This window comes from Myotis yumanensis, unplaced genomic scaffold (assembly GCF_028538775.1).
Source record: "Myotis yumanensis isolate MYYU_CA2020_CCGP unplaced genomic scaffold, mMyoYum1.0.hap1 SCAF_16, whole genome shotgun sequence".
NCBI lineage: Eukaryota > Metazoa > Chordata > Mammalia > Chiroptera > Vespertilionidae > Myotis > Myotis yumanensis.
Window position 1 is genome coordinate 14,232,163 of NW_027223767.1, and position 137,652 is coordinate 14,369,814.

The 137,652-nt window shown below is 48.6% G+C and overlaps 9 protein-coding genes and 1 non-coding gene across 26 annotated transcripts in view; 7 read left to right on the forward strand and 3 right to left on the reverse strand.

Annotated features, from left to right (window-relative positions):
* TM4SF5 (transmembrane 4 L six family member 5) overlaps positions 1-6,625 on the forward strand; it is a 10,678-nt gene extending 4,053 nt beyond the window's left edge. Inside the window, exons 2-5 of the mRNA XM_070393665.1 lie at positions 5,505-5,585; positions 5,923-6,062; positions 6,267-6,447; positions 6,525-6,625. Coding sequence (XP_070249766.1) covers positions 5,505-5,585; positions 5,923-6,062; positions 6,267-6,447; positions 6,525-6,539 — 417 coding nt within the window. The 3' untranslated portion in view covers positions 6,540-6,625. The remainder of the gene's footprint in view (positions 1-5,504; positions 5,586-5,922; positions 6,063-6,266; positions 6,448-6,524) is intronic.
* Positions 6,626-8,369: 1,744 nt separating this feature from the next.
* On the reverse strand, positions 8,370-13,203 carry VMO1 (vitelline membrane outer layer 1 homolog). 3 transcript variants are annotated; one of them, XM_070393930.1, is made up of 4 exons: positions 12,587-13,203; positions 9,695-9,884; positions 9,002-9,099; positions 8,370-8,728 (listed from the first exon to the last, which is right to left on the reverse strand). In XM_070393930.1, exons 2-4 carry the CDS (start codon positions 9,872-9,874, stop codon positions 8,431-8,433), a joined length of 576 nt encoding a protein of 191 aa, XP_070250031.1. In that variant the 5' UTR covers positions 9,875-9,884; positions 12,587-13,203; the 3' UTR covers positions 8,370-8,430. The 3 variants fall into 3 exon arrangements, with proteins under 3 accessions (XP_070250031.1, XP_070250030.1, XP_070250029.1); XM_070393929.1 differs by having other exon boundaries at positions 9,695-12,437; positions 12,587-13,202; XM_070393928.1 differs by having other exon boundaries at positions 9,695-13,202.
* Positions 11,704-13,334, forward strand: GLTPD2 (glycolipid transfer protein domain containing 2). Its single transcript, XM_070393926.1, has 4 exons — positions 11,704-11,906; positions 12,015-12,079; positions 12,297-12,463; positions 12,557-13,334. Exons 1-4 carry the CDS (start codon positions 11,801-11,803, stop codon positions 13,092-13,094), a joined length of 876 nt encoding a protein of 291 aa, XP_070250027.1. The 5' UTR covers positions 11,704-11,800; the 3' UTR covers positions 13,095-13,334.
* A 7,858-nt stretch (positions 13,335-21,192) lies between these two features.
* Positions 21,193-23,132, forward strand: PSMB6 (proteasome 20S subunit beta 6). Of its 2 annotated transcripts, none has more exons than XM_070392903.1 (6): positions 21,193-21,320; positions 21,715-21,782; positions 22,098-22,229; positions 22,331-22,460; positions 22,651-22,795; positions 22,918-23,132. In XM_070392903.1, exons 1-6 carry the CDS (start codon positions 21,222-21,224, stop codon positions 23,058-23,060), a joined length of 717 nt encoding a protein of 238 aa, XP_070249004.1. In that variant the 5' UTR covers positions 21,193-21,221; the 3' UTR covers positions 23,061-23,132. The 2 variants fall into 2 exon arrangements, with proteins under 2 accessions (XP_070249004.1, XP_070249005.1); XM_070392904.1 differs by having other exon boundaries at positions 22,883-23,050.
* Positions 23,133-25,350: 2,218 nt separating this feature from the next.
* On the reverse strand, positions 25,351-26,044 carry CUNH17orf114 (chromosome unknown C17orf114 homolog). Its single transcript, XM_070394647.1, has 2 exons — positions 25,972-26,044; positions 25,351-25,523 (listed from the first exon to the last, which is right to left on the reverse strand). Exons 1-2 carry the CDS (start codon positions 26,042-26,044, stop codon positions 25,351-25,353), a joined length of 246 nt encoding a protein of 81 aa, XP_070250748.1.
* A 3,641-nt stretch (positions 26,045-29,685) lies between these two features.
* Positions 29,686-43,216, forward strand: PLD2 (phospholipase D2). 2 transcript variants are annotated; one of them, XM_070393998.1, is made up of 25 exons: positions 29,686-29,841; positions 30,535-30,644; positions 30,734-30,864; positions 30,984-31,126; positions 31,971-32,076; positions 32,165-32,230; positions 32,362-32,420; positions 32,560-32,652; positions 32,746-32,898; positions 33,604-33,753; positions 37,564-37,647; positions 37,794-37,872; positions 38,629-38,739; positions 38,918-39,088; positions 39,385-39,511; positions 39,693-39,811; positions 39,903-40,016; positions 40,144-40,248; positions 40,503-40,591; positions 40,698-40,811; positions 40,968-41,017; positions 41,280-41,414; positions 41,613-41,766; positions 42,130-42,244; positions 42,503-43,216. In XM_070393998.1, exons 2-25 carry the CDS (start codon positions 30,536-30,538, stop codon positions 42,725-42,727), a joined length of 2,802 nt encoding a protein of 933 aa, XP_070250099.1. In that variant the 5' UTR covers positions 29,686-29,841; position 30,535; the 3' UTR covers positions 42,728-43,216. The 2 variants fall into 2 exon arrangements, with proteins under 2 accessions (XP_070250099.1, XP_070250100.1); XM_070393999.1 differs by lacking the exons at positions 29,686-29,841; positions 30,535-30,644; positions 30,734-30,864 and having other exon boundaries at positions 31,043-31,126; positions 31,994-32,076.
* Positions 43,217-50,053: 6,837 nt separating this feature from the next.
* Positions 50,054-108,660, forward strand: MINK1 (misshapen like kinase 1). 13 transcript variants are annotated; one of them, XM_070394227.1, is made up of 34 exons: positions 50,054-50,310; positions 89,844-89,909; positions 91,774-91,830; positions 91,911-92,036; positions 93,950-94,060; positions 94,735-94,825; positions 95,216-95,346; positions 95,668-95,722; positions 95,863-95,941; positions 96,397-96,572; positions 97,060-97,129; positions 97,679-97,892; positions 99,566-99,682; positions 100,144-100,230; positions 100,394-100,657; positions 100,877-101,050; positions 101,360-101,620; positions 102,607-102,692; positions 102,853-102,963; positions 103,109-103,221; positions 103,435-103,523; positions 103,736-103,759; positions 103,875-104,038; positions 104,458-104,563; positions 104,645-104,782; positions 104,987-105,095; positions 105,459-105,626; positions 105,732-105,875; positions 106,103-106,237; positions 106,419-106,519; positions 106,603-106,752; positions 106,834-106,993; positions 107,093-107,232; positions 107,807-108,660. In XM_070394227.1, exons 1-34 carry the CDS (start codon positions 50,254-50,256, stop codon positions 107,888-107,890), a joined length of 4,158 nt encoding a protein of 1,385 aa, XP_070250328.1. In that variant the 5' UTR covers positions 50,054-50,253; the 3' UTR covers positions 107,891-108,660. The 13 variants fall into 13 exon arrangements, with proteins under 13 accessions (XP_070250328.1, XP_070250329.1, XP_070250332.1 ...); XM_070394228.1 differs by having other exon boundaries at positions 104,461-104,563; XM_070394231.1 differs by having other exon boundaries at positions 101,420-101,620.
* On the forward strand, positions 54,926-55,028 carry LOC138995187 (U6 spliceosomal RNA). Its single transcript, XR_011468523.1, has one exon. It is a non-coding gene; the product is annotated as a U6 spliceosomal RNA (small nuclear RNA).
* Positions 108,661-109,329: 669 nt separating the features above from the next.
* CHRNE (cholinergic receptor nicotinic epsilon subunit) lies at positions 109,330-114,070 on the reverse strand. The gene is made up of 12 exons (XM_070394241.1): positions 113,935-114,070; positions 113,510-113,649; positions 113,338-113,382; positions 113,109-113,218; positions 112,818-112,973; positions 112,430-112,530; positions 111,838-112,038; positions 111,596-111,710; positions 110,185-110,299; positions 109,905-110,091; positions 109,710-109,816; positions 109,330-109,616 (listed from the first exon to the last, which is right to left on the reverse strand). The coding sequence occupies exons 1-12, from the start codon at positions 113,978-113,980 to the stop codon at positions 109,467-109,469; spliced, it is 1,473 nt and encodes a 490-aa protein (XP_070250342.1). The 5' UTR covers positions 113,981-114,070; the 3' UTR covers positions 109,330-109,466.
* CUNH17orf107 (chromosome unknown C17orf107 homolog) lies at positions 110,189-112,109 on the forward strand. The gene is made up of 3 exons (XM_070394242.1): positions 110,189-110,544; positions 110,679-110,861; positions 110,954-112,109. The coding sequence occupies exons 1-3, from the start codon at positions 110,479-110,481 to the stop codon at positions 111,491-111,493; spliced, it is 789 nt and encodes a 262-aa protein (XP_070250343.1). The 5' UTR covers positions 110,189-110,478; the 3' UTR covers positions 111,494-112,109.
* Positions 114,071-137,652: the final 23,582 nt, after the last annotated feature.

The following is a 137,652-nucleotide window of genomic DNA, read 5'->3' on the forward strand; positions in this document are numbered from 1 at the left end:
CAGTCCATAATTTGTATCTTTACCTTTTTCTTCTTCTTCCTCTTCTTAAAGGATACCTTTCAGCATTTCATATAATACTGGTTTGGTGGTGATGAACTCCTTTAGCTTTTCCTTCTCTGTGAAGCTCTTTATCTGACCTTCAATTCTGAATGATAGCTTTGCTGGATAAAGTAATCTTGGTTGTTGCTGGGGTCCAACCCCAGCGGGTCCAGGGGTTCCCAAAGGTGTGGATGGAGTCGGTGAAGAAGGAAGGACACGAAGTCAGCATTAAGTTGATCAGCATAGCCAGGTTCCTCTAGCCAGGATCTCCAGCCAGGTTCTGTCCAGGTTCTCTTGCCGTGTTCTCTCACTAGGTTCTCCAGCCAGGTTCTCCAGCCAGGTTCTCCAGCCAGGTTCTCCAGCCAGGTTCGGTTGCCAGATTCTATCCAGGTTCTCCTGCCATGTTCTGTCTAGGTTCTCCAGCCAAGTTCTGTTGCCAGGTTCTGTCCAGGATCTTTTGCCATGTTCTCTTGCTAGGTTCTGTCTCTAGGTTCTGCCTCTAGGTTCTGTGTTTCTAGGTTCTGTGTTTCTAGGTTCTGTGTCTGTTGTCTTGTTACATCTGTATTTATACCAGTTGATTCCAATCCTATCAATCTCTATTCCAAAGGTTAGGGCGTTGCTTATCTCCATTCCAGGGAGTAAAGATTATGTAGCTTAAGTGTGATTGTTTGTAGTTAAAGTGATTAACTACCCGGCTGGCACTTAGTTAAGGGGTTTCACTCCCTCCCTAACTTCAGGGGAAAATCTCCACCTGGGGAAACAACCTTTCTCAGAGAGGTGACCTTGGTTAAAACACATAGTGCTAAGGGGAGCAAACACATTAAGAACAGTATGCCATATACGCCAAGTCCCTTGAAACATATGGTGTGCAGATGTTTCTTCCCTGCAGCGACTGTGTCAAGCAGCAAGGACGGACCAGCTCCCAGCAAGTTGTAGGTTCTTGCTATTCATCACTTTGAATATTTCTTGCCACTCCCTTCTGGCCTGCAAAGTTTCTGTTGAGAAATCAGCTGACAGTCATATGGGTACTCCCTTGTAGGTAACTGACTGTCTTTCTCTTGCTGCTTTTAAGATTCTCTCTTTGACTTTTGCTCTTGGCATTTTAATTATGATGTGTCTTGGTGTGGTCCTCTTTGGATTCCTTTTGTTTGGGGTTCTCTGTGCTTCCTGGACTTATAAGTCTATTTCTTTCACCAGGTAGGGGAAGTTTTCTGTCATTATTTCTTCAAATAGGTTTTCAATATCTTGCTCTCTCTCTTCTTCTGGCACCCCTATAATTCGGATGTTGGTATGCTTGAAGCATCCCAGAGGCTCCTTACACTATCTTCGTATTTTTGGATTCTTTTTTCATTTTGCTTTTCCAGTTGGGTGTTTTTTGCTTCTTCGCATTTCAAATCTTTGACTTGATTCTTGCGATCCTCTAGTCTGCTCTTGGAACTCTGCATAATATCTTTTATTTCAGACAATGTATGCTTAATTTCTAGTTGGTCCTTTTTCATAACCTCGAGGGTCTCACTAGATTTCTTGAGGGTCTCACTACATTTATCAGCGGTCTCACCAGACTTTTTGAGGGTCTTACTAAATTTATCGGCAGTAATCGCTGCAAGCACCTTTGAGAGAAAGCCACCCTCCCGAGTTTTGCCCGCTGCCAGACAGTCCAGTTTCTCCCTGTATGAGTCTGGGTCCCCAGAGACTCACCCGGAACTGGAGTTCAGAGCAGTCGGGGGCTTGTGACTCCCTCCCGATTCAAAAAGACAGCCGCGTCCTCAGTTGCCAGACTTGCCACGTGCGCCTCCGTACCTCTGCACTTTACTTCCACCCCTCCTCTGAGTCTCAGTGTGCTTTTCTCTTTCCTTCTAGTTGTAGAATTTCCACTCAGCCAGCCTTCCTGTGGTTCTGGATGATGTCCGTTTTGTCTTTTAGGTGTATTTTTGAATTTGTTGTGGGAGGTAGCAATTTCTGGTGTTTATCTATGCCACCATCTTGGTATGCACCATCTTGGTTTCCTCTGTAGTTTATTATTTCTTATGCAGTCCATTGTGTGAATAGACCACAATTTATTTAAGCATTCGACTGTTGATGGACATTTGGATAGTTTCCAACTTGGGTTTATTACAAATAATGCTACCATAAAGATACCTGAAAATGTGTTTAGGTGAATAAATGTTTGCATTTCTGTTGGATGTATACCTAGGAGTAAAACTGCTGGTTCTTAAGTGTGCAAATATTCAGTGCAACTAGATATTATCAAAGTTTTCTGAAGCTCTTATACTAAGTTCATGTCCATTAGCAAAGTATTAGAGTTCTAGTTGCTCCATACCCTATTGGGCTTAAGAAGATCCCTGTGGCCCTGGCTGGTGTGGCTCAATTGGTTGGGTGTTGTCCAGTGTGCCAGGAGGTTGACGGTTCAATTTCCCCATCAAGGGCATATGCCTGGGTTTTGGGCTCGATCTCCACTAGGGGGCATGCAGGAGGCAGCCAATTGATGTTGCATTTTCAAATCCATGTTTCTCTCTCTTCCTTTCCTTTCTGCACAATCCACTCTCTCTCTCTAAAATATTTTTTTTAAATCAGTAAACTATTCTTTTTTATTTTTAAATAAACTTATTCTTTTAAAGAAAATCCCTCGTGCAGCTATGTGGAGAAGGGAGAGTGGGAAGTCAGTAGTGGATGCAGAAAGACCGGATGGAGGGATGAAGGTCACTGCAGTTGCCCAGGAGAGATGATAGTGTCTTGAACTAGGCCAGTGGCCATGGAGATAGAGAAAAGTGAGCAGATTAGAGCTATACACTCAATGTTTCCTCCTGCATTTACAATTACTCATCTCTTTTCATTAAGATGAGTAGATAGAGAGTGAGACAGGGAAACTCAGATAACAAAAGAAACACTTTGACTTGGTAAACCCAAAAGGCAATTCTAGGTGTCTGGATCCAGGAGCTTCCCAGTAAGTGACTTAACCAGAGAGGCTAAGCCAGAGGGTCAAAACTGACCCTAGAGCCCTGGCCAGTGTTTCTCAGTGGTTAGAGCTTCGGCCCATGCACCAAAGGGTGGAGGGCTCAATTCCCAGACAAGGGCACGTACCTGGGTTGCAGGTTTGATCCCTGGCTCTGGTCAGGGTGTATGTGGGAAGCAACCAATTGATGTGTCTCTCTCACATTGATGTCTCTCTCTCCCTCTCCTCTCCCTTCCACTCTCTCTAAATATCAGATGAGGAGCAACAACAACAAAAAAACTTGCCCTTGACCTACCATAAAACATAGGGGAGGGGAGGGGAGAGTGTCTGGTGAAAAGTCTATTCAACCCTGCAGGTGTTTCTGTGAGGTTGCAGTGGGTCACATAACAGAACTAAAACTCTCAGCCCCTCCCCTGGAGAAGAACAAAATGCTGCTTTGTGAGATGTGGGCCAGACAAGGTTTACAGGGAGGCAAAGATCAAGACAGCTGTGGGATTCCAGAGATGAGAGAGAGGCAAAGAACCTGGCATGGTGCAACAAAGATAAGGCTGGGGCCAAACTGAGGAGCCTGGAATGCCTTCCCAGAGTTGAGTTTTGATGAGCTACTCAGTGAGGAGACTCTAAAGCAGTGGTTCTCAACCTTCCTAATGCCGAGACCCTTTAATACAGTTCCTCATGTTGTGGTGACCCCCAAACATAAAATTATTTTCGTTGTTACTTCATAACTGTAATGTTGCTAGTGTTATGAATCGTCATGTAAATATCTGATATGCAGGATGTATTTAGGCGACCCCTGTGAAAGGGTCGTTCGACCCCCAAAGGGGTCGCGACCCACAGGTTGAGAACCGCTGCTCTAAAGGATGTGAGCATACAAGACTAATAAAACTTAAAAATAAATAAAAAATAAACTTAAGCTTAATGGTAGCATGTAGGATGGAGTGCAGGGTGGCCTGGAGCTTGAGATAGGGAATCTAGTAGGCAGGCTGAAAACATCATCTTCATGGGAGATGATTAGGGATTTACTTTGAAGAAAAAGGAAGAACTGACAGAGTCAAAAAGCCATTGGAAAAGTCAAGAGGACTTGAAGTCTGGCTGGGTGTAAAGGATTCAAGTTTTTTCATCTCTCTCTCTCCCAATTTTTTGGGGGGAGGCAACCAAAATTTTTGGTGGCCTTAAAAAACAAAATTCAAGTTTTCCAACCTGGGTAATCTGGAGGATACCTCCAGTGATGAAGACAAGAAAGTCAGTGGGAGCCCAACCAGCATAGCTCAGTGGTTGAGCATTGACCTATGAACCAGGAGGTCATGGTTTCGATTCCCAATCAGGGCACATGCCCAGATTGCAGGCTCTGTCCCCAGTGTGAAGTTTGCAGGAGGCAGCAGATCAACGATTCTCTCTCATCATTGATGTTTCTATCTCTCTTTCCTCCCTTCCTCTTTGAAATCGATAAAATTATATTTTTTTAAAAAAAGAAAGTTGATGGAAGATGAATTTGGAGAATAAATGGTGAGGTCATTATGAGACTGGCTGAATTTGAGCTAAAACCAAGTCATTCAAGTGGACATGTATCCTTAAGGCAGTTAGATTTGAATCTGGAGGCATGATTTAGGAGGTGACTATTGGCAGAGGAAGAAGCTGATATCCTGGAGGGGATGGGCTCCATGAGGAAGGCCACAGGGAGAAAGAAAGACAAAGAGGATGACAGCTGTAACTTAAGGATTCTTATACTTCCCATTAGAGCCTCCACTAACATTCTCCTCCACCCTCCACCATCATGATCCCAGACACTCCAGCACCACCATTCCTTCCTGCCATTGAGGGAATGTATAGTTATTGAGCATTTACTCTGAGCTAGTCTTGACATCCAGTCAACTGGTTATCTCATTAAAAAAATCATGAGATCAGCCCTGTGAGGTAGGTATTGCAGACCCATTTTACAGAGGACAAAACAGGGACCCTGAGAGATGAACCAATTCCTGGAGTGTGCAGTGCATTGGGGTTAGCATTAAACCCAGGCCTCCTAACTGCCATTCAATTGGGCAACGAACATTTCTCAAGATTTATTGAGAATATATTATTAGGCCCTACCCTCCTGGAGGCTACAATCTGGAGAGAAAAAGTAGACACATAAATTATGATAAATTAAGATGGAACCTGAGAGTGCTCCCGGAGAAGTACAGATAAGGTCTCCCTACAGTCCAAAGGGCTGAGGACATCACAGGCAGGTTCCAGGAGGAGGTAAGCACTGATGACAACGGCCCGCGGGCCGGATCCGGCCCATTTGAAATGAATAAAACTAAAAAAAAAACACAAAAAAACCGTACCCTTTTATGTAATGATGTTTACTTTGAGTTTATATTAGTTCACACAAACACTCCATCCATGCTTTTGTTCCGGCCCTCCGGTCCAGTTTAAGAACCCATTGCGGCCCTCGAGTCAAAAAGTTTGCCCACCCCTGAAAGGCCTGGAGGATCTGGAGGGACTGGCTGCCACACGCACTTTTGTTCCATAGGTACTGTGTCCGGGAATTGCAGCCGTCCGGGCAGGGGGCAAGGGCTGTTGCGGTGCAGGCTGCTGTGGGAATCGCTGCAGGGTAAGATCCAAATTCAGAGGGGATCCAGGATCGGTCTTTGAACAGGTCTAGGAAGAGCCAACCTAAAGTCACGCCCCCTCTTCCTAACTACACCAGCTGCTCTGCAGTTTCAGGATCCATCTCTCCCCTGCCCTACCCCAACCCCATTACCCCCGCCCCGCAATCTTAGGCCTCAATGGGCCTGATTAGAGGGGACTACAACCCCCATGAACCTCTGCGGCCGCTGGCTCTTAGGGTTAACCTAACTCCTAGCAATGGGGTTTGAAGGAAAATGTATAGGGGGAGGGGGTAGGAGCGAGGCGGGGCCGACTCACCTCTCCTTCCACTCCACGTCCAGATGCTGCGCTCGGTCTTCTGCTCGGCGTTAGGGATGATTGGAGCCATCTATTGCCTCTCAGTATCCGGGACCGGGCTCCGAGATGGACCCAAGTGTCGTTTGAATGGCACCTCTTGGGGCTCCCCTTTCAAAGACACCAAGTAAGGCTTAGCCGGTTTTCGCGCCCTCACTACCCCATTCTGTGCCTCTCCCCACGTGGGCCGGACCTGCCTTCGAGAGCGCTTCCCCCACGTGGGCCTCAGGAGCCCTCTGCAAGTCCCCCTTGGCGCGCGCTCAGGACGGGGAACCCGGAGGGGGGCCTCCGCGGCGACCTCCGTCTCTCACGTGACCTTGTCGATCCACAGAGGCTCTTACTTGTTGAACCTCACCCAGTGGGATCTGTGCCAGGAGCCGCCTAAAGTGGTCACCTGGCACGTGACGCTCTTCTCGCTGCTCCTGGCCGCCTCGTGCCTGGAGCTCGTGCTGTGCGGGGTGCAGGTGGTGAACGCGGCCATGGGTGTCCTCTGCGGCGACTGCAGGAAGAAGGTGGGACCGAGCGCCCAGGAGCTTTGGAGGGAACCTGCTGGCTCCCCGGCTGCGTTCTCATGTTCTCTTTTCCGCAGGGCACCCCTGAATAAGGCACCACTGACCATCCTGCCCGCCGCTGGACGCCCACCCGACCCACCCCCGCCCTGAAATAAACCGTTTTGAGCTCTCCTGCGCATCTCAGATCGTGCCCTATGTGAGGAGTGTCCACGGCGGGGCTTGTGGCTCCCCTGTGTGGGGCCCCTGCACCCCGCTGATTTTCTTAGCAAATAGTTATTTTTGAAGGCTGAGTTTAAAGTTTTTATTTATCATTTTTCATTGATTTGAGAGAGAGGGAGGGGAAGAGGAAGAGAAACATAGATGCCAGAGAGAAACATCAATTGGTTGCCTCACCCACGCACCCCAGCCAGGATCCATCTGCAATCTGGATATGTGCCCCAGCCGGGAAGGAACCATCTCCTAGTGCACCCACCAGGCTCCCACCAGCTGAGCCAGGAGGGCCAGGGCAGCAAATAGTTATTGAGCTATTAGTGTGCACCGGAAATACCGAAGTTAACAAGACAGACAAGTTCTGTGCTCTCAGTTTAACATTCCAGGATGTGAGGGTGATCTGGCTGCGACATTTGTCACCCCATTGACCCATCGCCAGGGTTGATTCGGCTGATCTGTCTGGCTAGGCGGGTGTCCCCCCCTCCCTCACCGATCCATGTGCGTCCCCCCAGAAGAGAGGACCGATCTTCGGTAAGGGTATACGAGTAGCTGCGCTCCCCTGCTAGAACCTCCAAACAAGCTCTCAATTTAACATTCCAGGGTGGAAAGTTGGCAGTTTTTAAAAGATCAGCTGATGATAAGCACTTTTACAAAACTCGTTGAGACCTGGCCAGTGTGGCTCAGTTGGTTGGAACGTAGTCCAGTACACCCAAAGGTTGCCTGCTCTTTGGATTCTGGGTCAGGGCACATACCTAGGTTACAGGCTCAATCCTGGTGGGGGCTCATACTAGAGGCAGGTAACCAACTCTCTCTCTCTCTCTCTCTCTCTCTCTCTCTCTCTCTCTCCCCTACCATTTCAAAGAGACCAAGTAAGGCTTAGCCGGTTTTTTCGCCTTCACTACCCCATTCTGTGCCTCTCCCCACGTGGGTCAGACCTGCCTTTGAGAGTGCTACCTCCACACGGGCCTAATGAGCCCTTTGCAAGTCCCCCTTGGCACATGCCCTTTCTCTAAAATCAGTAAAACATATCCTCAGGTGAAGATTAAAAAATAACAACACGTTGATAATGGGATAGATATACACTCTGAGGAAGTGAAATTAGAGCTGAAGTCTGCTTGTGGGCTAACCACCTGGATGCTGAGGGATTCCAGGCAGAGAGAACATCAAGGGCAAAAATCCAAAAATGGGAATCAATATACAGAAAAGCCACCCTTGGAGTTGTGTAGAGGGGAGGGGGGAGGGGAAGGGACAACTATGGAAAAGACACGTTAACCAATTAAGCTCTAGAAAATGAAGCCTGAAGGTGTGGTAACATGTCGCCTCCTAATTTGGTAGAAGTTTCTTTTCTTTCTTTTTTTTTTTTTAAATATTTTATTGATACCTAGGACCCTTCAGTCCACAGGCAGATGCTTTATCCACTGAGCCAAACCGGTTAGGGCTGGTAGAAGTTTCTGAATCCTAGGTCACTGGTGGCTCAGAAAATAAATAACCTGGGCATTTAATGGGCACGGTGTGTATGCAGACGCCCTCAGAAAGCCAGGGACTTCCTTCACTTGTACGCAAAATGGAAGTCACTATAGGTCGTAACTTTGGGCAGCCTGCCATGGACTCCTGAGCCAAACCTGAATTTCAGCCTGGCCCAGTGCTAAGCTAGGAGACAGGGAGATGCAGTTTGCTATGCCTAAAACAAATGACACCAAAGCCATGACGGGGGAAGCTTTAATACCGGAGGTGGGACAGCCGGAGGTGGGGCCGGGAGCGGACGCAAAGGGATCAGCTGCTGCAGCAGAAAAAGCGCACGTCGTTCACCGCGGTGTCGTCGGGGAGGCCTCTGGGCCGCTGGATCTTGGTCTGCAAACCACATATGCCTTTAGGACACGGCTCACTCCAGCTTCCAAAGTCTCCCCAGGCCAGGCCAGGCCCCTCCAGCTCCTTGCCGTCGGAGCAGCGGAAGCGCAAGTTGTTGGCGCCCGTGTTGTCCCCAATGGTCGTGGGTGCCTCCACTCGGAGTGAGAAAGCCACGAGGAAGCTGCCATGGGGACACCACAGCGGCTCGCTCCACGCGCCCCACCTGCGAGGGAAGGGAAGACTCACTGGCTGTGGGGCGCCGCCCACTCACCTCCAGCCCGATCCAGCCTGGGGACTTCCCAAGCCAGGGGCTCCTTGGCCTCGGGGGTCGGGTCTAATCACTGACATCCACCGCAGTGCGCAGAGGAGGTCTACAACCTACTCCCCAGGTCTAAGGTGTGGCCGCGTTGGAGTTACCTGCCGGCTGGGAGGGGGTGGGTGTAACAGGATAAGGCCCATACCCCACCCTAGGGGGTCATTGGCCCCTGCCGCTCACCTTCCAGACTCGGACTCCACTTTGTGCCCACGGGAGCAGTGCAGCCGAATCCCATTCATTGCCGTGTCGTCTCCAGGAATGCCTTGCGGGGGCTCCACCTGGCGCGGAGAGGAGGGGTAAAGATGAATCAGATACCAGTCACTATTTTATTTTTTTTACAAATCAGCGTTGAATGCATTCTTTTTAATTTTTTATTACTAGAATTGGTTGGTATCTTTTATTTTTTAAAAAACATATTTTTATTGATTTCAGAAAGGGAGGGGGAGAGAGAGAGACAAACATCAATGAGGAAAGAGAGCCTTAGCCAGTTTGGCTCAGTGGATAGAGCGTCAGCCTGGGGACTGAAGGGTCCCAGGTTCAATTCTGGTCAAGGGCACATGCCTGGGTTTCGGGCTTGATCCCCAGTGGGTGGTGTGCAGGAGGCAGCCGATCAATGATTCTCTCTCATCATTGATGTTTCTATCTCTCTCTACCTCTTCTTTCCTCTCTGAAATCAATAATATATATATATATTTTTTTTTTAAATGATGAAAGAGAATCATTGATTGGCTGCCTCCTACACACCCCTCTACTGGGGATCCAGCCCGCAACCAGCATGTGCCCTGGATCGGAATCTAACCTGGACCCTTAAGTCCTCAGGCTAAACCTCTATCCACTGAGCCAAGCCTTTGAGACCTAGATCTGAGCCCTCACCTTGATGGAGAATCCGATGGTGAAAAATCCATCAGGACACATCTCAGGCCAGGCCCAGTCGCCCCAGGGGCCCCCGTTGGTCACCTCGATGACTTGGGTGTAGCTTCTGGAACCAACCGCTCTGGCGTGCCCGCAGCACATCACCCACAGCAGCAGCAGCTTGGCTCCCACTGGCTCCATTCTGCAGCCTCTGTGAGCCAGGGCCCCTTAAGCAGGTTTATACCACCTCTGCCCCATGAGGGCTCCGATTGTGGAAGGGCCACTCGGATTAAGTGACACCAAAAACTAATCTGTTCCCGGAACCCTGCAGACCTGATCTGCTGCTCAGGGAGACCTATGCTCCCAGCACCAGAGGAGGAGGGGCATCAGCAGCAGACAAGTTGAAATCACCACCATCGCCTGAACTTTTACTACAGGCTATGTGGTTAGCGTCTTGCAGGCGTGTTCTATTTAACCCTCACAATTTTAGGAGGTGGGAATTAGCCTTCCTATTATGTAGATTAGGGAACTGGGGCTTAGAAATGGCAAGCAACTTGCCTAAGGTCACCGTCAGCCAAGCTGAGAAACACTTCAACACTGGGAAATGGGAAGCCCGAGGCTAGGGATGGAAGTGAAGGCTCCTGAATCCCACAGGAAGGGATTGGTCAGTAGCAAACTCAGGGACCTCCCAGATTCAAGGGAGCATCAGAGTGAGAGACAGGGCAAGAATCCATGAACTGTGGGAGCTAGGAAGAGTCTTCGTAGAGATTGGGATCCTGACTCCTTGAGAATCTGGGGTACTCTCCCTCACCCCAAGAAGAAAATATACACAGAGACAGGGACAATTCTAAGAAGTTTATGGACTGAGGGCTAAGAACAGGAGATATTGTTTCTTTGATTGCATCCTGTATCCTTTCTCTGAAGGATACACCCCCTCCATGGCCACTAGGTGGACTCCTAATTTGCAAAAATCAAAACCGCACCCCAAAAAAGTGCAAATTTGTCATCTGGGGCACTACCCTTATTTGCCTGCCCCTAATACACATTTCTTTGTTTATTAGCATACTAGAGGCCCAGTGCATGAAATTCATGCACTGGTAGGGTCCCTAGTGGCTGTGTGTGTGTGGGGGGGGGGGAGCTCCCTCCCTTCCCCTGGCTGGCCCTGCCCCTTGGGCAAACTCCCTACGAACTCATGAACTCCCTGTTGAGGAGACAATTTGCATACTATGCTTTTATTATATAGGATATGTATTTTGCAATAATGTACTTTGGCCCAGGTAATATTCTAAATTCTGTAAATAGAGTTACAACCAAGAAAAACAAGATTCATCAGAGCTCACATTCCAGTGGGGGAAACAAATTATTAAGTCTCTAATGGACCTTGAGCTCTATGAAGGCTCAGTTTATTTGTCTCCTTGAGGCCTAATCAGGGCTTGGCATGTGGAAGTACTTAATAAAGGTTTGTTTGATAAATAATAGAGGAGCCAACCTGGAGTTGGGACAAGGACTGGGTAGGAGCTGGTGAGAGCATGGTGGATCAAGCCTGAAGTATACAATCAAGAGATCATGCATCTAGATCAAGACAAGGTCCCGTGGGGATAGGCTAGAGAATTTAGACGCGGGTGCTCCCTGGATCCCAGGTGCCCCGTGCTTGAACTTTACAGGTAAGATTTATGGAGCAATTGTGGTAAGCTTTTCTATTTACAGTGTTTACACGTACATTACCATTTAATCCTGGCCAAGTACCTATTATTATCCTCAATTTACACTGGAAGGAACTCAAGCCCAGAGTCTGTTATCTTAGGACCCACATCATTGCTCAGTGTGGGAGCTGCTTCTGACCCCAGCCTCCCTTCCCGATACCCAGGCTGCCTCTTCCTACAACCTGATCCTACAAGGAAGGGAAATACAGAGACGTGTCATTGCCACCGAACTTCCCAAATCCTCTTAATCTGGTTTCTCACCCCTGAGGTGCTGCCCTCTGGGGCAAAGGGCACAGGGTAAGGGGCCTTAGATTAATGATTAACCCTTGCACTTCAGTGCACCGCGGACTTCTCTTCCTTCTGGGAGGCGGAGGGATAAGGCCTGGGTAGGAGCTGGTGAGGGGTGGTGGTCCCAGCAGCGCCCATGGGGGTCGTGCTGCTTCCACAGGTCTCCAGGCGCTGGCTCCGTCATACAATTCCTCTTGCCATTTTCGCGCTGCTACTTTTTTATCTCTGTACTCGGAGCCTACGTGAGTGGCCTCTTCCCCCACCTTCTCTGGCAGGAACCCAGGTATCCAGGTCCTGGAGACCTAAGGCCCCTCTTCGAGTCCTCACCGCCCCGCCTTGTCTCTCCCCAGGCGCCTTCGAGGGCTGCGGATCGGGGGCCCAGCCCTGCGTTACTGAGGGACCTCCGCCTTCACAGGTATGCAGGGGGCAGGGCTGGGACCGGGAGCTCCAAGTAGGACCCTCAACAGGGGGAAGGTGGAGCCAGGCTGCCTGACTCCCTGCTGAAGAGCAGAGCGGGTCCTCCTTCCTGTCCCCCCATCCTAGACAGAAGCCGAGAGCACAGCAGGAGGGACACCAGCTAGACCTTAGGTTGGCGAAGGAGGCCTAACAGTCTAGGGGTTCTGCTCCCCCAGATCCGGCAACAGTTGGGATCCCTGGAGGCCCCGGAGCGGGAAGAGCCTCGGTGCCTGAGCCCCGAGGGGATGCTGGGCCGCTTGGTGAGGCCGTTCCGCGCTAGTCTGAACCTGGAAGGGGATGTGGAGTTGTCGCAGTACCTGGCGGGATGGAGGGAGCTCATCAAGTGAGTGGTCTCCCTCCCCTCATCCTTCCCCGCCTCCATGGCTCCACCGCCCTCTCTCTAACCAGCCCACTCTTCCCACCACCAAACACACAGATTCCTAACTCCCTTCGGCTCCATCTTCACCTTCGCCACCAGCGAAGCCTTCAGCAAAGTGACAGCCCTCGAGGCTCGGGTGCACGGGCCAGATGCCGTCCACTACACATCGCTGGCGACCATGGCTGCGTGGGAGCGGCGGGCGGGACTGCTGGAGAGGCCTGGGGTCGCCCCTCCGGACTCGGCCAAGGCCTCGGGCTCACGGACGACTCTCCTGCTGCACCGTGCGCTGCGCTGGTCCCAGCTCTGCCTGCAGCGGGTGGCCACCGGGGCGCACCGCGGCCCGAGCGCCGGCGAGCAGTGCAGCGACGCCTACAGCACCGTCCTGGGCCCGCACCACCCCTGGCTGGTTCGGCAGGCCGCCCGCCTCGCGTTCCTCTCCTTCCCGGGTCGCGGCCGCCTGCTGGACCTGGCCTGTCCGCGAACCGGAGAGGCGGAGGCGCGGGCGGCGTTGGCTCGCGCGGCGGGCACCCTGGAGGAGGTCTACAACCGGACGCAGGGTTTGCTGGCCGAGCGCGGCCTGCTCCAGCTGGCCTAGGGGATCCCCGGGAAGGGAGCGCCCCGGGGCGGGACCCGCGCAGCACTGGGCTCAGGGTCCAGGCCCCCGGAGCCCGGCTACCGTGGGTGGGGCGGGGCGCCTGATATCCCGCCTCTGCGGTGACGTCATTCCCTTGCAGGCGCGCCCCGGGTAGGGTGGGATTTTTTTAAATCTCCTCCCTCTACCCGAAGTCCCGGGAAGGAGGGAGAAGCTAGAGGGAATAAAAGGTATTTTTTAGTAGCCGTCGATTTAGAGCGTTTTTTTTGTGAGGCCAGCGGGCACTTTAAGGGGAAATAGAAAACAGTGGGTGTGGGAAGATGTGTCATCCCTGTTCCCGGCAGCGGAGAGACTCACGCTCCCCGTGGCTATCTCAGCCACGCCTATGGCTGCCCTTGGCCAACTACAGGCCAAGCCTCCAGCCCGGACCTGTCTCCTGAGCTACCTCCACAGACCCCGCAAAGGCAACACGTCCGTCCGGCTGGGATCCAATCGCCTCCTCCCAGTACTGCACCTCTTGTGTTCCTTGTCTCTATGAATACATGGCACCCTTTCCTGTCAACCACCCAAGCCTAAAACCTGTGCATTATGCCTCACACCGGAGAGGCATTTAATCTTTACTAAATGACTTTGGCTGCTCCCACAACGAGAGTGAACATGAAAGAGCTTAGCATTTCATACACTGATAACTCCCAAATTACAACTCCAACCCAGTTTACCCTGGATTCCAGAATCCTATCGACACACCTCCTCATTCGACATCTCCATTTGGATTTCAACTAAACATAGCAAACTTAAATTCCCAAAACTATGCTTCTAATTCCCTCTCCTCCAAAGTACCCTCTTTATAGCCTTTGCTATCTCAGTAAATGACAATTCCATTCTTCCAGGTCCTTAAACCAAAAACCTTGTAGTCATCCTGACTCTTCTGTTTCTCGTTCATTGTACCCACATTCAATTTGTGAGAACCTGACTGCTTCCCACTATCTCCACTGCTACCACACTTGTAAAGTCAATTTTATTACCTGTATTGTTGCAATAGTCTAATTGTCTCTCTGTTCCATACTTTACGTCCCTATAATGTATGTTCAATAGAGCAGCCAAAATGATTATTTAAAATGTAGTTCACATCATGTCACTTCCCTGCTCAAAACCTTCCAATGGTTTCCTATTACATTCCGATTTTAAAAATTTAGACTTAGTTGGTCTGGCTCAGTGGATACAGTGTCAGTCTGCGGACTGAAGGGTCCCAGATTCGATTCAGGTCAAGAGCACATGCCCAAGTTGCCTGCTCGACCTCCAGTAGAGGGCGTGCAAGAGGCAGCTGATCAATGATTCTCATCATTGATGTTTCTTTCTCTCCCTCTCCCTTCCTCTCTGAAATCAATAAAAATATATTTTAAAAAAATTAATCAGGAAATTTTCTGTATCATATTTTCAGTTAAGAATGTTGAAAGGCTGGAGACCAAGATGGCAGCGTAGGTAAACACCGGAGACCGCTGCCGCAAACAACCATTTCAAAAATACAACTAAAAGACTGAACAGACATCACCCAGAACCACAGGAAGGCTGGCTGAAGAGAGACTCTACAACTAGAAGGAAAAGAGAACAGCAAATCGAGGCTCAGAGGCGGCGCAGTGTGGAAAATACAAAGGTACCGAGGTGCGCGCGCAAAGCGGGCTGGTGGCTGAGGGCGCGGTTGTCGTTTTCTGTCGGGAGTGAGTCTCAGACTCTGGGCTCCAGATCCGGGCGAGTCTCTAGGGACCCAGACTCAAACGGGAGAAGCGGGATTATCCGGCATCAGTTGGAACCTGAGGGCAGCTTTCTCTCCGAAGTTTGCAGCGGCTGCCGGGGTTCTGAGAAGCAGAGCCTCTGGGAACGGGACTGAGCGTGGCCATAACTGCTCCCTCCGCCCGCCCTGTTGAGCCCACCCCGCCCAGGCCCTGCGCACAGCCATTTGCCGATCGCCTCAGGCAAAGGCTGGATTAGCGCCTCCCCAGAAGGCAGACGTTTTCCATACAGCTGATTCCTATAGCCAGTCGGCCTGGTGGTCAAACCCCTCTAGTGTTAACTACAACAATTAAGGCTTGGCTAGAACAAGACTGCGCACAGAGACCACAAGGGGGTGCACCAAGAAAGCATAAAAGATGCGGAGACAAAAAAACATGACAGAAATGGAGGATATGGAGCTAAGAATCGCAATTTTGAGGGCTTGCCATAAATTTGTGCAGAACCTCACGAAAACTAATGAGACCCTCGATGCTACGATAAAGAAATTAGAAAGTAAGCATACACGGACTGAAATAAAGAATATTATACCCAATAGCAGACCAGAGGAGCACAATAATCAAACAAAAGATTCGACAAAAAACACCCAATTGGAAAAGCAAAATGAAAAAAGAATCCGAAAGTGTGAAGATAGTGTAAGGAGCCTCTGGGACAGCTTTAAGCGGTCTAATATCAGAATTATTGGAGTGCCAGAAGATGAGAGACAGCAAGATATTGAAAACCTATTTCAAGAAATAATGGCAGAAAACTTCCCCCACCTGGAGAAAGAAATGGACTTACAGGTCCAAGAAGCGCAGAGAACCCCAAACAAAAGGAATCCAAAGAGGACCACACCAAGACACATCATCATTAAAATGCCAAGAGCAAAAGACAAAGAGAAAATCTTAAAAGCAGCAAGAGAAAGAGGCTCAATTACCTACAAGGGAATACCCATACGACTGTCAGCTGATTTCTCAACAGAAACTTTGCAGGCCAGAAGGGAATGGCAAGAAATATTCAAAGTGCTGAATACCAAGAACCTACAACCAAGATTACTTTATCCAGCAAAGCTATCATTCAGAATTGAAGGTCAGATAAAGAGCTTCACAGATAAGGAAAAGCTAAAGGAGTTCATCACCGCCAAACCAGTATTATATGAAATGCTGAAAGGTATCCTTTAAGAAGAGGAAGAAGAAGAAAAAGGTAAAGATACAAATTATGAACAACAAACATGCATCTATCAACAAATGAATCTAAGAATCAAGTGAATAAATAACCTGATGTACAGAATGAACTGGTGATTATAATAGAATCAGGGACATAGAAAGGGAATAGACTGACTATTCTTGGGGGGAAAAGGGGTGTGGGAGATGCGGGAAGTGACTGGACAAAAATCATGCACCTATGGATGAACACAGTGGGTGGGGAGTGAGGGTGGAGTGTGGGGTGGGAGCTGGAAGGAGGGGAGTTATGGGGGGAAAAAAGAGGAACAAATGTAATAATCTGAACAATAAAGATTTAATTAAAAAAAAAAAAAAAAGAATGTTGAAAGGCTTTGTAAAGATCCTACCTGATCTGACTCTGCATTAGCCAAATTGACCTCAATATTCACTGGAATGTCAGATTTGATCCTGCCTCAGAACCTTTGCACTTGCTCTCCCCTCTGTCCATACCGTTTTTCCCCCAAATAGACAATGTCTTCTCTCCTTACTTCCTTCTGGTCTTTATTCAAATGCCTCCTCAGTGAGATCTTTTCTGATTATTCTAAAATGTCAACACACACACACACAGACACACACACACACACACTTCCTAACTTCCTTCCTTGCTTTATTTTTCTTCTTATTCAATTCACTCTTTAACATACTGTATATTGGAATTCTTTATTTTTTGTTGTCTCCCCCAACATATATATAAGCTCCATGGTGAGAGACCAGTCGGGAGCCAAAAACCAGGATTATAGGCTTTATTAAGGGAAAGAAACCTGCCGGGCTGTCCCGCAATGGGAGAACAGCAATATGTGCAGAGGTGAGCATGCCTTTTGAGGGAAGGAATGGGGGTTTAGTGTACTCGGCGTGTGCTGATTGGTGGCTTAATGTATGGTCCATATAGGAACAAGGGCTTAGGGCAGTGATGGCAAACCTATGACACGCGTGTCAGAGGTGACATGTGAACTCATTTTTTTGGTTGATTTTTCTTTGTTCAATGGCATTTAAATATATAAAATAAATATCAAAAATATAAATCTTTGTTTTACTATGGTTGCAAATATCAAAAAATTTCTATATGTGACACGGCACCAGAGTTAAGTTAGGGTTTTTCAAAATGCTGATACGCCGAGCTCAAAAGGTTCACCATCACTGGCTTAGGGGATTTGGCAGGTATTGATCGGTGGTTCAATGTATTGTCCATATAAGGTACATGGTTAGTCACTCAGGTATTTCCGGGCTGCAGATTACATCATACTCCGCCCACCAGTTGGGGGAAGGGAGGATCCATCACATGGGGCTAGAAATTTCTGTCTATTTTGTTCCCTGATGTAACCTTCAGTGCCTCACACAGTGCCTGGTACCTAGTAAACACAACGGTTTCTTGTTGAATGAATGTATGAGCACAAAAAATAGTTCAGATGGCTGGAGCCAAGAGAGTCAAAAAGAAAAGAAGGGGGTTGCATAACAATGTAAATGTACTTGGTGTTACTAGATTGTACACCAAATATGATTAAAATGCTACATTTTATGTTGTTATTTATATTTTACTACAATAAAAAAATGTAAAAGAAGCCTGGCTGGTGTGGCTCACTGGTTGAGTGTTGACCTAAGAACCAGGAGATCACAGTTCAATTCTGGTAGGGACACGTGCCGGGGTTGCTAGCTTTGATCCCTGGTGTGGGGCGTGCAGGAGGCAGCCAATCAATGATTCTCTCTCATCACTGATGTTTCTATCTCTCCCTCTCCCTTCCTCTCTCTGAAATCAATAAAAACATATTTTTAAAAGTATATAAAAAAGAGAATTGGCCAAACCGGTTTGGCTCAGTGGATAGAGCGTCGGCCTGCGGACTGAAAGGTCCCAGGTTCGATTCCGGTCAAGGGCATGTATCTTGGTTGCGGGCACATCCCCAGAAGGAGGTGTGCAGGAGGCAGCTGGTTGATGTTTCTCTCTCATCGATGTTTCTAACTCTCTATCCCTCTCCCTTCCTCTCTGTAAAATATCAATAAAATATATTTTTTTAAAAAAGAGAGAGAATTGACCAATGAATGCATAGACAAGTAGAACAAAGTGGTCATCTCTCTCTCCCTCCGTCCTTCCACTCTCTTTCCCTTCCTCTCTCTCTCAAATCAATAAATAAAAATTAAAAGAAAAAAAGTTATTTGAAAAGATCAAGAAAATTAACAAAACTTTAGCTAGACTAACCAATAAAAAAAGAGGGAAGACAAATGATTAAAATCAATAATGAAAGGGGACATTACTACAAATCTTAACAGAAATAAAAGGGATTATAAGAGAATACTATAAACCATTGTAGACTAACAAATTAGGTAACCTAACAGAAATGGACACATTCATAGAAAGACATAAAGTACCAAAATGAACTCAAAGGTAAATAGAGCCCTAGCCAGTTTGACTGAGTGGGTGTTGGCCTATGGACTGAATGGTCCCAGGTTCTATTCTGGTCAAGGGACCATGTCTGGGTTATGGGCTTGATCCCCAGTGGGGAGTGTGCAGGAGGCAGCTGATCAATAATTCTCTCCCATAATTGATATTTCTATCTCTCCCTCTTCCTTCCTATCTGAAATCAATAAAAAAATTAAAATAAAGAGAATATATTTTTTAAAATATATTTTATTGGTTTTTTACAGAGAGGAAGGGAGAGGAATAGAGAGTTAGAAACATTGATCAGCTGCCTCCTGCACACCCCCTACTGGGGATGTGCCCACAACCAAGGTACATGCCCTTGACCGGAATCGAACCTGGGACCCTTCAGTCCGCAGTCCGACACTCTATCCACTGAGCCAAACCGGTTAGGGTGAGAATACATTTTTTTAAAAAAGTAAATAGAAACTCTGACTAGTCCTATAATGAAGAGATTGAGTTAGTAATAAAAACTTCCCACAAAGAAAAGCCCAGCACCAGACATTTTCACTGATAAACTCTACTGAATGTTAAAAACAAAAATTAATGGCAATCCTTCTCAAACTCTTACAAAAATAGAAGAGGGAAGTCTTCCCTACTTATTCTAAGAGGCCTATATTACCCTGATACCAAATATATATATATATATATATATATATATATATATATATATATATGCAATTACAGACCAATATATCGATATATTGTATGAGTAGAGATGTAAAAAATCTTCAACAGCCGAAACCGGTTTGGCTCAGTGGATAGAGCGTCGGCCTGCGGACTGAAGGGTCCCAGGTTCGATTCCAGTCAAAGGCATGTACCTGGGTTGTGGGCACATCCCCAGTGGGAGATGTGCAAGAGGCAGCTGATCGATGTTTCTCTCCCATCGATGTTTCTAACTATCTATCTCTCTCCCTTCCTCTCTGTAAAAAATCAATAAAATATATTTTTAAAAAAATCTTCAACAAAATACTAGCAAACAATATATAAAAAGTATTAGCCCTGGCCAATGTTGTTCAGTGGTTAGAGCACTGGCCCACACACTGATGGGTCATGGGTTTGATTCCCAGTCAAGGGCACGTACCTGGGTTGCAAGTTGGTGCAATCCCCACTCTGGTTGGGGTGCTGTGGGAGGTAAGCAATCTATGTGTCTCTTTCACATCAATGTTTCTCTCTCTCTCCCCCTCCTACTCTCTTCATCTACCTCCCTCCTCCCCTCTCTCCCTCCCTCCTATTCTCTAAAAATCAATGGAAAAATATCCTCGGGTGAGGATTAACAAAAAAAGTATTACACAAATGGTCAAATGATTTTCAACAAAGGTGTCAAGACCATTCAAAGGGGACAGAATAGTCTTTTCAACAAATGGTGCTGGGACAAATGAATATCCACGTACAAAAGAATGAATATTGGATCTTAGCTGGTTTGGCTCAATGGATAGAACATCGGCCTACAGACTGAAGGGTCCCAGTTTCAATTCTGGTCAAGGGTACATGCCCGGGTTGCATTGCGGGGCTCCATCCCAGTTGGGGGCGTATAGGAGGCAGCGGATCAATGATTCTCTCTCATCATTGATATTTCTAGCTCTCTCTCCCTCTCCCTTCCTCTTTGAAATCAATGTGATTATATATATATATATATATATATATATATATATATATATCCCCTACACATTAAATACAAAAATTAACTCAAAATTGATCATAGACCTAAAAATATAAGAATTATAACAATGTTAGGTGAAAACATAGCGGTAAATCTTTGTAGCCTTGGGTTAGGCAACAGTTTCTCAGATATCAAAAGCATAAGCAACTAAAGGAAAAACACAAAATTGGACCTCACCAAAACTTAAAATCTTGTGCTTCAAATGATACCAATGAAAAAAGTGAAAAGATAATCCATAGAACGGGAGAAAATATTTGCAGATCATGTATCTGATACAGGTCTAGTATCTACAATACCAAAAACACTCTTACAAACTCAACAAAAGATAACCCAATTTTAAAATGGGCAAAGGACTTCTTTAATAGATGTTCCTCCAAAGAAGATAAGCAAACGGACAATTAGCATATGAAAATAGGCTAACCATCACTAATCACTAGGGAAGTACAAAAACAACACCAACCCACAAGATATCAATTCACACCATCTAGGATGGCTAAAGTAAAAACACACAACAACAATTAGTGAGGATGTAGAGAAATTGGAATCCTGTTACGTGGCTGGTGGGGATGTCAAAGGGGACAGCTATTGTGAAAAACAGTTGTCCGTTCCTCAGAATGTTGAACAGTTAGTTTATGACCCAGCAATTCCCCGCCTGGCACTGTATATACTACCAGGTATATACATACCTAAGAGAAATGAAGACATAGTGTGCTCTAAGTCAGAGGCTCAAGTCTGTCTTGAAGACTTTTTGACTTGCAACCCCAATCAGATATATCAGTACTGCACAATCTAATCGGAAGCACAGCCCTTGCAGACTGGGTTGTGGTTTTTTGTTTTATTTTGTTTTGTTTTGTTTGGGGGGGGGAGGGGGTATTTTTGTTTGCTTTCTTGCCTGCCACGCTGCCGTCAAGCAATTCACTGTCGCAAAAGAACGTCCTTCCACATTTCTTTTCCCTTCTGCCGTCAAACGTGGCCCAGCTTCGCTCCCAGAAGGCCTCGGAGCACGACTAACGGGAGTGACAGAGCGCTTTACGACAGTTGCTTTGTGGCAGCACCAGAGGAGAAAGATGGCGGCCACCTTAGTAGCTAGAGGAGCGGGTCCGGCACCAGCCTGGGGGCCGGAGGCCATTACCCCCGACTGGGAAAACCGGGAAGTCTCCACAGGGGTGAGGAAGGACTCGGGGTTCAGGAGATGTGCGCACGTCTGAATGCGATGGGAGGACAGGCCTGGGAGCGTTGGGAGGCCTGGGGGGCGGGGGCGGGAGGTGGTCTGGGATGTGCTGGAGGCCGAGGGAGAGGTGTCCCGAGGATGCGTGGTGGTAGGACGGGGAAGGCAGGCGCAAGTGTGGAGTTCTGGAAACTTGCGCGACACAGGCCAAGGCTGGGATGAGCCTGTGGGGTTTTGAGGGTTGGAATTCTGGTATTTTGCGGGTCGTTGAGGCCCCTCTGAGACTTGACAGTGGGTCCCTCGTACTCTAGGGGCTGGATAGGGGGATCATTGTTTGCTTGTGCTGGAGAATGCGAGCAGGCCCAGACTCACCGCTTTCTCTTCTTTCCCAGACCACGATCATGGCCGTTCAGTTTGACGGGGGCGTGGTTCTGGGGGCCGATTCCCGAACAACCACTGGGTGAGCTCAGGACGGACGTGGGAAAGGTCTTCCTATCTTTCTCTTCCTTCCATGCCTGCCAGCCCATCTTTACCCTCCGCACTCAGCTGCGGGAGGGAGGTTTCTCTCCTCCCTGGAGATAAGGATTTGTTCCAGCTTCTGCAACTCGCCCGTAGGTGCAATGCTTGCAGAAGTCTGTCCTCCAGACTGCTTCAGTTTGGATGAGAACAGGAAATAGGGGACGCCCTATTCCCGAGGCCAGAGGGAGTAGATAATAATGGGATGGAGGTGGGAGACAAGTGGGGTCCTTTCTCTCACTATCCTGTCATTCTGCAGGTCCTACATCGCCAACCGGGTGACTGACAAGCTAACCCCTATTCACGATCGTATCTTCTGCTGCCGCTCAGGCTCTGCAGCTGATACCCAGGCTGTAGCTGATGCTGTTACCTATCAGCTTGGTTTCCACAGGTGCTTGTGGGCTGGGAAGAAACAAGTATGGGAAGGGAGCTGGGATGGTCTGACTTCTAGGTCCTGATGATGCCCTCCCTGTGACTCCCCTCGTCTTCTAGCATTGAGCTGAACGAGCCGCCTCTGGTCCACACGGCAGCCAGCCTCTTCAAGGAGATGTGTTACCGATACCGCGAAGACCTGATGGCAGGAATCATCGTTGCAGGCTGGGACTCCCAAGAAGGAGGGCAGGTCAGTTGCTTCCCGCCCCTGGAGTCTTGGGGCCATGCCTTTGATCTTCTCCCCACCCCAGCCGTTTTCTGTTTGCAGCCTCTACCTCACTATTAACTCTTCCCAGATCAGTCCCACAGTGGACAGGTGAATGTACATGTGTTGTGAGGAGGGTACAACTGATGACTCTTTTCCTCCCTCCACCTGGCAGGTGTACTCGGTGCCCATGGGGGGGATGATGGTAAGACAGTCCTTTGCCATTGGAGGCTCCGGAAGCTCCTATATTTATGGCTATGTCGATGCTACCTACCGGGAAGGTATGACCAAGGAAGAGTGTCTACAATTCACTGCTAACGGTGAGAACGGGTTTCTGGGCCTGTGAGCTTCAACCCCCCTACCCACGCCAGTCCAGTTTTCATCATTCCTTGCAGTGATGCCAGCAGCCAACTCTGACCCCCAACTTTTTTTTTATCCACAGCTCTCGCTTTGGCCATGGAGAGGGATGGCTCCAGTGGAGGGGTGATCCGTCTGGCATCCATATCAGAATCAGGGGTAGAGCGGCAGGTACTCTTGGGAGACCAGATCCCCAAATTCTCCATTGCCACTTTACCGCCTCCCTGAACCCTGAGATTCTAGGGTCCAGTAAGAGGCATCCCATACTGACCCCAAATTCAATAAACAGTTTGTCAAAAAGACTCTGTGTGCTTTGGGGTTCTTTTTTTTTTTTTACTTCAAGCCCAAACTTGTCTGGTCCACTACAGTTTGTACAGACCACTGCTCTGAGCTCTGGGGGCATTGGAGAGGAGCCTTTACAGGGGGGTTTTCAAACTCTTTCTTCAGGCCACCTTCCCCCATATTTCCTTTCCTCTACTAGATCCAGCTCCTTGTGACACCAGACTGTAGTTTATGCGGAACTACCAACAAATGATCCTATCCCCACCCCTGTTCAAGCCCGAGGTAGAACTCAGGATTCTGACTGAGACTAAGGTCTCTTCCCCTTAGCCTGCCTCCTGCCTGTCATCATGGGAGGCTACTGGCTCTAAGGCCAGAAAGACTCCAGATCTCCTCTGACTCAGGCTCATGGTCCCCTCTCTCCAAACTCACCTCTGTCACCTCATCTTGTCAGGAGCAGCTGTGTGACTTCCTTGGCTTTTGGGAGAAAGGTGTTTGCAATTGGAGCTTCAGATGGACAATGGGTGGGAGAGGGCAGCCACAGAGAGTGCGGTGGGCCAGTTCTGGAAGCCACCGTTCCCATGGGGAGTGTAGTGATATGTCGGCCTTCAGCCCCTTAGATGGGAGGCAGAGAGTGGATTCTGGCCCCTCCATGGCTGTCTCCACTCAAGCCAGGGCCCTAAGTGAGCAAAGTGGTTGACAGTGACCAACATTCTTAATCCTGTCCCAATCTTCTTTTCTCCCCACTATGGGCCAGGGAACTGAATAAGCTACATTTGAAAACTTTGCTCTAGAATATAATCCTGCCCTGTAGAGGGATAGTATCTGATTAAGTGAAAAAGAGCAGAAAAGAATCTCTGTCCTCAAACCTGTACTTCAAACTTAAAGTAACCAATAGAGAACTTCTGATTTTCCTGCAAAACCTGTTCTGGTCCTCCCTGCCTTAGGGCATCTTTGATTCCTTTCTTTCCCGTGTACTCCACATTCAGTCTAACAGTAAGTCCTAAAACTCTCCAAAAGTACATCTAGAATCTATCTGCCTCTCACTGCGCTGCCTTGGGCCAAGCCATCTTCATCTCTTGCCTGGAGGATGGCAACACCCTCTCCTACATGGCCTTACTGCTTCCATACTTGATCTCCAATCTTTTCCAGGTACAGCAACTAAGGTAATCTTTCATTGTAAGTGAAATCATGTTGTTTCCCTGCTCACAATTCTTCAGTGGCTTACCATTCCATCTAGAATGCTATTTTAACCCCTTACCATGGCCTAGAAGACTCAGCAGTTCCCCTCAATCTTGCCACTCCAGTCACTGGCTTTTTTCCCTAGAACCTAAGAGGTTTTGCACTTAATAGTTACTGGTGTGGGGTTTTTTTTTTGCCTGAGACTACTCTGCTGATTTTTTTAAAAATTATTTTTTAGAGCAGTTTTAGGTCCACAACAAAATTGACCGGAAGATACAGAGATTTCCCATAACCTTGCTGCCCCCATATGTGGGGGGCACATATGCATAGCATCTCCCACTATCAGCATCCTGCACTGAGTGGTACACTTTTTACAGCTGATGAGCCTACATTGACACATCATTCAGGTCTCAGCTCTGAATGGCACCTTATCAGAAAGGCCTTCCCTAACCACCTGAAATTTAAGAAACAGCCCCCCGCACCACCTCTTCCATATTAGCCTGTTTAATTTTCTTCATAGCAGCAGTTATTGCTATCTCATATTGTCGTGTTTCCTTGTTTACTTATTGTCTACCTCCTCTATTAGGAAGTAAGGTCAGTGAGAAGAGAGAATTCTTTCTGTTTGTTCACTGATATATCCTCAGTGCCTAGTAGAGAGTGGACACTGAACGAACATGACAGCCCTGTCTGCTGTCCTGCCTAGCCCCCAGCCTCTCCAAACTGCTCTCACCACACTCAGCTCTGCAGTTTGATTTCAGCAAACTTCCAGCTAGCCACAGCGGGGCTCTTCATTAGATCAGCTACACCGTATTCACCAATTCTATGTCCCTACTCCCACCCAATTCTGCACTTCCCACCTCAGCCCCTTAACCAAGTCTACTCCCCATCTACTCTTCCACCCCAACATACATGCACATACACAGAACATTTGGCAACTCTGAATATATTTAATGAGAAGATCATGAGGGACTTGGGGGAGCCAGAAATGAATCACTGAGAAGCGGGGAGAAGGAAGGTTGCCAAGGCTTCCTAGAAGTTCAGCCCCTGGTTGTCCCCTTCAAATGGTAGAGTCATTGGCTGATGCTATGTCATGCAGCTGGTGGCGGAAGGAGAGCCGGGCTTTCCTGCTGAAGTAGGCACTAGACCCTAGGGAGGGCATCCCTCCCTCAGTCATGATGGGGGCTATCACTGGGCTGGGATCTGGATCTGGAGGGGCAGCTGGATCCAGACCTAAAAGGGAGATTGAAAGAAGAAGGGAATTGTGAGTCTGGATCCCTTTTACCCCGACACCACCACCCTCAGTGAGGAGGAAAAAGGCCAGGGAAGATATCTGAGGGTCCTGGGTGAATGTTGGTGGCATCAGCAGGGAGAGGGAGAGGAGTCCTTGAGAGAGCAGGCCTGTGCAGTTGCAAAGGACCCCACACTCAGAAGGGCCCCATGATGAGTGTACTGCTCTACTCTCGTCATCTTGAAATTCTTAATCATTTTTTTAATATAGGGTCCCACTTCTGCATTTTGCATTGGGCCCCACAAAGTATTTAGCCAGCTCTGTGGGGAAGTCATAGACCCACCTCCCATCCAGGGAAACAGACTATCCTTTTCCCTTCACTGGGTTAAGCATTTACCTTTCTCCCAGTGCAGTTTATAGCTTCCTGATGCCCCCCTTTTCCCCCCATACCTGCTCCTCTTTCAGTCCCCCGCTGTCTCCGGCACACACACCATGGGAAACACCATGCCCCCTTGAGACCCATCTCAACAGTGGAGGAGACCAGGGTGTTGGGAATGGCCAGGAGGGCCCCAGGAGAAAGGGTGTGGTTTCCAAGCCCCACTGTGGGCAAAACTACCACTTAGCCTCAGACCGCCTGGTGATTAGAGGCGCCAGGAGATGGAAGGGGGAGAAGAGGGTGGAGGGATACCCCACTCAAACACCTGTCCTTTTGTGCCCTCTTAATTTGGGGGCTCTCTTGAACCTTGTGGAGAAGCAGGAGACTGAGACGGGTGGCATGGCAGAGACACGCAGAGGGGCTGGGACATACAGGTGCAGTGAAAATTCACTACAGCCATGCTGGACATCTTGGTGCCAGCCGGGACACTGCTGGGGACTCATTTGTATTTTCAAGTGAGAATTCCCAAGATGTAAAGTTTTAAAAAATAGTCCTTTTTTAATTTTAATTTTATTTTATTTAGAACAGGAAACTTTATCAGTCAGGGAAATATTATGTTCTCATTAAATGATACAGTAGCTCTTGTCCCCTTTTATGAAGATAATGAGTTGTAATTGATTAATTATGCTGTGCCAGGTAGATTCTATGGACTTGCACATGTTATCTTTATCATGTCAGTGTTCCTTTGAGGCAAGTGTTATTACTATCTGATTTTAGAGGCGAGGAATCAGAGGCACTGAGAGACTCGGTAACTTGCCCAAGGCACACAGGCAGTTCTCAGCAGGGCAGGAACTCACCCTCACTCCCATCAGTCTGACTCCAGAGTTCACTTTGCTTGCCACCACACTGAGCTTCCCAAGCATGTCCCTGGCAGGCTTTGAGGTCCTCAGCCAGGCAGGGAAGGTGCCCAGAGCCTGGGCTGGGAGCCGCAGGTCCACCCTAGACAAGGATTCTAAATGCCCTTTAGTGAAGCTGCACTAGATTATTCCCTTATGATGTGGGTGAGAAGGGTTGGGAAGCACTGCTGACTATATTGCCTGACTGAGACAGAAATCTGTTTTCTGTTTTTAAATTAACTTTATTTATTGAAGTAAAAATTTACACATAATTTAATACACACGTCCTAGTGTACAGTTCTATGGGTTTTGACAAGTATAGACACCCAGGTAATCACCACCCCAATCAAGATACAGGACTGCATCACAGAGTTCCCTCACAAGTCCTTTCACAGTCAATCTTTTCCCCGCCCCCTGCCACAGGCAACTACTGATCTGATTTCCACCACTGTAGATTGGTTCTGCCTGCTTCAGAACTTTGTATAAATGGCAGCATATAGTATTACTCTTTTGTGTCTGACTTCTTGCAGCATCATGGTTTTGAAATTCGCTCATGCTGCATGCATTAGCAGTTTTGTTTTGTTGTGTGTGTGTTTTTTGGGGTTTTTTTTGGTATCAACTTTATTAAGAGAGAATTCACACATCATAAAATTCACCCTTTTTAACCTTCTGTCCAACATTTAGCAAGGCTGCAGTGGTAGCAGCTGCTCTTTGAGCTTCCCTGTGCTGCCAAAGAGGACAACAAGAAGAAAAATGCCAGAAAGTTGGCCTAGAAAGACAAAGACCCAGTGAAAAAATCTGGGGGCGAGGCCAAAAAGAAGTGACCCAAAGCGAAAGTTGGGGACAAGCTCAATAGCCCAGCTTCATTTGACAAAGCAACGTATGACAAACCAACTCTGTAAGGAAGTTTCCAACTATAAGCTTATAACCTTGACTGTTGTCAGGACAGCCCTAGGAGCTCCTTAGTAAGGACTTATTAAATTAGTTTCAAAGCACAGAGCTCAAGTCATGTACCAGAAACACCGAGGGTGGGGACGCCCCAGCTCCTGGCGAAGATGCATGAACAACAGGTCCCGCCAGCTGTACATTTTGAAAAATAAAACTTTATTAAATAAAAAACACCCTTTTAAAGCATACAGTTCAGTGGTTTTTAGTGTAGTCACAGAGCTGGGCAACCGTCACAACCAATTTTATAACAATTTTATAACATTACCCTCAAAAGAAAGTCTATACCCATTAGCAGTCACTCCCCTGTCCTTCTCCCCAGCTACTGGCAACCACTAATCTACTTTCTATCACTATGGATTTATTCTTCTGGACATTTCATACAAAAGAGTCATACATAATGTGGTTCTTTTGTGTCTGGTTTATTTCACTTAACATGTTTTCAAGATTCATCCATGTTGTAGCGTATCAGGACACCGTCCTTTTTTATGGCTGAATAATATCCGACTGTAGAGATTAAACCACATTTTGTGTGTCTATTGATTAGTTGATTGACATTTGGGTTGTTTCTAGTTTTGGATTATTTGAGTAATATTACCATGTGCATTCATATACAAGTTTTTGTGTGGACACGTTTTCAGTTCTCTTGGGTATATATGTAGGAGTGGCATTGCTGGGCCATATGAAAACTCTATGCTTAACAGTTTGAGGAACTTTTCCAAGGTGACTGCACTATTTTATATTTTATGCACTTTTATTGCTAAATAATATAGCCTATATACCACCAATTAATCAAAATAAAAAAACTTCTGCTCTTTAAAAGGCACCATTATTTTATTTAAAAATTTTAAAATTTATTTATTGATTTTTTGGGGGGAGTGGAAGGGAAAAAAAAACATTGATTTGTTGTCCAACTTATTTATGTATTCATTGGTTGATTCTTGTATGTGCCCAGACGGGGAATGGAACCCACAACCTTAACAGGCACCATTATTTTAAAAGGACGAGCCACATTCTAGAGGAAAATATTTGCATTACATATATCTGATAGAGGATTTGTATCCAAATATATATCTAGAACTCCTACAATTCAATAATAAGACAACGTGATTTTAAAAAAAACTTAGTGAAGACTTAACAGACTACAAAAGATCTACAAATGGCCAATATGCACATGACATATGGTCAACATGTTCAATGATCAGAGAAGTACAAATAAAACTACAGCGATGTATGACTTTACATATTGGGATGGCTAGCCCTGCAAAGATTGGCAGCATCAAATGTTGGCCATGTGAGGAGCAACTGAAAATGTCAGATGAGACAACTGTTTTGGAAAACAGCTTGGCAGTTTCTTACAAGGTTAAAGCACAGTTACCCTATGACCCAGCAACTCCCCTCCTAGCTATTTACCCAAGAGAAATGAAAACATGTATCTGCACAGACGGACACAGGAACGTTATAGGAGCTTTATTCACAGAGATAAAAACTAGAAACAACCCAAATGTCCCTCCAAAGAAGAGATAAAGAAATCTGCTCTCAAGTGTTTTGAAATAGATTGTCCTTTACAACCTGAACATGTTCCTGTTTCCTCCTACGCTGTAAGTTCCAGGACAGCAGCTCCCGCGACTGTCTCGCTCACTTCTGTAAGCTTCACGTCTCGCATGGAGCAAGTGCGCAAAAACTGTTGAATGAATGAAAGAACGCAAGCCTGCGTACATTGACTTTATGGCCACCATCCCTCGGGCCTTTTATCTCCCCTCCCATCTACAAACGCCGGCCGGGAGGTATCCGGTGTGGCTCACTGCCCGCCCGGGAAGGAACAGCCGCAGGTCCCCACCGGGAGGCGCGTCTCCGTTGGGGCCGGAAAGCGCCCGGGGGCCGCGCCAAGGGGAGGTGCGGTGCGCCGCGTCGAGCGCCCACAGGGAGGCAGCAGGGCACACCCGGACCGACGGCGCGGGACAGACGGACGGACCGGCTGACGGCGCCCGACCGCCGCACGGAGCCGGCGCGCAGCCCCGCAGAACAGAGGAGGACCCCCCCGGCCCAGGGCGGCGCGCAGAACGGCGGGGGCGGGACGGACCCGACGAGGATCGCGCGGAGGTGAGGCGGGGGCCGTCCCGCCCCCGAGGGCAGGCCCCGAGCGCCGCCCGGCCCGGGATCGCTGGGGTGGGGGCTCCCGCTCCGGCTCAGCTCTGCTCCATCTGCTCGCGACCCCGCGGCGGCGCTGGCTCGGGCTGCCCCAGTAAGGGGTCCGGGGAGGGGAGCGCGGAGGACCGGGGCCCAGGAAGTCGGGCGGGGTCCAGCATGAGCCCGGGCTGCGGAGTCTCCTGACTCAGCCGCACTCTCAGATTTTGGGGTTTCCCTGCCAGGCGGAGAGCGCGGAACTTCCTCTTTCCCGCAGGGATTCCCCCCTCCCAGCCGGGCTGGCCTAACCCGAGTCCCCGCGGCTCCCGGCCCCTGGCGCCCCCGGGGCCCCTCTCCCTGGCTTCTGCTCTGCCCCAGTTCAGCGATATCGGGGCCTGACTGGGTGTTCCTGGCTGCACGCCCTGCTCACAGAGCAGGAGGCGGGATCCAGGGGTTCTGGATGAAAGACTGGGGTCGGGATGGATGTTAGAGGCGGGTTGGAGGGGTTTTGCAGGTGATGAGGCCGCAATCAGGGAGACTGGAGTTATGGGAAGCTAGGCGGGTGGGTAAGAAGAGGGGACCTGTGGGAAGTGGAGAGCCTTGGGGGTGAGATAGGAGGGGCAGTTCTGCAGGGCAGATCATTTCTCTGAGGTTTCCCCCTGCTCCTAGGATGGCGGCTAGCCCAGAGAGCCTCTTCTCTTCCGGGGGCGACCTGGACTCCAGCCAGTTACAGATGGAGCCCGATGAGGTGGACACTCTGAGGGAGGGAGAGGACCCAGGTACACAGGGAGCACGGCGCTCAGGGAGAGGAGGGGGAGGGGGCTGAGACCTCCTGGAGTCTACACTCTTCCACTTTCTTTCCTCCCAGCTGATCGGATGCACCCCTTTCTGGCCATCTATGACCTTCAGCCTCTGAAAATGCACCCCTTGGTGTTCGCCCCTGGGGTTCCTGTCACCGCCCAAGTGGTGGGCACTGAAAGATATACCAGTGGATCCAAGGTAGCTGGGCTGGGACCAAAGGTTGGGGGGCCGGGGGAGGGAGGGTTACAGGAGCACTGGCCAGAGTTGGGGGTTGCACCCCAACCAGGGAATATCCATTCAGTTCCTCACACCCCCAGGTAGGAACCTGCACTCTGTATTCCGTCCGCTTGACTCATGGGGACTTCACCTGGACAACCAAGAAGAAGTTCCGACACTTCCAGGAGCTACACCGGGACCTCCTGAGACACAAAGTCTTGATGAGTCTGCTCCCTCTGGCTCGGTGAGGGAGGACCAGACTGCTTCCTGTGAAGGGCAGGCCACCTCGCCCTGTGGTAGCTGTCACTGCCCCAACCCCCCGTCAATCCTTCTGCCTAGTCTGCCCCCAGACTCCAACTTCTCCTGCCTCAGGGGCTTTCCTCCCCGAACTGGCCACTGAGCCTTCTCCCCTGACCCTGGTTACCAGGAAACCTTCCCTGCTCAGCTCTCTCTGTCCATGGTTCTGTGCCAGTATCTTAGCCGGGCTGGATGCCCAAAATGCCCTTGGCAGCCTCCTCCGTTTCTTTCTTTTTAAAAAAATAAAAAATATTTTTGCCCTAGCCAGTTTGGCTCAGTGTATAGAGTGTCAACCTGTGGACTGAAGGGTGCCACGTTCGATTCCAGTCAAGGACACATGCCAGGGTTGTGGGCTCGATCCCCAGTAGGGGGCGTGCAGGAGGCAACTGATCAGTGACTCTCTCTCATCATTGATGTTTATATTAAAAATATATTTTTATTGATTTCAGAGAGAAAAGGAGAGGGAGAGAGATAGAAACATCAGTGATGAGAGAGAATCATTGATCAGTTGCCTCCTGCATGCCCCCTACTGGGGATGGAGCCCACAACCTGGGCATGTGCCCTGACCCAGAATCGAACCTTGACCTCCTGGTTCATAGGTCGATGCCCAACCATTGAGCCATACCAACTGGGCTTCTCCATTTCTTATCTCCATTCTCAGCATAGGGGGCCTTCCTTCTGCCAGCCTCTAGGTCTCCTTCCTTTCTCCAAGGCCCCATCTCTAGTGCTTCAGGAACCCAGGTGCTCAGCCTCCCAGCTCTTACTTGACCCTCACCCCATCCCTTCCACAGCTTTGCTATTCCCTATCCTCCAGCCCGAGAGGCAGCCGACAGAGAGATGCCCTCTCTACCCCGAGCAGGTCCTGAGGGCTCCACCAGACATGCATCCAGCAAACAGGTGCGACCACACACCAGGCCCTCAGGGAAGGCGTTGGTGTGCAAGCGGCTCTGGTCCCATCTGTTTCTGTCTCCCGTTTCTACTTCAGAAATACTTGGAGAATTACCTCAACCGCCTCCTGACCATGTCTTTCTACCGCAACTACCATGCCATGGTAAGGTTCAGGGGCTGGCTGCCTGGGTCTTCTTAGGAGGAGCAAGATAATCAGACCCCCATGGGGCAGAGGACTGCGGTCAGTAGGGCCTGAAAACTAGAGTCTGTCCTCTGAGCCTGTTCCTTCTGCAGACGGAGTTCCTGGAAGTCAGTCAGCTGTCTTTTATCCCAGAGCTTGGATCCAAAGGACTGTAAGTGTCTGACACCCCTCAGCCAGCCACCTGTAAAATGCCTGTGTCTGAATCACTGCCTGAGAATGGGGGATGAAGTGAAGGGTGGGCTGGGGGTCTGGGCTCCCCATCCAGCATCTCTTCCTGATTTTTCCCACAGGGAAGGGGTGATCCGGAAGCGCTCCGGTGGCCACCGTGTTCCTGGCTTTACCTGCTGTGGCCGAGACCAAGTTTGCTATCGCTGGTCCAAGAGGTGAGGCCTAGGGTGGAACAGCTGGGCCTTGGGTCGGGATGAGGAAGGAGGTCCCAGGGACAGGGAGGAACAGACAGAGCCCTTCTGCTCCAGGTGGCTGGTGGTGAAGGACTCCTTCCTGCTCTACATGTGCCTCGAGACAGGCACCATCTCGTTTGTTCAGCTCTTCGACCCTGGCTTCGGCGTGCAGGTGGGGAAAAGGAGCACAGAGACACGGTATGGAGTCCGGATCGACACCTCCCACAGGTAAGACCTCTCTGGTGTGGACAGATGCCTGATGAGTCAATAGCCAGCCTAGGGCCCTGAGGGGAGTTTTGTGGAAGAAGGGAAGGCATTTCCATGCCCCTGGAGCTGGCCTTGATTTGGAACCAGGGAACGGTTCTAGCCAGATGCTTGGGATTGCTCTTAGCGTCTAGGCCCAGAGAAAGGGGCTGAGTGTAAGCTTGAGGGAGGGACTCTTTTTTTTTTTTTCTTTTTAAAAATATATTTTATTGCTTTTTTACAGAAAGGAAGGGAGAGGGATAGAGAGTTAGAAACATCCATGAGAGAGAAACATCGATCAGCTGCCTCCTGCACACCCCCTACTGGGGATGTGCCTGAAACCGAGGTACATGCCCTTGACCGGAATCGAACCTGGGACCCTTCAGTCTGCAGGCTGACGCTCTATCACTGAGCCAAACTGGTCAGGGCAAGGGAGGGAGTCTTGATGTAAAAGAAATGCACTCCATTCATTCATTTATTCATTTGACAAACCTGTGTGCCTGACATAATACTAGGTGCCAGGAACCCAACTATGAATAAGGCAGATATATGCCCTGTCCCTATGGAGTCGTGATTTAGGGGCTAAGGGAGGAAGTGGGGAAAGTAGGATAGCTAAAGTGGGGAGGTTTCCGCGCCAGACCAGAGGTCCTGAGGGTGAGGGTTGTGGTCCGTCTCTTTGTTCCCGTCCAGGTCCCTGATTCTCAAGTGCAGCAGCTACCGGCAGGCCCGTTGGTGGGGCCAGGAAATCACTGAGCTGGCCCAGGGCCCGGGCAGAGACTTCCTGCAGCTGCACCGGCATGAAAGCTATGCTCCACCCCGGCCTGGGACTTTGGCTCGGTGGTAAGACACTGATGCGCCTGCTGAGCTCTGTGCCTTCTGTGGCCTTCTGGACCCCCTTGGTGTGGAGTCTTTGATTCTCTTTTATCTCCATTAACCCCTTCTGACCTCAGTAACCTCCCTCTTTGACTTCTTGAATCTCTCCAACCCCCTGACCTCTTTAAACACACTGATCTCTCTAATTATCCTCTGATATTTCTTCTTCTTCTTCTTTTTTTTTTAATTCTCACCCGAGGATATTTTGCCATTGATTTTTAGAGAGAGTGGAAGAGAGAGGGAAAGACAGAGAGAAATATTGATGTGAGAGAAACATATCGATTGGTTGCCTCCTGCACATACCCCGACCAGGGCCTGGGCTGGGGAGGAGCCTGAAACCGAGAGGTACATGCCCTTGACTGGAATCGAACCCGGGACCCTTCAGTCCACAGGCCAACGCTCTATCCACTGAGCCAAACCTGCTAGGGCTCCTCTGATATTTCTCACTCCCAAACTTGGTAATCTCTTCTGATCCCTGAACAATCTGACCTCCTGTGATCTTGTAAACCCCCTTTCACCACACTGACCAGACTTTCTGTTCTCTATGATCTCCTCAAATCTCTCTGATTTATTCATTTTATTTATAAACATTTCCTAAGCAGTACTCTATGCCGTGTCCAGTGCCAGGAATAAGAGTTCAGTGGGTGATTCATTCACAAAACAATGGGAGCTCACCATGCTGGTGGTAGATTCAGGATAGGAGCGGTGTCTGCCCCAGCGTGGGAATGTCTGGACTGCGCTTCCAGAAGGCAGTAACCCTGAGGTTTGCCTTAGCAAGATAAAGAAAATGGAGGAGGGCTGTCCATGCAGAAAAGCTAGAAATAGCCTGGTGTGTTTGGGAACCACTGGTCTGACTGTTGTGGAGTGAGGAGGAGTGGCCAGAGAAGAGCCTGGGAGTCCGCAGCCCCTGACCTGTCCCCGAATACTAAGCTGAGGAGGTTGACTTTTACGATCGGCAGGGGGGCAGTCATGGAAGGATGGAAGGGGTGTTGAGATTTGTTTTTAACTTGAGAATAATAATAGCTAGTACTTATGTAGCACTTACTATGTGCCAGGAACTGTTTTAAGTGTTTTATATGTATTAACTTACTGATTCTCCACAACAACCCTACAAGGCAGGTATAGTTATCTGCATTTTACAGATGAGAAAACCAAGGCAAGGAGAAGTTAGGTAACTGGCCCAGGGCCACACACCTTGTAAGCAGTGGCACCAGGATTCAAATCCAGGCAGGCTAGGTTAAGACCCTGCTGTGAACCATCATACTAGAATGTTATTAAAAAGTCAAACACGCCAGAACCGGTTTGGCTCAGTGGCTAGAGCGTCGGCCTGTGGACTCAAGGGTCCTGGGTTCGATTCTAGTCAAGGGCATGTACCTTGGTTGCGGGCACATCCCCAGTGGGGGGTGTGCAGGAGGCAGCTGATCAATGTTTCTCCCTCATTGATGTTTCTGGCTCTCTATCCCTCTCCCTTCCTCTGTAAAAAATCAATAAAATATATTTAAAAAAAAAAAGTCAAACACGTTGCCCTAGCCAGTTTGGGTCAGTGGATAGAGCATTGGCCCACAGACTGAAGGGTTCCAGGTTCGGTTCTGGTCAAGGCCATGTACCTTGGTTCTCTCTCACATTGATGTTTCTCTCACTCTGTCTCTCCCTCTCCCTTCCACTCTCTCTAAAAATCAATGCAAAAAAATAAAAAGAAAATAAAAATAAAAATCAATGCAACCCTAGCCGGTTTGGTTCAGTGGAGAGAGCGCCGGACTGCAGACTGAAGAGTCCCTGGTTCAATTCCGGTCAAGGGCACATGCCCAGGTTGTGAGCTCGATCCCCAGTGTGGGGCATGCAGGAGATAGCCAACCAATGATTCTCTCCTATCATTGATGTTTCTATCTCTCTCTCCCTCTCCCTTCCTCTCTGAAATCAATAAAATGTTTTTTTTTAAAAGAAAAAAAATCAATGGAAAAAAATCTTCAGATAAGGATTTAAAAAATAAATAAAAGTCAAACACATTAACAAAATTAAAGTTCCCACTCATTGTGTAATCCTTTATTCCCTTTCCCCGCCAGCCCTTACTTCTTCCCTATACATCCTCCCAACAATCCCTTTTTTCACCTCAGAAGTAACCCTGCCAACAGTTTGAAATTTATCCTCCCAGATTTTTTTCTGCATATTTTCATATTCTTATTTGTTACTTTTTGTTTTAATGTAAATGAGATCATGTACTCTCTTCTGTGACATTTTTTCACTTAATACATGTATTAGAGATTAGGTGTTTAGGTTTTTTCCCCATTTTTTACTTTCTTTTTTAAATGTTTTTATTAATTTCAGAGAGCGGAAGGGAGAGGGAGAGAGAGATAGAAACATCAATGATGAGAAAGAGTTATTGATCACACCCCCTACCAGGGATTGAGCCTGCAACCTGGGCATGTGCCCTGACTGGGAATCGAACCGTGATCTCCTGGTTCATAGGTCAATGCTCAACCACTGAGCCACACTGGCCAGGCCCCATTTTTTACATTTTCCCCATTTTTCATTCTTATAAGTAATGCCGCAATGAACATAATCTTTGCACAAGCATTTAATAGGATATATTCCTAGAAATAGAATTACTATGTGAATTTAGTGGTTTTAATGCATATGTACATCTAACATTCAGATAGATACTGCCAAGTTGTCATCTAAAAAGGTTATAACCGCCGAAACCGGTTTGGCTCAGTGGATGGAGCGTCGGCCTGCGGACTGAAAGGTCCTAGGTTCAATTCAGGTCAAGGGCATGTATCTGGGTTACGGGCACATCCCCAGTGGGAGATGTGCAGGAGGCAGCTGATCGATGTTTCTCTCCCATCTATGTTTCTAACTATCTATCTCTCTCCCTTCCTCTCTGTAAAAAATTAATAAAATATATTTTTTTAAAAAAATAAAAAGGTTATAACCAATGTATCCATAGTCTATGAGAATATTTACTTCCTCATATGCTAACATTGAATTTTACCAGTGATTTTAATTTTTGCCAATTTAGTGAATTAAAAAATGTTATTTCACTTTATCACAGTTTTTTTGCTTACTAGTGAAGTTGAATATCTTTTCTTATATTTGACTAGAGGCCCAGTGCACGACATTTGTGCACTGGGGGTGGGGAGGTCCTTCAGCCCGGCCTGCGCCCTCTCTGGCAGTCTGGGACCCCTTGGGGGATGTCTGGGGCTCTCTCAGTCTGGGACCCCTTGTTCCTTACCACCTGTCTGCAGTGGAGGCGGGAGAGACTCCCACCTGCCACTGCACTTGCCAGCTGTGAGCCCGGCTTCTGGCTGAGGGGCACTTCCCCTGTGGGAGAGCACTCACCACTAGAGGGCAGCTCCTGCATTGAGTGTCTGCCCCCTAGTGGTCAGTGAGTGTCATAGCAACCAGTCGTTCTGCTGTTAGGTCGATTTGCATATTAGTCTTTTATTATATAGGATCATTATAATTTCCTCTGTGAACTGTTCTTATTCTTTGTTCACTTTTCAGTTGGTTGATATCCTTTGTTGGAAATCTTTATGTGTGAAGTATTAATCTTCACAATCTTTAGTCATTTTCCTTACTTTATTATCTTTCCTAATTTTTAATTTTTTTTTGCTCATATTGGCAAATTTATCCCACTTTCATATATCTGATACCATCTGACCATTCTGATCACTATTGATCTTTGACCCTGCTGTCGCCTCTGACCCATGGCTATCCTCTGGTCTTCACTCTCCAGAGCTTTCTGACTCCCCTGACCTCCTTGGCTTGGCCTCCCCCCAGGTTTGTGAATGGGGCAGGTTACTTTGCTGCTGTGGCAGATGCCATTCTTCGAGCTCAAGAGGAGATTTTCATCACAGACTGGTGGTATGTAGGGGAAAAGCCCAAGCAAGAAGGTTTGGGATAGGGCCTATGACAGATCAACTATGGATCCCAGGAGGGAGTGGAAAGGGAGGTGTGGCTGGTTGTCTGGGGCTTAGCTTACCCTCCTCAACCCCTTCCCTGAATCCTAGGTTGAGTCCTGAGATTTACCTGAAGCGTCCAGCCCATTCAGATGACTGGAGATTGGACGTTATGCTCAAGAAAAAGGCGGTGAGGAGAGTGGTCAGGCTGGAGGGGAGGTGTAGTGGGATTGGCTAGAAGGGATGGAAGCATGAAGGAACATAGGAATCCAAGGCTTCAAGGGGAGGAAACATGCCCATCTTGGCTCAGTGTCTGGCAAACATCATCTTCTCCTCCTCTTCCCTAAGAAGAACTGACACCTCCCTCTTCATGCTCCTCTACCTGGTATAGACTGCCCTCCCAGTGCCCACTGTACTTTATTGTGTTACCTGGGGGTGTTCATGTCTATTTCCCATTGGACTGATTAATATCACTAGTTCCAGTACAAGGCACAATGTCTACCATGTTGGGGGCATCCATAGATGTTGACGGACAGGAGGAAAGCTACATGGATAATGGAAAGTGGGTGGGCAAATAGATAGGTAAATGATGGAAAAGGAGATATATAGAAGGATTTGAGTTTGGAAAGGTGGATCAATAGGAAGGTGGGTGAGTAGTTGGATGAATGATAGACAGTAGATAAGAGGATGAACAAATGGTTGGGAGGATGGATGGATAGTGATAGATAGGTGGGTAGGTATATAGGTGGATGAGTGAGTGAATGCATTGCTCACCCATTGCTAAGTGCTTTGCAAGCATCAAAGCCGGGTAAGTGGCAGAGCATCGAGGTTCTCCAGGCTGGGTAGGGGGACATTCAGGAATCCTGAGCCAGGGGAAGGGTTTGGGAAAGTGGGAAGGGGCCATTCTGAGAGAGGCATTAGGATATGATACCTTGTGCACCACCAGGAGGAGGGTGTCCGTGTGTCCGTCCTACTGTTTAAGGAAGTGGAGCTGGCCTTGAGCATCAACAGTGGCTATAGCAAGAGGGCTCTGATGCTGCTGCACCCCAACATAAAGGTGACTCACACCTCAGAGACCCTTCCCTCATACAGCCCTCCTCACCACCCTTCCCATCCTCTCAACCCTCCCTTTCCTTAAGCATCGTATCCTTCTCTTTCCACTTCCCTCCCAACATTACCTCTTGTCTTTCTCTCGCCTAAGCCCACCCTCATGAACTGCTCCATACCTGCTCCAGGTGATGCGTCACCCAGACCATGTGACATTGTGGGCCCATCATGAGAAGCTACTGGTGGTGGACCAAGTTGTGGCCTTCTTGGGAGGGCTGGATCTCGCCTATGGCCGCTGGGATGACCTGCACTACCGACTGACTGACCTTGGAGACGCCTCTGAATCAGCTGCCCCAGAGGTAACCCCCCACGGTCTTCCTGAACACCCCCAAACTCAGCTAACCTAAATCTATACCCCTTCCCAGCTCCAGCCTTTCCCCTCATTTCCACTAACCACTCCCACCCGCCACCCCAATTCCTCTAGGAAGTGCAGCTGAAGGGGAGTGCTGGGAAGTCAGACTGTCCGTTTCATTCTTACTCTGTGTCTCTGTCCCTGTTTCATACTCTTTCAGTGTTCCTCTCTTCTCTTTGGCCCTGGCTCTGTATGGCCCCATGACCTCTCCTTGCCCATGGCTTGGGTGTGTTCCCCTCACAGCCTCCCACCACGTGCTCAGACTCTACAGCCACCCCAGATTTCTCTCACAACCAACTCTTCTGGCTGGGCAAGGACTACAGCAATCTTATCACTAAGGACTGGGTACAGCTGGACCGGCCTTTTGACGGTGAGGGTTCCCTCCCCCAAAGTCCCCGAGAGCTGGGAGCAGGGGCAAAAGTCTGGGCGGTGACTGAGAATGGGACAAGCTGGGTTAAGGATAATGCAGCCTTTCCTCTGGTCAGCTGCTCCTCCTCCCTGCCTCACGTGTCCCCAAGAAACCAGCCCTGACCTCTTTCTGGGATCCCCAGATTTCATTGACAGGGCGACCACAGCCCGGATGCCATGGCGGGATGTTGGAGTGGTTGTCCACGGCCCACCTGCCCGAGACCTGGCCCGGCACTTCATCCAGCGTTGGAACTTCACCAAGGTGCTCCCTCGCTCCTGTGGATGCTGGAGGTTGGGAGGGAGCCAGGGGCAGCTTGCCTCCTCCCACTGACTCTGCCATCCCTCCCCCCCAGACTACCAAGGCCAAGTACAAGACACCCATGTACCCTTACCTGCTGCCCAAGTCCACCAGCACTGCACACCAGCTCCCCTTCACACTCCCAGGGGGGCAGTGCACCACGGTGCAGGTGAGGCCGGACTGACTTCAACCTGCCCCCACTCCCCTCCCTTCAGCCCACTCTCCTTGAGCTGAGAGCCCTCCAGACTCCGCCCCTCCTGGGGTCAGGCACCACCTCATATTTGCCATTCCCCCAGGTCTTGCGGTCAGTGGACCGCTGGTCAGCGGGGACTTTGGAGAACTCCATCCTCAATGCCTACCTGCACACCATCAGGGAAAGCCAGCACTTCCTCTACATTGAGGTCTGACTGGTGTGGGTGGGGGGTGGGGGGGAGGGGGGACGGGGGGAAGGGTAGGAGGAGAGCGAGTGGAGGGGATGTCCCAGGAGAGAGACTTAGGATGTCAGCAGATCGGTGCTGATGGGCTGGTATAGCTGGGCCTGGGGGAAAACGGGAGCCTAGGGCTGAGGCCTGGAGCCTGGAGATGGGGATGGCAGCCGGGAGCTGAGAGCAGGGCAGGGGCTTGGCTGCTGATATCTCTTTGGTCCCTGCCCCAGAATCAGTTCTTCATTAGCTGCTCAGATGGACGGACGGTTCTGAACAAGGTGGGCGATGAGATTGTGGACAGAATCCTGAAGGCCCACAAGTAAGGTGGACTGGCAGGTGGGGGGAACTGAGGGCGTGGTTTAAGCCCAACTGGAGGGGCGGGGCTTTGGGGAGAAATCACACCTCTGACTCTCGCCACTTCCCAGGCAAGGGCAATGCTTCCGAGTCTACGTGCTTCTGCCCCTGCTTCCCGGTTTTGAGGGTGACATCTCCACAGGTGGTGGGAACTCCATCCAGGCCATTCTGCACTTCACTTACAGGTGCCCTTCTATGGGGTCTCCATGGCCCCATCCACCCTGCCCCCTCCTGATTCTATCCTGATCCCTTCCCACTAGACCTTTGAGGTCTTCCTCTCTCCAGACATCCCCCCTTCCCTCCTCCAGCCTTTATTTCTCTCCCCCACTCTTTCCCCTCAGGACCCTGTGTCGAGGGGAATATTCAATCCTACATCGCCTCAAAGCAGCCAGTGAGTTCTGGGGGCTGGAGGTTCAAGCCCTGGACCCCTTGGGAGGGGAAGACGGGGGACCTGGAGACCCAGGGCGGGGAAGGAGTCTATTATTCCTGTGTGCTTCTGGGGCTGCTGCCCTGAGACCACAGGTGGTCTTTCCCTGGAGGGAGAAGTGTATAGACTGGGCTCTGAAGCGAGGAGGTGGATGGGCCAGGGCTCCATATGCACATGGAGGGCACCTGTCATCTCACCCCCCTCCCCCGATCTCTCTCGCTTTCAGTGGGGACAGCATGGCGGGACTATATATCTATCTGTGGGCTCCGCACACACGGAGAGCTGTGTGGGCACCCAGTCTCAGAGCTCATCTACATCCACAGCAAGATGCTTATTGCTGACGATCGCACAGTCATCATCGGTCAGTGCTGGGTCTGAGTCCCTGGCAGCAAGAGCGGGTGGGAGAGGCGTGAAGGGCAGCGGGGTGAAGGGAGGCCCAGTTGGGGATGGAGGCCAAAGAAGGCGTGTTGCCCACAGGCATGTGCTCTGGTAGAGGTGATGGGGTGAAGAGGGTCACCCTGGGTTCAGACAGGCCCAATGTGTCCTGCGCCCACCCCAGGCTCTGCGAACATCAATGACCGGAGCCTGCTGGGGAAGCGGGACAGCGAACTGGCCGTGCTGATCGAGGACACGGAGATGGAGCCGTCCCTCATGGATGGTGTGGAGTACCAGGCGGGCAGGTTTGCCTTGAGCTTGCGGAAGCACTGCTTCAGGTAGAGCCTGGGTGGGCTCTACAGGGCGTGGCAGCAGGGGGAGGGGGATCTACCTTTTGAGGGGGTGGGGGGGATTGCTTAGACATACTACTGCATTTCCCAATAGGCAAACTAATCAAGTTTGGGGTGCCAGCAAAGTAGGGGCACCAAAAAATGAGAAAAAATACTTTAAAACTAATTTGGTATGTTTTTCAATACATCGTGGTCATCAAAGTAGAGACACATGAAGGCTCGTTGATACTATTTTACTGTTTAGCATTGCATCCACTTTGGATGACCTGGGTAGGCACAGCATGACTTTCCTGGTATTCAGGCTCTCTGAGGATCTTAATATGGTCCTGCTGGGACCCCTTTCTCATGCAGCGTGATTCTTGGGGCGGATGCCCGGCCAGACTTGGATCTCCGAGACCCCATCTGTGATGACTTCTTCCAGTTGTGGCAAGACACAGCGGAAAGCAATGCCAATATTTATGAGCAGGTGGGAGCTCCAGGGAGAGGACTGGGGTGTGTGTGTGGGGGGGATGGGGGGTTCATGGATTATCCTGTTCAGAGTGGGATGGAGAGAAGCCCCACCACACAGCCATACTCAGAAGGTGCGTGAGACTCTGGGGGCATATCATGGGATTCAGTGGCTCAGGGTTGGTATGGGGATGTGGGCTTCCAGCTTAGTTAAGCTTGGGCTCTTGACAAAGTCTCCCCAAGTCTTATTGGCTTCTCTGCCCCACCTCCCTCCCAGATCTTCCGCTGCCTGCCGTCCAATGCCACACGTTCACTGCGGACACTCCGGGAGTACGTGGCTGTGGAGCCCCTAGCCATTGTCAGCCCTCCGTTGGCCCGGTCTGAGCTCACCCAGGTCAAGGGCCATCTGGTCCACTTTCCCCTCAAGTTCCTGGAGGATGAGTCTTTGTTGCCCCCACTGAGTAGTAAGGAAGGTGTGATGCCCCTAGAAGTGTGGACATAGCTGGGGCTCCAGCCAGAAGAGGTCACCAGCTCCACCAGGTCTGGCTCCCTGCCCCTGAGGACTGAGGGCAGTGCCCTTTGAGACCTGTGGGAGCAGCATCTCTGAAGGGGATGAGAGAACGGACAGAGGACTCTTTCTTGAGAACCAGTCAGAGAGGGCATTCCCAGCCCTGGGCTTGGGTGGCAGGAGTGGGTCCCTAGAAAAGTTCACCTTCCCTCCAGCCCAATTCAAACCACTGCTACAGCGGAGACACGAAACTCCTGCCAGGATTCCTGGGGCAAGCCTTCCCTTCTCTCCCTTCCTCTGCCCCAGGGCCTCTCCCAGCCCATTGCTGCCAAGGTGGAGAGAAGGATGGAGCCACTGCTGGCTTCAGCCCCCACAGTGGGGAGGGTGGGAGCTGCACACTGACTCCCTCCAGCATCCTGCTGCCAGACACTAACTTTGTATCAGTTCAATAAGCGTTTCATAAATAAAAGCATAGGAAAAATCCATGCCTCTTCCTCAGTCGGAGTGAGTACTGTCTCAGCCATCCTCCCTGCCTACACAAAGCACCGGTTTCTTCACCCTGCCACCCCACTCCTTTCTTCTTCCTGCTGTCTCCATTTCCACTGTACTTGTCTGTGGCTTTGGGAGCTCGGTTTCCTAGGTGCTGGGGAAGGTCACACGGCTGCCTGGGCAGAAGGAAAGCAGGATTACCTGGAGAACAGTGGAGCTGGTGTTGCAGTTGCACGTGAGGGAGATGCACAGAGAAGGGCCTGGAGGAGCTGCCTCCTGTTCCTCAAGTGACAGCATAGGGAGAGGCTCAGGGAAGCCCCTTTCCAAGTGGTTAAGGGTATAGGCTTTAGGCCAGGAAGAGCAGGGCCGAGATCCTGGAGTGGTCACTTATTACCAGGTGCCTTCTCAAGTCACATCACTCTGGGCCTCAGTGATCCCAACTGGGAAATGGAAACAATCCTATATAATAAAGATGTAATATGCAAATGGTTGTTATGCCATTAACCAACGAGCGACCAGGTAACAACTGGATCATGGATCAGCAGGAGGGTGGGGCAGTGAGCTACAAGCAGGTGGCAGAAAGCTACAGGAGGGGGCAGGGCAGCAAACTCTGACGGGGGTGGGGGTGGGGGTGATGGGGGTGGGGGGAGCTACAGGAGGGCAGCAGCGCTGGCAAGCTACTGGTGCACGGATTTGTGCACAGGGCTACTAGTGCTTACATAACTGGCTTGCTGCAAAGATTCAGTCGTTGACTTAGTTACTGAGCACTTGCTATTTCCCAGGCACGGTTCTAGAGTCACAGAAGTGAGCATAACAAAGCCCTCATCCTTGTGGGGCACGTGGGCACATACAGACTGTTCTGAAGCTTCACTGTCCAGTACAGTAGCCATGAGCCACTTTTTTCAGTTTATATTGAAATTAATTAAAATTAAATAATTAAACATTTAGTTTATCACTTGCACAGCCCACATTTCAAGTGCTCAGTTGTTGCTAGTGGCTAGCATATTGGACAGTGCAGGTATTTCCGTCATTGCACAAGGTCCTACTGGATGTCGCTGCTCCAGAGGAAGGAAGAGAGAAAATAAATGGTATAGTTTATGAGAGAGTATAGCACACACCAGCTTGAGAAGGATTATCTCCCAGGTGTGGAGAAAAAGGGATAATGGGTATGCAGAGAGCCCTCCAAATGAATCAGTGACTTATTATTTTTTAAAATGTGTTTAATGATTTCAGAGAGGAAGGGAGAGGGAGAGAGCCATAGATACATCAGTGATGAGAGAGAATCATTAATTGGCTGCCTCCTACTGGGGATTGAGCCTGAAACCCGGGCATGTGCCCTCATAGAGGAGACTCAAACAAACCATGACCTTCTGGTTCATAGGTCGATGCTGCACCACTGAGCCACACTGGCCAGACAGTGACTTTTCTTAAGCTGGGTGGTGGGTGTATGAATTTTTATTACATATATTCATGCTTTTTATGTAAATATGAAATATTTTGCCATTAGAAAATAGTTGAGCAAAGGTCCTGGTTCTTGTACTTCATTCCCCCCAAGCCTCACTCCACAGTCTCAGAATGGACCACAAGGGAGTAGAGTGAGGAGTGTGCTGTGGATTAACGACGTGGCAAGAGGAAATGCTGTTGTCTGCTCCCATCTTTTCAATCCAGTCCTCCCTCTGAAGAAGGCATTTCCACACATGAAACCCCCTCCCACACTTAGCGGTCCCCTGGCACTAATTGATATTCTGCTAATTAGCCTCATTGTCAGCACTAAGTGCCTCTTTCCCTAGGAGACCATTACCTCGTTAACTGTGGAGTGGGTGGAAACAGCAGCTCCCTGGGGCTGGGCCAGGGGCTGGGCACCGTGGCTTTCTGCTTCACATTGTCTGTTAGTGTATCTTCCCACCGCGCCCCTCCTCCCCCTCTCCCCCAAACATTTGTCCTGGAGTTTCTTGAATGGAGGCCACCAAGTACAGGGAAAAGAGTAGTGAGCTCGGAATTGGAAGAGTTGGCTCTAAGGAGACCAGCAATTTTCAACCTTTTTTTTTTATCTCATGGCATACATAATTACTAAAATTCTGTGGCACACCAAAAAATATATTTTTGCTGATCTGACAAAAATAAGTATATATTTTTTCTTTCTTAAAAAAATTTTATTGTTTAAAGTATTACATATATCTCCTTTCTCTCCATTGACCTCTCCCCAGCCATTCCCACCCCCCAGCACATGCCCTCACCCCCCTGCTGTCTGTGTCCATGGGTTATGCTTATATGCATGCATACAAGTCCTTTGATCTCTTACCCCCGCCTTCCCTCTGAGGTTGGATGGTCTGTTCGATGCTTCTACGTCTCTGGATCTATTTTTGTTCATCAGTTTATGTTGTTCATTATATTCCACAAATGAGAGAGATCATATGTTTCCCCAACTGGCTTATTTTGCTTAGCATAACGCTCTTCAGGTCTATCCATGCAAATGGTAAAAGTTCCTTCTCTTTTACAGCAGCGTAGTTCCATCGTGTAGATGTACCACAGTTTTCTAAACCACTCATCTGCTGATGGGCACTTAGGTTGTTTCCAAATCTTAGCTATGGTAAATTGTGCTGCTATGAACATAGGGGTGCATATGTCCTTTCTGATTGGTATTTCTGTTTTCTTGGACTATATTCCTAGAAGTGGGATCACTGGGTCAAATGGGAGTTCCATTTTTCATTTTTTGAGGAAACTCCATACTGTTCCCTCCACAGTGGCTGCACCAGTCTGCACTCCTACCAGCAGTGCACGAGGGTTGCTTTTTCTCCACATCCTCACCAAGGTATAATTTTTATTCATTTACACCAGACAGCTATTGTTCTGTTGGCTGTTGTGTTTTTGTTTTTGTTTTTTGACAATCTAGGGAAAAGAGGTTAATGCTCCTATAGGGTGGTGAAAGCCTGAGGTGGGGGTGGGGGCGGGCTAGAGGAGGTCAATGTGGGGGAAAAAAGAACATCTGTAATACTTTCAACAATAAAGATTAAAAAAAAAAAAAGAGGTCAGTGCCCCTGACTACATAGGCGTTGCATGTTTTAAAAATTCTTGCAGCACATCAGTGTGCCGGGGCACACCAGTTGAAAATTGTTGCTCAGCCCTGGTCAGGTAGCTCAGTTGGTTGGAGCATCATCCCTACACGCCAAGGTTGTAGGTTCCATCCTCGGTTAGGGCACATACAGGAAGCAACTGATGAGTGGATAAATATGTGGCACAACAAATCGATGTTTCCCTCTCTGTCTCCCTCAAAATCAATATTTAAAATTACAAAGAAAATTGTTGCTCTAGACCAGCGGTTCTCAACCTGTGGGTCGCGACCCCTTTGGGGGTCGAACGACCCTTTCACAGGGGTCGCTTAAATACATCCTGCATATCAGATATTTACATTACGATTCATAACAGTAGCAACATTACAGCTATGAAGTAGTAACAAAAATAATTTTATGGTGGGGGGTCACCACAACATGAGGAACTGTATTAAAGGGTCGCGGCATTAGGAAGGTTGAGAACCGCTGCTCTAGACCCAGGCAGAAGAAAATAAGTTCAGCCTCCCAAGGTGGTGGGAGACACTGAGGGCCACTGGGCCTGTGGAAAATGTTCGCTCATCGCCCCGGAGTACTATAATTTGTCTTATTATTATTATTATTTTTAAATATATTTTATTGATATTTTACAGAGAGGAAGGGAGAGGGCTAGAAAGTTAGAAACATCCATGAGAGAGAAACATCGATCAGCTGCCTCCTTCACACTCCCTGCTAGGGATGTGCCCACAACCCAGGTACATGCCCTTGACCGGAATCGAACCTGGGACCCTTCAGTCCGCAGGCTGATGCTCTATCCACTGAGCCAAACCGGTTAGGGCTTATTTTTAATATATTAACTTTCTTCATACCTGACCCAGGACTTCCTCCATCCACCTCATTGTCTATCATTAAGTTTTTATTAAGGACACATTTCACATACATATACAGGAGTGGTCAAAAGTAGGTTAATAGTAATACAATAATTAATTAATATCAGAATAAACTGTTTCACTTACAATTGTAAACCTACTTTTGCCAACCCTATATATATAAAAGTAGGGAATAGGATAATGAACCCTCACATATCTGGGAATCCATATTCTGGCTTTGATAATTATTAGCACTGGACCAATTTTGTTTCCCCCTCCTTCCCTAACCCCCAGAGTAATTGTGTCTTGAGGTTTGAATGGCCATTTATCCTATCCCTGTGATCTTAATTTGCTCATTCAACAATTCCATATCTCTTCATTAAACACTGCCTATGAGTCAGGCATTAGTAAGTTTATTGAAGACCTAGTATATGCCAAGTGCTTTACATACCATTTTATTTTATATTACCCTCCCTGTTATTATCTCTATTTTACAGATGACAGAAGTGAGCCTCAGATATTTAATGACTTGTTCAAAGCACTAACTTTAAATTCTATGTTTTTTCCTATGACCCAATGGTCTTGGCCTTGAATTACTATATATCACTGTGCTTCCCAGACAACAGAGATCTTCATGCCTTCATTCACTTACGTGTTACTGAACCTCCAAGTATGGGTCCCAGGCCCTGTGTTGAACACAACTGACACAATCCCTCCTGTAAGGAGATTCAACAGGCATTTACAATTCAAAGCGTTAAATGTTAGCATGGTTTTAAGCCAGGTAAAAACTCAATCTTAGTCAAGGAAGGCTTCATGGAGGAAGTTTAGGACAAAACATGTAGCACAAAACAAAGGGCAGTGGACATGGTTAGAATGTTCCAGGGAGAACAGCCGCAGTGCAAAGGTGGGAGGAGGGTCTGTTGAATTCTGTGATTTTAGCATGGCTAGAATATGTAGAGTTGAACGGTGGAATAATGGAAAACAAGGGGGGAGAAGCAGGCAGAATCTTGAAGGGTCTTTGATGCCAAACTTTAGACTTTACTCAAAAGACAGTGAGAGTGCCCAGCTGGTGTGGCTCAGTGGTTGAGCATGAACCTATGAATCGGGAGGTCAGAGTTTGATCCCCAGTCAGGGTACATGTGGGGTTGAGGGCTCCATCCCCATGCGGTGCGTGTGTGTGTGTGTGTGTGTGTGTGTAGGAAGCAGCCAACAATGATTCTCTTATCATTGATGTTTCTGTCTCTCCTTCTCCCTTCCTCTCTGAAGTCAATAAAAGCATATTTTTTAAATATATTTTATTGATTTTTTACAGAGAGGAAAGGAGAGGGACAGAGAGCTAGAAACACCGATGAGAGAGAAACATCAAGCAGCTGCCTCCTGCATACCTCCCACTGGGGATGTGCCTGCAACCAAGGCACATGCTTTGACTGGAGTCAAACCTGGGACCCTTCAGTCTGCAGGCCGACACTCTATCCACTGAGCTAAACCGGCCAGGACAAAAGCATATTTTTAAAAAAAGACTGTGGGCAGCCAGTGAAGGGTCTTAAATAGGAGAGTGACACCAGATTTGAGTTTTAGAAAAATCCCTAAGGATTTGGAGAATTGATGTAAGGGGGTTGGACAGGGAGACCAAGTAGGAGACTGATAAGAGTAACGGAGATGAGTAAGGTGTGTGGCTTGGACAAGGACAATGGCAAGGTAAATAGGAGGACAGAGGAGCAAGCCTGGACGTGCACCTGAAAGTTCTCAGGAGAAGGGCTCAGGAAGGAGGGTGTCAGCCCCTTCCCAAGCACTTTCCATTATTCAAACTCTCCTAAACGATGCTTACATTAAGGCTGGTGGCGGGGTCCCTCAGAGATAGTATTGGTTCTGGAAGTGATCTGGAGGAGCAGCCTTCTCCCTCAACATCACAGTGAAAGAAATGTCCAGAGAAACGAAGCGACTTGCTCAAGTCCCCCAGCACGTCAATGGCAGAACGTGACTCCTTGTTCTTTACATGGAAGTGCCCGGCGTCCCGTGAGGCCAGCAGCTGGAGGTGCTCTGCCTGCATGACTGGACCTAAGGGGACCCGAGCAAGACGGAAGGGCTTGGACACATGCTTCCTCCTCCCCTCTGCCTCTCCCTGCCATGCGTTCCCCCACACGTGGCTCCAGCCACCAGTCAAGGCATAATTGTTGAAACAGTTCCTCTGTGCAGAACAAGAGGTTCAGAAATTACGGTCTGCAGCAAGAGTACCTATCTTGAGATCTGAGATCCCCTCCTCCACGATCCTCTCAGATCCCCTCCTCCACAACCCTCTCCAGCTAGGGAGGGGATAAAGGGCATTCCTGAGGCACCCAGTCCCACCCACTGTACTCCCCAACTCCCTCCCTGGTGGTTTCTCCAGGCAAGTTCTCACTGAGAGGCCCCTCCCTCAGCGGCCCCACTGTTGCCATGGCAACTAGGTGGGTGGACAGCCCATCCTACCTTGAGGCCACCCAACCTTCGCGTGGGGAGTTACCATAACAACCCCTTTAATAATACAGGGGGTGGTGTCCCTCCCCTTTCCCCTGCAAAGAGAGAGGTGGGTGGCTTGATTGGCAGCTGGGCACGCGAAAGAGGAGGGGAAGGGAAAGGGGAAGGAAAGGCGTCAAAGGAGAGCTAAGAAGAAAATGGGGGAGAGAAAGGGCAAAAATTAGGGGAAGGGAAGGAAACACGTGTGCGCACGCGCGGCAGCGGGCGGTGCGCGGCCGCCTCGGCCGCCGCCCACTTCTTTCACGCCCGGCTCGCGCGGTCGCTCGGTCCTCACGCGCGCCGGTCTCTCCCTCCTCTGCGCTTGCGCGCAGGTGCCGGCGCCTAGGGGGAGGGGGACCCGGCGCGCTCGCGTCACGTTCTCTCGTCCACCCTCCCCGCGCGCCGCCACTCCGCGCCTGCGCAGCAGAGTCGGCCGGCTCGGGTTGCAGGCTCCCGGGCGAAGGCTCCTGTCAGCCCGTGGGTCGGTCCTCCCGCCGGCCCTCCCCTTCCCCGGCGGTGTCCGCCCCCAGGATCCCCCGATGGGGGAGAAGTGGCGACGGCGGCAGCGGAATAGCCGAGCAGGAGCGTGAGCGGCTCCGGGGCCCCATTCGCCGCGGAGGCCATGGGCGACCCAGCCCCCGCCCGCAGCCTGGACGACATCGACCTGTCCGCCCTGCGGGTGAGCGCGCCGTCCCCCAGCTTCGCCCGGGTTCCTGTCCCCGCCGCAGGGGAGCGGGTTGGCTGCCCGCCTCGCGTGCGCCCCGGAGGCCCTCTCCGGCAGCCCGCCCGGCCCCCCTCGGCGACCCCCGCTCCTTTCCCGGGCGCCCACCGGGGCTGGGCCCCCGTCCTCTGCTCTCCTCTCTCCACTTGCTGCAGATTCTGGGGAGCCAGTTCGGTCCCCACCCAGTGGGGCCCCGCCCCCACACTTCCCTGCCACCTCTACCTTGGCTAAGGTTCGGGGCTCGCTTCCTTCAGGGTGTCCGATGGTCACCCTCTAGTTCCTCTAAACTTAAGCTCCATCACCTGCAGAATCCTTATTGTGGTGCCCCTCCTTGGCTCCCTCCCCCGCCCCCCTCTAGAGCCTCTTTCAATCCTTGCCTTTACTTAGGGCACGGATTTCCTCCCCCTCCTTTTTCTGGGTTTCTCGAATGTTGACTTTGCAACTGTCTTGACCAGCCTGCCTCTCATCACTCTTTATCCTCCTCGGCCGCCCCTGAATTGCATCTCTCTCTGGTCGGAATTTCAGCCTCCCCACCCCACCCCACCCCGCCTGCCGTCGTCCTCGCCCCCCCCCCGTTCAGCTCTCCCCAGCCCTTCTCTGGTGTTTCGAGTGCAGCAGCCTAGAACCAGGCATTTCCGGTCCCAGGGTCCCTGCATATTACATTACCAACTCTGCAGCAGCGGGGCTGCGAGGGGAGACAAGTGCACTGGTGGAGGAGGGGACGCGCTGATTCTCTTCAGAAACTCCAGCACGGGTTGGGGAGAGGATGTGTGTGTATGTACACACACACACACAAAACACATGCTATATGTTGTGTGGTCGGTCAGGAGGTTGGGAAAACCTGCTTGAGGGATGGGGAGGTCGCGAAGACCTCTCCAGGGAGGGGCTCGTTTGAAAAGGGATGGGAGGAAACTACCGCAGCAGGAATTTCTTCGAAATACCTATTTATCGTTCCGCTCGGGGCGCTTGCATGCCCTCCTATGGGAGCTTTCAGGAGCACTTGTGTGCTTTTCGTTCTTCAATAAGGAGCTCTGGCTTCAGGGCCAACTGAGTGGTTTCAAGGTGAACACTCCAGACTGTCACCCAGGTGGTGTTTTTGTCCTGTGTCCTTCGAGCTTTTTCATCATGCCAAGATGTGGGGAGAGTAGGATTTCCCGTCTCTGGGTTAGCTTGTCTGGAGGCCGTTGACATTGTCTTCTGGCTTTGGAGTTAGCCAGGGAACATGGCCAGTATCAGAAAAAGAAAAAAAGGAAAAAAAAAAAAAGGCGGTCAGCCACACAGGTGCCCCGGATATGACTGGAGGGGAGAGGGGAATTGAAGAGAACAGAGTCAAGTTGTTAATTGGGTTTCTCTAGGTGACACAGATTTTCTTGCCATTCAGGTCATAATTTGGTTGGTGCAATGTTGGGCTAGGAGACCTGACTTGCTGGAGATAAGGCGATAAGTTGCTGAGGAGGGAGAGACTGAGCATCGGATTTCTGTGTGTGTCTTGGTGGGGAGAGTGTCTGAAGGCTTGAGCAGGGAGATTCTTAAGGTCAGTTCAAACTTTGATTCTCAAGTGAAGCCAGTGAGGGTATAAGGTGGTAATTCAGGCTCCCCTTGATTTGCTCCTCTCTGGGATGAGTCCCCACTTTCCCTTCTTCCTTTCCCACTTTAGTTGTTCATTAACTCTGGCTACAGGTTCTGTGGCTGTGGTGACTAAAATACAATAAAAAAGGGGTGAGTTCAAACCATGACCTTTGATTTAAACCTTGTGGGACTCTGCTTAGGCTCCTGTTTTCCTTTAGCCTTCTCTGCTAGTTTGGCCTGGATCCTCAGCCTGAAATTTCCAGCAATTCTGCAAACACCCTTTGACCTTGGATGTGGTATTTCCTTTCTGGACTTTTCTGCTGGAAGCAATGTTTGCCTCCTTCCTCAGTTGCCTCCTGCCTTATTCTCCTCTCTCTTTCCAGAGAGGCCGCTGATCTGCTCCCAAGTGCTTCTGTCTTTCGTGCCTCAGGCTTCTTAATAAAGCATCCCCTCCCCCCACTACCACCCGGGTACTCCAGGGCTTGAGAGGGAGCTGTGCTTTCTTTGAAATGGGGCTGGAAAGGGCCTGCTTCCTCCTTGATGCTGACCTGTTCTCAGTGCCTGTCCCCTCCACTCCACCCCAGAGAGCTGCTGTGGCACTGTGGAGCAACGAGCTCAGTCGTCTCTTGCTCTGTTCCGTCTGTTTTCCAGTGAGAAATTGGTAACCTAGAGAATTAACAGCAAAGATGTTTCCCATTGCCCTAGCTGGTTTGGCTCAGTAGATAGAGCGTTGGCCTGTGGACTCAAGGGTCACAGGTTCGATTCCAGTCAAGGGCACCTGCCTGGGTTGTGGGCTCGATCCCCAGTGTGGGGCATGCAGGAGGCAGCATATCAATGATTCTCATCATGGATGTTTCTATCTCTCTCTCTCCCTTCCTCTCTGAAATTAATAAAAATATATTTTTTAAAGAAGATGTTTCCCTTGATATCATCTTGTGTTGGGGGCCTGGGGAGGTGGATGCGAGAGGAACATATTCAGCATTTATTAGCTGGTCTTGAAGAGGCCAAATTGTCATTCTCTTGTTTCAAGATAAAGCTTGATTTTTAGCTGGTGATGAGAGTAATAGTCTGATATTAGGGAAGATTGAATTGCACTAATCTCTTAGTCTTGTGTGGGGAAGCCAGGTGGACCTGCCGCTTTGTAATCACAGGCACACTTGACCTCTTTGAGGCTCCATTTCACCCTCCGCACAGTAGTATGGGGCTGTATTCCTAAGTTCAAGTCCTGGCTTTTTCACTGAAACCTTGGCCTTGTTCCTCCTCCTTCCCTTACTTGCTACAGATTGTGCAAAGAGCCTTAACCTCTCTGAGGCTCTGTTTCCTCATTTGTATAGGAGAGGATAGTATAGTACTGAACTCACTTGTTGAGGGTTAATGAAATACTGTATGCTAACTACTAAGTCCAATTCCTGGCACATAGTGACCATATACTAGCTTTTATTGTTGTTAATTGTTATCAAATGGCAATCAGAGAAGCCTTCTAGGGCAACTGTATCTAAAATAGCACTCCCTCCTCTGCTTAATATTTACATAAAATTTTATATAACATCCCCTTAGTCTGCTGTATTTTACTTCATAGTATATATCACCAGCTGACATATATATTTGCACCAACCCTGACTGAAATGTAAGTACAGTGAAAGCTAGGATTGTGACTGTTGTTCATTTTTGCATCCCCAGCGCCTATAACAGTGTTTTGCACATAAAGGGGGCTCAAACGGTTGTTGAATAAATGTATGTTATAATAAGTGAAAGCTCTTAGCACAATGCTTGCTTAGAGAAAGCATTCAACAAATGTCATGCTTGTTAGGCTTCCTCCTGCCACTCGTTTATATGCACACAATTAAGAATATATCTTTTCTGAGTTGTTTTGAAATCAGACCTTGTCTGGTGGTAAAGAGGGTCCTGGAAACTTCTATCTGAGCAATGCTCGTGAAGTAAAGTTAGGATCATTCAAGAGAAAATTTGGGCCTTTTGTTTCAAACCTATTTTGTGTCCAAGTTTGGTTATACATATTCCAGAAGGGTCTTCTGACTTGGAACTCTGGGCTTCTCACAGAGGGCAAGTATCAGTGGAAGTGGATGGGACAAGAAGGGAGCAGACCCCAGGCTGGCCTCTTTCCTTTGCATTGCTCCTTTGGGTTGATCCACTTCATAAATCAAACAGCTTCTCTTTACTGTCCAACCAGCCAGAAGTTTTAGACTGCAGTGTTCCTTGAAACTATGGAGCTAAGGACAGTGTTGATGTATTGAAATAATGTCGTGGAGCGCAGTCAAGAGAAACTTGTTGCTAGGTAGTAGTGCTGATAGAGATGTTCTTTGCCGACGATTTTGTGTTGTTGTGTCTGTTCTTTGGAGAAGTCTCTTCCCCCTCCTGGTCTCTTCATGAGACTGTAGAGCCAGCACCACTTGGAAAGCTGGCAGTTCTGGGCATGCATTTCTAGGCTGCTGAGCAACGTGGGACTGCTACTGTGTTCTGATGTGCTAGCTGTCCAAATGTTGATGACAGATGCCTCCGGCAGGGGAATGGGAAGACTGACCTCCTACTGCAGGAGAAATGGTATTAAATAGTGACTTTTTCCTTAGAGAACTGTAAATGGGGAGTGGGCTGTTTGGGGAGCTCGTGGCATTTGGAGTGAAGTGAAACGCTGCTTGGCAAAATGAAGGAAGGAAGAGTGCAGAGAGTTTTGCTGGAACTAGATGTTCAGCCATTCCCCCAAACGAGGGCAGAGGCACCACCACCCTTTATGCTGTGGGATAGGACAGATTGCCATAGTCCTTAGTGATACATGGAGGGGAAGGTCTTTGCAAAAGTGAGGTTTTGACAGTTAAGATAGTAGTAGGAGGGTTAGTCAGAGAGCCAGCGGATCCACTGCCGCAAGCTTGCCCCAGGAGCTCAGTCGAATCCTGAGCTGTGGAATGCTGTGTGGAATCCTGATTTCAGACTTAGCCTCCTCCATTCCTTGCAGCTTTGAACTGTGTGCTTGACACAAGGTAACCAGTGCTCGCTTCCGCAGTGTATATACTAAAATTGGAATGATACAGAGAAGGTTAGCGTGGCCCCTATGCAAGGATGACTCGCAAATTCATGAAGCGTTCCATATTTTTTAAAAAGAAAAAAAGGCAGGATAACTCACAGCTTGGATAGGTAGAGTGTCCTCAGTTGTCATCTTGGGGACAAGATGGCAGAAAGTGTGTAACCACTCTTTGCAAGCTTGCACCTTTCACACAGGCCTATAAGTAAGGAATGTGGTAACCTCTCAACCCAGAAATATAAAGCAGTTCTGAGGCTGAGGAGTATCTCCAGAAGCCATCTGAGAGTCTGTCTGACTAATCATTCTGTCTCCAAAGTTGTGCCAGAGAAAGTTAATAATATCCTTTCTTGCACCAGTCAGTCACCAATCATTGTCAGTCTGCTGTATTGAGAATCAGGCTCTCGGTGCTATGGGAAGGATGTAATATTGTACTCAGTACTGTACAAAGTTATTTAATCAGAGCTCTGGGAGCATCCACTTAAGAAATGCCTTTGTGCCCTGGCCAGGTAGCTCAGTTGGTTAGAGCGTCAACCCAATATGCCAAGGTTTTGGGTTTGATCCACGGTTGAGGAACATAAAAGAATCAACCAATGAATGCATGGGTAGGTGGAACAACAGATCGATGTTTTTTCCGCTCTCTCCTTCCCTTCCTCTCCCTCTCTAAAAAAAAATCAGTAAATAAAAATTTAAAAAGAAATGCCTTTGCAAGTTCAGCAGGCTCCCCTTTTCTGATCTGTTATTGCTTTCCTCAATGCCTAAGAACCTTGGAGGAATTTCTTGTTAAATTTGTTTTCCTTGACCTATACTCATTTTCTGTTATCCTCAGTCATCTTGAAACCCAGTCTTTTCCCTCCCCCAGCAAACACTTTATATCCTCCAACTCCCTCAGTCTTTTCTTTCCCAGGTTTAAGAAATAGAACAAAAGTAATCAGGTTAATAAGTCAACTCTCAAAGCATTTCTTGAATGCCCACAGAATACAGAAAGACACAAAACATCACTTGGTAGAAGACTTGGACCCTGTCCACAGCCAACATTCATTGTCTTCTCTCTCCTGTTCTTCCTGCCATTCTTTTCCCAACCAACCAGTCCTTGACTTGAATCTGGGATTTTCCTATCTACAGGAAGCTCCTCCAGAGAGTAATTGGAAAGGTACTTGAGGTGCTTTATAAGGGTAGGGAATGGTAGAGGAAGGAGAGAAGAAAGGGATGGAATTGTGGTGACTCAAGGAGCCTCGGGAGATTTTGAGGATGTACTTGCTAACTGTGGGAAGGATTTCCTATCCTGTCTGAGGAAAGATCTAGAACTAGGCACAGAGGATACAGTGACAAACAAAATAATCATTGGTTTTCCTACAGTGTAGGTAGTAGGAGAGACATTAATAAAATAATCAATGAATGAGCCCTGCCTGGTGTGGCTCAGTTGGTTGAATATTGTCCCATTCACTGAGATCTCTGATTCGATTCCTGGTCAAGGTACATGCCCAGGTTGCAGGCTCGGTCCCCGGTAGGGGGCGTGCAGGAGACAGCTGATCCATGTTTCTCTCTCTGATCCATGTTTCTTTCTCTCTCCCTCTTTATTCCTCTCTCTTTAAAATGAATAAAAACATATCTGTATATATAAAAGCCTAATATGCTAAGTGTCCAACCAATCGGTGGACCGTTTGGTCAACCGCTCAACCAGTCACTATGATGCGCACCGACCACCAGGGGGCAGATGCTCCGACCAGTAGATTAGCTTGCTGCTGGGGTCTGGCCGATGGGGACTGGGCAAGACGGGCCTGACATGCCCTGGAGTCCTCCTGTGGTACCTCCCTGGCCAGCCAACCTCCTGCAATCCCTCTCCAGCCAGCCAGCCCCCATCTGCCTTGATTGGGACTGGGTGAGATGGCCCCAATTGGCCCTGATTGCCGGCCAGGCAGAGGGACCTCACCTGTGCACGAATTTGTGCACCGGGCCTCTAGTTAAAAAAATATATATATATAATACATACACATACAATTGCAAACCATGGTAAGGACTGTAGGAGAAAACTTTAGTATGACATGAAAACATATAATAAGAATTGTCTTTACTTTTTTAAAAAAAATATATTTTATTGATTTTTTTTACAGAGAGGAAGGGAGAGGAATAGAGAGTTAGTGACATTGATGAGAGAGAAACATAAATCAGCTGCCTCCTGCACACCTCCTACTGGGGATGTGCCCGCAACCAAGGTACATGCCCTTGACCGGAATCAAACCTGGGACCTTTCAGTCCGCAGGCCGATGCTCTATCCACTGAGCCAAACCAGTTAGGGCTGTCTTTACTTTTTACATGACAGAAATATTTGGTTGGTTGATTGAGAGAGAAGTAAATCACATATAAGAAGACCAACCTGGTATTGCCATAGAAGGAGTAGATAGAAGTGAACCAGCAGGTGGAGTTTGGTGATGATGAGAAATGGGAGACCCTGGAATGGGGCTGTTCTTAGGGTGGAACATTTGGTCAAAAATCAAGGGCTTGGGGCCTGAGGATGGGGTGGAATTTTCTTCTTCTTCTTCTAATGCTTTTTATTTATTTTTACTTATTTCACAGAGGAAGGGAGAGGGAGAGAGAGACAAACATCAATGATGAGAGAGAATCATTGATTGGCCATCTCCTGCACGCCCCCTACTGGGGATCGAGCCCACAACCTGGGCATGTGCCTTCGACCAGAATCAAACCTGGGACCCTTCAGTCCACAGGCCAACACTCTATCCACTGAGCCAAACCAGCCAGGGCTGGGGTGGAATTTTCAAAAGGAGGGGGGGTAGGTATTTGTTTCAAAGGGTAAGGGCATATGACTCATATGACCCTCATTTTTATTTTGTTAGGGGAGAAACTCTGAGTATGGGTTTTGTGGACTCACATGTTGCTTTGTAGAGGGTGCATGAAGGAATGTGCTTGTTGCCTAGAGAGGGCCTGTGAGGGAGAAGGGCATATTAGTAGATGTTTTATTTTTTTAAAGTTAAAATAATATATATTTAGGGTATACAACATGATGTGTTTTTTTGTTTTGTTTTTGTTATCCTCACCTGAGAATATTTTTACCATTGATTTTTAGAGAGAGTGGGAAGGAGGGTGGGAGGGGAAGAGAGAGAAACATCGATGTGAGAGAGACACATTGATTGGTTGCACACGTCCTGACCGTGGCTGAGGATTGAACCTGCAACCCAGGTATGTACCTTTGACCCAGGAATCAAACCTGTGACCCTTTGGTGTGTGAGCTGATGTTCTAACCATGGAGCACACCAGCCAGGGCTGCAACATGATATTTTGATATACACAGTGAAATGGTTGCTACAGTCAAGCTAATTAACATAGTCATCTCCTCACGTAGTTACCTCTGACTGTGTATTACTAAATGGCATTAACATAAGTGGTAGCTAGGATTGGAAGGTAGGTAAGTCTCACAGAAATAAGTAGGCCTGGTTGTTGTGGTCTGTGGGAAGTGGGATTCTTCCTGACATTAGATGTATATAAATAGATGATACTCTCAGTTTACATTGTGTACAAGTGAAGGGTGAGTGGGGTGTGTAGGGGGAGTGTTACTGACATTGCATGTTTGAAATGAAACAGGGGTGAGGGAACCACAGTCTTGGGCTTCTTGGAGGAGCCATATTCCAGGAGCAGCTTCAGTACCTGGGGTGTCAGAGTAGAAGACAGTGGGATAGACGGAGAAATTTTTGATGGCACAGTCTGTGGGAGGAGCCTTAGGGGTTGGAGAGAGATGAATGGAGGAAATGGACTCTCTGCCTAAGAAAAATGGTGATGGTTGCTAAGGGAGGAGGCAGAAAACCTTTGACAGAGGAGGTCGTTAGGACCTCAGACTCCTCTAGGAAGTGCATGTCCCCACAGCAGGAGAATCTTACAAGGCGGAAGGTGAGGTGGAGAGCTTCTGTAATCACAACCGGGAACTCCCTCCACCCGGAGTCTGACTGAGTCAGTGCATGTGGCAGGGAATGCACCCCTGCCTTGCCTCTAGGAAGAGAAGGCCTCCCTAAAGGCCTGCCATTAGCTGGTCTTCTGAAGAAGAATGGGAAATTCCTCACAACCTCTTCTACCAGGATCCATTTGAGGCTGTGATCTGAAGGGCTTGCAGTGCTGAGCTGCTCCCGGAACCATAGGTTTGGAGGAGTTTTCTGTGTACAGTGGTGCTCGCAGGGACAGATTGAGGATCAGGAGGGGCTGAGTGAAGAAAATTCCACCTCCTTCAAGAGTTACCTCAACTGCTTTTTCCACGAAGACTCTCCTGCCTATGCTAGTCCTCACTGTTTGTGTTCTCCGCCTTCTCACAGACCTTACAATTTAGTATTTGGTTATATATTACCTCTTTTTGAAAATATTTTATGGGTGTGTGTTTTTTTCCTATCACTTCCTTAGGTATAGGGACTAAGATCTGTATTTTCCATTGAGTTCTCACAGTGCTTACAAAAATGCCGAGCACATAGTAGGGGTTCAGTAATTACCTGCTTGGTAAGAGATATGGATTTGAACATTCCTGTGACTTGTCCTTTCCCACTAGGTTCAGTCCACAAGCACCAAAGCATGCCTAATATGTGCTTGGCACTGCAACAGAAAACAATACAGGTTATGCACTGCCTTCCAGGGGGTGTTTGGAAATGGGGAGGGAGGTTTAATTGTCACATGTCTTGGAAGCACTAACAGCATTTAATATTTGGGGATCAGAGATGTTGAACACCCTACAATGTCTGGACAGCACATTGAAAAATTGTGGGGTTTTTTCACCTAAATGTCCAATATTGCCTCTTGTGAACTGGTTATAAACGAGGGAAAGGTTAGGTGGAGCACTAGACAGCTTTCTTTCATGAAATTGGAAAGTAGTTCCTAAGTGACCTTTTGCTTCTTTTGGGGGTGGGGAGAGGAATGTAGGCTTTGCATTACTTTTCTGCATGGCATATGTCTCTTCTAACAGCTTTTATTTGCTGCCAGCACACCTCAGGAGGTAAAATGGGCCTGCTCCAAGCCAGACTCTAAGGAAGGTTTTCATGTTCTCTTTTCACCACCCACCCACTTTTTCTTTCAAGGCACATTTAAGAAAGTGGCTGAAGCATGTAGTTCTTTTTTTTTTTTTTTTTTTAAATATATTTTATTGATTTTTTACAGCGAGGAAGGGAGAGGGATAGAGAGTTAGAAACATTGATAAGCTGCCTCCTGCACACTCCCTACTGGGGATGTGCCTGCAACCAAGGTACATGCCCTACACCAGAATCGAACCTGGGACCCCTGAGTCCGCAGGCCGATGCTCTATCCACTGAGCCAAACAGGTTAGGGCAGCATGTAGTTCTTGGTCTTTCATTCTAAGTGGCTCAGGAAAGAGCTTTCAAAAAAATCAATCAAACAGGGCCACCCCAAAGCCTAAGCAGTATGAGGCAGAGATAGAGATGTGCGCACACAGTGTTCAAGAAGGACAGCACCTTTGTCTCATCTTTCTGGTCCCCTTGAACACAGAGGTGTCATCACTCAAATTTCAGAAAAGTAAACAGATGTAGAAGGCAACTTGCCTAGTGGATTCTTTGGAGAAAAAGACCATTGGGGGTGGGTGAGTGGCTGGGAGTAGAGCTGCTGATGGGGACAAGTTGATGAAGCTGTCCATTCACATCTCACTACGCATCTCCTAATCTAATTTAGGAGAGCAGAACTCGATGGGTTCTCTGAGTGCTATATTTCTGGCTGGAAGCTTTATTCAACAAACATGTATATGTGTATTTTTTAGGAACTGATCTAGGTTGTGGAAGCTTATATGTGGGTGACATCAATTAAAGGGAGTAGGTTTTTAATATCAGGTAGTGTGAGTTTGGATGCTTCTCTCATGTGGGACTATGGGCCATGGAAAAGACCTAAATTCTTATGGAAAGAAGAAGGTGGTTAACTGCTAATGTATTTTGGGGAAACCATGGGTAGCCTTTTAGGCCCCTTTAATGTTTCCTTCTGGGCCTTCAAGCCTGCAGTTTGGAGCTGGGTCAGGCTCTGTATCCTCTGTGGTGTCTACACTGCTGGATAGACCCAAAGCATGACCTAGAATTGAGTTAGATTTCTTAGATCAATTCAATGGCCTCCCTGGCCTCCTCACTTTCCTTTGTCCACACTATTTACTGGTTTTTCATTGACCTTTATGGGGAAAGAGGAGAAAAGGAAGGAGAGACAGGCTTGGCTCTGAAGTCACCCAGGAAGAAAGGAAGGCAGGAGAAGTCTGCCTTACAGGTCAAAATCCAGGCCACAGAGGCCTTGAGCTAGTAGGTTGGAGGTGACAACTTAGGGCCCACTGTACAGGGCTGTGTCCCTAGATCACTAGTTCTTGTGTTGGATTCTAAGGACTGAGGAAGAGTTTAAGGACTCGTAGTCTTTTTTCCTGTCTCCTATGCACAACAGAAGGAGGTTGCACACATACAGTGTTTTCTTCTCCAGGGTCTGCCCAATACTGAATGACCCTTCATGCCACAATCCCTCTCACCGCAACCTGAAGCCTACTTTTCTCTTAGATTGAACCTAAAAATCCTTTGAGTACCTACTATGTGGGGCACTCTGTTCACAACACTGACTTAAACATCTGAATACCAGATGTGTGATTTGCAGTGTAGTATATGTAAGCAAAGGTGTATTTATGAGGTGGTGATTGTGTGTGTGCATTGAGGTTGATTGTTTTCCTTGGACTGATCCTGTTACCGAACCCTGGTGCTCAAAGTTTGAATGAAGAAATGTTCTACTCACTCACTCCTAGAAACACTGCATTTTTTAGCTGTTATCCTACAGTATGGTATTACTCACTGACTGCATATGGTTATCATCACCATCACTAATAAAAGTGAAAAGTGATTTAAGTGCCTATGTTTAAAGCAGAGCATTCACGGGCCATCTTTTTTTTTTTTTTTTAAGTTATTTTATTATTTCTTTAGAGAGAGAGGAAGGGAGAGGGAGAGACAGAGAGAAACATTGATCTGCTGCCTCCTGTACACCCCATTCTGGAGATCAAGCCTGCAACCTGGGCATGTGCCCTGACCGGGAATTGAGCTCTGACTTCCTGGTTCATAGCCCGATGCTCAACCACTGAACCACACCTGCTGGGCCCATCTTACATTTTTAAGGTGCCAGGAGTAGGTCAGGTCTCAGAGCTAGTTAGGTCTGACTTCCAATACTCTTGTGCTTTAACCACTCCGTTGTATTGCCCAGTCCCCACCAGAAACAAAGAGCTCCCATGTGTTTGGTCAGCCTGGGGCCCAAGGTCATCCTGCACAGATGAGGTGTGTTTCACAAGTCAATGATGAATGCCCAGATACTTCCCAGATCCCCTGCCCTGGCCTCCTAAGTTCCTCAGACTGGGTAAAATTGGCAGTCTCCAGAGAGCTCCTAGCTGGAGGCCTACTGACTGTAGAGGCAATTAGAGCTTAGGCAATGTGACACTTGGAGTGAGCATGGCATTAGAAGCTGGGAGGCCTGATTCCAGCTTCAGTCTCATCTCTAGTTTACAGGATGAGAGTGCTTTCTCTAGGATGGTTTCCTCACTAGCAGAAGAAGGGGATGAGAACAGTGGCTTTTAGTCACAGGCTGAATCAGAATCACGGCGGTACCTTTTTCACCTACATATACCCAGGCCCTGCCCTTGGAGGTGATTCAGTCATTCAGGGTGGGGCTGGGTGTGTGTGTTGTTCCAGGTAATCCGATGCATTTTCCTTCCAGAACGACTGGACCAGATGAAACCTAAGGTTTTTCTAGACCCAGGAGTCCACTCCTGCCTTCTTTCCTTCCTCCCTTCCTAAAAATTTTTGAGTGCTTACTATGTTCACAACACTGACTTAAACATCTGAATGTCCGATGCATGATTTGCAATGTAGTATATGTAAGGAAAGGGAACTTATGGGGTGGTGATTGTGTGTGAAGCTGGGCAAAGGAGGAGCTGAGAAAAACGATATTGGAGGAGGTTGGCCAGAGTTGGGTAACTGGGGATGATGTGTGAGTCCGTCTGGGAAACAGCAGCACCTGCTGTGTAAAGATCTCAGTTTGGCTGAGTGGATAGAGGATCAGCCTGTGGACTGAAGGGTCCCAGGTTTGATTCCGGTCAAGAGCACATGCCGGTCAAGAGCACATGCCGGTCAAGCAGTCTTGATCCCCAGGAGGGGGCGTGTAGGAGGCAGCAGCTTATCAATGATTCTCTCTCATCATTGATGTTTCTATCTCTCCCTTCCTCTCTGAAATCAATAAAAATATATATTTAAAAAAAAAGATTTCAGGGTGGGGATAAAATTTCGGTATGCGGCTGGACATCTGGGAAAGACACAAGAAAAAGATCTAAAGGACTGTTTGAAGTATGAATCTCAGAATATGTGCACTCTAGAGACGGTTTCCTGAATCTCTTAGTGCTGAGTGGAGAGCAGTCAGACTAGGTGAGGCTTGACCCTGTAAGAAAGGAAATTTTTACTTGGGTTTTAAAGATAGGGAGGGGCCAGAAAGGTAGGACCTTCCCCATCATCATTCATCCCCAAAAGCATAGCCCTTGTAGACAGGCTTTCATTCAAATCCCAGTTCTATCACTTAATGTGTGACCTCTGACAAAGTCATTACTACCCCTCTGCCTCATTGTCATCATTTGTCAAATGAGGATAACAAGACCCACCCAATAGAGCTGTTGCGAGGGTTACATACAAGTGTAGGTCTGGTAAGTGCTCATTAGATAGGTGGTAGCTGTCTGATTTCTCTTATGAAAGAAAGCACCCAGAAAGGGTGTTTCCCGGGGTTCTATTAATATTCCTCTCCTCCTGTGTTTTGTTTGGGAAAGAGAAAACCACCCAGTCTATTGAGTTCTAGCTTAATGGCTGTGGGTGGGTGAGTCACTGAGCCCCCACGTGTGGGCATAGAATTCCATGAGCCTGACCTCCCTTTCTCTGCCCTAGAGCCTTCTACCATCTCCTGAGAGTCTTCCAGCTTCATTGGAAGAAAGAGCAACTTTAAAATCTAATACCTGAACTTGAAACTCCTGTTTGTCCTGCCCCCTGAGTCAGGAATTTCCTGCAGTAGCTAGGCAATCACTCTGGCCCTGCTTACACTTTTGTGTAAAGGCTCTCTGGACCCACCCAGAGGAAGCACTGAACCTGGGGGTGGGGGTGGGGGTGGGCCCAGTGCCTCACCCTTCGGAACATTCTGATGGGGATACTTTGCTTTGTTCTGATGTGTAAGACAGGACATTTGCACAAAAATGTATCAAGTGCTTTGGCAAAAGGCACAGATTCCTGGGTAGGTGGCTAGGGCCTCTGGGCTCCTCACAAGGCCTTGTCTGGAGATTTGAGACTTTTCCAACCTCAGATCCTTGGGCCTTTCCTACTACCCGACCTTTGCTTGCTTAACTCTTATCTTTTTGGTCTTAGCTTAAATATCACTTACCCAGCAGGCCTTTCCTGGCTCACCTCCCCCACCATGACCTCCCTTTCATCTTTCTAATAGTGTTTTGTACTTTTTTATAGTTGGATTTGTGTAATTGTGTCATCATGTTCTTAATGTCTGCTTCCTGTAAACCCCATTTCTGTTTTCATTGCCAAACTCTACTGTCTAGTAGGCACTCGATATTTGAACTGGTGTTCTGGGCCCTAGAGTTGATAGGAATGCAGGCAGGGAGGTTTTCTTAGGAGAAAGAGGAGAGATAGGCCTGTTGAAAAGTTGGGTGAGCATATTTGCTCCATCCTGTTGGTCAGGAAGTTCCTTCTGTCTCACCTACATCCTTTGGGCTGTAATTTATTCTGAGTTAGTCCTTGGCGGAGTCAGAGAATATCTGGTCTCCACCCTTTGGAGACTAACCCTGGTTTTCCTTTCTAAGTCTGATTCTGACAGTTCTCCACCCCCCTCCCTGCTGGCCCCGCCCTTTATCTGCTCAGACGGCCATTCCTTCCCAGTTCTCTTTTCATAGTCCTCTGGTCTTTCATAGCATTCTTTCTCTCATGGCAGCTGGTTGGTCTCCCATCTGGAATTAGAAGCATACAGGGGTAAGACAAATCACGGGTTTTCTTGGTCATAAAGCTTCCCCAGTCTTTTGCCTTGGATTTGTGGACACCTGACTCCCACAGAAGGAGGTTGGCAATGAGGTATAAATGATTTGTTTGTGCTCCAATTGAAAACCAGCAGTGAGAAGCCTTATTATTATCCAGCCCCTGATTTTTGTTACCCTCTTCCGTGAGCTTGGTGTCTGCCAGCTTGAATGAGCTTGATGTCTTCCCCCCTTCCCTGCCTGCCTCCTGCTTCCATACTCTGCCCTTTCTTGCCTGCCCTAGTGTCTACTTCCCAGGGACTCCCCCTCTTCCCTGCCCCTTTTAGCCCTACCTCCAAGGCCATAGATCCTTTTCTCTCCCTTCTCTTTCACCTGCCTCCTCTCAATTCTACTTTTTCATCTTATTTCTTTTCTGCTTAGTTGCCACTTCTTTACTCTAAATCCTAGTAACACCAACAGGCTTATTAGTAAATGACCTTTTTATTGTTTTTTAGCATGTGAATTTTTTTTTATTTGGGGGTAACATTGGTTAATAACATTATATAAGTTTTAGGCGGTGTATGCTATTATAACTTGATACCTGTATACACTATAGCATGCTCACCACCAAAAGTCTAGTTTCCATCTAACGCCATAATATTTTATCCCCTTTACCCATTTAACCCTCCTTCCCCCCTGTAACCACCAATCTGTTGTCTATATCTCTGAGTTTGTTTTTAATTGTGTTTTTTTTTTTTGTTTCCTTTTTCAATATTCCAGATATGGGTGAAAACATATGGTTTTTGTTTTCTATCTGACTTTGTTTAGCATAATAACCTCAAGATCCACCCATGTTGTTGCAAATGGCAATATTTTATCTTTTTTTATGACTGAATAGTATTCCATCATAGATGTATCACATCTCTATCTATTCATCATTGATGAACAGTTAGGTTTGACAGTTTTTCCTTGCTCTATGGGAGGCAGTCTCTTCATAATAACTATGCAAATTTGTTGCATTTTATGGGTTTCAAAATGTTTACATCCATGAATTCTTGTGAGATGAGTTTGGGTAGATCAGGAAAAGAAACTCTGAGAGGTTAAATAATTTGCTGTTTGACTACATTACATGAAAGAATTAGAACGAGTGCCCAGGCCTTCTGATCCATGGTGAAGTATAAACACTAACCATTTCATACCATTCCATTTTTACTACACTCGTGGCTTCCTTTTTGCAAATAAATAAATAAAATCTGTCCTTGCGTTTTCCTCTTAAAATTTTGAATCTTCCTGTAAGTTGTCCTCAGAGGTGGGATCACCTTCTGTCCTCACCACCCCATTCTCTGCCCACTTCTTTCTCCTTTTCAGAATACTTCGCTCCTTTCTCCTCCAGGAAGCCTTCACTCTCTTTTTACCCTGTTGCTTCCTATGGTCTTTGGGTCCTTACTAATGTTCCCATTTGGGTTTTGCCAACTATATAGGAGTTCCAGCTTTCAGAAAGTCCACTTTCTAATGACATCTATATACCAAATATATAAATTAGGGGTTGCTGATTCACATGACAAAAACGGATTCCAAGCCCTGGCCAGGGAGCTCATTGGTTAGAGCATCGTCCCAATATGCCAAGGTTGCGGGTTTGATCTCCAGTCAGGACACATACAAGAAGCAACTAATGAATGCATAAATAAGTGGAACAACAAATCGATGGTTCTCTCTCCCTAAAATCAATAAATTTATATAAAAAAAGGATTCATATTTAGTAGCTGACTTAGTGCATTGCTTTTAAGTAAATATTCATGGATTATTTTGAAAGAATGGCGATAAATCCAAGTTATTGTTAGAAACCATTGTATTAAGGAGAAAGAAAGGTTTTTCTAGATGACACCAGCCTTCTTTTATGTTTATTTTTATTCATTCAACAGATTGTGGTATTGAATGTGGCCCTGACCTCCAAGAACTTAGGCTAGCAGAGAAAACAGCCAGTTAAAGAGTCAACCACAAAAATGTAATTGGTGCCATGAAGGGGACAGACAGTACAGAGTCCTGTGAGAGCAGAGAATAGTCAGGGAACCTTCCTGGAGGAGGTGATGCCTACATCGAGGGCTGGAAGAATGGGCTTGGAACATTCAGGTAAGGAGGGAAGAGCAAACAGCATGTGCATAGACGCTGAAGTGAGAAAGGCATGGCAGATTAGAAGAACTGAAAGAAATCCAGTAGAGTGTAGGGCTCTTGCCCCTCAGCCTCATCCCCAACCTAGCATGAAACAGAACAACCCCAAGATGGGAACTGGCAAAGCTCCAGATAAATTGTCCTGGGATAATCAGCTGTGAGGCAGTCAGATCTGAACCTGAGGAAGAACCCTTTTGGCCCACAGATGAGATGCAAATGGAATCTAGTGGACGAAGCCAGGGGGCGGACTATGGGAAGCCTCCTTGGATTTGCCATGAGAAGACTAAACAAGCTTTAGTTCTGACTTCACCGTCACAAACATTTAGCTTCTGTGAGACCTGGCTCTCTCATGTGTGAAATGGGGTAATAATTTCCACCTGGCTTCCCTATGGGTCTGAAGTGCAAATGAGATAATGGCTGTGAAGGCACCGTGTGGATTGTAAGGTGCTGGGCAGTTGGGTGATGGCAGCAGTTGGTTGTAGCCATGAGGTGATGAAATTGATTCTGCTGGTTGCAGAAAGATCAAATTGCTCTGATAGCTTATAACATTTTAAAAGCAAAGAACTTAAAAAGTTGAGACTTGCCCTACCTGGTTTGGCTCAGTGGATAGAGCATCGGCCTACAGACTGAAGGGTCCCGGGTTCGATTCTGGTCAAGGGCACATGCCCAGGTTGCGGGCTCAATCACCAGTGGGTGGCATGCTGAAAGCAACTGATCAATGGTTCTCTCTCATCATTGATGTTTCTATCTCTCTCTCTCCCTATCCCTTCCTCTATGAAATCAATAAAAATATATATAAAAGCAAAACAAAACAAGCAAAAAAAGTTGAGACTTGGGAAGTGAGTATTGGAGTGGAAAAGGGAAGTACCACCTCAGCTGCCTAGAAGACTTGGCAACGTCTGCCAAATCTGGGCAGGGGATGGCCCGTATGACCGCCAGCAGTCTTCAGACCTGAGAGCAGGGGTTGTTCTCCTAGGCCTGCAATTCTTAATTTTCCCTTAGAAGGCTCGGGAGGCAGGCGGAACTTCAGAAACAAGCTGTCTATCTTTTAGGTTTTTGGGTTTATTTTTAAATTTCTGACTGTAATGGTATTTATATTTTCCTTTTTCCTTTTCCCACTTCTCCAGCTCAGCATCAGGAAGGGACCATCTGTCTCCTGCCTTGCCTGTGGCCATTTTAGAACCAGCACAAGGCTGCTTGAATTCTGGTCCATCTTCCATTTCCCCCTCTCCCCCTCTGCCTGACTTTCTCTCCTCTGCACTCTCCCTCTCTCTCCCTCCATGTATCAGCTACCCATCTCCTGTGGGCCTCTGCAGCCCTGAAGACCTCTGGTCTGGATAAAGCACCGGCCCAGGGTCCCTGGTCCTGGCATGGAGACATGGAGGGGAACTGCTTCTAACCTCCTTGCTGAGGCAGTGCCCCCTCTGCTCTGACTGGTTTCTGATTAGAATGGTATTTATGTTCATATATGTGTCATGTCTGAACTTGTTTTTGCCTTTGTTTGTATCTGCAGGCGTGTATGTTCATGTGTGTGTCCTGGCATAGAGACTCAGGAGGAGTGACTTAAAAACTACTCCCCCAGCATAACATTCCTGGATTTTCCCCTCCCCCCTCCTCTGGGAGCCTACTTGATTTCTTCCCTATTTCCATAAAAACACTTCAAAACATATATAACAGTCAATAGCTAAACAAAGTACTAGTACTTCACTGTGTGGAACCAGAATAAAAGAGTCAGATTCAGTTCCACAGGGTGAGAGGTAGGGTTAGCCCAGAGCAGAGTGGAGAGTCAGTTTTACAGAATGATGAAAGCTGGGGAAAGGAGCTTTTTGAAGACTTTACTGAGTCCAGTTTATTATTGGACGTGATGGACAATGGGGGACTGATGAGGGTTTTTTTTGTTTGTTTTTAATCCTCGCCTGAAGACATGCTTAGAGAGAGGGATGTGGGGAGGGAGCAAGGGAGAGAGAGAGAGAAACTTCCGTGTGACGGAGATACATTGATCGGTTGCCTTCCATACGTGCCCTGACCAGGAATCCAACTGGCAACTTTCGTCTTTCTGTGCACACGACGACAATCAATGAGCCACTCTGGCTGGGCTGGTGAGGGTTTTAATCTTCCTTTCGCTTTGTCTTCCTTCCAGTTTGTTGGTCCAGTGAAGAGGTGTTCTGATGATCCCCCCTCTTCCTCTTTGTATGGGCTTTCTGGGTCACAGGAAGAGCTCAGGACAGTGATGGCGAACCTTTTGAGCTCGGCGTGTCAGCATTTTGAAAAACCCTAACTTAACTCTGGTGCCGTGTCACATATAGAAATTTTTTGATATTTGCAACCATAGTAAAACAAAGACTTATATTTTTGATATTTATTTTATATATTTAAATGCTATTTAACAAAGAAAAATCAACCAAAAAAAATGAGTTCGCGTGTCACCTCTGACACACGTGTCATAGGTTCGCCATCACTGGCTCAGGACTTCCTTTCTCACCATGGGAATATTTCATCTGTTTCATGCTTTGGCTTTGGGCCTGCTTTCCACACTGAGCCCTGTGGGGTAGGAATGGGGGTGATGCAGCATACTTCCCCTGGTGCATTTAGGGGTAGATGGAGACTGACTCGGGCCTGGAGGACCACCTCCTGTTGAGAAAGGCAGGCATCTGAACCAGTTGGGTCTTTGGGGCTGTGTCTGGTTTCTCTGCTTGGGTAGGAAGGAAGAGGTGACATAATGAAACTTTTCTTGCCACTTCCCTACCTCCAGCCCACACATAGACTCCCATTTCCCCCTCTTATGCACTCTCTTTCTCACACACACACCTTTCTGTATTTTTTTTATCATGTGCACATATGCACACATATCCTGTAGCTACTCATAGCTAATTGAAGGATGTGTAAGTATCCACCCCTCTACCAGAATAATTTCCCGACTCCCTATCTCTGCCACTACTGAGTAAGCTAGGCCTGTGCCTTGTGGGACTTGAATTGTTGGAGCAGCCCTGTCTCTGCCCCTTAGCTTCTCCCCTGGAGGTGGAGTATCTCCTATAGAAGGGGTTTAGGCTTAGCAACCTGGCTGGTAGTGGGACTGCGGGATGGGGCTTCAGGTTGCATTTGCATGGCTGTCACTGTTTTAGCACTTAGATTATTGGGTTTTTGGGTGTGGCTTTGTGGCTGCTGCTGAGCTTCTGAGAGGTGGAAGGCCTCCTCCCCTAGGCTGTGCCTTGGTACCACGCTGCTACCACACTGCCTTTGCCCCCCTCTTCCTCTTTTTGTGGGCTTTCTGGGTCACAGGAAGAGCTCAGGAAAACAGGCCTATTGTTTTTTTCTCTCAGTCCAGCCCAGTCCAGCACCAGATAAATAGAGGCTCCACAGGCCCTGGCAGCCCGGCTCTTCAAGGGCAAAAGAGTTGTTTGTCTTGGGACTTTCTTATGCCAGCTCTGTATACCACAAGTTCCCATTCTCTTTCCCTAGTAGCCCCGCCATTCTTTTTCCTACTTCCCCCTCTGTTTGTCTCTGTACACGTTTTTCTGGGTCTCTCATCCTCTGTGGAGTCCTGGTGTGCTTGGCATAGGAGTGGGCCTGTCTCCTGTAAGTGGGAGGATACGGGGCTGTGGCCCCCTCCCTCAGCCCTTGTCCTCCTATCCCCCCACACCCCGGGGCAGCCCCACCTCCTGGCGCTGCTTCCCTGTTGGGGGTAGGATGGCACCTTGCCTGGGTTTAGGAATGGCACTGGTTATGGCAGCAGGACATGCTGGAACATATTTGAGTGAATAATCATTGCTGGGCTTGAAACACAGAAGAGACCAGTCCTTCCCTCACCTCTTTCCCAAGGACTCTAGCCCTTCCCCGGGCTTTATGCTTCTAATTCTTTCTGCTATTCTAGCAGCATCCTAGACTCAGTATCCTGGAATTCTTAGTGCATGGACCCTTCCAGCTCTGGAATTCTGTAACAAAAAAGTAGGGGCTACATTTTCCTATTTTATTTGCTTCTCCTGCAGTTTCCTCACAAGCAGTCTTACTCCGTGTTTTAGCATGTTACTCTTCTCAACATGTTAATTTGCTGTATTGATGTCTGACTTAGAAGCTCTTAGAAGGTAGAGCCAGGGTTTAAGAAGGCATTCTTGGACAGACACTTTAAAAAGATGACAGTTGCCTGCCAGCGTGGCTCAGTGGTTGAGCATCAACCTATGAACCAGGAGGTCACGGTTCGATTCCTGGTCAGGACACATGCCTAGGTTGCAGGCTCGATCCCCAATGTGGGACGTGCAGGAGCCAGCTGATCAATGATTCTCTCTCTTCCTCTCCCTTCCTCTCTGAAATCAATAAAAAAAAAAGTATATGTATATTTTTAAATCTTTATTGCTGAAAATATTACATATGTTCCCTTCTTTCCCCCATTGACCCCTTCTAGCTAAAAATATATTTTAAAAAAAGATGCCAGCTAATATAATACACACACACACACACTAAAACCCTAATATGCAAATCTACTGAACGGAGGAACGACTGGCAGAACGGCCACTATCACATGCACTGACCACCAGGGGGGCAGATGCTCAACACAGCAGAAGCCAGGCTCACAGCTGGCGAGTGCAGCGGCGCCTCTCCCGCCTCCGCTGCAAGCAGGTGGTAAGGAGCAAGGGGTCCTGGACTGCGAGAGCCCTGGACTGTGAGAGGGATGTCTGACTGCCAGCTTAGGCCCGATCCCAGACTATGAGAGGGCGCAAGCCGGGCTGAGGGACCGCCCCCCCCACAAGTTCATGAATTTCGTGTACCGGCTTCTAGTATATATACTAGTATATTTGTTGTTGTTGATGTTGTTGTTAATCCTTACCTGAGGATATCTTTTCCAGATGCTTTTTCAGAGAGTGTAAAAGGGAGGGAGGGAGGAAGGAAGAGAGAGAGAGAGAGAGAGAGAGAGAGAGAGAGACAGACATTGATGTGAGAGAGCCACATTGACTGGTTGCCTCTCACAGGTGCCCTGATTGAGGACGGGGTGAACCTGCAACCCAAGTACATGTCCTTGAGTGGGAATGAACCCAGGATCATTCAGTCTGTGGGCTGATGCTCTAACCACTGAGCAACCAGCCAGGGCGGGGGGAACCCACTATGCCAGCTAATATTGATAATAAATAGCAGATTGGCCCTAGCCAATTTGGCTCAGTGGATAGAAGTCAGCCTGCAGACCGAAGGGTCCTGTGTTCGATTCTGATCAAGGACATGGCATGTACCTTTGTTGCAGGCTCCTCCCTGGTCTGGGCCCTGGTAGGGGCCTGTGGAGGAGGCAACCAATTGATGTGTTTCTCTCACATTGATATTTCGTTGTCTTTCCCTCTCTCTTCCACTCTTTCTAAAAATCAATGGAAAAATATCCTTGGGTGAGGATTAAAAATACTTTTAAAAAAATAAATAAATAGCAATTTGCTTTCGTTGACATACTTAAAAAAACAACAAACAAACCCTTACCCCTCAGAGGATTTCATCTACATGCAGGGCAGACACAGTATGAATGACTGTGGCCATTTGGAGATGGCAATCAGAAGTACCCTGGGAAGAGGCACATTATTAGAGGAGGTATTGTTAGTGAAACAAGACTGGAGGCCAGGGTTCTAATCTGCTAGCTCTGTGCCACTTCCAAGAAATGTGACCCCAAACCTAAGGTATTCCCCTCATTTTGCCTATTCTGTCTCCCACCCCTTTCACCCTAAATTTCACTCTGACTCCAGACCTCTCCTATACATTTCTAGGTACTCACATGCTAACTGTGAGGGAGCAATTGAGGTTTCCTCCTTCCCTTGTCCTACAGCTTTCAGTCACTGCTCCCCTAATCCTTGAGCTTCAGGTAGTACCCCCCTGCCACCCTGTCCCACTCAGCCTCTGAACTGGACTGTGATTTGATAATCCTGAAATAATTGATGCATAAACTCCTTTGCATTTTCTCTTGGGAAATGGGTACAGTCTTCATTTCTTAACCTAATCTCAATCTGTCCTACTACTGCATTAAAGTGACTTTTTGGTTTCAAGGAAGGGAAAAGAAAATGCCAGTTGGTACTGGTCCCCGAGCATCAGACCAACTGCCTTGCTGTTTGTCAGAGCTGTCCTTGCCATTTCCCTGTAGTTCTTTCTGTGGATATGAGCTGCGAGAGAGACCCAGGGAGCCCCTTCAGGGTCAGCAGAGCAAGGAAGAAAGAGCCGAAGGCCAGTTTGTGCCCAGTTCTCTCCTGGCCAGTCCTAGTGAGTGCAGCCCTCGACAAAGGTGTAAATCCGCGTCTTGGGAAGGATCAAGACGCTGTGCCTGGACCTCATTCAGCTCACCTGTATCAAACACATAGCGTGTGTTAAAGGCTGGGGAGATTCTAAAGCACAAGGTAGTGCCTTTTGGAAGTCTTTGGCTATAGCTGTGGAGATGAACACACTTGAAATCATTAAAGGGGAATTTAGGACAGAGGAGAAGAGTCTGAAGGGACCACTCTTCCCTTTCTGCCCCTTGCCCACCCTTAGGCTGCGTTTCCTCTTTTCCACCCAGGTTGGTGCCTCTTCTCTCCCTCTGGCTCTTTATCCTCAACTTCTTCCAGAAAACTTTCCTTGACCAAACCCATCTCTACCTTGCTCTGTCTGGCATTTAAACATTAAATCAACAAGCATCCAAGTACCTTATGCATACTCAGAAACATAACAGGTGCTGTGAGGAAAACAGAATGGGCAACAGGCATTTCCTGAATTGTGCAAGGGTAACATCCTGAATGAGCTGCCCTCGCTATGTTAAATGAGTGTGAGACATGGCCCCTTGTATTACACATTGCACATGGAGTTACATCCACCTGGAACGATTTTGCAGTTAACATCATTGCTGTCTCTTCATATCTGAATGTGCACATTATAAATCGTAAGTGATATACAGTGTAAAGCACAGTGCCATGTAACTTGTCGCTGGCTGTTTTTGACCTACGTGAGGAGGGTTGTCAATCGTCTCAGAGCCACACTCTTCAATAATTTATTCCAACACTTTGGTGATGCCTTCCTCAGCCTCTACATCAACGGAATGCTTTATAAAGTTTTATGGTTTATAAAATGTGGAGGATAAGAAATGCTTAGTAACATCAGCCCTAGTATGTGAAAAAAAGCAGCCACAGGCTGTTACTCCACATGCTTACTATGCAACAAAAGTAGTTTGTGTGTGATACAGATTCTGAGCTGCACAGTTAGCCTCACTGCTGTTATTTTTCATTCAGGCACCCATATCAGCACAGGTTTGCATAACTCACACTGTGTGGTACCCAGGAACCCTCCTGGTTCCTGCCCTTAAAGAGCTTCTGTTCTATTTGGGAAGTTGAGACATAATCAGGTGAAAAGTTAAATAGTGATGTTGTGGTCTAGTTTGTTTGGTTGCAAGGAACCTGCACAAAATATGTCAAATGAAGGGATGATGATAGCACAGACTCTGGAGCCAGGCTATAAGCATTCAAATCCTGCCTCTGCCACTTAATTAGCTGTTTGACTTTGGACAATTACTTTACATTCACTGTGCCTCAGTTTCCTCATCTGTAAAATGGTACTAACAATAGTGTCAATGTCATGGAGTTGTGTGGGATTACATTAATTGGTATTAGAATAGTGCTGGCTATTAGAAATAATTTTTATTTACTTTAAGGTCCAGAATCTCATTAGCACCTGAGCATAGCCTGTTCCTTGGAACTATAGGGTAGTTCTGGATTGATTCACAGTAACATAAAGAAACAACTAGAACAAATCAGTTCATCTCTCCCCACTTCCATCTCCCTCCACTCTGCTTTATTCTCAGCTTTCCTTTACCGGAGATAATAGTGGCCTCTCCAGCCCTGACTCTCTTCTGTCTGGTATCTTCCCTCTGGGTTTTAGTTGGAAAGACTGAGGGGGAAATCATCTTATTTTCTTCAGTCTTGGATTGACTACTCTTGTGCCAGGAACCCTTTTCTTAAACTCACAAGCTATGGTTGAAAACATGGTCCCTTAGACAATAGGAACTGTGAGCAACTAGGGCAAAACAGAGCAGGGCAACACAGTACTGGAGTCACATTTTTGAGGTCAGACCTTGGCTCCACCACTTCCTGGCTGTGTGTAACTCTGGGCAAGTCATTAAATTGCTCCAAACTTTCTTCATCTGTGAAGTTAATGTACCAACAGTACCAACCTCAGAGTTTATTAGGAGATTATACTCCTAAAGCGCTAAGCAGTACCAGAAACAAAATACTAACAAATTGCTACCTTTTTAATTATTAAGGGGCTATGGGGAGTGTGGGCAATGAGAGATATCCCTGAGATAGATAATCTAGGAGAGCTCATAAGATAATAAAGGTAAGGGCCACAAGGATGGGATGGATAATAGTATTCATTGCTCAGAGGAGAGTAGTACTGGGAATGCTTTTAGACCCCAGCTTAAATATGTTGTCCTGAATGAGCCTTTCCCCAATTCCTCTGACTTGGTCAAATTTGTTCTCTTAGCACCAATACTTCTCCATAGTATGTAAGATGTATCATGGTTATAATTAAACAATTGTTGAGTTACTTGATGTCTGCCTCCCCCATTAGAATGTAATCACCATTATGGCAGAGTCTACCCCGTTTTATTTACTGTATGTCTGAGCCCGGCCCAGCTCCTAGCACACAGCAAGGATACATTAGGTTGGCAGCTTCATGGAATGTGGACTTGAGCATTTAGAATCATAGAGGTAGAACTGGAAAGTTATTCTATTTGTTGAAAGGGAAACGGTGACTTGCCCCCGAAACCCACAGCCTGTTCACAACAGAGCCAAGAATAGAAATCAAGTTGCCTCACTCTTCATCATATAAGTGGTTGCATTTCATCATTTTCTGTGTTTGTCTCAGGACTTTTTCATTTGTGTCATTAGGTCAGAAGCACTTTAAGAGCTTCCTTCATATTAGTAGAGTAGCTTTCTTGAGTGGAAACTGTAATTAATCAACAATAATTTATTGAGCGTTATGGAACGTGCTCTTGGGATTATTATTTCTTTATTGAGGTATAATTGATATACAACATTATATTAGGCTCAGGTGTACCACACAATGACTCGACATGTATGGGAAAGGATCACCACAATAAGTTCAGTTAACGTCTCTCACCATATATACAGAATTTTTATTTTCTTGTGATAACTTTTAAGATTTACTCTTAGCAACTTTCAAATATGCAAATAGTATTATTAACTATAGTCGCCATGCTGTATATTACATCCCTATGACTTATTTTATAACTGGAAATTTGTACCTTTAAACTACCTTCAGTATTATTATTTTTAATAACAGTTTTACTGATATAACTCACATACCTCCAAATTCATTCTTTTAAAGTATTTTAGAAGTCTTATGACCAAGGATTTACAGAAGAAGCCACATCAAGACTGGTAGGAAGAGCAGAGATCGAAGAGGGCTGGCCCTGCTCCCACGGACTGTGGCTGAGATTCCAGAGGGATATCTCAGCTACAAAGGTTCCCCCTGAGGAGCATGGGTCTCAATCCCATGCTGGGCTTCCCAGCCCAGAGCACCAGACCCAGGAAGAGACGTCCACATAACATCTGGCTTTGAAAATCAGCAGGGATTCTGTCTGCCAGGGAGAAATGGCAGTCTGCTAGAGACACGGACACCCTACTAAAGGGTCAATGCACAAAATCTCAATTGCAACTACTCACCTTGGGCTATGGCAGAGGAAGGGTGGAGCCGATTAAAGTCTTGTATCGGGGGAGGTTTGTGGCTCTGGGGAGAGAGCTGAGGGCACAGCTGCCAGGACCCCTGTGCTGAATCATTCTTCTATACCACAGACTCCATCTTTCTTGGATAGAGTACTCCCTCCTTATGGCATCAGCCTAGAGGAAAGCAATGGCCCCACCCTGCTGAGGAGTCAGCTGCCTGGGCTGGGTTGTAGAGGTCTGGGCAGACTCAGGGAGCGTCAGTGACTAAGTGGTGTGGCGTTGGGATAGGGGCCATTCCCCCCACTTCCCCATGAACCCCTCACTGGAGATCTCCTAGCCCCACCCCTTGGGCTCTAGGTAGCTAGTGGTCATGCTCTATTGAACTTGAGCTCCTGGCATAATTTTGGACAGCTGATTTTTGTGGCTCTAGGACGGGGGCCATTTTTCCCTCGCATGCCCGACTGGTTTGTTTGGGCCTCATAAACTCTGCTGGCCTCAGCCTGATGACTCCCTGAGACCCTGCCCCATGACAAAGGTCTGCTGGCATGCAGCCGGTGGCAGCTAGAGTAGGCATACCCTGGGACATTTGCTGATCCAGCCTTAGATCCAGCACGGACACTGAGTTTCACCTGAATCAACCTGATGAACACCACTCACCCTACCTGGTGACTCACCGAGAGCCTGCTTCATTCAACTTGTGCTGCCAGGGACTCTTTCAGTGACTGGGCCTAACAGGCAGCTGGCAGGAGGAAGCAGATCTTGGGGTTCCTTAGGACTTTTGCTGACCTGCTTCTGGCTCCGGCACTGGTAAAAGCTGGCCTTGGTGGTCAGCTTGGTACTTCCCACGCATGCCTAGCCCAGCAGAGGCAGGCACAAGCAGTAGATTGCTTTGTAGTTTCTAACAGGTTGCCCAGAGCTAGTCACAGGCAGTGTCTGACATTGGCCTGCACCAGTGTCCCTCCCAGAACCAACTCACCCAGTGGCCAGCTTTAGACAACAGAGCAGCATCCAATTAACTTAATAAGCGGCATATCCAAAGGGATATCTTGGCAGTCACCAGACCCTGCTGAGGCAAATTTAGCTACATGTGGTCAACACCTGCACAGCCTGAGGGTCAATCCCACATACGAGTGGGCCCATAGTAATCAAGACTAAATTATAACAGGAGGACCCACACAAGGAACTTTCCTGGAGCACCCAGATCAGGTGATTAAGGACAGTGCCACTGGGTCTCACAAGACACCTACTACCTAGGGCTGCCCTACCAAGACGGAGTCATAGCAGATCTACCTAATACATAGAAGAAACACAAAGTGGTCGCCAAAATGGGAAGACAAAGAAACATGCCCCAAATGAACGAATAGGAGAAATCTCCAGAAAAAGAGCTAAATGAAATGGAGGCAAGCAATTTATCAGGTATAGAGTTAAACAAAAATGGTTATACGGATGCTCAAGGAACCTAGTGAGAGCATCAACAAAGAGATAGTAAGCAGATAAAAGGACATAGAGCCAGGCCGGTGTGGCTCAGTAGTTGAATGTGGACCCATGAACCAGGAAATCACAGTTCCATTCCTGGTCAGGGCCCATGCCCAGGTTGCAGGCTCAATCCCCAGTGGTGGGTGAGCTGGAGGCAGCCCATCAATGATTCTCTCTCATCATTGATGTTTCTGTATCTCTCTCCCTCTTCCTTCCTCTCTGAAATCAATAAAAATATATATATTTAAAAAGATTAGAACCAAAATAAATGTAATAGAGTCTAAAAAAATACAAAAGATAATTAAATCAAGAGCTGGTTCTTTGAAAAGATAAACAAGATTGACAAACCTTTAACTAGACTCATCAAGGAAAAAAGAAAGAGGATCCAAAAGATAAAATCAGAAATAAAGAGAAGTAACAACTGACACCAAAGAAATACAAAGCACTGTAAGAAAATATTACCAATAACTATATGCCAACAAATCAGACAATCTGGATAAAGTGGATAGATTCCCAGAAACATACAATCTTCCAAAACTGATTCAGGAAGAATCAGAATCTGAATAGACAGATTACAACTAGTGAAACTGAAGCAGTAATCCAAACACTCCCAACAAACAAAGGTCCTGGACTGGATGGCTTCACAGGTGAATTTTTACCAAACATTCAAAGAAGAGATGACACTTATCTTTCTCAAACTACTCCAAAAAACTAAAAGGAGCAAAGACTCCTAAGTTCATTTTAAGAGGCCAGCGTTATCCTCATTCCAAAATCAGATAAGGACACTACAAAGAAAGAAAATTAGCCAGTATCCCTGATGAATACAGATTCTAAAATCATCAACAAAATATTAGCAAACCTGATGGAGCAATACATTAAAAAGATCATACACTGTGATAAAGTGGGCTTTATTCCAGAGATGCAAGGTTGTTTAAAATACCTGCAAATCAATAAATGTGATACAACACATAACAAAATGAAGGATAAAAATCGCATGATCATGTCAATAGGTACAGAAAAAGCATCTGATAAAATCCAGCACCCATCTATAATAAATACTCTCAGCAAAGGGGGAATAGTGAAAACATACCTCAACATAACAAAGACCATATATGACAAATCCACAGGCTACATCAGGGGTGGGCAAACTTTTTGACTCAAGGGCCACAATGAGTTCTTAAACTGGACCGGAGGGCCAGAACAAAAGCATGGATGGAGTGTTTGTGTGAACTAATATAAATTCAAAGTAAACATCATTACATAAAAGGGTACGGTCTTTTTTTTTTTAGTTTTATTCATTTCAAACGGGCCGGATCCGGCCCGTGGGCCATAGTTTGCCCACGGGTGGGCTACATCATACTCAGTGGGCAAAAACTAAAAGTGTTTTCCTTAAGATCATGAATAAAACAGGAATGCCCACTTTCACCATTTATTCAACGTAGTACTGGAAGTCCTAGCCCCAGGAATCAGACAAGAAGAAATAAAAGGCATTTAAATTGGAAAGGAAGAACTAAAGATGTCGTTATTTACAGAAGACATAATACTGTATCTAGAGAACCCTAAAGATTCCACCAAGAAAAACTACTAGAACTGATAAATGAATTTAGTAAAGTAGCAGGATACAAATATCCAGAAATTGGTTGCATTTTTTTTTTTTTTTTTTTTTTTTTTTTTTTTGAAATTGGTTGCATTTTTATGTACCAATAATGAACTAAAAAAAACAATCCCATTTTCAGTGGCATAACAAAGAAAATACCTTGGGTGTAAAAGACATATACTCAGAAAATTATAAGACACTGAAGAAAGAAGTTGAAGAAGATACAAATAAGTAGAAGCATATACCATGTTCATGGGTAGGAAGAATTAACATTAAAACTTTTATACTATCCTGGCTGGATGGCTTCAGTGTTTCTCATTTCTAAAATCAATAAAAACATATTTTTTAAAAAATGTCCATAGTACTCAAAGCAATCTATAGATTCAATGCAATTCTTATTAAGATACCAATGGCATATTTCACAGACCTAGAGCAAATGTTCCAAAAATTTATATGGAACCGCAAAAGATCCTGAATAGCCACAGCAATCTTGAGAGAGAACAAAGTTGGAGGAATCATGCTACCTGATATCAAACTATACTATTAGGCTATAGTAATCAAAACAGCATGGTACTTAGCCTAGTTGGTGTGGCTCAGTGGTTGAGCATTGACCTTTATGAACCAGGAGGTCACTGTTAGATTCCTGGTCAGGGCACATGCCCGGGTTTTGGGCTCGATCCCCAGTAGGGGGAATGCAGGAGGCAACCAATCAGTGATTATCTCTCATCATTGATGTTTCTATTTCTCTATCCCTCTTACTTCCTCTCTCTGTCTAAAAAAATCAACTTTAAAAAACATATTTAAAAAATGGGCAGAGAAGCTGAATAGACATTTCTCCAAAGAAGTTACACAGTGGCCAATAAGCACATGAAAAGATGTTCAACATCATTAGTCATGAGGACAATTAGAAACAAAATCATAAGATACTACTTTATATCCACTAAAATAGTTATAACAAAAGGATGAATAATAACTAGCATTGGTGAGGGTATGAAGAACTTGGAACCCTCACACGTTGTTGGTGGGTATATAAAATGATGACGTTATTTTGGCAAACAGTTTGGCAGTCCTCAAAATGTAAAATAAAGAATTACATATGACCCAGCAATTTACTCCTAAGTAGATACCCAAGATAATTGAAAATAGTATATGTCCACACAAAAATCTATACATGAAATATTCACAGTAGCGTTATGCATAACAGCCAAAAAGTAGAAACAACCTAAATGTCCATCAACTGATGAGTGGGTAAATGTGATATATCCACATAATGGAATATTATTTGGCAATAAAAAATGTATCAAGTAATGATATATACTATAACATGGATGAACCTTGAAAAGATTATGTTAAATTGAAGCCAGTCAAAAAAGGCCACATATTGTTTGGCTCCATTTATGTGTAATGCCCATAATAGGCAAATCCATAGTGATAGGAAATAGATTAGTGGCTTCCAGGGGTTGAATGGAGGTAGGAATGGGTAGTTACTGCTAATATGTACTGAGTTTTATTTGGGTTTGATGAAAATGTGCTGATATTAATGGTGATAGCAGGTCTGTAAATATACAAAAAAAACACTTTATTGTTTTTTAATTTTTATTGAAGTAATTAGGATTTAACTGGTTAATAAAATTATATAGGCTTCAGGTGTACAATTCTATAATACATCATCTGTATATTATATTGTGTGTTTACCACCCAAAGTCAAGTCTCCTTCTGTCACCATTTATCCCCGCTTTGCCCTGTTCTACCTCTCCCTACCCCTTTTCCCTCTGGTAATCACCATACTGTTGTATCTGTGTCTGTGAGTTTTTTGTTTGTTTGTTTAATCCTTTCACCTTTTTCATCCAGCCCCGCAAAGCGCATACCCTCCAACAGCTGTCAGTCTATTTATTGTATCTATGAATCTGTTTCTTTTTTTTTTTAATATGTTTTATTGATTTTTTACAGAGAGGAAGGGAGGGGGATAGAGAGTTAGAAACATCCATGAGAGAAACATCGATCAGCTGCCTCCTGCACGCCCCCTAATGAAGATGTGCCCACAACCAAGGTACATGCCCTTGACCAGAATCGAACCTGGGACCCTTCAGTCCACAGGCCAACGCTATATCCACTGAGCCAAACCGGTTAGGGTTATGAGTCTGTTTCTATTCTGTTAGTTTATTTGTTCATTAGGTTTCACATGTAAATGAACTCATATGGTATTTGTCTTTCTATGACTGGCTTATTTTACCTTTATTTTTTTTTACAACCGAGTAGTATTCCATTGTGTAAATGTATCACAGCTTTTTTAGCCACTCATCTACTGATAGACACTTGAGCTGCTTCCAAATCTTGGCTATCTATAATAAAAGCATAATATGCTAATTAGACCAGACGTCCTTCAGGACAAAGCCACAGCAGGCGGGGGCCGTGGTCAAGGCCCTTGTTCAAATTTCATGCATCAGGCTCTAGTTATAAATAACACTGCAATGAACAGGGGTGCATATATTCTTTCAAATCAGTGTTTTGGGTTTCTTTGGACATACTCCCAGAAGTGTTATTGCTGGATCATAAGACAGTTCCATTTTTAATTTTTTAAGGAAACTCCATACTGTTTTCTACAGTGGTTGCACCAGTCTGCATTCCCACCAACAGTGCACAAGGGTTCCCTTTTCTCCACATCCTCACCAATCTCTGCCCTTTTTTTGTTGTTGAAATGTGGGCTTCTATTTTTATTGTTTTTTAGAGATATATTTTTATTGATTTCAGAGAGGAAGGGAGAGGGAGAGAGATATAGAAACATCAATGATGAGAGAGAATCATTGATTGGCTGCCTCCTGCACACCCCCTACCAGGGATTGAGCCTGAAACCTGGGCATGTACCCTTGACTGGAATCAAACGTGGGATCCTTCAGTCTGCAGGCCAACAAACACTCTACCCACTGAGCCAAACCAGCTAGGGCTCTGCCCATTTTTTAATGGGATCATTTGTCTTTTTGTTATTTTATTATTGAGGAGTCCTTTTTAAATAAAAATCTCTTATCAGATGTAAGTCACTTATCTAGATACAAATCAGATAAGATATATAATTTTCAAATGTTCTCTCCCATTCTGTGGTTTGTGTTTTCCTTTTTCTGCTGGCGTCCTGTGAGTCACGAAAGTTTTTAATTTTGAGAAGTTCAATTTATCTTTTTTTTTTCTTTTGTTGCTTGTGTTTTTGGTGTCATGTGTAAGAAACCATTGCCTAGTCCAATGTCAGGAAGATTTACTCCTATGTTTTCCTTTAAGACTCATGGTTTAAGCTCTTACATTTTAAAGTCTGTGATTTATTTTGAGTAAATGTTTTTGTATATGGTATGAGGTAGGGGTCCAGCTTCATTCTTTTGCAGGTGGATATTCAGTTGTCCCAGCATCATGTGTTGAAAAGACTATTGAATGATCTTAGTACTCTTGTCAAAAATTAATTGATCGCAAATTTAGGCGTTTATTTTTGGATTCTCAGTTCTGGCTCATTGATCTATATGTCATATTATCATGCCAATATCATGCTGTCTTGATTGCTATAACTGTATAGTAAGTTTTGAAATTGGGAAGTGTGAGCCTTCCACTCCAACTTTGTTCTTCTTTTTCAAGATAGTTTGTCTCTTCTGGATCCCTTACATTTCTATATGATTTTTAGGGTAAGCTTGTCAATTTCTACAAAAAAGCCAGCTGGGCCCGCCTGGTGTGGCTCAGTGGTTGAGCATCGACCCATGAACCAAGAGGTCCTCGGTTCCATTCCTACTCAGGGCACATGCCCAGGTTGCAGGCTCCATCCCCAGTAGGGGGCATGTAGGAAGCAGTCAATTTATGATTCTGTCTCATCATTGATGTTTCTATCCCTCTCTCCCTCTCCCTTCCTGTCTCTGAAATCAATAAAAACTTTTTTTTAAAAGCCAGCTGGGATTTGATAGAAATGCATTGAGTCTGTAGATCTTAACAAAATTAAGTATTCTGATCCATAAACATAGGCTATCGTTCCATTTACTTATCTTCTTTAATTTTTTCAACAATGTTTTGTCGTTTTTAACACTTTTTTGGTTAAATTTATTCCTTTTGATGCTTTTGTAACTTGTACTGCTTTCTTACTAGTAGTTTTATTTTTGGACTGTTTATTGTAGTATGTGGAAATGCACTTGTAGCCTTCAACCTGCTGAACTAACCTGCTTGATTAGTTCTAATAGGGTATTAATGTATTTCTTATAATTTTCTACGTACAAGATTATGTCATCTGCACATAGAGATAGTTTTACTTCTTCATTTTCAACCTGGATGTCTATTATTTCCTCTTCTTGCCTAATTTCCATACAGAACATTGAATAGAAGTGGCAAGAGTAAACAACCTTGTCTTATTCTAAGATTATGTTTTAAAAATATATCCATTTGGTCATATTCTTGAGAAACTTAAACTCACAGTAGAGATGAAATTAATATGTGAAATTGAAGGTGAAATTCATGGGTGGGATAGCTTGTGGTGGGCTAGAGTAGCTAAGGAAGATTTCCTAGGGGGAAAACAATTTGTGATTTGGCTTGGCTGATAGGAGGTCATATTTAGGCATGCGTGGATACTTGAACATAGAAAAAAATGGGAAGTAAAGATAGAGATTCTGTAGAGCTATTATAGGAGAGAGCAGTAGTTGGTCATCCAGAGCGCTGATGGATCTCCTACCACTGCTCAGGCTGCCTGGCTTCTTTCAGCTCTCTGGACGGTCTACACCTTCCATTCACCTATTAGTAACCCCATAAAGTTTAATGTTGCTCAAAATGGGTCCACTGCCTTTTGCATTAGAATCACCCAGGAGGATCTGTTAAATAGACTGATACCTGCTCCTCACCTGTGGTGCTAAATCAGAATCTCTGGAGGCAGATCCTAGGAGTCTGATTCCCAGGTGATTCCTATAGATCATGAAGTTTGGGAGACAATATCTTGAAGCACCTTGGGTAGCATCTGTTCCCAAGTTTTTCCCAACTCACTCAGGCCCCCAATTCTACTTAGTAGATGATCTTCCCTCTGACATCGTTAAAGTCATAGTCATTCGATATTTATGGAGTTCCCTCATCTTCCTTCCTCTTTACCGCAACAGACCAGTATCTCTTCACTTTTTATCTTTTCTTGTCCTTCTCCCTTCTCTCTAGTTATTCATGCTCTTGTTCCCATCCCTTCCCACCTGCCAGTAGCTGGCTGGACAAGAAATTAGACTGCTGAGAGCAAAGAGTTTGAGCACCAAGAGAAAGAGCTGGAGAAGGCCTACCACAGCATCGTTACAGAGCTGTGTCCACGTGCAGGGGCCAAGCCAGGACTGTTTTGGTGGCTTCCCAGTAGCAGAGCACCTCCCTCTGCAGACACCTCCATTAGATTGCCATCAAAGAGGGTGACCAGGCACGGACAGGTGCATATTTGAAGGGCTCACATTTGAGACCAGATCAATACATAATTCATATTTGAACTGCTAAGCATTTCTGGGCATTCTGAATCATTGGGTATGTGAATAAGAGAGAAATAGGCACTGTTGTATTTTATCACTATGTAAATCAGTGGAAGGTACAGATTACATACTGTGGAATACACATATACATGCGTATACACATATATATCATTAAAAATCAATTCATCAAACATCATCAGTCTCCTCTCTGGCTTCTTCCTTTCCATAAGCATGAGAGATCTTCCCTATTTTAAAAACCCTTTTGTCTGGCCCTTCTGCCTCCTCTAGCCATCATCTGATTTCCCCCTTCCTCTCAAAGTTAACGTTCTCCAGTGAGGGTGCAGCACCCATAGCCTTTACTGCCTTGTTACGCCATCTCCTCTTCGTGCTCGCACAACTGCAGTTCCCACAGAGGTTCCTGGTGGTTTCCTGGGCGCTGAGTCACTGCTGTTTTCCTCAGCCCTGATTGCCTCCTCCTCTGATGTCTGTTCTGCTGCTCTCCATTGTGGTGCACATGGCCATTCCTCAGAGGCTGACCTTGGCTCTTCTGTTCTTTTTTCCCTAGGCATGCTCCCTGGACATCTGGTCTCCTGTCTCCAACTCACAGTGTGAATGTCCTCTAAATCTTTATCTCCGGACCTTTGTTTCTAACTGCCTGATAGGCACTTACTCCTAGTGTCCCCTAACATCTCAAACTCAAGACCCAAACCCAGACTGCTGTCCCTTAGCATATCATGGCCTTCCCCACTCCTTTGTTTTTTAAAATATGTTTTTATTTATTTCAGAGAGAAAGGAAGGGGCGTAGGGAGAGAGAGACAGAGACAGACGTGGATGGGTTGCCTCCTGCATGCCCCCTACTGGGGATTGAGCCCGCAACCTTGGTATGTGCCCCCACCAGGAATTGAACCAGTGACCTTTTGGCTCATGGGACTTCGCTCAACCAACTGAGCCACTCCAGCCAAGCGGCCTTCCCCAGTCTTAAATTCCTATCATCAACTGAAACCTTAGCCAGCTGCCAAAGCCCAGCTTAGACTGAGATTTCCAACCTGAATTTAGTTCTTTTCCCTGAAACCATGAAAGAGATTTTTTACCCAGTTCAACTCCCTCTTAATTTATATGTGGAAGATGAGTCCCCAAACCGTTAAATACCTGCTTAGGAACATACAGCTAATGCTAAAGTCCTTAGAAACTCACTCTCCAGTGCTCTTTCCACTCTACCAAGCAGTTTCTTAATGCCTTGAGTGCTTTCAGTTGCTCTTATGGCAAATAATCATGTACTGCCACGTGTACATGCTGGGGTACTTGTAAAGTTAGAAGATCCTTGAGCGACCTTCCATGTTTCTCATGTATCACTGAGCTCCTCACTGTGCCTAATTGAGGAGTCATCGCTCAGTTAGTGCTCAGTAAATATTTAATTGCTGGATGAAAGAAGAGAAAGTTACCTTATAGATTTTCCCTGATTAGGGCCTAGCCCGGTGCAGGGCAGATGTAGATGCTCAGGAAATATTTATTGGTGATGGGAAGCTGTAACGATAGGCTCAGGTGTTTGGACTCTTCTTAGGCAGTGGGGGCCATGCTGGTTCCAGGCAGAAGAGTAGGATTTAAAAAGCACCGTGTTAGGAGGGTTCAATCTGGCGGCTGCGGCAGAAGGAAGAGTGGTGAGGCAGGAGCTCCAGGAGGGAAAAGAGGAGGGATTGCCGGGCTGGCAGCTTTAGGAATTGAGAGGGAAAGACAGGGACATTTTGAAGGGAGAAAGGATAGAGTGACTGTGATGTGGAGGGGGGAGGGGGGTAGAGAATGGTAGAGGAGAGATTTTGCTTTGAAAATGGTATTGCTCTTGACGAGGGGAGAGGAGTCGTCTCTGAGGAGCAAGCTCTGTGGAGGATGTTAGGTACATAACTGCTGTGTCACATTGATGCTCTCAGCCTAGTTCTTAGCGTAACCATTTCAAGTAGGTGTGTTATCTTTGCTTGTGGGTCAGAACACGGGCTTGAAACCATTAAATCATCTGCTGAACCCAGTGTGTCTGACCTCAGAGATTGTTCTTTCATTTCTCAGTGCCTCCCAAACATATAGGAGGAGACAGATTTGGAGCTAAGATTATAAAATTAAATTTGTGCTGATTTGAGGTGATGGTGGTATATCATTGTGACTCTAGCAGGCCCATCATATTTTCTCTTAGATTAGGAGCATCCAGAAAATTATAAGTCCTTTTTCCTTGTCTCTGTCCATCTAGGAAGAACTAAGTTGGATGCAGAAAAAGACTTATCAACAGAATTAAGAGGCCCCCAAATAGATGAGCCCTTCTTTTGGGGAGATTTTTAGGGAACTGGGCTCCCTTCCTCTAAGTCTAGATTTGCAGGTAGACACGATACCTTCTTCCAGGTTCCTTGCAACTCTCCAGGCCTCTCATTAGTCCTCACGCTACAGTGACAATATCTCCCTTTCCTGTGGGGCCTGCTGTTTTATTAGACCTGTTCAAGGACTTTTTTAAAGTAATTTCCGCTGGAGCTAAATAATTAAATATAGAACTACGAAATTCTTGGTCTGGTCAGCCCAGGTTCGTTCAGAGCACATAGAAGGAGCCGTCTTCTACTTCTATCAGGTCTTCCCCTGGAGTAGCTTGTGGATGTTCTTTCAGGCTTCTGTATGCTAGGCTCTGGGCGAGGTAGGTACTGGACACACCGGTAAACAAGGAGGACTTAGTCCCTTTTATCTGGGAATGTATAGACAAGTCGATACACAATTGCAGTGCATGCTAATATGTACTCTGATAGGGGAAGTACATTGTTATCCTCCAGTTCCCCTCTTTGAGAACATGGACGGAAATAGTATAGGGTAAGGATATTATAAAAAAGCCTTGGGCTGGTGTCTCCCTGGTCCCAACCATGCCCAAGCTATGTTCCATGTGCTGGCTTCAGTGGATGACAGGTGAAGGATTCTTTTTTTTTTTTTTTTTTTAAATATATTTCATTGATTTTCTACAGAGAGGAAGGGAGAGAGACAGAGAGCCAGAAACATCGATGAGAGAGAAACACCGATCAGCTGCCTCCTGCACATCTCCCACTGGGGATGTGCCCGCAACCCAGGCACATGCCCCCGACCGGAATCGAACCCGGGACCTCCCAGTCCGCAGGCCGACGCTCCATCCACTGAGCCAAACCGGCCTCGGCTGGTGAAGGATTCTTTTGGTGTTTTTTGTTTGTTTGTTTTTTAGAAATCTTATATTGGTTTTCAAAATCAGGGAGAAAGGCGTTTTAGATTATATACTTCTAGAATTATCAGCACAGAGGCCCCAGCACTGCCTGGAGACTTTGTTTCTTAAGTGACATCCTCAGTTTGTGCCTCTCCGCTCAGTCCTGCAGGTGGTGGGAGAGGGTCTGCCCAGTCCTGCAGGAGCTCAGGAGGCAGGCTGGCTCTCAGCTTGCAGCCCCACTTCCCAGCCTCTCTCCCTCTTTCAAAAAAGAAGTCCTGCCAGGAGGGTGTGGGCAGGCCTCCCGGCAGCTGTGCTGCTCCGCCAGGCTGCCTGCTCTTGGCTCAGCAGGCAGTGAGCCTCTTTAGAGGCTTTGTCTGAGCCTTTCGGGCTCTCTCCTCCTGGCACTGCTTGGCTCAGGAAAGCAGGAACTGAAAGTTCTCCCTTCTCATCTGCCCCTGCCAGTGGCCCTCTCACTGTCACCTGCTCTCCCTCCTACCTAGAGGTCTCTTCTACCCCCAAAGGCCACAAACACTGGCTCTGAAGCCCTTGGTCTCGGGAGGACTGGGAAGGGGGGAAATGTCAAAAGGATGGTGGCTCTCAAGTTCCAACTCCCTGCTTTTAAAAAATTAATAACTGTAAGTAACTGTTATTGCACACACGCTCTTAACCAATGCCAGGCACCATCTTAACCATTTTATGGGCGTTGCCTCATTTAAAGTTGACCCCTTCCTGCCCTAGCCAGTTTGGCTCAGTGGAGAGAGCTTCAGCCTGTCAACTGAAGGGTCCTAGGTTCCATTCCAGTCAGTGGCATGTACCTCGGTTGCAGGCTCAATCCCCAGCCCTGGTCAGGGCATGTGTGGGAGGCAACCAGTTGCTGTGTCTCTTACATCAATGTTTCTCTCTGTGTCTCTCCCCCTCCCTTCCACTCTCTAAAAATCAATGGAAAAATATCCTTGGATGGGGATTAACAATCAATCAATCAAATAAAGTTGACACCAATCCCAGAGGTGGGTACTCAGGCACCCCCTTTCGCAGGTAGGCTGTACACTCTCAGAGTTTGTCATTGAGTTTGAAATCAGGAGCATACCTTTGAAAAGGTAGCTGGGCTCTGGCTTCTGTTTTCTCTCAACTTCTGACTTTTCGTATAGAACATGAACTCTGAACCAGTCCAGGAAAGGGGCAGCTGGCCATCAGAGTTCCCCCTGCAGGCCCCGCATAATATACTAGTCTTCACTTTTCTCTCCTGATTGAATACATCCCCACCACCACCCCCAGGCTACATAATCTTTTTCTGAAGTCCAACACCTATTCTTTCTCTCCCTCTCCCCTCCCCTCCAGGACCCTGCTGGAATCTTTGAGCTCGTGGAAGTGGTTGGCAATGGAACCTATGGACAGGTGTACAAGGTGAGACTCTAATGGCGCAGAAGTGTGACTGTCTTCCATGGGGCCCTCTCAGGAGGGGTGGGAGAGTATATTCCAGGTCAGGAAAGTGGAGAGGTTATGGGAGATTGCCGAGGCTGGGGACCTGGGAAAGAAGAGGGAGGAGATTAAAGTAATGAGGGAAGGAAGCAGGAAGCAGCAAGAAGTGGGATGTTTTTGCTAGCTTCTGCTCGAGTTTGGAATTACTGGTATAGCAGGGACAGGTTTGGAATTGAATGGGCTTTGGGAAAGGAACAGCTGAAGGCAGAAGGAACGGTATCAGAGCTCACCTGGGCGTTCAGAGTAAAGCACAGGCCAGAGGTGCAGGTTTGGCCTGACAACAGAAAAACCCAGGACTTGGAGTGGGTGGGATCCCATGAGTGACCCTCTGCAGAGGGGAAGCGGCTTTCTTGAGCTCCCACAGCTGGTCTGCAGCAGGGCCAGCGCCGGAGCTCAGGCCTTCTGCCCTTGAGGCCGCCTCTCTCCCACAGAAGTGGTGTTTCCTCAGCCACTGATTGTGCCTTCTGGTCTGGCCAGCTCGGCATTCTCGTGTGGCCTGATGTCTGGTCCCACTTGAATGGGGGGAGGTGGCCACAGCAGAGAGATGTTCAAGGTGGATGCTGCCCCAGAGAATACACGCCGGCTTCTTTGTCTCCAGACATGATGCTGGGTCTTTTCACAAGTCTCCTCTGCATCTCCAGGGCCTGTTTCCTGGGTCACTGGGACCACCTGCCTTTCTCTTACCCTTCTTCCATGGAAGCTTCCTCCCCCCATTTCCCCATCTCTTGCCTAATTGTTGCCATGGAAATCCTAGCTCTGTGTTCCACTGCTTTTCTGGGCTTGGGTCTTGAATGACTGCTGAGGATAAAAATAATCCACGGCTTGGCAATGCCCATGTTCATCTCCCTGAGGGGCTGCTTTCCCTCACCTTACTCTTCCCCAGGAAGCCTTGGACTTTCCTGTCCAAACCCCAGTCGGCTCCTGCTAGGAATTTTGGAGGGGGGAGGGGGGGTGGGCAATGGCAGGGCCATCCTATATATAGAAGTTTCTTCCTATTAGCACTGGTGATGGGGCCATCGACATGTTAGTTGATGTTTCCTTCTGTGTTTCCCTGAGTTTCCTAAAAATCTCAGCTCTATTTTTAAAAAATGTTTTTTATTGATTTTTTTTTTTTTTTTTTAGAAAGAGGAAGGGAGAAGGATAGAGAGATAGAAACATCTATGAAAGAGAAACATCATTGATCAGCTGCCTCCTGCACACCCCCTACTAGGGATCGAGCCTGCAACCCGGGCAAGTGCCCTGACCTGACCGGAACCGAATTGGTGACCTCTTGCTTCCTGGGTCAATGCTCATCCTCTGAGGCACACCAGCGAGTTCGGCTCTATCTTAATTCTTTCCTGTCAACAAAATAAAAAGCTGGGGGGTGGGGGGAATCCTGGGAATAGCCTCCTATCCAAAGGGGGCTTGTGTGGCATAGAAGATGCAGAGAGAGGCCAAGGCCCTCCCTCCTCAGCCTCTTTCCCAGCTCCCTGCAGCTCCACCTGAGGATGGAGAAGGTACCCTTGACTCCCGCTCTAACTTTCAAACTGTAGGAAGTACAAGCCAGAGAGGCTTGAGTATGAAGGGAGCAGACCCTTCATTTTTACCAAGCACAGACTTTGGAAATCCAGTCTTGGTAGTTTTTCTGTAGCCACTGTTAGTCCTGTGACCAACCAATAAATTGAGGTGTCTAGCCACCATGAGGGGCATATTTTAAGATAGAAAAGAGCCAAAAGGTGTGGCTTCTCCCAGAATCAGGCCCTTCGTGAGCATGACCCAGGCCCCTCTGCGTTCACCTTTCTGTGCACAGGGTCGGCACGTCAAGACTGGGCAGCTGGCTGCCATCAAGGTCATGGATGTCACGGAGGTAGGAAGCCGCGGGGGCAGTGGGGTTGGGAGGGGGGGTGGAGCATTGAGAATGAGGCTCACCTCCTCCCATTCACCCAGGATGAGGAAGAAGAGATCAAGCAGGAGATCAACATGTTGAAAAAATACTCTCACCACCGCAACATCGCCACCTACTACGGAGCCTTCATCAAGAAGAGCCCCCCTGGGAACGACGACCAGCTCTGGGTGAGAGTGCCCTCTGGCCTGCCCCCGGCCCTCCCTGCCCTTTCATCTCCAGCATCAGTACCCGAGTCTCCTTGCCAGGCCTCTCTTCAGTCCCACAGCCTCTCCTGTGCATGGGTGGAGGGACCTCCTGCCCACACTTGGCAGTCTCTTGTCCTCTGGGCGTTTCGGTGGCAGGGGTTCTGGGGCTCGCCTTTGCCCTAACCAGTACCTTACCCTGTGTCCAACAGGCCCTTCATAAGTATCGAGCAATGCAATCCTAGCAAGGGCTGGGAAAGACCCAGGGAGCTTAGCTGATGAGTTCTCCTGCACTGACAGCCCCTAGGAAAGCAGCAGACCAAACTCTGTGGTAGGCGAAGGTAGAGCGTGGACCCCTCCTGGCAGTGTACAGGCCTCTGGGTGATTGTTCTAACCAGAACTTACTGCAGCCCTTTTGGTCTCCCCCAAATTCCCTCCTGGCCCAGAACATTTCTAAGTCATTCACCCTCCCTGCCTGGGCGCTGGTGCCAGCTGATTCCTCAGCCTCGCTGTCTCTGGTACTCAGCCAGACCCAAGGACAGAGCAGCAGGGAACATGGCGGTGGCTGGGCAACGTGGGGATAGGGGGCGGCCAGGGATTGATGCTCATGCCAGGTCTCCCCTTGCAGCAGTTGCCAGATGAGTACTTATTTAGCACTTTCTGCATACCCTGCACAAATAAGTATGAATCATGGTTCCTGTTTCTATGCAGTAGACTTTCTGAAGGCATGCACATGCAACACACGCGCGCGCGTGCACACACACTCACACTCACTCACACTCACACTCACACTTACAAACACATTGACATTTCATACACACAAAAGGTGAGTAATGGGTTAGAGAGGTTTACCTACCAACTGTATCTAGTGAGAGATCCTTGAGGACTAGAGGTCAGGTGCTAGTGACCAGGCGCCCCCTTCTGGACCTGTTGGACATTGTCTTTCCATTATGCTATACTCAAATGTGGAGCATATGTAAATTATTTTTGCATATGCAAATATCCACATTTCTTCCAACCTTTTCCTGTGCTGGGTGTGGCTTTTAGAAAGGGTACAGTGAAAACATTTCAACAGATATGCCTGTCACCGGGGGACTTCCCTTTTGGCACCTGCCTCTGGGCCTCTGGTTCTTCCCTAGAGATGGCACAGGAGCTCTCCTCATCTCCCCGCTGTAGTCTTACCTCTGTTTGTGGAGTTTCTCCCAGAACACTACCAGGTTCCCTCAGCTCTCTGGTGGACCCTGTGCACTGTTTTTGTCTCTAGCAGACTGGAGAATTTCTGGTTCTAGCCCCTTTCTTGACTCGGGATGAGAGGTTGGCAAACTTTTTCTGTGAGGGACCAGATAGTAAATATTTGGGGCTTTGTGGGTCATACTGTCTGTCACTACTCAGCTCAGCCATTGTACCATGAAAGCAGCCATAGACAATGTATAAATGAGTGGGCATCACTGTATCCCCCAGAACCTTTATTTAGGACACTAATTTGCATGTCATGTGATTATTTTTTTATTCTTTTCAGCCATTTGAAAATGTAAAAAACTAGCCATAGTTTGCTGACCTTGCTCTAGAGCAGTAGGGGTTATGAATCCCAAAAAGGATCTGATGAGCACATTGGATCCCTCATTTTGTCTACAATTTCAGGGATTCCTTGGGCTCCTACTCTGGACAAAGACCATGTCCCCAAACCCTCCCTGTCCATCTTTTCCGACTGTATTTCCTTCCCCTTTTCCTCCTAACCTCAGGAAGTTCTGTGGTCTTTGTGAGAGGGGCATGTGGCCCCTGCCCTTCAACTTATACCAGTTTGACCCCAAGGCCGCTGGTTCTCCTCCCGGGCACTGGCAGGGGAAAGGGGCCTTGCCTAACTGCTACTTTTCCTTCCGGTCTCCCTGGGACTACAGCTGGTAATGGAGTTCTGTGGTGCTGGTTCCGTGACGGACCTGGTAAAGAATACAAAAGGGAATGCCCTGAAGGAGGACTGCATCGCCTACATCTGCAGGGAGATTCTGCGGGTAAGCGCCAGGCCCCTCCCTGCCTCCTGCTCTTGGGCCACCCCCTCTGGAGCTTCTCCCTGGGCATGGACCCCCCTGCGCTGAGGAGGAAATGGAATTATGCCCTCTTTTATTTAATTTAATTTATTTATTTTTATTGATTTCAGAGAGGAAGGGAGAGGGATAGAGAGAAACATCAATGTGAGAGAATCATTGATTGGTTGCCTCCTGCACGCCCCCTACTGGGGGGTATCAAGCCCGCAACCCGGGCATGTGCCCTTGGCCAGAATTAAACCTGGGACCCTTCAGTCTGCAGGCCCTCGCTCTATCCCCTGAGCCAAACCAGCTAGAGCTATGCCCTCTTTTAAGGAGCAGGTGGCCTGATGGGGTTGGAGGCTAGAGACAGAGTCCTAACCGTGAGGACTCAAACTGTTGGAGGAGACAAGTGCCTCTGTTTCAAAGCTCTGCTGTTTCTCCACTTGGAATCTACACCTGCTGGGGATTCCCAGGAGCCACCACGCTGAGGAAACTCTCCAAAAATCTCAGCCTGTACTTTGGGCACATGGTGGAGAGGGACTGCTTCTTCAGCCCAGCCCCAACCAGACTGATGACCTCCCCTCCCCTCTCATTCAATCCAGTCCTTGCTCCTTCCCCCTCCTCCAACATCAAGCCTAATTCCCCCACTCTCTGCCCAGGGTCTGGCCCATCTCCACGCCCACAAGGTGATTCACCGAGACATCAAGGGGCAGAACGTGCTGCTGACAGAGAATGCCGAGGTCAAGCTAGGTGCGCTGATTCCTTCTGGGCGGACGGGCCCTCTAACCTCCAGGCGAGAGGCCCCTTTTCCCTCTGGGGGCTTAAGTCCCACAACCTGTAGGCTGGGAGGCTTGCTTTCCCATACCCTCCCCTGGGGTGCCTGCTATCTGCTATGTCCCCTGTGCTGTGCAGGTCCCTCTGGAAAGATGATCTGAGGTGATGTCCTTTCACCTTGGTTTTTCCCAAGACGCAGGGAGACTAGGTCAGGTTCTTCAGGGGGTTGATGGGATGGGAGAGGTTCTGAGGAGTGACTAGGTAGAGCCAGGACCTCAGCTGCCTTGGGACATGCCCATGCTGGGTCCAAGATGAGGGGAGCAGATGTGACACTCTGCTGTGACCCCTCTCTTCATGTCTTCTCAGTGGATTTTGGGGTGAGTGCTCAGCTGGACCGCACCGTGGGCAGGCGAAACACTTTCATTGGGACCCCCTACTGGATGGCCCCGGAGGTCATCGCCTGTGATGAGAACCCCGACGCCACCTATGATTACAGGGTATGGGCCCGGGAGTGTGCAGCCTGGGGCAGCCAAGGCAGGAAGTGAGATGGGGGTGATGGATAGATTGAAAATATCGGGGACTTAAGCAGCTTGGGGGGGGCAAAATGAAGGTCTAATGATGTGTTGGCTGTGAGGGGTTGGGGGACATTTTGTGGCAAGGGAGGTGTGGGTGGGAATATTGGGTAAGTTGGAGGACATGCAGGGTTAGAGGAGGGGCCTCAGGAAGGGGTTGGCCGGCAAGGGGTTCTGAAGAGACAGGGATAGTAGGTGAAGAGAGTCACCAGGAGCATTCACCTGTCCTTTCTTTCCCCTCTGTAGAGTGACATTTGGTCTCTAGGAATCACAGCCATTGAGATGGCAGAGGGAGCCCCCCGTAAGTGCGGAGTCTGGGAGAGAAGGGAGGGCCCAGAAAGTGGCTGTAGGGGAGAGGGGGGCCTTGGGAGGTCATGGTGAGAAGGGCTCCTTTAGGCTCTCAGCATGGCAGAGGGACTGACGGTCTCTTCTGTGTCCCAGCTCTGTGTGACATGCATCCCATGCGAGCCCTCTTCCTCATCCCTCGGAACCCACCACCCAGGCTCAAGTCCAAGAAATGGTAGGTCTCTGGGGATTTGGTGTCTAGGAAGGTCTCTGGACAAGGCCGCCTCCACCATAACCCCCTGGGTTCAGGCTTGGGTCTGCACCACACAAGAGGCGTTGGGAGGGGCTGGTACTGCAGCCACAGCATTAGGGGCGCTGGTGTTGGGGTATGGAGAAGACAGAAGGGATGTCAAAGTGGCTTTTTAAAAAAAATTAAATTCTTTATTGTTTAAAGTATTACATAAGTCTTTTTTGCCCCCCATTGACCTCTCCCCCGACACTCTCACCCCCCAGCACGTGCCCTCACCCCCCTACTGCCTGTGTCCTTTGATTGTGCTCATATGCGTGCATACAAGTCCTTTGGTTGATCTCTTACCCTCCCGAAGTGGCTTTTTGATGAATGATCTCCCCTCTTCCTCCTGTGACACCCCCTCCCAAGGGGGCCCTCCTAGTGTGAGCCATTGTTTCCAGGTCTAAGAAGTTCATCGACTTCATTGACACATGTCTCATCAAGACTTACCTGAGCCGCCCACCAACAGAGCAGCTGCTAAAGTTCCCCTTCATCCGCGACCAGCCCACAGAGCGGCAGGTCCGCATCCAGCTCAAGGACCACATCGACCGGTCTCGGAAGAAGCGGGGCGAGAAAGGTCAGTGGGGGAGGCGGGGGTGGGGGGTCAGGACACACTTCAGCCCTTGCTCCTCTTCACCAGCCCTGGCTCCTCCTTGCTCCCGTTCGGGCACCTCTCCCAGACCCCAGCTGTCCCCATCCGAAGACACCTCCTTTCCCAGGCTTTCGACCCCAGAGTGCTTTTTCTCAGAGCGCCAATTCAAGCCAGCCTTCCAAATGAGTGTGGCCCTTTTGCATCCTTACAAAAGCTTCCTGTTGAGCACATTCATTTGTGAGTGCATGCACACATTCAGTCACATCCCACCTACTATTGGGTCTCATCCCCATGCCTGTGCAGGCCCAAACCTGAGACCCACCGTCATTCCATTGCTCCCAGGAGGTGGGCAGGGACCCAGGTGCATGGCCATCCAGACAGATATTATTGGTTGTCCAGTCTAAGGTTTTCCTAGCCCAGGGTGGGGTCTGGGGCACTGGGTGAAGAAACAGCAGTGATCTCCCCCCTGCAGAGGAGACAGAGTATGAGTACAGCGGCAGTGAAGAGGAGGATGACAGCCATGGAGAGGAAGGAGAACCAAGGTGGGCTTGGCAGGTGGAGTTTGGGGGCCTCACTTTTCATCCGAGGGGACATCAGAGGTCCTTGGCTTGGGGACTCTCAGCCTGGGGATGGTGGGTTAGAGACCCATAAAACAATCTGAGAGCTGAGAAGAAATGGAACGAATGAGCAAGAGGTGGCAAGAGCCCAGGCCAGTGTGGCTCGGTTGGTTGAGAGTCGTCCCGTGCACCAAATGGGCGCTGGTTTGATTCCTGGTCAGGGCACATGCCCGGATTGTGGGCTTGGTCCCCAGTACGGGAATGCAGGTGGCAGCCTATCGATATTTCTCTCTCCTCTCAAAGAAAAAAAAAATCAATAAAAACATTTAAATAATAAAAAGAAGCGGGGAGAGAGTGATTCAGGGCTGCAGGCTGGGATATTGCTAGAGGTCAGGGCCCAAGACTGGGCAGGAGAGAGTGACCAGGGGCAGACTGTCTGGTCCAGACAGAGCACCTACTCAGGTGGCTCTCAATCGTGAAAGTGGAAAATGACTGGGTTCTGACCCCACCCTTCATTGTGCCACCCTGACCCAGCTCCATCATGAACGTGCCCGGCGAGTCCACGCTACGCCGGGAGTTCCTCCGGCTCCAGCAGGAGAATAAGAGCAACTCGGAGGCTTTAAAGCAGCAGCAGCAGCAGCTGCAGCAGCAACAGCAGCGAGACCCTGAGGCGCACATCAAACACCTCCTGCACCAGCGGCAGCGCCGCATCGAGGAGCAGAAGGAAGAGCGGCGGCGGGTTGAGGAGGTGGGGTTGTCCTGGGAGGGCCTGGCCAGGCCTGGTTCAGCACCCCTCCTGGCCCCATCCCTGCTTCCATTAGGACCACAGGGAGAAGAGGGAGCGAGCCAGGGCTTCCTAACCCCCTTCGTCCAGAATTGGATAGAAAGGGTCTGTGCTGTTAGAGGCCAGTCCCCACGTGCACTGCCTGCTCATCAGCCCTGTGTGAATGGTGGTGCCCTCAGCCTCCCTTGGGAGCAGAGCCATTTCTGAAAAGCCATACTGGTTCCCCACAGACAGGACTGTCCCTGTCCTTGTTGTCTAGCCCCCGGAGCTGTGGTCTGTGTACAAATACTCCAGGCCCCTGAGCATCTGATAGATAAGCAGTTGTCTAGTCTGAACATGAAGAGGAGCCTTCTCTTTACCCTCCTTTTACTTTTAATTTTTTGGCCTAGATTTGCTGGAAAGTACAGTCTTGTCAGTCGGACTTGCTGGAGGTGGGTGGGAGAAATTCATTTTAATAGTGAATCTTAAATAGCTACAGTTTTTCTTATTTTAAACACCATTTTAAAAGAGCTATATGCATATTTATTTTTTCTATGCATCTGTATTTAAATGTATTTATTTTGCAGGGGGCCATAGTGGGAAAGGCAAGGTATAGGTTGGTTTTAAAGATGCCTTAAGTGATGAACTTTTTGTTGAAACAATTACATGATTTTGTTAAGCAGAGAGCTGTGCTTAACAAAAAAATGAATAGACAGAAGCATCCACACTGTCTATGAACTGCTCCCCAAAGCAGGCACCAGTCTTTGTTGAACAAAACACAATTTGTAAGGAAGCCTGCTACAAGAGAACATAGCAAACATTGTCTTAAGGTCGTTGAGTGACAGAAAATTGTGTCTAGCGGGTGTTTCCTGGAGCAGGCCTGCCAAATCCTCATTGTGGACATAGGCCCGGCACAGGCCCCCAACTGTACTGACCCTGAGGGCTTAGCTTTTTTCTTTTTCCTTTTCCCTTTGTTTCTCTTTCTGAACATGAAAGATCCTTCTAAAGAACCACCTTTTACTTTTGTTTCAGCTTAGATTTGTTGGAAAGTACAGTCTTGTCAGGTGGGAGGGAGAAATTCATTTTAATAGAGATCTTTTTCTCTTTTTCTTTTATTGGGGCAGACTCTTTGGTCCGAAAGGTTGTGAAGGTAAAATGCAACCAGAGCTGCAGATGTTGGCTAAGGACCTGGCCGAGTTCCTCTCCTCTGGGTTGTGCTTCTGTGCATGGGCATCTGCTGCTCTCTTGTGGCCAAAGGCCATCATTACCGCCCACTCCTTTTGGGTTTATAGGCAGTTTGTTTAGAGAGGCCAGGAGTATTGACTCTGGTTTGTGGTGGACGAATGGATAGGAGAAGGTGTTATCCAATTCAGCCCACTCCAAGGGCAGCAGCCAGCTGCTTAGTCTCTGGTCCCAAGCTCACAGCCACATTGGACGAGTAATTTTTCCCAAGCTCAGCGCCCCCATGGGCTCCTGTGTAGGAGTTGGTAGGTCTGTGGAAACAAGTTGAGGCCATTCTCTCTCACCATCATCCCAGGTGAGAAGGAGCATTGTCCTGAAAGGGTCGCCTTTCCAGGAGATGCCCGAAGTGGGCTGGTTTCCCCTTCCAGCGCTGTCTGAGTGTGCAGTCCTTAAGACCACACCTCTCTCACCCACAGCAACAGCGGCGGGAGCGGGAACAGCGGAAGCTGCAGGAAAAGGAACAGCAACGGCGTCTGGAGGACATGCAGGCCCTGCGGCGGGAGGAGGAGAGGCGGCAAGCAGAGCGGGAGCAGGTACAGGCCCCCAGCACACACTGCACATACCCCTCTCCTCCCCTGGCCTCCCCGCCCGCTCCTGCTGCCTGCACCCTTGCTCCCCGAAACCCTTTCCCCCTTCTTTCCCTACCCCTAGATTCCTCCTATCTTTTCTAGCTTCACTCTTTCTCTCTGTTTTCTCCCACCCTTCAACCCCCAACCCTGGCTCCCTGCCCTCCTCCTGTCTCTGTGCCTTCATTCCCCATCTCTTCGCCCACCCTGACTCCTCTCCCCTGCACTTCCCCTCATGGGTCCTCCACCCTGACTTACTCCTCATTCCCTGCCCCTTCGGGGCTCATCCCATCCCCATCCTCTCTATTGCTCTTCCCTGCTCTCCTCATCCTCACCCCACCGATCCTTCCTCTTTCTCCAACTCCTTCGCCGCCGCCGCCTTTTCCTCTTTCCCTGCCCTTTGCCCCCACCCCAACCCCACCCCCCAGGAATATATTCGTCACAGGCTAGAGGAGGAGCAGCGACAGCTCGAGATCCTTCAGCAACAGCTGCTCCAGGAACAGGCCCTACTGCTGGTAACGGGGTCCCCCAGCTTTCTCTGGGAAGATGTGTATCAGAGCTTCTCTGCCGGAAGGAATGGGATGGGAGCACTTCAGGGGAAGGGACTCACCCAGGCATCAAGGGGAGACATCTCTCTAGGCAGGAGAAAAGAAAGGGCATGCCACCTCTAACTTCCAGGGCTACATCTTGCTGAGCTCCTCTTCCTACCCTTGGGCCCAGGAATACAAGCGGAAGCAGCTGGAGGAGCAGCGGCAGTCGGAGCGCCTGCAGAGGCAGCTGCAGCAGGAGCACGCCTACCTCAAGTCCCTGCAGCAGCAGCAGCAGCAGCAGCAGCAGCTGCAGAAACAGCAGCAGCAGCAGATCCTTCCTGGGGACAGGAAGCCCCTGTACCATTATAGTCGGGGCATTAACCCTGCCGACAAGCCAGCCTGGGCCCGAGAGGTACTCTCTGCTTCCTTACAGCCTAAGACACCACCCTCCCGGGCCCTCTGCCCGAGGCCTGAGCTGTAAGAAGTGGTCATTCCGCACTGGCGGACACTGAGAAGGGGAAAGGGGTGCTCTGCACAGGCATGAGGGCTGGAGCAGTGGGACAGGTGGGGACCTACATTTTGAGGACAGTGAAGCAAAAACTGGCCTGCTTGGCATCCTTTTGAATCACAGGTAGAAGAGAGAACAAGGATGAACAAGCAGCAGAACTCTCCCTTGGCCAAGACCAAGCCAAGTAGCACAGGGCCTGAGCCCCCTGTTCCTCAGGCCTCCCCTGGGCCCCCAGGACCACTTTCCCAAACTCCTCCTATGCAGAGGCCGGTGGAGCCCCAGGAGGGACCGCACAAGGTGAGTTTCTTCCCATTTCCATCTTAACACAGACATAGGGAGCCTCAGGCAGCACAGGGACACGCACACACAAGCACATACTTAGCCAGGGATCACAGACCTCATGATAGGTACATGGGCAGACATCACCTGCTTGCTGCATGTCTGCCCTACATCTTGCTTATTCTTGGGCTCCAGGAGCCCCTTCCACTCAATGGGTAATTGGAAGCTGGAGGCTTTACTTGCCCCTTCCTCTCAACCCAGGCCCCAGCTCACAGGTGGGGATGTGCACAGAGTGGGCAGCCTACCCTCCCTGGTCTCTCCCTGCAGAGCCTGGTGGCACACCGGGTCCCACTGAAGCCATATGCAGCGCCTGTACCCCGATCCCAGTCCCTGCAGGACCAGCCCACCCGAAACCTGGCTGCCTTCCCAGCCTCTCATGACCCTGACCCTGCCGCCCCCACACCCACTGCCACGCCCAGTGCCCGAGGAGCTGTCATCCGCCAGAATTCAGACCCTACCTCGGAGGGGCCTGGCCCCAGCCCGAACCCCCCAGCCTGGGTCCGGCAGGATAATGAGGCCCCACCCAAGGTAAGGACAGGCCTGTGGGACCAGGAAAGAGCACAAAATAGAGTTGACCCTTGAACAATGTGGAGGCTAGGGGCACTGACTTCCACACGGTCAAAAATCTAAGTGTAACTTTATAAAAGTATGTTTTTATTGCTTTTTAGAGAGAGAGGAAAGGAGAAGGAGAAGGGAGAGAGAGAAAGAAACATTGATGAGAGAGAAACTGCATGCCCCCAACCAGGGATTGAGCCTGCAACCTGGGCAGGTGGCCTGACTGGGAATCAAATCAATGACCTCTTGGTGCATGGGTTGATACTCAACCATTGAGCCACACTGGCCGGGCTAAGTGTAACTTTTAAATGCCCCAGAACTAAATTACTAATAGCCTACTGTTGACTAGAAGCCTTACCAGTAACATAAAGTTTATTAACACATAATTTTGTATGTTAAGTATATTATATAAACTAGAGAAAAGAAAATGTTATTAAGAAAGTCATAAGGAAAAAATAATACACGCACAGTGCTCTACGTGTTTCTTGAGAAAAATCTGTGTGTAAGTGGACCTGTGCAGTTCAAACCCATGTTATTCAAGGGTCAACTATGGTAAGAGAGAAAATGGAGGAGAGTGGAGGGAGCGGTGAGGTGGAGATGGGCTTGGGGTTGGAAGGGAAGAGAAGGCAAGTCATCCACCACAGCCCCCGTCCTGGCGGGGTTTCCATCTGGTGGCCCGTGACTGTCATGGTGATCCCAGCGGGTGATCCCGGCGTGAGTGTGTGAATGGGAAGATGCCCAGGGTGTTTGGGAAGCACCAGGGGCAGACCTTCTGGGTTGGAACCCCAGCTCTGCCATTTCCTAGCTTCATGCCTCTGAACAGATTCGTCAGCTTCCTTGAGCTTAGCTGACTTCATAAAGGCCAGGGGGGCACCTTGTGGGGCCTCAGCGAGGACGAAATGCTTGTGGTTCCAGCGCAGAGCCGGCTCCCAGCACACTGACCCCCCTCCTCTCCGCAGGTGCCTCAGAGGACCTCATCTATTGCCACTGCCCTTAACACCAGTGGGGCCGGAGGGGCTCGGCCAGCCCAGGCTGTCCGTGCCAGGTAACACTGAGCTGTGCAGAGCTGGGTGGCAGGCTAGGGAGCGGGGCGGGGACAGAGGGGAGTTTGCCAGGTTACCCGCTTAGGGGTGGGCAAGCCCCGACCCAGTCACCTCAGCCCCCTCCCTGCCCCTGCCCCCGGCACCCCTGTGCTCCCTTCACAGACCTCGCAGCAACTCCGCCTGGCAAATCTATCTGCAAAGGAGGGCAGAGCGGGGGAGTCCCAAGCCTCCAGGGCCCCCTGCTCAGCCCCCTGGTCCGCCCAACGCCAGTAGGTAATGGAGTTGTCCCCTCACTCACTCCCACCCTCACTTCTGCCACCTACTTGCCTCCCCTGGTGATGGCTCCCTCTGCAGTGCAGCTCAGCCCCCAGGGAGGGGAGCCCCTTGTCGCCCTGACCCCGTCTCTGCTCTCCCACAGTAACCCCGACCTCAGAAGGAGCGACCCTGGCTGGGAGCGCTCGGATAGTGTCCTCCCCGCCTCTCACGGGCACCTTCCCCAGGCCGGCTCTCTGGAGCGGAACCGTGTGGGAGGTAGGTGGGTGGGCCTGGCAGCCTGCTCTGGGGCCTGGATGTCTCCCTCAGGGTAGGGACTGAGACATCCTCAGGGCTAGGGTGGGGCCTGGGCTGGGTGTGGAGCGTGTCTGAGCTCCGGGGCTCAAGCCCAGGTCTCAGCCCAGGGTGTGGGCTCGAGGTCACCCCCATCCGGGTGTCGGTGACCTCCCTTCTCCCACCGTGCCATACCAGCCTCTTCCAAACTGGACAGCTCCCCAGTGCTGTCCCCTGGGAACAAAGCCAAGCCTGATGACCACCGCTCACGGCCAGGCCGGCCCGCAGTAAGTCGGCAGGTGGCAGCTGTGGCCCTGCCTTCTGGTCTGTGACTTTGGGGCCAGCTTGGAGCCTCTTCAGCTTGGGTGCTGGGAGGTGGGCCTTCATTAACCTGCCTGAGAGGGGGGCTGCGGGATTACAGATGTACTTCCAGTTACTAACCTTTCTTAACCTCTCTCCTGCCTCTTCCTGGCTGCCCTTCCCCTGTGGCCCCTCCCAGAGCTATAAGCGAGCCATTGGTGAGGTTAGTGAGAAGGGCCCTGCTTGCGGGAGCCCTCCTGTGACCCTGCCCCTTCTCCTTGGACATCCTTTACCACCGCCCTCCCCCCCCTCCCCCTCACACAGCTCCTCCCTTGCAGGATTTTGTATTGCTGAAAGAGCGGACCCTGGATGAGGCCCCACGGCCTCCCAAGAAGGCCATGGACTACTCATCGTCCAGTGAGGAGGTGGAGAGCAGTGAGGACGACGAGGAGGAAAGCAATGGCGAACCATCAGAAGGGAGCAGAGACACCCCTGGGGCCCGGTATGGGGCTCCCTGGGAGGGGTGGCACGCCCATATCGGAGGCACCCAAAGAGAAGGGTTGTAGATTCGAGGGAGGGGGACCTCGGGCAAATCTGTGGGGAACCCTGGTGTCACTGCTGGTGAGTGATTCCTTCCTTTCTCTAGAGAATGGGGTGTGAGACTGGTGTTCCTCTCTCTCCCGTTGTGCTGTCAGTAGGGTGGTGGTCTCTTCAGGTGTCTCTACCACCAGCCTGCCCCAACCCAAGTGCGGGGCCTAGGACACCCAACAGCAGGACAAGGTTGCTCATTGGGGGCTGAGTGCATCGTGTTTTGAATAGAATCGAAAGCTGAAAGCGCTAGGCCTCCTGCTCTCGCCTGCTGCCATGGTACTTGGGGGGCAGGCAGGACCTGGAGGGCCACATGACCTCCCTCTCCCATAGCAGCGATGGGGATACAGACAGCGTCAGCACCATGGTGGTCCATGATGTGGAGGAGATCGCCGGGACCCAGACCCCCTATGGGGGTGGCACCATGGTGGTCCAGCGTGTGAGTAGGCACCCCATTCTTCCCAGACCTGCTGTGACCCTCCTTGGCCCTAGCACTGGCCCCCTCCCTCTGTTCCTTTAGACACCTGAAGAGGAGCGAAGCCTGCTGCATGCCGACAGCAACGGTTACACAAACCTGCCAGACGTGGTCCAGCCCAGCCACTCGCCCACTGAAAGCAGCAAAGGTCAAAGCCCCCCCGTGAAGGATGGAGGCAGTGATGTAAGTGGGTGCAGGCTGGTCCATGGGACGAGGGGAGGGCACTGGCAGTGGGCAGATCAGGGGGTGTTGGGGGTTACTCTGCTGGGCGGGCAGAGCGCCTGGGCCAGGGTTCCCCTGGGGGCACATGGGGCCTAGGAACAATAGAAGGGGGGGCACAGGCCAGGGCCTCACATGTTTGCCTGACTCCCACTCCTGCCCCCACAGTACCAGTCTCGTGGGCTGGTGAAGGCCCCTGGCAAGAGCTCGTTCACGATGTTTGTGGACCTAGGCATCTACCAGTCCGGAGGCAGTGGGGACACCATCCCTATCACAGGTGAGGATGGGAGGACGGAGCTGCCATGAGGCCTGGAGAGGGCAAAGGTGAAGCCCCGGTGATGCGGTTCACAAAGCAGGTGCTCACGGCCTCCCCTCACCTGAGCACCTGCCCTGGCACAGAGGCAACAAGAGCTCCTGAGCCTCTTACCCCGAGAGGGAAGATGCTCAGCAGCCCAGAGCCCTGCGGGACGGAAGGAGCACTTTCAGGCCTTTGGCCATTTCAGCTCCTTCGTGCACCTCCTCCATTCTCCGGTCTTTCTCTTTCCGAGTATTCAGAGGAGCCGAGACTGAGTGTAAGGGTAGAGTAAGAAGAGACGGGGTAAGGGGACAGCAGCCCACCCCCACTGCTCTCCCCCCGCAGCCCTAGTGGGTGGAGAGGCCAGTCGGCTTGATCAGCTGCAGTACGACGTGCGGAAAGGCTCTGTGGTCAACGTGAACCCCACCAACACACGGGCCCACAGTGAAACCCCCGAGATTCGCAAGTACAAGAAGCGGTTCAATTCCGAGATCCTCTGCGCGGCCCTTTGGGGTAAGCCAGGGCTGGGAAGGAAAAGAGGGATCCGTGTGCCCCTCTGCTCCTGGTCGGGTGAGGGCCTGGCTCTGCCTCTGATCTGCCCAAGGGCTCCCGTTGCAGGCGTCAACCTGCTGGTGGGCACGGAGAACGGGCTGATGTTGCTGGACCGAAGTGGGCAGGGCAAGGTGTATGGACTCATTGGGCGGCGGCGCTTCCAGCAAATGGACGTGCTGGAAGGACTCAACTTGCTCATCACCATCTCAGGTGTGTGTGTGGAGGACGGGGCGGGGACAGGGCCGGAGGAGGGGGCTCAGCTCCTTGGCTCTCTGTCACCATCTTCAGCCGGGGCAGAGGGCACCCTTGGTCCAGGAGCCGGAAGGTGGGGCCACTTTCTCACCCCTTGTGGTACGCAGAAAAAGATGGCGGGAGGCCGAATCTGGATCTCCAACGAAGGGAGTGTGTGTGTGTGTGTGTGTGTCCTCGCCCCTCAGGGAAAAGGAACAAACTGCGGGTGTACTACCTGTCCTGGCTCCGGAACAAGATTCTGCACAACGACCCAGAAGTGGAGAAGAAGCAGGGCTGGACCACCGTGGGGGACATGGAGGGCTGCGGGCACTACCGCGTTGGTGAGGAGGTCACAGCAGAGTGGCCAGGGCACATTTGTTTATGAGAAGAAATGAGGGTTTGGGCTTAATGGTCATGAAGCCAGAGACGTGGGGCCTGGCAGTGGGGGTGTAGGACAGACCTGTGGGAGGGGCCCCGCAGTCCAAGGGAAGTCCCAGCATCCCTCTTCTTTCCTGCCCCCAGTGAAATACGAACGTATTAAGTTCCTGGTCATCGCCCTGAAGAATTCCGTAGAGGTGTATGCCTGGGCCCCCAAACCCTACCACAAATTCATGGCCTTCAAGGTAATCCCAGCCTCAGCCCCCCAACACTGCTCCAAGGTCTGACTCCTCCACCTGTGTCCCCTGATCCCTTCTTTCCTCCACAGTCCTTTGCTGACCTGCCTCACCGCCCCCTGCTGGTGGACCTGACGGTAGAGGAGGGACAGCGGCTCAAAGTCATCTATGGCTCCAGTGCTGGCTTCCACGCAGTGGATGTCGACTCGGGGAACAGCTACGACATCTACATCCCTGTTCATGTAAGCTCAGCTGGACTGTGGGCAGAGGGGGGCCGCCAGTCTGGGCTCCAGACTCAGGGACTCCAGCCCTCCTCCTCCCAGATCCAGAGCCAGATCACACCCCACGCCATCATCTTCCTCCCCAACACCGATGGCATGGAGATGCTGCTGTGCTACGAGGACGAGGGCGTCTACGTCAACACGTACGGGCGGATCATTAAGGATGTGGTGCTGCAGTGGGGAGAGATGCCCACTTCCGTGGGTGAGTGGTGCTTGTCCCCGAGCTGCGGGTCCCCGAGCTGGCCCTAGAGTGGGCTGGGCTGCAATCCACTCACTGCCCCTCCACTTCTTTCTCCTCCAGCCTACATCTGCTCCAACCAGATAATGGGCTGGGGCGAGAAAGCCATCGAGATCCGCTCTGTGGAGACAGGGCACCTGGACGGGGTCTTCATGCACAAACGAGCTCAGAGGCTCAAGTTCCTGTGTGAGCGGAATGACAAGGTGGGAGCCCCTTGCCCCTGGAAAGGGCTGGGGCCTGCATTGGTCTCCTTAGGTTCCTACCAAGGAGGTGACCATTGTGGAGTCTTCCTGAAAGGGGCCCCTTGGGGAACACACTCGGTCACAGCCTGCCCTTTCCCTTCTATCTATTCCCCCCCGCCCCTTTCTTTCACCCTAGAGATCTGCCAGCTGCCCTCTTCCCCAAGCACCTCTGCTCTTCAGGGCGATAGGGGTAGTTCTTCCTTTTTTGGGTAATCCTCACCCAAGGATTTTTTTTTTCATTGACTTTTAGAGAAGTGGGGGGGGGGGGGGGCGGGGGAGGGTGGAGAGAGAGACACATCAACTGGTTGCCTCCTGCATGTGGAAGATTGAACCTGCAACCCAGGTATGTGCCCTTGACCAGGAGTCGGACCTGCGACCCTTTGTTGCGTGGGCCGTTGCTCTAACCACTGAACAACACTGGTCGGGGCAGGTGGGGTTATTCTGAGAGACTAAACTGCATTGTCTCTCTCCCTCTCCCAATTAATTGAACCCCCTCACCCCAATCCCTTGGTGACTTCTCCTTCCCCCCACCCAGGTATTCTTTGCCTCCGTCCGCTCTGGGGGCAGCAGCCAAGTTTACTTCATGACTCTGAACCGCAACTGCATCATGAACTGGTGACAGGCCCTGGGCTGGAGCTCTCCCGCGGGGACCCAGCTCTCCCCCCACAGCCAGACTTCCCAGGCCGCCCTGCTTCCCCCTCCTTGGGCTTTTGCTTTTACTGGTTTGATTCACTGGAGCCTGCTGGGAACGTGACCTCTGACCCTTGATGCTTTTGTGATCACATGACCACCTTCTTCCCCAACATGTTCTCTCCCCAAAGCTGTGCCTGTCCCATCTTCTGGAGAGAGGCACAGCTTCCCCTTCACAGGAATCGAGTGGGCTTAGCCCCGTCCCCCCTTTTCTCCACTTAAGAGGAGAGTGCTTGGGGCTTGGACCCCGTACCCCACTGCTGCTGACTGGGCAGGGCCCTGGGCCCCTTTATTTGCACGTCAGGGGAGCCGGCTCCCCCCTTGAATGTACCAGACCCTGGGGGGGTGTCACTGGGCCCTAGGTTTTAGGGGGGTCACCAGCCACTCCAGGGGCAGGGACCATTTCCTCATTTTCTGAAAGCACTTTAATGATTCCCCTCCTCCCAAACCCCAGGGAATGGAAGGGGGACCCCGCCAGCCAAAACATTTCTCCCTTTCCAGCCCTCATCTCTTCTAGCCCCTGTCCTTTCCTGGTGGAGGGAGGGAGCATGGAGCTCTGGCCTCCACACCCCCTTGCTTGCATCTGTATATAGTGTGAGCAGCAAGTAGCCCTGTTCCCTCCCTGTCCCTACCCCTCCTCAATGTAGTGGCCTTGGATATCCCGTTTGTTAATAAAGACTATTCAACCAGCTCCCACCACTTCAGACCCCTTTTTATTCTGTTTTCTCTCACAGTCCAGCTACTCGCCAGGGCAAGCAAGCAGAGTTAGGACGAAGGGGGTGGGGTGGGGTGGAATCTACAATGAGTCTTGGGGATCCAAGTAGGTGGGCAGTACTTGACCAAGAAAACCTAGAAGAAATGACGGAGGGAGGGCCAGGGCATCCTCAGCCTTATTCTGTGGGCCTGTGGGGGCCTGCCCTGAGGGCATTTGGTCCCAGCAACCGTGTCTCTCCTGTGTGGCCATCAAATAGCTGCCAGCTTAGAAGCTCACAGGGCTAGAAGGTCCTATGCGGCTGGAGCCTGAGCAAAACTGGAAGGTCAGCAAGGCTAGGTCTAGGATGGTCTTTGCTTCCCAGAGGACTGGCATTCAAGAGCTGCTTGAACAACCATCTTGACTGGCTCAGTGGTTGGGCGGGGACCTGTGAACCAGGAGGTCACGGTTCAGTTCCGGTCAGGGCACGTGCCAGGTTATGGGCTCGATACCCAGTGTGGGGCATGCATGCAGGAGACAGCCAGTCAATGATTATCTCTTATTGATACTTGTATCTCTCCCTTCCTCTCCAAAATCAATAAAAAGTTTTTAAAAAGTCTTCCCTCTTTCTAATCCCTGCGCAGTGACCAGACCTACACACTTGTGCACAGGCAACATGTGTTTACAAAATACTGATTTATTATCCCTGGTGGTAAAGGATCATAATATAGCAGTGGTAGCAACTTGTTTTTCAAAATCTATTTCCTCCTGGAGAGGATAGGAAAGTTGAAATCAGGCGGCCACCAGCTCGGGTCTACATGCACGGCGGGTAGGGCAGGTCGGGCACTTGGTTTAAGTAGCCCCCCAGGAAGATGAGGCTGGAACCCACACTGAAGAGCACCAGCGCCGCCCAGAAGCAGATGTTGTCCAGGGCCTTCCCCATGCGCACCCAGTCGGACACCTCCTAGGAAGGGGCAGGTGCGAGCTGAGTCCCTGCAGCACAAGAGCTGGGGGGAGGCCTCGGCAGCGCCCCGCCCGCCCCTGGCTCCGGCCCCACCTCGCCGCTGGCCTCCTGGTCTCGCGTGCTCTCGGCCATGAAGTTCACGGCGTCCACACAGCAGCGGATCTCGGGGGCGGCGGCGCCCAGGCTCTGGTAGAGGGCAGCTGCCGGGAGGTGGGCGCACCCCGGTGGGTTATGGAGGCCTCCCCCGCTTCAGGCGCCCCCGTTGGCCCACCCGGCCACGCTGCTCACCCGTCCAGGTGCCGTGCCGGTACCTCTGCCCCTCAAACACGAGCTCGCTCCGCGGCTTTTTCAGTATCAGCTCCTCGGCGCGGAGCAACAGGCCCACGGACGATGCCCGCCTTGGGGGCGAGGCTGTCCCGGGGGCCTCCGGGGGCGCGCCCGAGCCCAGGAGGCGCGGCAGCAGCTCCAGCAAGACCTTGGGGCGGAGGAGGGGGGCGGGGGGGGGCGGTGCTCAGCTCCAAAGCCTGCCGCCCGCTGCCCCGCCGCCTCCCGCCCGCCCCGCGCTTACGTGGCGCAGCCGCGGGGACGTGGCGTGAGTGGTGGGCGTCCGCAAAGACACGTTGAGCACGACGACGCAATTCATGACAATGAGCGTGGCAACCACCATGACGAAGATGAGGTACCTGGGGAGCCCGGGGTGCGTGACCTCACAACTTCCCCACGGCCCGAGCCGCAGGTGGAGCGCCGGGCCTCTGACCGCACAAACACGCCTCTCCGCCGGGAGTGGGGCCTCCCCAGCCGCTCCGCTGCGGGGCCGCGCGCGCTCCACCGCGCTCTCCCTCTCCGACCACCCGTGGCAGCCATGAAGGGGACCCCCGGCTCCCTGGAAGCCCTGCTGTGGGTCTACCGCTTCCACAGTTCCACGGAGGTAGGCGGCGCCCGTGGCCCGGCCTGAGGGTAGCACCTCGACACCCTCGGGGAAGGTCTCCAGGCGCCCCCCCCTTCCCCCTGCGACCTCTGGCCCCTGACCCGACGGCTCCACTGCCCCTGCTCCTTCCCCAGGTGGCCCTCCAGCCCCCGCTTCTGTCGTCGCTGGAGCTCGCTGTGGCCGCGGCCCACGAGTATCTGGAGCAGAGGTTCGCAGAGCTGCAGTCTCGGGGGCTGCCCGCTCCGAAGCCCACCCTGGGGCTGCTGCTAAGAGAAGCCGCGGCCTGCGCCGTGAACTTGGGCACCACCTTGCTAGAGGTAAGGCGCTGAGGGCTGAGGAGGGGCGGAGACGGGGGGACAGGGACCTCGGCGTCCCCAGCTAACTCCGGGACCCCCGCCCCCCAATGCAGATTTCAGCCCTGTGGCTGCAGCAGGAGGTGCGGAGACTCGGCGGAGACGCCCCGGACGCCGGAGATCCGGGTGGCGCGCTGGCCCGGGTGGCCCAGGCTGCGGGGCAGGGCACTCGGCAAGCGGGGGCTGCGGCGGGCGCGAGCGCGCGGTTCCTGCTCCAGGGGGCCTGGCTGTGCCTGTGCGGACGCCGTCTCCCGGGGTCCGCCTCATTCCTGCAGCGATGCGGAAGCCTGCTGGATCTCGGAACCCCCGGGGAACCGGTGAGTTCGGGATGGGCAGGTGATTTGGGAGCCAGAGGCGGCACGGTGGGGGAGACTCGGAGCCGCCTCCCCGCCTCCCCTCCTCCCCCGGCAACAGAGACACTCAGAAGACCTCAAGGTGGCGTCCAGCAGCGGTGCGGAGGATGGGGGGCCAGAGAACCCACAATCGTCCCAGACCTACCCTGTATTCAAATAAAGCCCAAGCGGAGACGAGGCCGCCAAGGCGGCTCCCAGAGTCATTTGGGTTTGGCCCCGCCCACTCCGGCCCAACCCCCTTAGCCCCGTCCCGTGCCAGCCTGGCTCCGCCCTTCGCGCTAGCCAAGAGCCGCACGGGCACCGTCGGGGCCCCGGCGCCCTCACCTGCCCAGCAGCGGCCCTCACCTGCCCAGCAGCGGCACGCTCAGAGACGTCTCGGGGATTTTCTGGGCAATCAGGAACAAGAAGACGGTCTGGGCGAGCAGGACGTTGATGGAGACGGTGCATTTCTGGCCGCCGGCTGGAGGGAGCGCCCAGTGAGAGCTGCTGGCCCCCCGCCCACGCGCGCGCGCGCGCGCACACACACACACACACACACACACACACACCGGAACGAGCCCCACTTGCGGGTTGGGGCGACTCCTTACCCTGCGCCGGCAGGAAGTAGGCGAGCAGCACCAGGCCTGAGATGAGCACGCAGGGCACAATGATGTTAATGATGTAGAAGAGCGGCTTCCGGCGAATGATGAGCGTGTACACGATGTCAATGCCCCCTGCGCCGTCAGCGGAGCCTCCGTCCTGGCGGTGGATCTCCCCGGGGCAGAAGTCGATGGCCCACTCGCCGTTCTCTGCAGGACGGGGGACGCGCTCAGCCTGCTCTGAGGCCCCACACCTGAGGGCGGGAGCCCATAACTCCGGGCGGAGGAGAGAGCGTCTGCAGCGGTCTGCACCGGGGAGGGTGGGGAGGGTGGGGCGGGTGGGCTGGATGGCTCGGGCCTTGGGCCTTCGGCAGACGGGCAATTCGGGCAGGGCCGAAGCGGGTATTCCGGGTGAGGTACGGAAGGACCGCGAGGAGGTAGGACTGGCCCGACCATCGAGAATAATTTCAGGAAAGGGGCAAATTAAAGCGCGGTTGCCAACGTCGGTCCCTAGGCTTGAAGGTCTGGGGCAGCCCCACTTTGCAAGTCCCTTCTCTGGACCCGTCTGGAAGCGGGTTTTAGGAGCAGGAGGGGACCTCACCGGTGTAGGCCTCAGTGTCGATATCGATCTTGCTGATGGTTTCGCCGTCATCGCCCACCACGAAGACGAACTCCACCTCTTGGGCATTGTACGTCTGAGAGCTGTGGAGGCAGGGGGCCCCCATCCCAGCAACTCGGACCCAGGCCCTAGCCTCAGGCCCTGTCCTGGAAGCTGGGCTCTGGCGGGGTGAGAACGCCCCACCGCATTACCCAAAACATGCTGTTTTCTCCCCGACTTCAAATTCGCTGGAGCAGCCCCAACCCTTTTCAGAGTCTGGCTCCGCCTCCAGCACAAAGCCCCGCCCCCCGATTAGTGTCCCCCCCCCATATGACGTCACTCCCTGCTCCCCTAATCCCGTAATGGTCCGGCCCGAAGGAACTCTGCCCACCGGAAGACGAGCGAGCAGTTCTGCCAGTCGAAGGGGAAGTAGGAGACTTCCACGGCGCAGACGCTGCGGTAGATGGCGGGGGGCAGCCAGCTCACGTGGCCGCCCTCGTAGACCAGCACGTTGCAGTCGTAAGCCACCCCGAACTGGCCGTCGATGCTGTGGGCCCCGGAAACCCGGCGTTCGCGGAGGTCCGCCACCCCTCGCCCTCCAAGCAGCCTCCCGCCCCGGCCAGGTCCAACCCAGCCCCTCAGGCCTCGGCTTCCAACTGCCTGGTTCCCCTCCGGTCCGTACTTGTTTTCCAGCACAATCTCTGGTAGCCACACGTGTTTGGACGGGACCCGCAGGATTCCGATGTCCCCAAAGTCCTCCTTGCTGAAGTTGAGTCGGTAATCGTCCCAGTCCTAAGGGGGGGGTGACGGGAGGACGTGTGCCCTGCGTCTCCCCCCTGGTGCCCGCGAAGAGTCTGGGAGGAAGGGGTGCCCGGGACGAGACCGCGCACTGTCCCCCAGGTTGGACTCACGATTCCAATCCAGACGCTGGTGGTGAGGGTCTCCTCTTTCTCGTTCTGCGCAGGGGAGATGAGGAGGGGTTCCAGGGCCACAAGTGAGCGTTAGGACAGCGCTCAGTGTTGGGGCCAGAAGGGGGATGTCAAGCTCAGAGATGGTGCTGGGAGTGGAGGTGGGGTATCTTACCAGCGAGATGAGGTTGGTCAGGGTGACCTTGATGTTGATGCTGACAGTGTCCTCAGGCTCCCTCACTGGCCTGCATTGTGGGTCATAATTGTCGAAAAGATGGTGATAAAGGCGCAACTCCTCATTCCCCGCACCTCGGCCTGGGGATGGTGACGAGCAGCAGTCACTGAGATGAAGAGGCTAGGGAGCCTTTCCCCTCTGCCCCCTCCGAGTCTGTGCGGGCTCTGCTTCCCTGTGTGTCTGCCTCTGAGACGATGTGCTTTTCCATGAGTGTCTTCTGAACCAGTGTTGTGCCTGGGGACCCAATATTGCAACCCAGTCTACATCGAGGTCTCTCTCTTGTTTATGTTCTTATCTCCGTGTGTGTGTGTGCGCGCGCGCGCGCGTGTGCGCGCGCAGCCACCTCCCCCGACCCCTGTCCATACCAAGAAGCTGCAAGAGGAATAGGGCGCTGAGCAGAGCCCCTGCCATCCTGCTGTCTGGTCCTCAGGGTTATTCTGAACGTTGGCAGGCTCGGACCGGGGCAGGCCATGGCTCATGAGTGAGGGGGGAGGTGTTAGTTCCGGGCTGAGTTAGGGGACTGTCACCTAATCCTCTTACCGCCCCACCCCTGCTGAAGCCAGGGACATCTTGTCTGCTCCCAGAGACAGCTGCCTCGTCCCATGTTCCCTGCCACCACCCCATCCCAGCATCCTTTGCTTGGCCTTCAGCCAGCTTCCCAGCAACAGAGCTCATCCTCTCCTGACTGAGGCAGGCTGGGTTCAGGTGAACCCTTTCAGAGCACCTGGAACCACAAGCCTGGCAGCAGGGGGATGGGGAAACCCTGCTTTCAACATGCACTGGTGCCCTTTCACTAAGCTGCCTTGTGCAGGTGACATCCCTTGCCTCCCATACTCACCCACGTGGAACACACATTACTACCGCCTCAGCCAGCCAAGGTCACACTGGTGCGGTTTCTGCTGGCGGAGTTTGGCAAAAGCAGAGCGTCTGTAAAGACCTGGTAATCAGACAGGCGGTCACAGGGGAGTAGTCTGCAGTAATAGACTGCAGCTGGCAAAGATGACCATATAGGGCCCAGCTCCTTCCACAACCCATCCCCAAGTCTGCCCACTCCCAGCCCCTCTCCTTGCCTCTCTCTGCTGCCATCTCATGGCCACATATGATAGTACTGTCTTCCCCACCCCTAACACACACACACACACACAAATTTAATTGATCCTTTCAGTGTTTCTTAAAGTCTCCCTGGTCCACCCTAATCAATCACCGAGGATGCTTATTTAAAATTCAGATGTTTAGTCTCCATCCCCAAAGAATCACAATTTAGGAAGATGGCAGAGATGGGATGCCAGGAATCTGTTTTTGTTTTTTTAAAATATATTTTATTGATTTTTTACAGAGAGGAAGGGAGAGGGATAGAGAGTTAGAAACATCGATGAGAGAGAAACATCAATCAGCTGCCTCCTGCACACCCCACACTGGGATGTGCCCGCAACCAAGGTACATGCCCTTGACCAGAATTGAACCCGGGACCCTTCAGTCCTTAGGCCGACGCTCTATCCACTGAGCCAAACCGGTTAGGGCAGGAATCTGTTTTTTAAGAAGCTATCCAGCTCTGGCCTGTGTGGCTCGGTTGAGCATCTCCCATGCACTGAAAGGTCACAGGTTCAATTCCGGTCAGGGCGCATCCCCAGGTTTCAGGTTTCATCCCAGTGGGGTGCATATGGGAGGCAGCCAATCCATCTCTCTCTCTCTCTCTCTCTCTCTCTCAAATCAGCTAGCTTCCTAGTAACAGAGCTGATCCTCTCATGACTGGTGAAACAGTGATGATCTCTAAAATCAATAAAAACATTTTTTAAAAGAAGCTATCCATATATTTCTTCATGGGTGGGAGGTACTGGACTAAGAAGCACTTTTTACGCCTTACGCATTGCCTCCTCAAGCCAGTCCAGCAACACAGTTACCATTGTGCTGAGTGTATAAAAGAGGACCTTAAGATCAGGTGTAAGATCACAGAAATAGATTGGCAATAATGCATGAGACTTCTCAATAAGCTTTATTAATCATTTTACCTGTGTTCATGTTACACTTCACAAAATACTTTCATGGCCATTTTTGGGGTCTCCTTCCTCTACATGTGAGGTCCCCATGTTACAAGCACGAACACTAAAGATCAGAGGGGCCACACAGTTTATCCATTTCCCACACATCTTTGAAGCTGCTTTGCTTCCTCTGCTAACTGCCTTATCATTCCACGTTTTCCACTTCAGACCCCCAGAAAGAATCTTCTCGGCCCATCTCACCTTTTTGCATGTGATACATAGACTGATTCTAAAATCTGTGATGCTGCTTATTCCAGAGCCTCTAGATTAGGGACTGGGCAAAGAGTTGTGATAAACAGATATTTATTCAAACATTAGTGGCACCTGCAACACTCCCTGAACAGGGCCAGATGCTATTGTTATAAAGATGAGCAAGACATGGCCTCAAGGAGCAGAGGAAGGCTTATAAGCAGACACTGTCACCAGAACTGTCAAAAGGGTAAAAAAACAGGAGCCATTTGGCCGGTGTGGCTCAGTGGTTGAGTGTCGACCTATGAACCAGGAGGTCATGGTTAGCTTCCAGGTCAGGGCACATACCCGGATGCAGGCTAGGTCTCCAGTGTGGGGCATACAGGAGGCAGCTGATCAATGACTCTCATCATTGGCATTTCTATCTTCTCCCTTCCTCTCTGAAATCAATAAAACTATATGTGTTTTTAAAAACATACAATAGTGAGGCAAAGCCACATCTGGACCAGCAGCCTGCATGTGGGGGAGTAGTTTGGGGTGGAGGGAGCGTGCCTAGAAATCCGCATTCCTTGCTGCCCAAGCCCTGTGTTGCTGCTTGGGCCATAGCCCAGCATGTATCACTTTCGCCACAGAGCACCTCGCTGCAGGACCCCTGGCTGGGACTGTAACTTGTGGGTGAAGGTCTTGCTCAGACCAGTGCATCCCACCAACATCTCTTGCAAAACGTGCACATCAGAAACCTTCCCCTACAGCTCTCACCGGTTTGGCTCAGTGGATAGAGCATTGGCCTGTGGACGGAAGGGGCTGTGGTTCTATTCTGGTCAAGGGCACATGCCTGGGTTGCAGGCTCAATCCCCAGTTGGGGGCATGTAGGAGGCAGCCAATCAATTCTCTCTCATCATTGATGTTTATATCTCTCCCTTTTCCTTCCTCTCTGAAATCAATTATATATAAAATCTCTTAAAAAGAAACCTTCCCTTATATAGTCGCCAGGAGGGCTGCTCACCCCTCATTCCTTCCTCCTCCCCGCTCTGGCTCCTGGCCGCAGTCCATCCCACTAGTGCTGGCACAGAGCTGAGCCATCTTTTTTCTTTTCTTTTCTTTCTTTTTGCTGTTTGCTCAGGATCACAATTGTCTGAGGAACTGAGACTTTCAAGTTGGCGGAGTCAGGCACCGGCCTCAGACCTGGGTTTTGTATTTTTATAATAAAAATTCCACAGATCCTTAGTGGGCTCCCTGACAATTTTGTTTCTGGGACGCCTTAACTTCCAAGCCAGACTCAAAGATCTCGGCTCAACAGGAAGCCACTCCCTTCACCTACTGGCTCTTGGCTGGTAACTCACAACAGCTGCGGCTTCCCCATTGGCCAGGCCAAGCGTCTCTTTCTTAGTCATCAGTGTCCTCACAGTGGAAATATCCCCAAGCTGCTCTGACCGAGGGGCCCCCTCTCACACAACAAAAAGAGACCCTTTTGTCAATTGGGAGAGTGGATTGGCTGAGCTAGGACAGGGACAGCAGACACTGGTTTCTAGGCTGTCTTCCTCACTGGAACCTAAGCTCTCTGGTCACTGAGACCTTGCTAGTTTACTGTGTTCAGCAGCACAGAGCCCAGCACATAGTAGGCATGCAATAGAAATTCACTGAATGAGTGAAAGAATGAGTGCCTTCAAATATATGGTGATGGAAGATGATTTGACCTTGGGTTGTGGGCACACAATGCAATATACAGACCATGCATCATAGAAATGTAAACTTAAAACCTATGTAACCTTATTAACCAATATCACCCCAATAAATTTAATATTAAAAAAAATGAGTGCCTTCCCTAGCCGGTTTGGCTTAGTAGATAGAGCATGGGCCTGTGGACTGAAGGGTTCCGGGTTTGATTCTGGTCAAGGGCATATACCTCGGTTGTAGGCCCCTCCCCGGCTCATGCAGGAGGCAACCAATCGATGTGTGTTTCTCTCACATCGATGTTTCTCTCTGTCTTTCCCTCTCTCTTCTGCTCTCTCTAAAAATCAGTGGTAAATATCCTCGGGTGAGGACTTAAAAAAATAAATAAATACAAACGAGCGCCTTCCCTTCCCAGCATCCTCCCATCTACTGAGAACTGTTCTTCTCCAGCCATGTGACTCCCGAGGCTCTGCCAAGCACTTAGAGCAGTAGTTCTCAACCTTGGCTGCACATTAGAATCACCTGGGAATCATTTTAAAATCCTGATTTCTGGGCCTCATCCTCCGGAAATTGTTTCTTTGTTATGGGGTGGGGCCACGCCATTAGTAACAAAGAAACAATTTCCGGAGGATGAGGCCCAGAAATCAGGATTTTAAAAAGATTCCCAGGTGATTCTAATGTGCAGCCAAGGTTGAGAACCACTGACTTAGAGGCTCCTCACCTCTGGCCAGAGTTGATGGATCCAGAACACCTGGCCACAGAAAGCCCTTCCCTGAGAATATTGTTAAGCAGGAAGTCAGTCTCGGTAGGAAGTCAGTCTCTCTTTGCTGTAGGAGGGCAAGAGATAAATTTCACATTTTTGTTGTTATTAATCCTCACCAAGGTTATTTTCCCATTTATTTTTAGAGAGAGTGAAAGGGAGGGAGGGGAAGAGGGAAGGGAAGAGAGAGAGAGAGAGAGAGAGAGAGAGAGAAAGAGAGAGAGATGTGAGAGAGACACATCAATTGGTTGCCTCCTGCACAAGGCCAAACTGGCTGGGATCAAACCAGCAACCGAGGTATGTGTCCAGGAATTGAACCCATGACCCTTTGATTCCCCCGTCAAGGCCCTAACCACTGAGCAACCAGCCAGGGCAAGATATAAATTTAGATGCACAAGGCAGCCATGCTCATTCCCCATCCATTATATGACTGAGAGAGAATGCAGCCGCTACACAAAGACCAAAAAAAAAAAAAAGGCCTCTAGTATCCCAGGCCCGGGCCCCAGAAATTCCAGAGGCCCATCTGCATTTGTCTCCCCCTGCAGGCTGCTCAAATGAGGAACATCAGCATCCTTCCAGTAAATCCTCCTTTTCTTGACTTAAAGATATTGGGATTTTTAAAAAAACAAACTATGCCAAGGTGTGGCTCAGTGGTTGAGCATCGGCCTATGAACCAGGAGGTCACATTTCATTCCCAGTCAGAGCACATGCCCGGGTTGTGGGCTCGATCCCCAGTGAGGGGCATGCAGGAGGCCGATCAGTGATTCTCATCATTGATGTTTCAATCTCTCTCTCCCTCTCCCTTCCTCTCTGAAATCAATAAAAATATATTTGAAAAGAAAAACAAGAAAACTAAAAAATAAATTAGTATAAAGAAAAAAAATGCCTCATAACACATGTCAATTGATTGCCCAGAAAAACCCTTCTGCTAAAAAAGGTAATACATGCCCATCACTAGAACAACTGAAGAGTGCAGAAGGACATAGCAAAAACCCAAAGCTTGTTCCTACCCCTTCTTTCTCCCAAAGGTTGGCAGCGTGGTTAGCTGTAAACCTTCCTAAAGTCCAGCACATGTAAGTATGTATATAAATACTAGAGGCCTGGTGCACAGATTCATGCACTGGTGGGGGGCATGGCCTGTGGGGATCAGCCTGCTGTGGAAGCGTTGCTCATCTCTGTCATCTGAGTGGCTGTGGTCCTGCCCTCTGAGCGACTGCTCCCACTGTGGGAGCACACTGACCACCAGGGGGCAGCTCCTGCATTGAGCATCTGTGCCCTGGTGATCAGTGCACGTCATAGCAACTGGTCGGCTGGTCATTCTGGTCATTCCACTGTTCGGTTGCTGGGCTTTTATATATATAGACTAGAGGCCCGGTGCACAAAAATTTGTGCACTCGGGGGTGGGGGGTGGGGAGGTCCCCCAGCCCGGCCTGTCCCCTCTCGCAGTCTGGGACCCCTCGGGAGATAACGACCTGCTGGCTTAGGCCGGCTCCCGGGTGGCAGAGGGCAGGCCCAATCCCTAGGTGCAGCCCCTGGTCGGGCTCAGAGCAGGGCTGATTGGGGAGTTGGGGCGCCGCCCCGTCATGCACAGAGCAGGGCGGATCAGAAGGTTGCAATGCCACCCTCAGTCACGCTCAGGGTAGGACCGATTGGGGGGTTGGGGCACCGCCCCCTGTCACACTCAAGGCAGGGTCCATGGGGAGGTTGAAGCACCACCCCCTGTCACGCACAGAGCAGGGCCAATCAGAGGGTTGGGGCACTGCCCCCTGTCACTCACAGAGCAGGGCCCATCAGGGGGGGTTGGAGCTCCGTACCCTGTCACACACAGAGCAGGGTTGATCAGGGGGTTGGGGCGCTGCACTCTGTCACACTCAGGGCAGGGCCGATGGAGAGGTTATGGCTCTACCCTGTCACATACAGAGCAGGGCCCATGGGGGGGGAGGGGTTGGGGCGCCGGAGCGCCACACCCTGTCACACACAGAGCAGGGCTGATCAGGGGGTTAGTGCGCCGAACCCTGTCAAACACAGAGCCGCAGGGCAATCAGGGGATTGGGGAGCTCCCCCTATCAGGCACAGAGCAGGGCTGATCAGGGGGTTGGGGCGCCTTCCCCTGTCATGAACAGAGCAGGGCAGATAGGGAGGTTGTGGCCCCGCCCCCTGTCACACACAGAGCTGCAGGGCGATCAGGGGGTTGGGGAGCTCCCCCCGTCACACACAGAGCCGTAGGGCAATCAGGGGATTGGGGAGCTCCCCCCTATCAGGCACAGAGCAGGGCTGATCAGGGGGTTTGGGCGCTGCCCCCTATCACGCTGATCCCGGTGCCGGGAGCCTCGCTGCTCTGCTGATCCTGGTGCCGGGAGGCATATTACCCTTTTACTATATAGGATAGAGGCCTGGTGCATGGGTAGGGGCTGGCTGGTGTGCCCTGAAGGGTGTCCTGGATCAGGGTGGGGGTCCCCACTGGGGTGCCTGGCCAGTCTGGGTGAGGGGCTGAGGGCTGTTTTCCAGAAGCGGGTGACTGAAGTTCCCAACAGCTCCTTTTTTTCTTTTTCTTTTTTTCATTCTGGGCCAGCTTTAGCTCTGAGGCCTTGCTGCTGAAAACATTGATACAATGTTGCGGTCAGGCTGGCTGAAGCCCGGCTGAATGAAAGCCGGTTTCTGGGGTTTTGTTTAGCTTCTTATTTGCAACATAGTACATAGTTGCTTAGAGTTGCAGCTGAGAGGCCGGCAGCAGCAGGCGGGGAACGTTGGAATTCGCCGTCACTGGAGCAAGCAAGCCTCCCTGCTTGCTTCAGTGCATGGCTGCCGGCCGCCATCTTGGCTGACAGTTAATTTGCATAAGGATATGCTGATTAGCCAATGGGAAGGGTAGGGGTCGTATGCTAATTACCATGTTTCTCTTTTATTAGTGTAGATATGGCATCAGACTATGCCTACTATTCTGCAACTTTTGTTGAGATTGGCCCATATCAGTACATACAAGTCTTCCTTGTTCTTTTAAAACTGCTGCACAGCGTTCCACTGCATGAATGTGCCATAGATACTTTATCCAGTTCCCAATGGATAGACATTTAAGTGCTAACCATTTGGGGTTTTGCAATGACAAACTATGTGAACATATTTATGCATTTATCTTTGGCATACTTCTGCAAAATGTACCCTTAGGGTTAATTCCTAGCAGTGAAATTGCTGGGGCAGAGTTCATGCATTTTCTTTTAACTGTTGATGCCTTTTGCCAAATTGTTCTCCAAAAAAGCCTTCACACCAACAGAGTGTGAGAGTGCCTATGTCCTCATACCCTCCCCAGCAGAGAACATTATCAAACTTTCTTTTCTTTTCTTTTTCTTTTTTTAAATATATATTTTATTGATTTTTTACAGAGAGGAAGGGAGAGAGATAGAGAGTTAGAAACATCGATGGGAGAGAAACATCAATCAGCTGCCTCCTGCACACCTCCTACTGGGGATGTGCCCACAACCCAGGTACATGCCCTTGACCGGAATCGAACCTGGGACCTTTCAGTCCTCAGGCCGACGCTCTATCCACTGAGCCACACCGGTTTCGGCATCTTTTCTTTTTCTTAAAAGCCTCTATTTATTGCCTGGCCGGCATGGCTCATAAGAAGATAAAAGGTGGAGAGAAGAAGGCAGAAAGGCTAGGGACCTCGAAACCCAAGGAACAGCAGGATGGCGGTGAGTTTCCTGAGTTTTCTTTGTGCTTTGCTCATCGCAGTCTCGAAAGTGAAGTCAGCAGGCTGGACACCAAGGCGCAGACAAAACAAAAAAAGCAAACAAAATAAAACAGCCCACAACAAAAACCTGCTCTCTCTAGCCAACGGACCAGGAAAGGGCAGCCTAACAAGAGAGAAAACTTGGAAAATAATCGCTCTATTCCAGCCAAATACCACAGAAGAACTGTGGCCACACCCACACCCAACCACACCAGTGCTGAGCCTAGACTTCCCAGGATATAATGAGGCGCCCCAACTCTCACCAGGGTGGTTTCCGAGGTCAAGTAGGGAGGGGGGACTTTCACCCCCCTACTCCCCCTCCCCCACCAGCTGGAAATGAGGCCTCCCACACCGCAGGGTCAGGAAGGCCACGTGGGTGCCACAACTTCAGTCCCGGATTGGCAGTGGGGAGGCAGCCCTCAGCCTCCCTGCTGGGCTGCGGGCCAGGAGGCCTCCGCTCATTACATCCGCCCGAGGTGGCAGCGCAGACCTGTGGGAACTGGAACCCCGCCCCCACCCCCACCCCTACCCCTACCCCCGCGCTGCAGTGAGGAGGCCCTCACCTCCATCCGCTGTCAACAGGGGCTGAGCTGGGCCTTGAAGGGCTACCTCCATCTGGCAGTGAAAAGACAGCCCCCCCCACCTCTACCCGCCAGAGCCCGTCAGAGAAAACCGGCTGAAACAGGAGGGTTAAATAAGACCCAGAGTCTCATAAAATAAGACAGAAATGTCCATGTTTGGCGTGCGCCAAGCACACAGCACGCGCTGGAGTAGGAATGACAGTCGGGGAAATCCTTCCGCTGCTGCACCCACGTGTCAGGACCGGGAGTCTTTCCTGCGCATGCGCGGTCACGAAGGCAGCGAGACGGCCCAACAGGAGACCCCGGGCCAGAGCGCGGCCGCAGCAGTGTCCAGAGGAACCAGCCGAACCGGCACCTGCTGAGCAAGCTGCCGAGATGAGGAGGCTGGCCCGGGGGAGGGAGGCGATGCGGAAGGACCCCAGGATGCCTCGTGGCATCTGCCCAGCCCGGTGACGAGCCCCTGTGCACTGGGGACGGGAGGAGGGGGCGCCGGGCGAAGGGGCTGCCAGCTCTGCTGCCCGGGAGGCCGCGCACCGCTCACTCCGCAGCCTCTCGCCTCAGATCGAAGCCCCTCCCCTGCAGCCACGTGTCTGAGGGCTGGGGCGGGGGAAAGGTGGGGGGTGGAGGGGGCTCCAGTGCGTGCGGATGGCCAGGGCCACGTGCTGTACCTGTTGCCTTGGGGCCACCCCCAGGTCTGGGTGGATGTGTTCAAGCGTCAACTCCGCCTCCCGCACAGCTGAAAGCCGAGCTTGCGCTCGCAGGAACCTGCTGCGGACTGGTTTTATGGGGCTTTCCTGAATTTTAGTACGAAACACGCACTGACCAGAAGTGATAGTTGGATGACGGATGAAATGAGGAAGTTTTGGCGAGTCCTAGGGCGCCCTGGGCCCAGGGCTCCTGCGGTTCACTGCAGGGACCTGCTTAGAAGGCGCATGCTGGCAACCCATCCCCTCTCCTGCCTCCTATGTTTTCCCTTTTTCTCTGAAAATGTTGTAACAGGAACGAGTATCAGACCTTTTTGGTTTAAAATAAACACAATTTTAGCATTAAAAAATGCCCATGTTTCCATTGAAAATCATTCATCATACCAAGAACTGGGAAGGCCCTGGCTGGTTTGGTTCAGTCGATAGAGCATCGGCCTGTGGACTGAAGGGTCCCCGTTCAATTCCTGGTCAGGAGGACACATGCCCAGGTTGCGGGCTTGATCCCCAGTAAGGGGGTGCAGGAGGCAGCCGATCAATGATTCTCTCTCATCATGGATGTTTCTAGCTCTCTCTCCCTCTCCCTTCCTCTCTGAAATCAATTTAAAAAATATATTTTATTTTTTATATATTTTTATTTTTATTTTTTTATATATATTTTTATTGATTTCAGCGAGGAAGAGAGGAGGGGAGAGAGCTAGAAACATCCATGATGAGAGAGAATCATTAATCGGCTGCCTCCTGCACGCCCCCCCCTACTGAGGATCAAGCTTGCAACCTGGGCATGTGCCCTTGACCGGAATTGAACCTGGGACCCTTCAGTCCGCAGGCCGAGGCTCTATCCACTGAGCCAAACCAGCTAGGGCTATATATATTTTTTAAAAAGACCTGGGAAGCCGAAACCAGTTTAGCTCAGTGGATAGAGCATCGGCCTGCGGACTGAAGGGTCCCAGGTTCGATTCCGGTCAAGGGCATGTACCTGGGTTTCGGGCACATCACCAGTGGGAGGTGTGCAGGAGGCAGTTGATCGAGTTAAAAAAAAAAAAAAGAACTGGGAAGATCTCAAATTGAATGAAAAAAAGACAATCAGCAGCTGCCAATACCCAAAGGAGAGAGGTATTAAAATTATCTGAAAAAAAATATTTTTAAGCAGCCACAATAAAAATGCTTTAACAAGAAATTATGACTTGCTTGAAACAAAGAAAAAATAAAAAGCTTTAGCAGAGAAATAGGTCTAAAGAAGAACCAAGCGGAAATTTTGGAACTAAAAATATAGTAGTTGAAATTAAAGTTCAGTTGAAATGGGCTCAATAACACTATTCATGAGAAAGCACGTGAGAGGGCACAAAGCAGCACTCCAATGAAAAGTATAATTTAAGTGGATTTACCTAAAAAGCAAAAATGATTGTATTTCCAATCTTTTTAGTGAACTAAGATTTCAACTCAAGAAGGTAAAAAGAGAACATGAAAATAAGCTTAAAGTAAGAGGAATTATTATTAATGATGAAACTAGCCAGTGATGGCGAACCTTTTGAGCTCGGCGTGTCAGCATTTTGAAAAACCCTAACTTAACTCTGGTGCCGTGTCACATATAGAAATTTTTTGATATTGGCAACCATAGTAAAACAAAGACTTATATTTTTTATATTTATTTTATGTATTTAAATGTCATTTAACAAAGAAAAATCAACCAAAAAAATGAGTTCGCGTGTCACCTCTGACACGCGTGTCATAGGTTCACCATCAATGAACTAGACATTCATCATCAAATAGAAAAAGCACAGCAATTGACTAGTAAAACTAATAAATTTAGTTCTTCGACTGGTCCAATAAAATAGACCAATCTTTGGTAAGTCTGATGAAGAAAGAAAGGAAGGGGCAGGGGAAGAAAGAGAGAAAGAAAATAAAAATAAACAATATTAGGGGTTATTACTATAGATAAGGAGATTTTAACAAATGATAAAATATAAATGTTCAAACTTGCAATAGTAAATTTGAGTAGGCACGTTAAAGGTATATTTTAGCAGAAATATCAATTATCAAGTTTGACTCAACAGGAAGAAATCTCAACAGAGCAATAATTATGGTAGGAATTGAAAAGGTATTCAAGGAGCTATCTATCCCCCCAAAGGCATGAGGTCCAAATGGTTTTATAGGTGAATTCCACCAAGCCTGCACAGAACGGAAAACCCCTATGAGCTCTAATTTTTCCAGAGAATATAAAAATTTCCAACTTACTTTACAAGGCCAATGTAACTCCAATAACAAAGCAGAACAAAACCAACAGAAAAAGACAAAGCCCCTCAAAAGAAATCTATGGGTCACACTCATTTTCTTTGTTTATTTTTAACTTATGAGGCTCTATACTTTTTAAAAAATATTTTTTAGTGATTTCAGAGAGGAAGAGTGAGAGAGAGATAGAAACATCAATAATGAGAGAGAATCATTGATCGGCTGCCTCCTGCACAGCCCCCCCACTGGGGATTAAGCCCACAACCTGGGCATGTGCCCTTGACCAGAATCGAACCTGGGATCTTTCAGTTCGCAGGCCGACGCTCTATCCACAAAACCGACTAGGGTGAGGCTCTATACTTTTAAAAATTAAATTTATTAGGGTGACATTGGTTAATAATAACATTATATAAGTTTCAGATATACACCTTTATAATATGGCATCTGTAAATATTGTCACAAATGGCAATATTTCATCTTTTATGGCCACATAGTATTCCATCATGTATATGAACAACATCTTTGTCCAATCATTTGTTAATGGACACTTATATTATTTCCATGTCTTGGCTATTGTAAATAGTGCTGCAATGAACATAGGGGTACATATATCTTTACAAATAAGTATTTTCAAAAATTTTGGGTAGCCCTAGCCAGTTTGGCTCAGTGGAAAGAGTGTCAGCCTGCAGACTGAAGGGTCCCAGGTTCAATTCCAGTCAAGGGCACATGCCTGGGTTGCAGGCTCAATCCCCAGTGTGGGGCATGTGGGAGGCAGCCTGTCGATGATTCTGTCATCGCTAATGTTTCTATCTCTCTCTTCTTCTCCCTTCCTCTCTGAAATAAATAAAAATATTTTTTATATATTTTATTGATTTTTTTTTACAGAGAGGAAGGGAGAGGGATAGAGAGTCAGAAACATTGATGAGAGAGAAACATCGATCAGCTGCCTCCTGCATACCCCCCACCGGGAATGTGCCCGCAACCAAGGTACATGCCCTTGACCGGAATCGAACCTGGGACCCTTCAGTCCGCAGGCCGACGCTCTATCCACTGAGCCAAACCGGTCAGGGCAGTAAAAATATTTTTTTAAAAATGTAGGTAGATGCCTAGGAGAGAGATTGTTGGGCATAAGGTAACTCTATTCTTAATTTTTTGAGGAGCATCCATTCTGCTTTTCAGAGTGGCTGCACCAGTTTACATTACCACCAGCAATATATGAAGGTTCCCTTTCTCCACGTTCTCTGCAACATTTGTTATCTCTTGTCTTATTGATAGTAGTCATTCTAACCGTGTGAGGTGGTATTCTGTGGTTTTGATTTGCATTTCCTTTATGACTAGTGATGTTGGACATTTTAAAAATATGTTTGTTGGCCAGATGTATGTCTTCCTTGGAGAAGTGTCTATTCAGATCTTCTGCCAATTTTTATTTGGGTTGTTTGTTTTGTTGCTGTTGAGTTGTATGAGTTCTTTATATATTTCGGATATTAGTCCCTTATTGGAGGTATCATTTGCAAATTCTTCTCCCATTCAGTTGGTTGCCTTTTTGTTTTGTTGATGGTTTTGTTGTTGTTGTGCAGAGCTTTTTGGTTTGAGATAGTCCCATTCGTTTTTGCTTTTATTTCCCTTCCCTTTGGGGTTGAGTTCACAAAACACCACCGAGGCCAATGTTGTAAGTTTAATGCCTGTGTTTTCTTCTATGTGTTTTGTTGTTTCAGGTCTTACATTCAAGCCTTTAATGCATTTTGAGTTAATTTTTGTGTCTGGTGTCAGATAGCAGTCTACTTTCATTCCTTGGTATATGACTTTCTGGTTTCCCAACACCGTTTTTTGAAGAGACTTTCCTTTCGCCATTGTATGTTTTTGACTCCTTTGTTGAAAATTAGTTGCCCATATGTATGTGGTTTATTTCTGGGCTCTCAGTGCTTTATAAAATTAAAAACATTTTTTTCCATCTCCCTCCCCTTTGGCAACCATCCGCTTATTCTTTATATCTATGTGTCTATTTTCTATATTTATGGGTTCTCAATTCTGTTCCATTGGTCTGAGTATCTGTAGTTCTGCCAATACCATATTGTTTTGATTATTGTAGCTTTATTGTATAGTTTGAAGTCAGGGAGTGTAATACCTCTGGCTTTGTTTTGTTTTGTTTGTTTTTTAGCTGCTTTGGCTATTTTGGGTCTTTTGTGTTTCCATACAAATTTGAGAATTTTTTTTGTTCTGTTTCTGTAAAAAAAAATGCCGTTGGGATTTTTATAGTAATTGCATTAATTCTGTATATTGCTTTAAGTAATATGGCCATTTTAACAATATTAATTCTTCCAATCCATAAACATGGAATATTTTTCCATTTATTCGGTTTCAACAATGTCTTACAGTTTTCTGGGTATGGGTCCTTCACCTTCTTTGTTAAGTTTATTCCTAGGTATTGTGTCCCTTTTGTTGCACTTACAAATGGGATTGTTTTCTTCATTTCTCTTTTTGATGTTTCATTGTTAGTGCAATGAATTTTTATAAATTGATCTTGTGTCCTGCAACTTTACAGTATTTGTTTATGATTTCTAATAGTTGGGTGTGTTTTTTTTGTTGTTGTTGTTGTTTTTTTAAATATTTTATTGATTTTTTACAGAGAGGAAGGGAGAGGGATAGAGAGTTAGAAACATCGACGAGAGAGAAGCATTGATCAGCTGCCTCCTGCACATCTCCCACTGGGGATGTGCCCGCAACCCAGGTACATGCCCTTGACCGGAATCGAACCCTGGACCTTCCAGTCCCCTAACCGGCCAGGGCTTTGTTGTTTTTTTTTTGTTTTTTTAGTCTTTATAGTTCTCTTCATATAGAATCATGTTATCTGCAAGTAGGGACAGTTTTCTTCATTCCCAATTTGGGTGCCTTTTATTTTTGGTCTTTTTCTTGTCTAATTTCTCTAGCTACCACTTCCAGTACTACGTTGAATAACAGTGCAGGATAATTTTGGGCTCATAAAATGAGGTAGGAAGTATATCCTCCTCCTCCTCCTCAATTTTTTAAAAAATATATTTTATTGATTTTTTACAGAGAGGAAGGGAGAGAGATAGAGAGCCAGAAACATCGATGAGAGAGAAACATCGATCAGCCGCCTCCTGCACATCCCCCACCAGGGATGTGCCCACAACCCAGGCACATGCCCTTGACCGGAACCGAACCTGGGACCCCTCAGTCCGCAGGCCGACGCTCTATCCACTGAGCCAAACCGGTTTCGGCAGCCTCCTCAATTTTTAAAAATAGGTTGAGATAGATTGGTATTACATCTTTGAATGTTTGGTAGAATTCACCAGTAAAGCCATCTAGTCCTGAACTTTTTTGAGGGTGTGTGTGGGGGGAGTTTGTGATTGCTGTTTCAATTTTCTTACTAGTGATTGGTCTATTTGGGTTTTCCAGTTCTTCATGATTCAGTCTAGGAAGGCTGTATATTTCTAAGGTTGTATATTTGTCCATTTCTTTTTTTTTTTTTTTTTTTAAATATATTTTATTGACTTTTTACAGAGAGGAAGGGAGAGAGATAGAGAGTTAGAAACATCGATGAGAGAGAAACATCGATCAGCTGCCTCTTGCACATCTCCTACTGGGGATGTGTCCGCAGCCCAGGTACATGCCCTTGACCGGAATCGAACCTGGGACCTTTCAGTCCGCAGGCCAACGCTCTATCCACTGAGCCAAACCGGTTTCGGCTGTCCATTTCTTATAGGTTAGTGAATCTGGTGGAGTATAGGCTTTCAGAATATTCTTGTATAACCCTTTGTGTTTCTATGATATCCGTTGTGACTTTTCCTCATTCATTTCAGATTTTATTTGAGTCTTTTCTCTTTTGACCTTAGCAAATCTAACCAAAGATTTGTCAAGTTTATTTTTCTTTTCAAAGAAACTGGAAATTAACTTTAAGAAGCTGAAAACCACAAATACGTGGAGATTAAACAACATGCTACTGGCCCTGGCTGGATAGCTTAGTTGGTTAGATCTTTGTCCTGATACGCCAAGGTTGCAGGTTTGATCTCTGGTTAGGGCACATGCAAGAAGCAACCAATGGATGCATAAATAAGTAGAACAACAAGTCGATGTTTCTCTCTCCCCACCCCTCTCTCTAAAATCAATAAATAAACCACATGCTACTGAAAAACTATTGTGTTAAAGAAGAAGTAAAAGAAAATGTCAAAATATATAGAGAGACAATTAAAAATGACAATATGACATACCAACGTTTTGGGAAAGGGGCGTATTTTCTATCCTTGAGAATGTCCCACGTGCTTTTGAAGAGAATGTGTGTTCTGTTGTTTGGCGATGAAAAGTTCTATAAATATTGATTAAACCCATTTTGTCTAATTTCCCTATTGACTTTCTGTCTGGAGGATCTGTCCATTGCTGACAATGGTGTATTCAGTCCTCTACTATAATTGTATTTTTGTCCGTTTCCCCCTGTAGGACTGTTAGTAATTGCTTTATGTATTTTGGTGCATATACTAGTATATATGCTATATCTTATTGGTATTATCCACTTTGTCACCATAAAGTGCCCATCTTTGTCTCTTATTACCTTTTTTATCTTGAAATCTATTTTGTCTGATATAAGTACTGCTATGCCCACTTCTCTAGATGCCATTTGCTTCAAGTATCATCTCCCACCTTTTCATTTTGAGCCTATGTTCATCTTTGGAGCTTAGATGAATTCCCTGCAGGCAACATAGAGTCTTGTTTATTAATTCCTTCCACTGCTCTGTGCTTTTTGATTGGTGAGTTTAGTCCATTTACACCTGGGATGAGTATTGATATATGGGGACTTACTACAGCCATTTTATCTCTCATTTTCTGATTGCTCTGTATCTCCATTGTTTCTTTTCCCTTGTGATTCTGTTCACTATTTTGTTTTGGTGGTTTACTATTATGTTTTTTTCTGTTCACTTCTTTTGTTGTTTTATGTTTTAGTTCTGGATTTGTGTTTTGTGGTTACCATTATGTTTGTGTAAAACTTCTCATGCATAAAATAGTCCTTTTTCTTCTACTTGCCTTTTATCTTCATTCACCTGTATCGGTTCGATCCTTTTTCTCCTCCCCTTTTATGATTTTGTTGTTACAAATTATCTCTCTTTATGTTGCACATTTGTTACAAAATTTCAGTAATTGTAGTTATTTTTAATGTCCCCCTTTAACCTTTATGTTATAATTAAGTATTTAATATCCTATTCTGAAGTAGTTTTGCAGTTTCCTGTTTCTGTCCGTCTATTGTTCTTTTTACTCAAAGCTTTGTATACTTTTGTCTTTTTGTTTGTGGTAGAAGAGCTTCTGGAGACGGGAAGTCCCAGGTCAGGGTGCATGTTATGGGCTCCTGGAGAGGGTCTCTTTCTGGCCTGCAGATGCCATCTTCTTCTATCCTCGCAGGGCAGAAGATTAAATTTTGACAGTTTGAATAAAATGTGACCTGGAGAAGTTCTTTTAGCATTGGTCTATTAGCTTCCTCCCAGCGGTTCTCAACCTGTGGGTCGAGACCATCAGAAAACACATATAGCCTATCAGATATTTACAGTACGATTCATAACAGTAGCAAAATTACAGTTATGAAGTAGCAACGAAAGTAATTTTATGGTTGGGGTCACCACAACATGAGGAACTGTATTAAAGGGTCGCGGCGTTAGGAAGGTTGAGAACCACTTTAGAGTCTATTCTAAAGTCCAGTTCTTTCCATAAGCTTGGGAAGTTCTCATCAAAATTATTTCTTTCACTAAGTTCTGTGTTCTCATCTCCCACTCTTCTCCTTTTGGTAAACCTATGATCCTTACGTTGCTCTTTCTAATTTAGTCAGATAGTTCTCATAGAGTTCTTTCATTTAAAAAAAAAAAACCAACAACCTTTTAGTTCTCTTTCTTCTCCCTCCTGAGTCACTTATAGGTTGTTGTTGTTTTTACTTATAAACTTTTATCTTCATGTTCACTCTTCCATCTGATCTGCTCTATTTTCAATGTTCTCTAGTGTATTCCTCTTCTCCTTTATTGAGTTCTTCAGCTCCAGAATTTCTTTTTTTGTTCTCTCTTATAGTTTCAATCTCTTTGGTAAAAATCACTGAACTGTCTTTCTTTCTTTTTTTTTAAAATATATTTTATTGATTTTTTTACAGAGAGGAAAGGAGAGGAATAGAGAGTTAGAAACATCGATCAGCTGCCTCCTGCACACCCGCGACTGGGGATGTGCCCGCAACCAAGGTACATGCCCTTGACCGGAAACGAACCCGGGATCCTTCAGTCTGCAGGCCGACGCTCTTTCCACTGAGCCAAACCAGTTAGGGCTGTCTTTCTTTTTTTTAAATTGTAATTTTATTGGGCATTTTATTATGTGGTTTTTGTTGTTGTTGTTGTTTATTTGTTTTTTTGGTTTCAGAGAGATAGGGAAAGAGAGAGATAGAAACATCAAAGATGAGAGAGAATCATTGATCGGCTGCCTCCTGCACGCCTCACACTGGGGTTTGAGCCTGCAACCTGGGCATGTGCCCTTGACTGGAATCGAACCCGGGACCCTTCAGTCCACAGGCTGACGCTCTATCCACTGAGCCAAACCAGCTAGGGCTGAACTGAACTGTCTTTCTGTGTATATCACTGAGCTTCTTCATAACTGTGATCTTTGACTTTGAGTTTGGTTTCTGGGGACTTTTTTTCTTTCTGTTACCTTAGTTGTTTATGGTTTTTAATGGTTTGCTTCTCTGCCTGCGCATGGAGGTAATGAACTTTTTTCTTGTTTAGATGCTGTTTGCTCTCAACAATTCAGCAGGTTGATGGATAGGTTATTTTCTTCTTGCTGTGGTGCTTAAGTCATCTCAGTTTTCTTTACCAGGCTCTGCCAGGGAGTGTGGGCAGGGGAGGTAAATTAGCTGTCTAGCAGCTCCATCCCCCTCCCAGTAATGGCTGTCAGCACTGTTCTGTTGTTTTAAGCTTCCCAGCCACCTCTACCTGACGGGGAAAGGAGAAGGGAGATGTCCTTTTTCAAGTGAGAAACTACTTCTCCTCCTCGTATGCTCCAGGCCACATGAGGAGTAGGGCCGCACCCTGACTCTTGCAGGAGCTGCAGTGGATGCTGAACTGCATCGGTGCCCGCTGTCCCGTCCTTCCCCTGTGCCACTTCCCCTACTTACTTCAATACGCCCACCTTCTGATGTCCTGAATCTTCCAGGTGTGTTTGTGTTAAGCAAGGTCCTTTACTGAGTGATAGTTGTATGACCTGTTGCAAGTTTAAGTGGAGCAACAATGGAGTCTTCTTAATCATGATGCTGACATCAGCTTGGACCACTCTTATTTTCTAATGTAGATGTAAAAGTTTTAAATAAAATGTGAGCAAACCAACCTAGAATTATACTAAAAAAAATAATAATTCATAATGGCCACATAGGGTTCATCCCAAGCATTCAAAGATGCAAAATTGGAAAAAATTAAGGACATTGACATGGAAGAAAATAAAATATAGGATCATTTCAGCAGGTGCCAAAACACATGAATCTCTTACCTATGACTGCAAAAATCCTTCAACTTATGAATCCTTGGAGAAGCAGAACTTGGTTCCTATTACAAAAGCTGGAAATATCAGATACTTGCTTTCACTGACCCATGGAGTCACAGGCACAGGATCAATCAGGTCACACCAGATGTTGATTCAGGAGTTAGTATCACAAAGAGTAGCAGTGGCACAGAATTCTCTCTCTTTGCAGCGGGAGGTTGTGTAAACACTGAGTCCCTGGCTCGGCAGCTGGAGCAGTCCAAGCTTCAGTGACCTGGTCTTGCAGCAGGAGCAGAGCTTTGCTCACCAGACTGGTTCTGCAGCCTAGTTCTGGGCACTGTCCTGGCTACACAGTTCCAAGTTTGGTTCTCTAGCCCTCATGACAAATCTGTAAAGTAGCCAATGTATTTTTAATACATTCCTTTCAGCCTAAATTAACCAGATCATCTTCTGCTGCTTACCGCTATAAACCCTGTTACTAACGCAGCAAAAACCAACAGCCTCAGGGCCTTATTCCACATCGTAATCTCTCTATGTACAACTTTCTGCCTCACTTCCTGCTGTTTGCTGTCTCCTTTTCTCCACATTTTCAAATACTTTTTGCAAATATATAAATGGCAAGACTATGGACTAACTTCATCTGGCTCGTGTCCACCCCTTGTCCAGTCACCAATGGCAAATAGACAAGGGCAGACTCATGCCCTTTCTGGGGTATAGTAGGTAGGACATTTAAATCATTAGGATATGGTGGCTGGATCTCTGAAATAGGCACCTAACCTGATGTTGGCAAGTCCTGAAAGCTTTCTAGATGAAGGAATTCTGGACTGGAACTTTCCATATAAGTAAGAGTTACACAGGAGGAGGTAAGAGATGAGAGAGTCCAGGCACAAGAAAGAAAATGGTCTAGTGTTAAGAGATGGGGCTAGAGAGGTAGGCAAGGATCAGATCGCATAGGACTCTATAGGTCATGTGAGGGGTCTTAGACTTCCTCCTGTAAAGAGCCATTGGTGAGTAAGCAGTGAAGTATTTGAGCAAATCTGAAGTTCTGAAAGACAGCTTCAGTGGAGAATGGGAGAAAGGGCAGTCAGAAAGCTAGGACACCAGATGGGAGGCTGTTTCGGTGAAGCAGTAGAGAGAAGATGGCACCCTGGACTAGAAATGGTGGCAGTAGGAAAAGAAAAAAGTGGATTTGAAAGCAATTAGGAGGTAAAATCAATGGAATTTGGTGACAAGTTAGATGTGGGGATGAGGGAGGGGAGGGGTTAAGGATAAGATCAGGGATTTTGTTTATATTGATTGAATGGCTAGACCAGCATTTTCTTTCTTTCTGTTGTTCTCTTTCCTCCTTTGGGCTTTTGTTTTATTTTGACTTTTTTTTTTTTTTAATCCTCACCCAAGGATATTTTTCCATTGATTTTTGGAGAGAGTGGAAGAGAGAGGGAAAGACAGAGAGATATATTGATGTGAGAGAAACACATTGATTGGTTGCCTCCTGCATGCACCCCAACCAGGGCCCAGGCTTGGGGAGGAGCCTGCAACTGAGGCATGTGCCCTTGAACAAAATCGAACCTGGGACCCTTTGGTCTGCAGGCTGACGTTCTATCCACTGAGTCAAACCAACTAGGGCTCATTTTGTCTTTGTTTTTGTTCTTTTCTTTTATTTCTTTAAAAAAAAAACACCTCTTTTTTTAAAAAATATATTTTATTGATTTTTTTACAGAGAGGAAGGGAGAGGGATAGAGTTAGAAACATCGATGAGAGAGAAACATCGATCAGCCGCCTCCTGCACACCCCCCACTGGGGATTACCCGCAACCAAGGTACATGCCCTTGACCAGAATCGAACCTGGGACCCCTCAGTCCGCAGGCCGACGCTCTATCCACTGGGCCAAACCAGTTAGGGCAAAAAATAAAACACCTCTTTTTTAATCAATATTTTTTAGAGAGAGAGGGAGAGACACATTGATGTGAGAGTGAAACATTAATCAGCTGCCTCCTGCATGTCCTCCATTGGGGCTTGAGCTCACAACTCGGGCATGTGCCCTGACCAGGAATTGAACTGGCAACCATTCAGTGCAGGAGATGACGTCCAACCAACGGAGCCACACCAGCCAGGGCATCTTTTGTTCTTTTTTTGTATCTATCTTAGACCAGCATTTTTTAAAAATTTATTGTTTTTAGAGAGAGAGAGGAACATCAGTTTGTTGTTCCATTTATGATGCATTCTTTAGTTATTTTTGTATGTGCCCTAACTGGAACGCAAATCCACAACCTTGCCATTTCAGGATGACACTCTAACAAGCCAGGGCCAGACCAGCAATTTTTAAAAATATATTTTTATTGATTTTAGAGAGAAGAAGGGAGAGGGGTAGATAGAAACATCAATGATAGAGAAACATTGATCAGCTGCCTCCTGCACACCTCCCTACTGGGGATTAAGCCCGAAAACCAGGCATGTGCCCTGACTGGGAATTGAACCAGGGACCTCTTGTTTCATGGGTCGACACTCAACCACTGAACCACACTGGCTGGGCCAGACCAGTGATTTTCAACCAGTATGCTGTGGCACACTAGTGTGCTGCAAGAATTTTTAAAACATGCTATACCTGGCTATTTAGTCAGGGGCACTGACCTCTTTTCCCTTAGACTGTCAAATTTTTTAAAATGACAACAGCCCTACTTGGTTTGGCTCAGTAGATAGAGCATCAGCCCACGGATTGAAGGATCTCATGTTCAATTCCAGTGAAGCATGTACCTTGATTGCAGGCTCGATCCCCAGCCCAGTTGGGGCACATGCAGGAGGCAACCAATAGATGTGAAAGAGACACATGGATGTCTCTCTCTCTCTGTCCCTTACCCTCCCTAACACTCTCTCTAAAATCAATGGAAAAGTATCCTTGGGTGAGGATTAACAAAAAAACAAACAAAACAGAAAAATGCCAACAGCCTGGCAGGTGTGGCTCAGTAGTTGAGTGTCAACCCATGTTTCTCTGTCATTGATGTTTCTATCTCTCTCCAATTCCCTTCCTATCTCTAAAATCAATGAAAATATATTAAAAATAAATAAAGCCCTAACTGGTTTGGCTCAGTGGCTAGAGCGTCGGTCTTCGGACTGAAGGGTCCCAGGTTCGATTCTGGTCAAGGGCATGTACCTTGGTTGCTGGCACATCCCCAGTGGGGGGTGTGCAGGAGGCAGCTGATGGATGTTTCTCTCTCATCGATGTTTCTAACTCTCTATTCCTCTCCCTTCCTCTCTGTAAAAAATCAATAATATATATATATATCTAAAATAAAAAATAGCCCTAACTGGTTTGGCTTAGTGGATAGAGCATCGGCCTGTGGACTGAAAGGTCCCAGGTTCGATTCTTTTTTTAAAAAAAATATATTTTATTGATTTTTTACAGAGAGGAAGGGAGAGGGATAGAGAGCTGGAAACATCGATGAGAGAGAAACATCCATCAGCTGCCTCCTGCATACCCCCTACTGGGGATGTGCCCACAACCAAGGTACATGCCCTTGACCGGAATCGAACCTGGGACCCTTCAGTCTGCAGGCCGACGTTCTATCCACTGAGCCAAACCGGTTAGGGCCCCCAGGTTCGATTCTGATCAAGGGCATGTACCTTGGTTGTGGGCAATCCCCAGTAGGGGGTGTGTAGGAAGCAGCTGAATCGATGTTTCTCTCTCATCAAAGTTTCTAACTCTCTATCCCTACCCCTTCCTCTCTGTAAAGAATCAATAAAATATATTTTTTAAAAAAATAAAAAAATAAATAAAAATGATGTTACTTTGAAAAATAAATAAATGAATATCAATAGCCAACACAATAGCAGTCCAGTGTGAATGCCATCTTGAACCATACATATATGTCATATAATAAAGTTGCATCTTGTTGATCATGGTGCATAATAAGGTTGCAACTATTGGTTAAGTTTTGGTACCAGAAATCCTTATATACAAATACAGGCATCTGGCTTTTTTTTTTTAATGGCACCTGACTTTTTAAAAAGTCACTTTGGAGCAAAAAGTGTAGGTAATTATTATTATTATTATTATTATTATTATTATTATTGTAAATCAATAAAAGTTATACCTATTTTTTGGTCAGATCAGCAAAAATGTATTTTTTGATGTGCTGCAGAATTTTAGTAATTAGTTTATGTGTGCCATGAAATGAAAACGGTTGAAAATCGCTAGTAGAGAAATAAATGCATAATGGTACCATTCACAGGCTGGACAACACGGGCAGATAAGCTACTTGGAGAGAGATGAGCTCTGTTTTGAACATATTGTTCTGGTGTCTTTGGGACACTCAAGAAATCCAAAAGGCAGTGGGATGTATGTGTTTGGGTCTCAAGAGAGGTCTGGCCCTAACCGGTTTGGCTCAGTGGATAGAGGGTTGGCCTGCAGACTGAAGGGTCCCAGGTTCGATTTCGGTCAAGGGCATGTACCTTGGTTGTGGGCACATCCCCAGTGGGGGGTGTGCAGGAGGCAGCTGATCGATGTTTCACTCTCATTGATGTTTCTAACTCTCTATCCCTCTCCTTTCCTCTCTGTAAAAAATCAACAAAACATATTTTTTTTTAAAAGAGAGAGGTCTGGGCTAGAGATAAAATTTTAAAAGTCACTGGAGTACAAGTGGTAGTTGAATGCAAGGGAATGGACAAGGA

Bases quoted from the DNA above. Each gene is read 5' to 3' on its own strand.
- VMO1 (XM_070393930.1), bottom strand. From the start codon at position 9,874: ATGGAGCCAGTGGGAGCCAAGCTGCTGCTGCTGTGGGTGATGTGCTGC. The intron at 9,100-9,694 runs GTGAGGGCTCAG...TCTCCGCGCCAG, and splicing joins CCATCGGATTCTCCATCAAG to GTGGAGCCCCCGCAAGGCAT. The intron at 8,729-9,001 runs GTGAGCGGCAGG...CTTCCCTCGCAG, and splicing joins GTGGAGTCCGAGTCTGGAAG to GTGGGGCGCGTGGAGCGAGC.
- GLTPD2 (XM_070393926.1), top strand. From the start codon at position 11,801: ATGGGGGTCGTGCTGCTTCCACAGGTCTCCAGGCGCTGGCTCCGTCAT. The intron at 11,907-12,014 runs GTGAGTGGCCTC...GTCTCTCCCCAG, and splicing joins TCTCTGTACTCGGAGCCTAC to GCGCCTTCGAGGGCTGCGGA. The intron at 12,080-12,296 runs GTATGCAGGGGG...CTGCTCCCCCAG, and splicing joins AGGGACCTCCGCCTTCACAG to ATCCGGCAACAGTTGGGATC.
- PSMB6 (XM_070392903.1), top strand. From the start codon at position 21,222: ATGGCGGCCACCTTAGTAGCTAGAGGAGCGGGTCCGGCACCAGCCTGG. The intron at 21,321-21,714 runs GTGAGGAAGGAC...CTTCTTTCCCAG, and splicing joins ACCGGGAAGTCTCCACAGGG to ACCACGATCATGGCCGTTCA. The intron at 22,461-22,650 runs GTCAGTTGCTTC...TCCACCTGGCAG, and splicing joins ACTCCCAAGAAGGAGGGCAG to GTGTACTCGGTGCCCATGGG.
- CUNH17orf114 (XM_070394647.1), bottom strand. From the start codon at position 26,044: ATGGGTCTCAAGGGGGCATGGTGTTTCCCATGGTGTGTGTGCCGGAGA. The intron at 25,524-25,971 runs GTATGGGGGGAA...TCTCCCTTTTAG, and splicing joins GGGGACTGAAAGAGGAGCAG to GTCTGGATCCAGCTGCCCCT.
- PLD2 (XM_070393998.1), top strand. From the start codon at position 30,536: ATGGCGGCTAGCCCAGAGAGCCTCTTCTCTTCCGGGGGCGACCTGGAC. The intron at 32,899-33,603 runs GTAAGACCTCTC...GTTCCCGTCCAG, and splicing joins CGGATCGACACCTCCCACAG to GTCCCTGATTCTCAAGTGCA. The intron at 38,740-38,917 runs GTGACTCACACC...TACCTGCTCCAG, and splicing joins TGCTGCACCCCAACATAAAG to GTGATGCGTCACCCAGACCA.
- MINK1 (XM_070394227.1), top strand. From the start codon at position 50,254: ATGGGCGACCCAGCCCCCGCCCGCAGCCTGGACGACATCGACCTGTCC. The intron at 101,621-102,606 runs GTAAGGACAGGC...TCCTCTCCGCAG, and splicing joins ATAATGAGGCCCCACCCAAG to GTGCCTCAGAGGACCTCATC. The intron at 105,876-106,102 runs GTGTGTGTGTGG...CTCGCCCCTCAG, and splicing joins CTTGCTCATCACCATCTCAG to GGAAAAGGAACAAACTGCGG.
- CUNH17orf107 (XM_070394242.1), top strand. From the start codon at position 110,479: ATGAAGGGGACCCCCGGCTCCCTGGAAGCCCTGCTGTGGGTCTACCGC. The intron at 110,545-110,678 runs GTAGGCGGCGCC...CTCCTTCCCCAG, and splicing joins GCTTCCACAGTTCCACGGAG to GTGGCCCTCCAGCCCCCGCT. The intron at 110,862-110,953 runs GTAAGGCGCTGA...CCCCCAATGCAG, and splicing joins TGGGCACCACCTTGCTAGAG to ATTTCAGCCCTGTGGCTGCA.
- CHRNE (XM_070394241.1), bottom strand. From the start codon at position 113,980: ATGGCAGGGGCTCTGCTCAGCGCCCTATTCCTCTTGCAGCTTCTTG. The intron at 113,650-113,934 runs GTATGGACAGGG...CACCATCCCCAG, and splicing joins ATTCCTCTTGCAGCTTCTTG to GCCGAGGTGCGGGGAATGAG. The intron at 113,383-113,509 runs GTAAGATACCCC...TCCCCTGCGCAG, and splicing joins TGACCAACCTCATCTCGCTG to AACGAGAAAGAGGAGACCCT.